The 144179-nt window shown below is 38.7% G+C and overlaps 1 protein-coding gene and 3 pseudogenes across 1 annotated transcript; 2 read left to right on the top strand and 2 right to left on the bottom strand.

Moving 5' to 3' along the window:
- The first annotated feature begins 26981 nt into the window (after nt 1-26981).
- BRINP2 (BMP/retinoic acid inducible neural specific 2) lies at nt 26982-115202 on the top strand. Its single transcript, XM_039339038.1, has 9 exons — nt 26982-27277; nt 30208-30277; nt 43884-44219; nt 79274-79464; nt 83515-83714; nt 87890-87995; nt 91423-91659; nt 97237-97459; nt 112989-115202. The coding sequence occupies exons 3-9, from the start codon at nt 43954-43956 to the stop codon at nt 114100-114102; spliced, it is 2337 nt and encodes a 778-aa protein (XP_039194972.1). The 5' UTR covers nt 26982-27277; nt 30208-30277; nt 43884-43953; the 3' UTR covers nt 114103-115202.
- LOC120306231 lies at nt 77479-77853 on the top strand (annotated as a pseudogene).
- An 11078-nt stretch (nt 115203-126280) lies between the features above and the next one.
- LOC120306229 lies at nt 126281-128201 on the bottom strand (annotated as a pseudogene).
- A 12512-nt stretch (nt 128202-140713) lies between these two features.
- The window catches only part of LOC120306228, a 13976-nt pseudogene continuing 10510 nt past the window's right edge, over nt 140714-144179 (bottom strand).

Here is a 144179-nt window from a genome sequence, read left to right as displayed (position 1 = left end):
CTGCAGTTTGTCAGCCAGCTACACATCTGGTGGTGATGTTGTCTTTTCCAGGGCTTTTCAACCTTTTCATTTTTAGGATATGGCAGTATTCGAGTACCACTAGTCACCTAGCAAGTTGTCAAAAACTTGACCCCCCCCCCAAAAAAGGAAAAAAGTGATAAAATACAGGTAGTCCTTGACTTACAAGAGTTCATTTAGTGACTGTTTGAAGTTACAGCAGCACTGAAAAAAGTGACATGACCATTTTTCACACTTATGACTGTTGCAGTATCCTCAGGATCATTCGGATACTTGGCAACTGATTCATATTTAAGATGGTCACATTGTCCCAGGGTCATGTGATCCCCTTTTGCAACCTTCTGACAAGCACTGTCAATGGGGAAGCCAGATTCACTTAACAACCATGTTACTAATTTAACCTGCAATGATTCACTGAACAAATGTGGCAAGAAAAGTCGTAAAATGGGGCAAAACTCATTTAACATTTTCCTCCTTCTTTTATGTCCTTTCCTCTCACCATTCCTCCTTTTCTCTTCACTGCACTTCCAGCTGATTTTTCTCCATCTCTCTTTCGCCGTCCCCTTCTCTTTCCTGCGTTGTCTTTTTTTCCTCTCCCTCTCCCGCCCAAATCTGCTCTTTTCATAGCCTCTCCTCTCTCCCCCCTCCTCCTATTCTCTTCTGAGTGCACCTCCTGGGACCTCTGTCTCACCCCTGCAGCCCTGCAGAAGCGCCAATCAGCATGTAGCTGCGTGTACCGATCCTGGAGCTTCTGCCGAACCCTGCAGCTGACTCTCCCTCAGGCTTGTGCAGTACTGCCGCCACTTCAGAAAATTCCTCTCCTCCTCTACATTTGTCTAGGACGGTTGCATACCCCCTGCCAGGTGCCAAACTACCACCAGTGGTACACATACCACTGGTAAGAGAAATCAGCTGGAGGAATTTCTAAATAGAGTTTATTGCAGGATGTCAATCTTTTGAACTTTTCAATGTGCAGCAGAAGAGTCTGTTGAAAAGCCCCAATGGAAGAACACCCAGTTTCATATTTAGGATCTTCCTAGCCAAAATATTCAGACTTGTGATCATCTTCAAATTTAAAGGGTGAATCTTTGATAGTATCTTCATCTCCACCCCATGGAACATTCTTTCTCCAGAAAGCAAGTTAGCTTCAACCCTCCTCATCTTTCATAAGGCATTAAAAAGTCTTGGTTCTGTGCTCAGATCTGGGGTCCCAAGTGTCTATGGTACTAATTGTTGTGGTTTACTTGGCTGCTGTATATTTTAATTTTTGTATATCTTTTTTTAAACATGTTCACTATCCAAAGTCATTTGAGATGGCCAGACATATAAATCAATTCAATCATTCAATTAATCAATATGAAACCAATGCAGCTCACAAAGCAGAGGTAACATAGGGGCATGTCAAGACAGGCCCACTACTGTTCACCCTGCTTCATTATGGACCAGTTGAAGTTTCCAAGTGATCTTCAAAGGTAGTCCAATCTCAGGAAGGCCTCCATGCATGTATAAAATACTTTTCTCTTCAACACCTCGTTAGTCTCTAGATAAATATTTTTGTATGACTTGGCATGTCTCTCCTCACTCTCAAAGTAGAAATTTACTTTTTATTCAGGGTGATCATAAAATTCATTATCTCCAGGTGTTGTTTCAATTCTTTTAACTTTTTGGATGTTGCTATCAAAGGAATGAAGAGATTATCAGATTTTTGTTATCTGAAGGCTATAATGTTTTGCAATTGTTCCTAACCTTTAAATATAAAGTTTCATAATCATAATGGCTATAGTTTTATACCTTACATGGAAAAAGAGGTGCCAGATGTTCAAGCCAAGAAAAGGCCAAGGAATATGACACAATTGCTGATACATGCTGGACAATTGAGAGTGCTGGTATGCTTCATTGATTATAGAAAAGCCATTGATCATGTCAAGCATATCAAGTTATAGAAAATGCATAGAAAAATGGGAATCCCCAAACATCTCATTGTCCTCATGAAAAACTTATATACAAGGTCAGGAAACCATAGTATAGTCAGAACATTGTGAAACATAGTGGCTCCGGGCAAAGAAGTACAACAAGTGTACATATTCTCCCCTTATTTATTCCACCTGTACTATAGGTGGAATATATATTAAGTATATATGGATTGAAAGAAAAGCATGGTTTTAAAAACTGGATGAAGAAATACAAATAACATGCATTATGAGACTGATAGCTGAAAATGCAAAGGATCTGCAAGTCCCTAGTCCTAAAGTCAAAGAGTACAGTGAAAACATGGGACTAAAATTAAATATAAAGAACATGTAGAACAATCAACCTTAGAAATGACAGTGAAGATATTGAGGTGGTGTTGCATAGTTTCTGCCTTTTTGGATTTACCATTAACAATAAAGGAACAAGCAGTCAAGAAATACGCTGAAGACTAGCATTTGGTAAGAGCAGCCATGAAGGCCTTGGAAAAGTTATTCAAATGCCATGATATCTCTATGCCTACAAAGATCAGAATCGTGCAAGCCATGGTACAGTATTCCTTGTGATACTCTAGGATATGAAAGATGTACTTAGCAGGATAGGAAGAGCATTGATGTTTTGAACTTTGGTGTTGGAGAAGGTTTCTGAGAATACCAAGGACAGACAAGAAAACAAACTAATGGTTCATTGAATAAACCAACCTGGAGTTCTCAAATGATCAGGCTCAAATTATCCTATTTTTGATATATTATGCAAAGACACAAGTCTTTGGAAAAGACTCAAATACTGGGAAAGGTGGAAGGGAAGAGAAGAGGACAACCATGTGCAAGATGCATGGACTCAGTTACATTGGCAATGAGTGCACCATTAGAAAACTTGAAAGAACTTGTTAAGGATAAATCATCATGAAGAAAACCTATGTGGTTGCTAGGTGTCAAATATGACGATGGTACATAATCAATAGTTTTATGCCTGTGTATCATTTATTTTGTTGAATAACATTGGAACTCTACACCAACAAATGAATTAGAATGTGTTATGATTCTCATCATAATTTAACTGCACATCAGTATTTCCAGTGATACTGAAAATACTGATGTGCAGTTCCCTGTCATTTATATAAGCCAGGGGTGTCAAACTGCCGGCCCATGGGCCGGATGCATCATCCGGAAGCCGCGCCCATCCCATTGCCAGCAATGGCAAAACCGTCTCGATACGTTGCGCGATGTCATGTCATGTCACGAGTTTGACATGTCTGATATAAGCCATGCAATTACATATGCTCAGAAACAAAATCATTTTGGTAGAACATCAGTAGATGGGAACATATGTAGTGACTTCAACAAACATCGATCATTCATTAAAATGTGGAGAAACGTCTGTTTTTGTATAAATTTTGCTTTGGAAGCTACTTGACTAATTTCATGCTCACTTGCTACATCTGCACAACTTGTAAGCTTCTCCCTGTTTCTTTCCTCATCTTCATGGTGCAGGGCCCTTGGGAAGTGACAATAGCTGAACTGTTTGTCACATTTTCCAGTTGGTTGCCTGAGCATCCCCAAGGGAGCTCTATGTGCCAGAACTCAGAGGAGGTGAGAACTGCTTCCTGTTTGCACGTGCAAGGAAAGCAGAAACAAAGCAGGCTGAGGAGAGTAGATGAGCTGTCTGTGGCTCTTTCAACTTCAGCAACACCAGTTGATCACTGCCTTTGACGTTGTGGTGATAGTGCCCAACTAAGCTTGGCTCTTGATGAAATCTCCTGGTACAGGGGAAAAAAGTGACTATCCCCTTGGACAATCAAGAAACCTGGTTCTAATTTAACTCTAAACTGTCATAGGAATTTTAGTAGATTTAGCATGGTTATATGTTGGAACATACATTTTTATACGCTGCCTTGACAATTCCTAGAATATGTTATTAAAAGGTTTAAACTTGTGATACAGCATAGTGATGCTCGAGGCACTGGGAAAAAAAGATTTTTAAGTTCTAAGTTTGACTGAAATGGGGAATAGCTGTTAAACTGATTGTTTCTCTGCAGCCATTTTCTCTATTAAAATACTTCCTCAGCTAGTTTTCTGTATTATTTGGATAATGGAGTTTTTTTTGAGAAAAAAGTCTCTTGAGAAGGGCATTTAATGGTCAAGTGTCTCCATGGGAAAATGGAAAATATGCCTATCTCTTCTTTTTGCTGCCCTACTCATATTTATAATCCTCAGGAGCAATATTAACCTCAAAAAACCACAACAAACAGGAGATAATCTACTTTTCCCCTTATTTCTTTGTCCTGGCATACTATATTTTTCAGAATCAGAGCTTAACTCTAACTAAATAATTAGTATAGATTCAAACTTTGCACAATTACATCTGTGAAGCAATTAAAATGGCTTTGCTGTGTTGCCTACTCAGATATATTACTTAGCTGTAGTTTATTTCAGCTGTGTTTTTTTTCCCCCACATAAGTGAGAGCTGCTCTTGATTTCCCATGTTCTTTACTTACTTTTGCCAAAACATGTTTAGATGCATTTTAAACTTCTGGGGTGGGGTGAATAAATGAAGGAGATAGGTTAAATCCATAGGTTACGAAAATTTAAACAACTGTTAAATACTTCTGTTTATGATGAAAAATAACGTCATTCCCTTTCATTTTGAAACTTGCTGTCTCTTGATCTTTTTACAATTATAAATAAACCATTATATTTAAACTTTTTAAAAATAAAAATAGGATTCAGATAATTCTCCCCCCACCCAAAAAAAGAGTAGATGGGATGTAACAAATTTGAGAGACATATCCTATAAAAAATCTCTTCTCCTCCTTTGGAAATTTTGCTGCTGGGATAAAAACTGTGTTTCTAATATTTTACCAGCTCCGCCCACCTTTGAGGAGAATTCAGCTTGGGAAGCCTGACTGCTACATTGACCTTTCAGCTCCCACTGTGTTTTCATCTCCTCAAGGTAGGTTGCAAGTTAGAACTCAGGTTCAATGGAGATATTTCCCACAAAATAATTTTTTGTACCAGTAACTCAAACACACAGGAATGCCTTGGAAGAGATCACCAGAAGATAACGTCTGACTAGCAGGCTGGCTGTAGTTTTCTGATATGGCACTGTGAGGACCATTTTGAAACTGCAAGCACCACATTCATTAAATCTCCCTTCTTGCCATGCTCATCACTACAGTGGGAATAGCTGGCAGTCTTCAGGTCAAGTTAAAGGTGTTTAGCCAAGTACTTATGGAACTTGCAATAGGGCAGGCTGGGGAAGCTGGAGACCAGTAATAAAACACAGAGGTTATGATGATTCATTCTAGTACATGAAGAGATGGAATAGCAGGGGTAATGAAGGCCTTTGTGGAGGCTCAGCAGAATTGCTGTAAAGAGCTCCAGATCTCTTGAGTAGTAATGAGCTTTGCAAGAGCTGAATGGCACGTGATAAAGAGTAGAGGAGAAGTGGACTGAGGAATTCAGGATTGCATACATTTGCTGAGCCACTTGAGGTCCTGGTCCTTTATCATCTCAGGTGTCGACTGACTTACCTGGTCTGAGAAACTAAGCATGGTTAGGCTTTGGATGGAAGCCCATCACCAGGGTTAGGGTTAGGATTAGGGTTAAAGTTAGGGTAGGATATAGGCTGCACTGGGAAGCATAGAAATTCGTAAGAAGTCACATAAAGTTCTTTACTGACTGTGAAGTCAGTATAAAAACAATAACTGAGATGTCAAATAATTCATCAGCTTGAAATATGATTTAGTCCTTAGATGAAAGATGGATCTTGAAAACCATCATCTCCTCTCTTTAACAGTCTTTAAAATGGGGACTCATTTCTTCACATTATAGCTGCTGCACATGTCCCTATATGCTTGTTGGCACTCTAAGTCAGCTTTCATGATGATAATCTATCATTCAAAAAGCAAATCTTGGCAGGTGTACCATGTTTGCTAAATTGTATTTGCATTAGAATGACATGTTACACGCTGGGATTGGCATGTCTCCTTTCTTGCACTTTGAATGGTTTATTATAGAAAGGAATTATGGAAATGTGTTTGTAAATTTTGCTTTATTGTTCTGGCAAAGCTCTCTTTCCTCCCCTGGGTTGAAGCTTCTTTCTCTGTGGGGTGCCTGCCTTAACCAAGCTACTTTAAGTTCATAAAGGTTATTGGACTGTTTGAAAACCAAAATATTGCAAGTGAATCAATTAGAGTTGGTTGAAATACTTTTTTTTGCTGAAGCAACATGACAAAGAAAAAATAAAAGTATACACTGGGGAACAAAGCTCAGTTTTCCTGATGACATCTTAATTTCTTTCTTTCCTGTTGGGTAAAACAGATGTCGCAAAATATTTTACAATTCAGTGAAGCATATCCAAGTGAACCAGTATTTGAATGGTTAAAATGTTCAGAGTTGAACTTAAGCAATAGCCTGGTCAACAAAGATGACTAAGCATTGCATGTAGACAAATATCTGAATTTACAGATAACAAATGGAGCCCTTGTCCTGCCTGTGGGGGAAAAAAAAAAACAATCCTTAACAGGTCTATTTATTTCTATCTTCAATTTAGAAACACATTTGCCTTCTCCAAAAAATAATGAATAATAATATTCTGTTAAACAATATTTAACAATATTTTGTTAAAAAGCTGATTTAAGTTCAGTTATTTAATCAATTCTAAATGAACAACACGTTAATGTATAATATTTGGAACTCTACCATTCATTTTGATAAAATCTTTTTATAATTTTCCAGCTAGTTAAAAGCATCAAACAGTTAAGGTTGTTGAATAAAAAGTTACAGTGAATGGCTCCAAAAGGATATTTTGAGAATGTGAGAAATGGGCTTTGGGATGTATTTTTACCTATAAAATATAAACATGGTATGCCTTGCAGGTTTTTTTTTAAAAGGCAACTTTCTAATGTAATTTATATTTATATGTATATATTGACAAATAATTCATGTTGTAATGATTGATCAGGAGGGGATCTTAGAACAGTAAAATGGAAAGACTGATTCAGAATTTGTCTATGAAGATAAGGGTGGAGGAACCTGAATTCTGTGTTAATTAATGAATACATGTCATTAGAAAGAAGGAAAGTATATTAGATGAAGCTGCTAAAATAGTAAAAATGATGATGATTAAGTGTCACCACATTATTGTCAGTTCTTAGCAACTACATTGATAGGATCCCCATAAACATCTCGCCCTAACCTGGTCCTTTAGCTCTTGCAATGGTAAAATGTTCAAGGTATTATACAAAAGTAAAGTATAACATCATTTAGTTTATATCATTTTGAGTATTTTTCTAGTCATTAGAAGTAAAAGGGATCCTACAGAACTGAGAAAGCATCAAAAACAAACAAACAAAAAATGTAACGAAAAGAATGAAGCAGTTGGGGAAATATTTTTATGAAGAAAAAAGAAAAATGTCGTGGACTTGACAGTTGATGATACTTTATTCTATAACAAAGTATATGAGGGAAATTTTCTACCTTTGTGTTCTAGAACCTGGGGTCATCCAATTACTTGGATGGTAGAATATTCAAGATAGATAAAAGGACTATCTTTACACATACTGTAACTAAAGTATAGGTTTCTTTTTATCACATTGTATAACAATAGATGATAAAATGATGGATAGCTTTAATATGGGATTAGAGTAATTAATGGAGGATAAGACTATTCTAACTATTAATCATAAAAAAATGAAAGAATTTTGCAGTGAGTTAATTTAAATCACACTTTCCAGATAAATAAGTGATTCAAATAATCATTCAATGAATTGCTTTTTTCAGCTTTGAAACTGCATATAAAATACAATTATTTTGGAGAAAAGGCACACAAAATGAGTTAGGAATTGTACTAAGTAAAGATGTATATATGATACTAGACAACCCATGCCTCATTAGATCATCATTTCAAAGATGTTTTCTTATATTAACTGAGAAAAAGGATGATCATAGTTGGGCAAAAAATCAATGCATAGAAGAATAACTCTTCCCCATTGAATTTCCTTGTGGGAACCTGGAACCCTATTCTTCTTTTGCTTCTGACCCTCAATACAGGAACCCACAGATTATGTGTCAGAACGTATTGTTCCAGTCCCTCACTTTGAGCACAAGGGTGCCATGTCAAATAAGCTCTACTTAGTTCACTAGTCTGGACTTCCTTCCTTCCTTCCTTCCTTCCTTCTCTCTCTTTCCAACAGGCAGGTAAATGGTTGCTGCTGGATGAGGGAGGAAGCGAGGGATTGTAAGAATGGTTGGCAAACTGTCATGGAACATTGAAAATGAAGATCAAGTGACTGCAGAAGCAGCAAACAGCAGCCACTGGCACAGAAGCAACCATAACCTCCCCAAATTTTATTTCCTTGGGAGTCATGGATCCTGGATTTTAGACATATTCTGTAAGTTAGCCATTTGAGGTACAAAAATTGTTGACCTATGATGCACCATTTTACCCACCTAAAGGTCATAACAAGAATTTTAGCAGTAAATACATATATTTTTGTGAAGGTCATGGCCAAAATGTACATATTAGAGAAGGTTTTCAAATAAAGTCATGTGCAGATTTCTATTTGATTGCAGAATGATGCAGAAATTGGATGAAATGGAATTGAGATTGAATTCATGTAAAACTGGCATGGATATAAAACAGATTGTCTTTTTTCTCCATGATTGTGATGATTATATACTGTAGAACACCAGGTATCAAAAATAGAATGGCTCTGATTACCACTTGCTAGAAAACATGCAGGCCAGCGTTATTGCTCTGGGGCTCCCCAGAAGCATCTGGAATAGAAGAGTGGCCTGTGTGGGCTTGGTTTTACAGTGTTCTTGGTTTAGCAGTGCTATTCTCATGCATACATGCCTAAATGTTAGGATAAGAAATAAGTATATACATTTATCTACTGTGCTGTGCACTAATTTTTAAATTTAATGTATGCTTCCCCTCAGAGCACACCTGTCTCTCAGTCCCTGAAGGATTAAGTCCAATAGAATGATACAGAAATAAGTGGGAACAGAGCAGTATTTGCCACTGTGGAACAATTTTCCCTTAAGCTTCAACCAAGAAATATGTCGAAATAATGAGTGAGAGCTGTCTACCAGCTTATTGAAATTGTTATTCATTCAAATGTAAATTATGCTATATTAAGAAGCCCCCTGAAGTTTATTTCAAACAATGATCAGATTTCCAAATGAAAAAAGAAAAAAAAGTTCTCTTCCCTTTTTTCTTTTGTTTCATGTTAGTTTGCTAGTATGGGATTGATCTTATTTTATCCTACAATTTGATTTATGGGAAAAACAAAATCCCTGTTATGCAATTTGTATCAGCGGAGTCAATTTACACCAATGTTCTGGAAATAGGCCAAGACTTTTCCCTATCAAATTTCCTTTGTGCCCTACCATTTCCCTACCATTATGTTGTTCACTTCTATTTGTGTATCCTATCTTCCACTTATTTCAGCACCTGCAATAGGTATTACTACATTACCCAGTACTGTATTGATTTGGGATCAAAATAGCCATTAACATCTTGTCCAATGCTCTTACCCAAAAGAAAAAGAAAAAGGATTCCTCTAATTGAGCATGTTACATCACACCAAAGTTGCTGAAGGAACCTCCACTCTAGGCTAAAATTTTAACCAGAGTGAATCTACCGTGTACAAAGTGATGAAGAATGCTAATAAAATTCATAGTGACAAGATTCATTTTAACTCCTTGACTGCCATGGTAACCATGTACATAAGAAATCCAGCTGTAGAAAAGAGGGGAAAATGTTTTCACCATACTTAGAAGATAAGACAAGGAAGAAAATTTGTTTGAATAACATAGTGCTTAAGAATAAAGCTCTTACGACTTCCAGTGAAGATGCCACGCTAATGGCAGCCTTCTTTTGGCTGCCAGCCCTGTGAGTGTGTAAAAGTGCTCGGAGACAGCGAAAATCAGCTGTCCCGCGGCTTGAAAACCTTCCTCTCGGGAGAAGAGGGGGGGAGAGTTTTCCTCAGGTAGAGGTAGAGCTCCCCTGGACCTCCTTAAGTATTTGGAGGTCGGAGGGTGAGAGTTTCCTCAGAGCCCGAGGCTTTCTCCGCACTCCAGGACACCTTTGCTCTGAATTTCAGGAGCAAAGCAAGACGCCGCATCCACATCTGCATTTTAAAGTGACTTGTGAGTAATTTAAAAGCAGACAGAGCTGACCAGGAGAAGTTAAAATTACAAGTGCTCGAAACTTTAACTCGTGGAGAAATAATCTTCATATTCTAATTTGACTTAAAAGCAAAAAAAAAATGGCGCCAGAATGCTGGTTCTTTGTTTGAAAGATTTGACTTAAAAGGAAAAAATAGTGTTGGAATGCTGTTTCTTTGTTTGAAAGGACAGTTTCAAGAAAGAGATATATTTGGCAACAAAGTTTTAACAACGTATTAAGGGGAAAATGAAATTTACTTATACTGAAGATATTTGCTTTTTCTCTGCCTCTTTTGTTTTCAATTCTAATGAGATAAAGGCTTTTGAAGTGTAAAGAAGAGCTTTTTATAGTTATTGAGGACATCTGGTGGCGAAAATTACTCCAAGAATTAATAAGAAGAAAAGACAAAGGTTTGGAAATAGCTGTGGGTCAAGTGTGGAGGAGGATTCTTAATAAATATAGTTTTCACAAAAAGATTAAAAGACTTTTTTTTACTATGGAAGTAGACCGACAGATTGACTATGAGCTGATATTGGAAAAAAATATTGGAAATGGTAGAGGAGAAGTTATGGAGTAAAATTAAAGATTATTTTGCAGAATCACAAGCTGAGCCTCAAACTTTAAAAGATCAATTTATAGGCCAAGAAGAAGCCTATATGCAACAGTATACACAATCTGAGATGGAAGAAGTTACTATCAACTGAATTCTGGACTGGGTTATGAGCTGATACTGAAAAAAATAGGGGAAATGGCAGAGGAGATGAAATCATGGAGAAAAATTAAAGACCTAGAATCACAAGCTGAGTCCCAAATTTTAAAAGATCAACTTACAGGCCAAGAAGAAGCTTATATGCAACAGGGTACTCAATTCAAGATGCAAAAACTTACTGACCAATTGAACTTTAGAAAAAATTTGGATCCAAAACCCCAGATTGAGACTTTAAATATTACAGAGGAGGATATTTTACAAGTTTATCTACAAATGGAGTACTTTGAAGATCAAAAAAGGACTATGAGTGAAGTTCTTCCATTGCCAAAATTAATTGACAGCCAGACGCGACTGATTGAAAGTTATGACAACCTGGATAAACAAGCTGAAACTATAATATGGAATAAAATGGACTACATTGTTCATATGATACTGGAAGAGGGGGGAGAGAATTTTGATCAGATTAACTTGTTGACTCAAATACCGAGATTTGATGTCATTAATGTGATATTACGAAAGCCAGCTTGGTATAGAACAGTGGTTCTCAACCTATGGGTCGGGACCCCATTTGGGGGTCGAACGACCATTTCACGGGGGTCGCCAAACAACGCAGTCCGCCATTTTTTCCCCTTTTCCTTAGCTTGCTACTCCCTTTTATTCTATTGGCTTTTGAAAGCCAATAGAATAGACTCTCTTGAATAGATTCTAATTCTATTGGCTTTCAAAAGCCAATAGGAATTGTCCAGGCTGTCTCTGCCCTGCTGAGCCCACCAAAAGTCCCATTCTGCAAATGGTGCTGCACCAGTTGAGTAGTCCTCGACTTACGACCGGTTGAGTAGTCCTCGACTTACGACCGGTTGGGGGTCCCGGTATTAAAAAGGTTGAGAACCACTGGTATAAAAGAAAGGCCAGAGTTAGATTTAAGAATGTGATGTAAAATTTTAATTATTGGTTCAAAAAGGTTTTAGAAATTTGGATTGATTTCACAATCTAATTGAGTAAATGGAAGTACTAAGATAATAATTGGTGTAATAATATGTTTGTTTTAGATTTGATAGTTAATTCTGTTGATAGAATATATTTAGAATAAATAAGGGAAGGTTTTTTTTGGATTAAGGTGTGGTGGAACATTCAACTGATTCCATAATTATTTTTATTGGGTGTTATTATAGATTGTGATGCCAAAGAAATTAACTTGATGTTGAATTTGATAATAGTTGCAAGGTTATTAGTAGGGCAATATTGGAAGAAGGATTGTTTGCTTACTATAGAAGCATGGATGCTTAAAGTGTTAAATTTAGCAGAAATGGCTAGGATTTCTTTTTATTTGATGGATCACTTACAGCAAAGATACATTTCGGTTTGGAGAAGATGGATAGATTGTATTTAGAATAGATATGGGATTAAAATTTTATATTTAGCTTATGAGTGAATCTTAGAGTATTATTATTATTAATAGTTTATTATAGTGGAACTTTTTTATTATATTAACTTGTTTATGTTTTTATTATTATGTTTATTTTCAATTTGTTTATGTTAAAGGGGAGTTAAAGCGTATTGTGGACTTGGTTATTTATATAGTTGGTTAATGTTAGTTAGAGTATGATTATTATATTTGTAACCCTGTACTCAGCTCTGGGAAGTGGGAGAGGGAGAGGGGGGTTTAGAGTGGGTGGGCTTTGGGGTGTATAATTTTTATAAAACTTTTTAATAAAAAAAAAAGAATAAAGCTCTTACAATTTATGAGCACATTGGTCAATGTGCTTGAGTTACAACATTTGAACCCATTTCCCCAAAACTCCCCTCCCTTCAGTGATTTAGTGCCTCTCTTTATGGAAATTTGCTGCATGTGATGTTTTGAAGAATTCAGGGAAGCCTGTATTTAAAAATAATCATAAAATTATCTAGAACACATTCTAGATATAGCATTATCCATAGACACACTATTTGGTTCTTATTCCACCTAAAGCAAAAGGTTGGCAACAGAAGGAATCTTGCAACCATTTTTATAATCTGGTTAAGAGTTAGAGGAGATTATTTCATATATATATATATATATATATATATATATATATATATATATATATATATATATATATATATATATATATATATATATAATATTTATTGGTTTTCCAGTTTTACATCTGAGTATTTAGAAAACAACATGGTGATTGGGTTAATCAATAGTTCAATAACAAAATCTTTAGTACATGTCTAAGATTACATCATCAAATATTTTTTCTCTGTTTCCCTTAACATTTACTATATCATATTTAAGCTAGTAAATTTCTAATTGTATAAAACTCAGTGAAAACTTCATTATCACATTTATCGATACATTTTTTGCTTATACATATCTTAATAGATCTTTATAAACAATCCATGTCCTGTCATTAAATTTTACCTAATTTTTAATTACAGTACTCCAATTGACCTTTGATATCCATAGTATTTGATTTTCAGGTAACCCAAATTTCCTTTATCTCACTTCATAAAAATTATAATGTCTAAAATGCACATATTACTTATTTAAATATATTCTTATTCTATTTCGTAAACATTTTATATTTCTCACCCTAGTACATCATCACCTTAATAATAAAGTATCCTTTGTTAGCTCGATCATCTACATTATCTGCGCTAATTAATAGTTCAAACTTACTTCCTAATAGTTAGTTTTTATTTCCCTTATGAATCTAAGTCCTCAATATTAAACAGATTAATCCCTTATTTTTTACTATTTTCCACCTATTTTAAATCTAATAGTCAAATTTCCCCTTGTTTCAAAATCTCCCTTTAGCCCACTGGTTGACAATTTAGGATCCTCTCTAGTAAATCAAAAGACCCCAGTTTTTCAACCTAATTCTAGCTTTCTTCTTTTGCCAATCAGGCTTTTAAATCATTGAATAGATCTTCCTTCATTATTATGTATGTTACTTGAATTGAAGGAGACCATCTAGTTGCCAATTTTCTGGAAGAACTGGCCCATTTATAATCATTAAGTTGTCGCCCTGATGGCCCAGATCCCCATATTAGCTCTGGTATAGTTGTCTTCAATTCGATTTGGCTTTCTTCTTTCTCAGATTTCTTCTGGTTTGTGTAGAAAGTCATTTCCATTTTTGAAGTTGTTGTTTCATTGTCTGGATTTTTGGTGAGTTGTACTTATTGATCTTTAAAGCCCTCTGTCTTGGTATTCCCTTCTTCCACTTTTGTTATTTTTTGGAATGTTGTTTTTTTTAGTTGCAATCAAGGTTTTGCTTTGTACATCTGGGCTGGCATCTTGGTCTTTCAGATTGGATCTCATTGTCTCGTTAGCTGTAAGAATAGTTTCAAGTATAGATTTTAGCATAGCCAAGATTTTTGCTGACCCTCCTCCATTTCTGGTGTAGTTGAAAATGGTCTTTCTAGTGAAGGCTGTTTATTAAACAAGAGTCAGTAAGTGTTCACCTCCACAGTTCCTAGAGATCAATTCCACTGCCCAGCTACTCTCAAAACTTTGAATTTCTCATAGATAATACCAAGGTCAGGCCTGGGCTGTGAGCAAGTCTCTTTGTCAGAAATAATAGGTTGCTGTACCAAGCTTCACCACAAGATGTCCCCAATAGCATTTAAAGTCTTTTTCAAATCCCCGGCTAAGTTCTTATCCAATTTAAATTCTTCTTTGCAAATAGAATAAAATAGCAGGTCTCATTAAGAGTAGGAACTTTTGGGGTCCCCAAATTCCAAAAAGATATAAATCCAATTATATTAAGTTGTTCTTTTCAATGCTTTATTTCCTCTGGGTAGTCAAACACTGTCATTTTAGAGGCTGGGAGGAAAAAGTTCCCTTCCCTCTCTCCTCACAGGGGTAAGAAATTTCAAGAAGCTTTTTACAGGAAAGTACTTGGGGTACAGAGAAGGTAAGATCTCACCCAATTCCTCCGCATTGCTTTAAAAGTGCTTGTTGGTAAATTTGGCTTTGGCTGTCAGCAGCTTAGTGCTGGATCATGTTGATGGCCGATCTTTTCCCCGTCAGTTTGAAGAGCTGCCCTGGATTAAATGGGAGGGCTGCTGTCCTTCTGCAATCACTTGGGGGTCCTCTTCTCACTCATCACCCATACAGGATGACTTCCGACCCTCTTCAGGGTCCCCCAGTGGGAGAAAACTGGATGGTGGAGGGAGCGATTGCCCTACACGTCTGCCAACGGCCCAATCACAAACTGGAAGTCTCAGAGGAAAATATTTCTTGTTCTACTTGGGCATCTATTTAGAAGAAAAGATCTGAAAGGTTAGAGGCAGTGCAACATTGTGCATGCCGCAGAGTGTTTGGATTGTCCCCTCTAAAGCTCTGAACTCCCAAGGCTTCCCTTCCTCCTCGTGGCCTCTCCAGGGTGACTTTCTGACCTCTTTGGGTCTCCAGACGAAGCGAAATTTGATTAGGAAACTGGAGCTCCAGTTTCTTTCATCCATGTCACCATGATCCCCGGGGTGAACTCTCTTCTGTTTATTAGTCTTGAAGCCTGCTAATGTTCCAAGTTCTTTTAATTTACTCATTAAAAGTTCAATTTCCTTTAAAGAGTCTGCTGAAATAAAAATCAAATCATCTGCAAAAGCTCTTAACATATGACTTTTAAAAAATTTTATACCCATGATCGTCTCATCTTATCTTATATCTCTATTTAATATTCCAAGAATTAAAATATAAAAGTAGACAGTTGTTTCTTTTTTATCTCATAGTTAGTTAAATCTCCATCACTAATTATTTGTGCTGTCTGTGAAGTATAAATTGATGTCATTCATTTTACAGAATTCTCCCCAAAATTCATATCTTCCAAAACCTTTAAACAAGACAGTCCAATTCAAATTGTCAAAACACTTCTCTGCATCTAAAAACATCAGTGTGGCTTGTTTTTCATTATGTTGTCCAAACATTTCAAAATATTTAACACAGTTCTAACATCTTTTTAAACTGGCTTTTTGGATAAAAATCCACATTGTTCCTCATGAACAAATTCTAGCAAAATTATTTTCAGTCTTTCAGCTAAAATCATTGTAAACAACCTATAGCCATTATTCTATAATGATATTGGCTTGGAATTTCTTATCCTTCTTTAGGTATTAAAAAGATTGGCCTCTTTCCAAGTCTCTGGTATGCTTCTACCCTGTAGAGTTCATCATACTTTGTAATGGTTATAAAAGTTCGTCCTCAAAACACTTATAATATAAACCCAATAGTCCCAGGTTTCTTTCCTGATTTACTCTTTTTTAATTGCTTCTAAGACTTCCCTTATTGTTATAGGTCCATTCATAATTTGTTTTTGTTCATCTATAATCATTGGAAGATTTCATTTTGTAATATATTCATCTATTTCTCCAAAAAGAATATCATAACCTTTATACAGTTTAGAATAATATTAATATTTTTTTTTGCATGGACAAAAAAATATGGGCTCAAAATATGTTGGCCCTTTCCCCATAAAAAGAGTCATCAACCCAGTAACCGTTGAACTTGAACTGCCAAAAAATCTGCAACATGTTCACCTGGTATTCCAGTGTAGTCTGCAACTAAACCACCTGTCAGAATACAATTATATTTCATCTTTAATTATCAAATATAGAAACTCCCAATTCTGCCTTCTCTGGATTCTGCCATAAGAGGGAGAGAAGGGCGAGAACAAAGGGGCTTTATGGCCCTCACTTCCTTCAGTATACTTCAAGGAGCTGAATGCTGAATGTGTGTTTATTGTAACCTCAAAGCGTTAGCACCAAAGAACCTTACCATAACAAAGAAGGGTATTTGCCTTTCATGTAGTTTATCTGAAGTCTCCATCCAGACGGAAGAAAGAAAAAAGGGGGTGGAAGTGTGATACCTGAAACTATCACTGGAAGGGGGGTTGATTGGGTGGGACTACTGGGGAACCCCTTAAAACCTTGAATGGGAGGGCTTGGACCCCAAGTCCTGTCTAGCACGCCTGCAACCACTTCTTCTTAATAAAGGATTCCTGTTTGAAGAATTATTCCAAGAGTTCTGTCTTCTTAAGATGCAAAGTGGGGTGGGTCCTTACATTAGACAGGACTTGCAAAATTAATCCACCTGGACGGGAGACCCTTGCCGGGGGATTTTGCAAAAATTTACCATGTCAGACAATGGAGCAAGAGAGGGGGACAACTCCCTGGAAAGAGAGCCGCTGACCCAGTTGGAACCTTGCCAGATGTTGGGATCCGAGAGGCCAGATTCCTCAGGAGAAGAAGTGGTGGAGACACAGGACCACAAGCCTCGCTGGTCGATGGGCGTTGGAAAGAAAAGTGAGTGGGGAAAGGAATCAAGAAAGGTGACCCTGAGACGGGGGACCAAGCAACCAGAATGGACGCAGGAGATGGAGAAATCCCTGCACGCAAGTGAAGAGGGAGGAAGCTGGGCACCGTACTCAGACTGGATCCTAGAGAAAGCTATTGACCTGATGAAGAGAACTCTCAGCTCCCTAGAAGAGGAGAATCCTGAGCCCTACGGCCGCCCCAGCTCCTGGAGCCGCAAAGGAAGAAACATCGAGGGGGACGTGGAACCTGCAACCCCGGGGACAGCTACTGATCCAGTAGCCCCCCCCCCCTACCGGACCACAGATGGCAACCTGGACGGAAGACATTACCACCAACAACGGAGGCACTGATCCATTCCAAGACGTCCACCGTTGGAGGTGAAATTCAAAGGGGAGCCAACACGCTTGGGGTTTTTCCTAACCCAAGTACTCAGCTACATGGAGGAATATGGGCAGGACATTCCCAGCGACAAAGCCCGCATCCAGATCGTGCAATCTGCCCTGGATGGACCAGCTGCGGATTGGGTAGTGAACTTGCATGACTCCAATGCCCCAGAACTCAGTAACTTCAACCGTTTCATGTCCTCTTTGAGAAGACGATTTGAAGACCCCCTGGCTGATCGCAAAGCCCGTGAAAAAATAACAACGATGAGGCAGGGCAAACGCCCAGTGGCTGAGTATACACAAGAATTCCGGGCCATTGCCAGCAAACTGAATTGGCCAGAAGACATCCTCCTTGGCCATTTCAAAGACGGACTAAACTATGATCTATATGATGCTTGCCTGCCCTGAGGGGACCCACATCGACTTGAGGAATGGTACGTCTTGGCAAAGGAAGCAGAGATCGACATATTGAAGAGGCACCGCCGAGGAAAACAATGGAGCCGCCCCCCGCCTGAGCTGACACACCAACCGGTGAAATCATCGGATACAGCCAAGAAGCAAATGGGATGTTTCAAGTGCGGAAGAGAAGGGCATCGAGCTGTAGAATGCCGCTCAAAGGCCCCCCAGCACAACCCAGACAGATCCCAAATCAACAAACCCGGAAAGTATTCAGCTAAGCCAAAAGAAACGGCCATGAGAATGATGGAAATTGCAGAAACCCCCACCTCTGCTCACCAAGGGGAAAGAACTGCAGCCTACACCACAGGGCCGGTGGATGCCTCAGAGGACAGCTCGGAGGGCGAACCCCTGGTAAGTGGATGCATCACACCGATCTTCAAAACAGTGACTATATTAATCCCCCCCATGCCCGAAGCTGTGAAGGTGAAAGCCTTAATAGACTCTGGCTGCACCCGCTGCCTCATTAGCCCAACACTAGTGGGGAATCTGGGCATCCCATCCAGGAGACTGGAACAACCAATCTCATTTGGCCAGTTAGATGGATCCATAGCAGGGGGGGTGCCAGCTACCCTAGCCACTCTACCAATACACCTCTCCCTGGGCAAACATGAAGAGGACATAACGTTTGTGGTGACCCCAGGTATGGAATGCCCAATGATTCTAGGGATGGAATGGTTGAAAAAATGGAACCCCTGGGTAAATTGGAGGACGACAGAAATCAAATTCCCGAAGGGGGACCCTATGGACTTAAAACCCCAAGAGAGGCTACCAGAATCAAGAATAGAAAAAGCATCCATAGGAGAGGAAAAAAGATTAACAGAAATACCAGAGGAATATAGAGACCTTGCTGAAGTCTTCAGTGAGGAGAGGGCGAATGAGCTTCCCCCCCACTGACCCACAGACTGTACCATTGAATTCAAGCCTGGGGCAAAACTCCCGAAGCCCAGATTATACTCCATGAGCCCAAAGGAGAAGGAGGAAATGGAAAGATTTATAAAAAAAAAAACCTAGAGAGAGGTTTCATTGAGCCAGCCAAGCCTAAAGTGGCTGCCCCGGTCCTTTTTAGAGAGAAGAAGGATGGCTCTTTACGTTTATGCGTGGATTATAGGGCCCTGAATACAATCAGTGAAAGCAACCTATACCCTCTGCCCCTCATGAAAGACATGCTGTCACACCTATCGAAAGGGAAATTTTTTTCTAAACTAGACCTAAGGGAAGCTTACTATCGCGTGAAAATTAAGGAAGGGGACGAATGGAAGACTGCATTTAACTGCCCCATGGGGTGCTATCAATTCAAAGTCTTGCCATTTGGATTACAAGGGGACCCTGCAGTCTTTATGCAATTAATCAATGACGTTCTAAGGGAGCACCTGTTTAAGGGGGTCCTTGTGTACTTGGACGACATTCTTATCTTTACTGAAATAAAAGAGGAACACGTCAACCTTGTCAGGGCGGTTTTAAAGAAGCTGCGAGCCGCCCACCTATATGCCAAACTCTCAAAATGCGAATTCCACCAGGAAAGGATAGACTACCTAGGCTATCGCATATCCCCACAGGGCATTGAAATGGACCCAGAGAAGGTCAGAGCAGTATTAGATTGGGCACCACCCCGCACAAGAAAGCAACTACAAAGTTTCCTGGGCTTTGCAAACTTTTACCGCCAATTCATCCCCTCATTTGCCCAGATAGCCTTGCCCCTCACTAACTTACTAAAAACGAAGGGAGCATCCTCAGTAAAACCTAGCCAGCCACTAACATGGACAATGGAGTGCCAAGCAGCGTTTGAGAGACTAAAGAGACTTTTTTCTGCCGAACCAGTACTAAGGCACCCAGACATGGACAAGCCCTTCGTAATACAGGCAGATGCAAGTGATGTGGCAGTGGGGGCTGTGCTATTACAAGAAAATGATGATGCAGTATTGCAACCCTGTGCATATACATCCAAGAAACTCACGGAAACAGAACAGCGCTGGCCCATATGGGAGAAGGAGGCTTATGGGATACGTTGGGCATTACTCACGTGGCGACAGTTCCTGGAAGGCAACAAAATCCCCTTCCAGGTGTGGACTGATCACAAAAATTTAGAAGCCCTGAAAACTTCCAGGAAACTCAATCCCAAACAAGCCCGCTGGTCCCAGCATTTTCACCAATTCCAATTTAAGCTCAAACATTTACCAGGAAGAAAGAACTTCCTGGCAGATGCTCTATCTCGCATGCCCCAATATAACAGCGCACGAACCACAGACTCTAGACCAATAATGGCAGAGTCACAACTGGCAGCACCAGTAACCACAAGAACCCAAGCCAAAATAAAACCACAACTGGACAGCCAAACTGGGATTGAATTCAGAAAAAGTTTGGAAACAGATGAATGGTTCCAGAAAAACAAAAATGTGTGCACAATGAGAGACGGGTTGCCTTGGGTAGGGGAAAAGTTATATATACCAACAACTCAAAGAGTAACTTTCATGCACCTTTGCCATGACACAAAATCAGCAGGACATTTTGGATTTGTAAAAACTTTACATTTAATTAAATGGCAATTTTGGTGGCCATCCATGAAAAAGGACATTGAAAGTTATATAGCCAGTTGTCCAAAATGTGCCACGGCAAAGAGGTTGCAAGGGAAAGTGCCAGGACTATTGCAAACAGTGGCAAGTCCCTCAGCCCCCTGGAGAGAAATAGCCATGGATTTTATAGTGGAATTGCCAGAAAGCAATGGGAATACTGTGGTCTGGACGGTCACGGACTTGTTTTCCAAACAGGTGCACTTTATCCCTTGCCAAAAGATTCCCACTGCAAAAGCCTTAGCAAAACTTTTCATCCAACACATTTACAGATTGCATGGGGCACCCCAATGCATCATCTCTGACAGGGGGGTGCAATTTACGTCTGCATTTTGGAAGGAATTTTTATCCCTCTTAGGAACCACTCAGGGACTGACATCTATCCACCACCCTCAAGGAAATGGATCGGCTGAAAAAATGAACTCCGTACTTAAGCAATATTTAAGATGTTTTCTTAGTTTCCAGCAGACCGAGTGGGCGGACTTACTCCCTTTTGCAGAAGTTGCCTACAATAATGCAGTCCACTCCAGCACAGGTTACACTCCTTTTCAAATAGCCACCGGTCAAAGTTTCAACCCCATGCCAGAATTAACCCCAAACGAACCAACGATCCCTTCGCTGAAAGAATGGATGGAGAAACTACAAAACACCTGGCCAATAGTCAGAAAAGCACTAGATGAAGCTAGGCAGGCATACAAAACACAAGCTGATAAAAAAGGGTTGAGCCTACACCATTCATTATAGGAGAAATGGTGTACTTATCTACAAAATACCTAAAGTCCCTATAGCCCTGTAAAAAACTTGGACCAAAATATATAGGACCTTTTCCAATTAAAAGAATCATAAATCCAGTAACAGTAGAATTAGAATTACCCAAAAATCTCAGGCAAATACACCCAATTTTTCATTGCAGCTTGCTGAAAAGAGAGCATCAGTCACCTCTACGGCCAAAAATCCCCCCACCACCACCTCCACTCATGGTGGAGGGTGAACAACACTTCGAAATAAAGGAAATCCTTGATTCTAGGAGATATCATGGAGCAACTCAGTACCTAGTTGCCTGGAAACACCTCCCTCCCTCACAAAACGAGTGGGTCCATAAACGTCATGTCAGAGCCCCGAAGCTATTGAAGAAGTTTCACACAGAGTATCCTAACAAGCCTGACTAAATTTTATACTTGTGTTTTCTTTCAGGTGGATCTCTCTTATTTTTAAGAGGGGCCGGATGTCAGAATCCAATTATATTTCATCTTTAATTATCAAATATAGAAACTCCCAATTCTGCCTTCTCTGGATTCTGCCATAAGAGGGAGAGAAGGGGGAGAACAAAGGGGCTTTATGGCCCTCACTTCCTTCAGTATACTTCAAGGAGCTGAATGCTGAATGTGTGTTTATTGTAACCTCAAAGCGTTAGCACCAAAGAACCTTACCATAACAAAGAAGGGTATTTGCCTTTCATGTAGTTATCTGAAGTCTCCATCCAGACGGAAGAAAGAAAAAAGGGGGTGGAATTGTGATACCTGAAACTATCACTGGAAGGGGGGTTGATTGGGTGGGACTACTGGGGAACCCCTTAAAACCTTGAATGGGAGGGCTTGGACCCCAAGTCCTGTCTAGCACGCCTGCAACCACTTCTTCTTAATAAAGGATTCCTGTTGGAAGAATTATTCCAAGAGTTCTGTCTTCTTAAGATGCAAAGTGGGGTGGGTCCTTACACCACCACTCAATCCCATCATGATTGAGGGGGAGCAACATTTTGAGGCCAAATTCCTCAAAAAGTTCCACAAATAATACCCAGAGAAATCTCATTGAACATAGATTAATTTAGCATTTGTGCTTGTTTTCCTTTCCTCTCCCACTTTTCTTTCCTCCACAGGTCTGATGTCTCTGAAAAGTGGCAGAATGTCCGGTCTGCCATCCTCAGCTTAGTAGTTTTGTTGGTAGAAATTCTAGCCCACTGAATAACACCAAACAGCAAGTTGAAATTAGACAGAGATTTATTGGCTACAACGGTTTGCAAAGCGTGGTGGACTCCAAATAAATATTTGAGCCACACCTAGTCACAGCGAAAACACACATTATATACATTCTATCCCGATGCCTTGGCCCCTCCTCTGAGGTTACAATCTTATCAGGATCGCCTAAACAAAATACATTATCCATGCCCCTTACTATTTTGCTTCATCTATTCCCTTATATGTACTTTATCATGAAATCTTATAGCTCAGTGTGGAAATCCTATAGCCTACGTGCAGAACTCTTACAAGGTACGTGTACATGTAGAAATTGTGTGGAAATCTTGCAGTCTACGTGTAGAAATTTTGTGTAGAAATCTTTCTGTCTGCATGTAGAAATTTTACAGAGTACGTGTCACTTAACTTTACTTTTTATTCTAAAATATTATTCCTAACAGATCCACCCTTTTTCTTTTCATACTTAATAAAATTTTAGAATCTTCTTAAATTCATTTCAATCTCTTCTTTGTGATTATTCTCTATTATGTCTACTTTGTCTTTGATTTCCTTAAAGGCTAACAGTGCCTGTATCTTTTCCTCCTGTTTGATGCCATCCATTATACTTGTTACAGTTGCATGGACTAAATTTTTAATCATAGGAATTAGGCAGGGCAAACACATTAGTCCTAATAGTATTATGCCCACCATGAATAATGCTTGTTTCCAATTGCGAAAGATTCCTCCCAAAAATCCCCCTTCATCTAAAAGACCATTCCAAGTTTGGACTGGAACATGTACAAGTTGTCTCATTTCAGTGGTTAATTGCTTCACCACTGCACCTGTTTCATCTATTTGTAAGCAACAATTTGTTAAGTTGAACTTTCCACACACACCTCTTTCTTTAGCTAATATATAATCTAATGCTAATCTATTTTGATACACAGCCACTCTAAGCTTATCAGTAGTTTTTGCTAAAATATTTAAAGCAGTATCTATTTTTCTTCCAGCTAGTTCTAATACAGCTTGCAATCTTATTATTCTGTTTAACATATAAATGGGGGTTCTATATCCCCATGATCCATCTTCAGCCCATGTAGCAGGCCCATAAACACATACAATCTTCTCTGGTGTCCATTCATTTCCTCTCATTGTTTCAACATTACATGGTATATCTGAGTCAATAGATCTTTTATAGCGATTTAAATGATCATAAACAGGAATCCCCAAAGTCTGTTTAGTTCTTAGGGGTAATAAAAAGAAAGATGGTTTGATCCATCCTAAAACACATGATCCACCCCAATTACTAGGTAAACTTTCATAGGCTTGGTTACCACAAATCCAATACATATTATTTGGGGCTATCCATGTACTGTCATCTGTTTTATTTAAATATGTCCCCCATCTAGTGAAGTTAAACTTTTCTGGTTTACTTTGATTCCCTACACTTGTCCATTGCTCATATTTATCATTCTAGTATCCTAAACATATCAAATCTCCAACCTTTTTTATTCCACTTCGTTTGAAACAGTTTTTCCCTACTAAATTAGTACTTAGGGTCCATATAATCTGTTGGTCATTTCCAGATCGCCCTGTGATATTTCCTTGTTTAGTCATGTTGTTGAATATCACTGGGTCTGCTTCTAATGCTTCCCAAGGCCATTGTTGTCCCATATTAGTTCCTCCACATACAAAGCAATTTTTAATGGTCAAGGTTTTGGCTATCTCTTCGGCCACATCCATAAACAAGTTACTTGCTTTTTCATTGATATCTATTTTCTTTTCCAATTGTCTTAAAGTATTATAAACTGACCATCAAATGGTTTTTTCTTCTCCTGCATATATCTTTTCTTTCTTTATAGTAATATAAGTTGATGGATCTGTTCCTGTTCCATCTATCCCAAATCCATAACTTACTATATCAGGATGGTTTTTAGTGATTTCCAGCTCCATCATATTAGTACCATATACTCTTTTAAATTTAGTAATACCATTACATCCTGGATAACCTCCTCCAGTGTAATCACACACACAACTCCACCCTGAACATTTAATAGATCCTGCACAGGGTAACCATTGATTGGGGTTTCCATTTGCAAAGTTCAAATTGGTGGGACATATATATTTATGATTTTGTTTATAGGCTGAGATCCAACTAGAGTCTCCACACTTTGTGGCGAAATAAGATAAACTTATTACTGTGCATGCATCAAATTGTATCAAAGCTTTTTCTGTCCCTTTTTCTAATATTTTTGTAGAATTGACGTATATTAATCTTCCTTCACCTTCAGGGCTCTGTCTTGCTCCTACTTTAGCTAAACCCACATATATACTAAAATTCAAATATGTTGGCATCGATGGATCATAGCATTGTATCTTTTTGTCTCTTCCCTTACAAACTGAATATTGTGTTTTATTTAATTGACATATAGATTGAAATATATACCCCTTTGGTGGCATTGGTAATGCAGGCTTCACATCCTTCTGCTTCTGTTGCTCTTCTATATCACTCCCTAGAGAGGGAGAGATATACAGCCAGGGACAAATATTCACATTTTATATTAATTTATATTAATTATATTTTATATTAATCTTCTTCTAAACTGTGATATTTTATAAAGGCTTCTCGTTGTTCTTCCTGGACTAATTGGATTGAAGGAATATCTTTTAGAGTATATCTTACCACTCCAGTCAATGTCTCAGTATATTCCTCAAAAGGTTTTAATTTCTTTTCAATGAGTACTATATCATATGGTCCAAAATGTTCTTCACATCCAATACATCTTACACAGTCAATACAATGGAAACAACAACAATCAACATGGCATTTACAGCACAGTACCAACACATTTAAACAGGAATTTTACAAAGTATCAATTTAAACGAGTCATCACCCGGAACACAGGTCCACTGTCCTTTTGGTTCAGCTACTGGTCCCTTCACTCGTGTATAATGAGCCCACCCTTTTTCTTTCATCCGAACTGCAGTTTCAGAGGTCAGCAACACATGGAATGGTTCTTCCCACTTAGGTTGCAATTTCTCCTCCTTCCACATTCGGATCAGGATCCACTGTCCCACCTCAAACTTGTGGACAGGAAATTCCAAAGGGGGTGTTTGGATCAGCAAGCCTTGTTTCCTGCAATGATCAAGATACTGCGACAGTTTATGCACATAATGTCTTATTACTTTATCCCTTGTTACTAAAGAGTCCATGGAAATGTTTCCAGGCATAAATGACACACCATACAACTCATAAGGAGACAATCCTAAATCTTTCCGTGGTCGTGTTCTTATTTGCAAAAATACTAAAGGTAAACATTTTATCCAAGTCATTTGAGTTTCATATTGTGGAATTTCCCACTTGAGGTAATTTAAAATCAACTTGAATACATTGAAATAACCTCACCATTAGATGTTATAGAACATTTTATATATTTGTCTACATATCATACTTATTGTATAACCAACCATATATTAACCATAGAAAAGTATCAATTATCCCTCCCCTAGCCATTCCTTTGTCCGTATGTATTTACAAACAGATTACTTAGTAAAGAGCCAATAAAGGAGCGCTCACCAAACTCTGCTTGAGTTTGTTTGCATACAAATCTTTATTCAAAACAACATAGCTCATTTATAATCCCCCCCCAATTTTTTTTCTCAACTCCTTTGTTTTAAACAAGGGTTGAATTATAATTCCTTCAATTCTCTTAGGTATTATTATTTATTTATTTTTATCAGTGTGTCCTGCACAGAGATAAAAACATAAAAAAATAAAACAATAAAAAGCAACTCCACAAAATAAATAAATAAACAAGCTTAATAAAATATGCTGAGTTACTGAAATAGTTTTGTATCAAACTCTAGTATCAACTCTTTGGTTTTAATATAAAGTTAGTCAAATTCCAATTTAATCAGATTCCATTCAGATGAAAACAAGTTTCCATTAAATAGGTTAAATCATTTACAAATCTAAACAAATCAATTCAAAGTCATTTCTATTGGTTAATGGTTAAATAGGTGTATTCCAGTTCTTCTCATATTTCATTTAAAAAAAAATAACCTTATTTCTTACTGCAAGAATGGGTATTAAATTTCACATCCAGCTCACCTTCCTCAAACTAGAATTCTAAGCAGAAAAAAAAGTTAAAAAGATCAGACCCCCCTTTTCTTTTCTGTCTTTCTCGCTCTTAAAGCAACACAGCCGGCTGGGGGTGGGGGGAAAGAGGCAGGAAAAGAAGAAGAAATTATGCAACAATTTCACCACTAACAAAATAGTTTTCTCTTCACATGCATTTTCCATTTCACTTTTACAGTAATAACAAAAAAAATCTTCAGTTTACTGTTTCTTTCACAGTCTGGGATGGGGGAGAAACTCTCTCTCTCTCACACACACACACAGGATCAGCATAGCCACAAATTTACTTCCATTCAAACTGCTTGTATAAACACTTTCACATACAGATATTTCATTTCATACTTTCTCCTGGCAAACAAATAACTATTATTATAATTTTAAGGAACTGTTCAAAAGCCAATGAGCTCCTTTCCTCTCCCAATTTCCTTTGCTCTTAGAGCTTGCCTATTAACTTTCTTGCAAAATGAGACATCCGGCCGTTATTTGTTTCACAACAGTGAAAACTCTCCTGTAGCCATACCTTTCAGAAACACGTCTTCTAAAACCCTCATGGAGTGTTTGGATTACTTCACGTGTTATGGCTTTATTCAACACCTGCTATCCATCAGGTAATATCCATTTTCCTTCTGTATTCTTTTCCTTTTGTTTTATTACTTGGTTTATTGTAGCAACCATCATTTTATTCTGTTGCCTAAATTTCTCTACATATACCTTTGCACATATACCTTTTGTGCTACCTTTAACAAGTCATCCATCCCTCCAATTTTTGTAATTTCTTACTTATATCTGGCCAGGATTTTACCACAAATTGTATTTTAACCAGAGGAGTATTTGCTGGGTCATCTGGATCAGTTCCAGAATACTTCCTCATTTCGTCTTTCAGTCTTTGGAGGAATGTAGCTGGAGATTCTTCTTTTTCTTGTTCTATCATTAAAGCTTTATTCATGTTCTGTGCTTTTGGGACAGCTTCTTTTATTCCTCTTATTAATAATACTCTCATATCTTCCATGTTTTGTCTATCTGCAGCATTATTATTATCACAATTTGGTCTTACTACAGGAAACTTTACATCTGCCAAAATTGCCCCCTGTGCTTGGGGATTATGTTCCCTAGTCCAGACCAAATGAGCTGCTCTTTGAATTAACTGTCTTTCTTCTGCTGTAAATAACGTGCTCTGTATCACTCCTAATTCATCCCATGTGTATATGTTTGCTCCTAACAACAGATCCAGTTGCTCTGCTACCCCTATTGGATCTTCTATCATGCTTTTCATTTCTTTCTTAAAGGCACGTAATTCAGATGCCTTTAAAGGCTCATGTACAAAACTGATACGAGCCTGTCCTTGGCCATCTACTCCATTGGGTACTTCCCTTAAAGGAAAAGCCTGTAGTGGTTTATCCTTAAAGGGAAAATTCTTTATATCTTTCTTCAATTGTTCCAATTCTTTTACTAATACCTTATAGGGTCCACCTCTCACAGCTCCCTGGGCTTGTGTCACAGGAGCTGGTAGGGGTGGTGGAATAGGTATTTGTACATTTGTTGGTTGTGGTAGATTAGGATTCTAAAGTGGGGGTAAATATTTCATGGATTTTTCATCATCTTCTTCTTCCTCTATTTCATTCTTCTCTTCTTCTTGTAAATATATTGAGGTTACTTTATGAGGGCTAGGGCCACTCCTAGTCAAGGTGACCCATTTACCTGAGTTCCAAATTAAAGCATAGTCTAACTCATTGACTAATGATTTACATGTTTTCCTTGACACATACTCATATAAATTCTGACAAGCAAAATAGTCATTTGTTCCTAATCTAGGCCACTCTACTTTTTCATCTTCCCACCAGACAAAACAACACAAATTAACCATATCTTCCTTGGTTATGTCTAGCTTATTAACTATTTCATTATACGGAGGTTTTCCCCAATTACTCAATAAAATCCCTAATGGACTTTCTTTATCTATATTTAATTTGGGGTTCCTTCTTATTTTTCTCAAACACTTCTTTCCTGGAGTACTCCCTATGTTGCCCATACTGGTTTACCGTCCTGTGTATTCTAATTGAGACTTCACATAAATTCCTTAATTCGCTCCCCCTGATCCCCCTAGATATGCACTCGCATATCAGAGGTCCACTTTCGCTAAGTGGATACTTGGGATGTCACACACACACTGTCTCAAATTCACACAGGCCTACCCAGTCTTCCCACCGACTGCCTAGGCAGTGTATACTGGCCACCCCAGAACACTTACCTAGGTCCGTGCATGGAGTTGCCCAGTTCCCGGAAGCCAGCAACACACACACCGGTTCAATTCGTATCTCTGTCTAATATCAACTCTATTGGTTCGCCGAGGAAAGCGTTGCTGCTCCTTTACCAACAAAATGAGATAGACTGTCGAAATCGACAGGGCATGCCTTCCACATCACCTTCTGGATCTGGTGCAGACAAACGATCCCGGTCTCGAGCCCCACATTGGGCGCCAAAACTGTTGGTAGAAATTCTAGCCCACTGAATAACACCAAACAGCAAGTTGAAATTAGACAGAGATTTATTGGCTACAACGGTTTGCAAAGCGTGGTGGACTCCAAATAAATATTTGAGCCACACCTAGTCACAGCGAAAACACACATTATATACATTCTATCCCGACGCCTTGGCCCCTCCTCTGAGGTTACAATCTTATCAGGATCGCCTAAACAAAATACATTATCCATGCCCCTTACTATTTTGCTTCACCTATTCCCTTATATGTACTTTATCATGAAATCCTATAGCTCAGTGTGGAAATCCTATAGCCTACGTGCAGAACTCTTACAAGGTACGTGTACATGTAGAAATTGTGTGGAAATCTTGCAGTCTACGTGTAGAAATTTTGTGTAGAAATCTTTCTGTCTGCGTGTAGAAATTTTACAGAGTACGTGTCACTTAACTTTACTTTTTATTCTAAAATTTTATTCCTAACAGTTTGCTGGCATCCTGTCATAAATTGTTAGGAGTGGGAGAGAGGAAGTAAGCAATTGGCATGCAAAGGGTAGAGATGAGCAAGGCCAGGTGGGCCAACATGTTCTTCATGAGGGGTAGGGGGTAAACATTTTCCACGCAAACAGCAATAAGCCCACAATAGTCTACGCATAGATGCAGGACCCCATCTTTCTTTAGTGACATAGTATCTCTCTCTTGTAATTTCATTTTCATTTTCTTTTCTCTTTCTCTTTGCAATTCTCTGGTTTATTCACAAATCAAAATTTCTTTGCTTTCCATCATTCAATTTTATTTCCATTTCTCTTATTGTTAACATAGGTAACTGTTCTGTAAAATCTTAATTTGTTGGGAGATACTTGTATTTCCCAGGGAGTTCTTTAATTATTCTTTTCTTTTTATATCACCCAAAATATTTTGTATTTTCTCTTGCCTCTTCCTCTTAATTTCAGAACTTTGTTGTATCAGGTAGTTTCTAATAAAAGCTTCATTTGCATTACAAACCATTGTCAAATTCTTTTAATTTCTTTTTGCAATCCTTAACAACTTTTTCTTTTTGTAGCAATGCTTCATTTCATCTCCATCTGAAAGATCTAGATTTTCTTGTATAAACCAGCCTCACAGAAAAAAAGGTAAGCCTTAGTATTTGAAATATCAACTCATTTTTGTAATTGTAAAAAAGCAGTCCTTTGTTTAATAATTATCAAAATAGGTTGACCTTTTTCAATAAATTGAACTTTTTCATATCTTTCATTTTCTGTTTAGGTCATGTGCAAAGAAATACAATACAGTAAAATCCTTCTTTTAATGAAAACTGAAAGCATTCTTTTTTTCCTGGGCACTTAAAAACAAGCAAGAATAATCTCCTGCTAACTTGCATCTTACTAGGCATCTCTTTACAGCTTGAGATCCTTGAGTTTGGAAATGTTTTCTTGAGTTGCTTGCTTGTTTAATCTAATCTGCTTTGGGCCTAAGAACATTTTAAGATATTTTACTCTTCCTAATCTCTGTGGCAGGATTATGTTACATTTTAATTTGCACCAATTTATTTGGAAATATTCTTTCCATTTATTTGTCTTTTTATTTAACTTTTTATCCCATATTTAAACTATCAGTGTTCAAAATATAACTTTATATAATATAATAAATTAGAAACAATTTTTAAAAATTAGCCATAAGAAAAGTACATGAAAATAGTTCAATAAAGTGATTTAAATGACTTGGACAAAATATAAAATTCTTAATTGTCACCTAAAATAATTTTAGGGTTTTTGTGTGTGTGTGTGTGTGTCTGTTAGTTTGGATTCTACATATTTCTAGATTGCCTTTATGGGCAAAAAACCCTCCCAAAATTTCATATTCTCTCTCTCTCTCTCTCTCTCTCTCTCTCTCTCTCTCTCTCACACACACACACACACACACACACACACATGCACAAACACACACACAAACTAAATATTAATAAAAAATATTAATGAAACAAAGTTAACAACAACAGTATGTAGCACAATGTAGCACAAAAGGAGAAAGTGTCTCCTAGAGTAAAATTAATCCAACTGTGACTGACTAGAGAAGCAAGAATTGTTTTTTTTAAATAAAAAGCTTTGAATGAATAATTGGATGGATGGATGGATGGATCAATTGATCTTCGGGACCATATAGGATTACCAGATGTCCAAAAAATGGAGAACATGATCTTATTTTTGTCCCTTGTGCTCCATCTGAGAGGCAGGTCTTTAAAACTAAGTATTGTCTGGCCTTTTCAGTATCTAACAAGTTTCCTCTTCCTGAGCAGCTTTTCTGCATTGTGCAGCTCTTCCCTAATAAGTGCTAACCACAAGTTTTCAAGCTAACTTTGTGATCTTAATTAGTTAATTAGTAGTCTCCTCCTGCTGATTTGCACTGCAGCCTGAAATGGACAATACCTGGATCAGATGCCTTTCCTGTGGTTCTTGCCCAAGCCAAGAATCCAATAGAATACCAGATGATCAGTGGAGGTCAAAGAAAATATATTTATTCAGCCTAAGATGGTCAAGTAGTATTGGGTGGTGGCTGCAATGGATTGCCTCTCTCTCTCCCTTCTTACATGTTTTTAGTTTAAGGATTTAGCCAAACATTATCAATAGAATGGAATATGGTACCTTATTACAATAGTTTCTTTTTTTATATATAGATATTTTATTAGTTTTTAACTACAACAATCTCCAGTGCCTGGTGTACAGCGTGTTGTCTTGGTTTATATTTTAACAAGAAAAAAGGACAATAATAATTAATTAACAATCAATAATAATTAAATTTGATAATTCCATAATTAATATATTAATTAATGATACATTTCTTTGATCTTCCCTTCTCCTGTTTGTATTCTCCTTCTTCAACCTTAGCCAAAATATAATTCTTAATATTTTCAATGTATAAATGATTAGATATAGGCATGTTTTATATTTATACAAATAAAAATAATAATCTCTCTATACAACATTTTTTCAGCTTATATTATTCTCATAACCATCATCTCATTAGTTCAGCATACATCCTATTTTTATAATTTTTGTTCACTTAAAATCCCTTATATTCAATCCAATTCTTTTTTTAAAATATATTTTATTAGTTTTTATATGGATAGGGAAAAGGTGGGGTCGGTGCGGGTACAGGAAAATCGGGATAAAAAGGACAGGGTGTGGATAACTACAGTAAATACATAATTCAGCAAACAAGCTGTCGTCCAGGTCTTCATATTAAGTATTATTGTTTATAATTTTATCTAATTCTTGTGGCTCTTTTTGGATTTCATATAATTTTTTGTCCTCTGTATATTTAAATTGAATTTGTGTAAATGTCCACCAATCAATCTCTCTACCAATGTCTTGTTCCAATTCTTGTTTTGTTTTCAAATTTCCCTGTTCATTTACTAATTCCTTGTATCTAATTATCTTATTTATATCCAATAGGTTTGGGTATTTCAGAGCTTCTGTTGGGGATAACCACATTGGAATTCTTGTATAATGTTTTTGTTTTATTTTTTCCCAAGTCTGTAGCAATGCATTCCTAACTATGTGTCTTTGAAAGTATCTGTGTATTTTATGTTTTTCGTCCCATAGGAATGCATGCCACCCTGCTTGCAAGTCATGTCCTTCTATTGTTAAAACTCTAGTATTTTTCAAATCCATCCAATCTTTTAGCCAAGTTAAGCTTGATGCTTGGTAGTATATTTCCCACTCTGGTAACACCAATCCCCCTTTATCTTTCGTATCTTGCAAGAGTTTTAATTTAATCCTGGGTTTTTTCCTTTGCCATATAAATTTAGTGATCAATTTATTTAATTCTTGAAAGAATGTTTTCCCTAATTTTATTGGAATAACCTGGAACAGAAATAATATTTTTGGCAATACATTCATTTTGACTGTAGCAGTCCTCCCTAAAAATGAAATTTGCAAATTTTCCCAATTTTCTAAATCTTTTTTTATCTGGTGTAGTATTTTATCATAATTGTCTTCCTTAATCGAGGAGCATTTCGCTGTAAGCCAGATCCCTAAATATTTTATTTTCTTGGTTATACTTATCTTTGCTTTATCTTCCAATTCCCTTTCTTATGCCTTTGTAAGATTTTTTGTTATTAATTTGGATTTATTCCTATTAATCTTAAGTCCGGCTACCTCACCAAATTCTTCTATTTTTTGAATCAATTTAAAGCCGGTTTCTAATGGATCTTCCAAAATAAATACCAAGTCATCAGCAAGGGCCTGGACCTTATATTCTTCCTTTTTAATTTTTAAACCGTTTATTTCTTGGTCCTCTCTGATTTTTGTAAGAAGTATTTCTAATGATAAAATAAATAGAAGAGGAGAAAGTGGGCATCCTTGTCTTACTCCTTTGGTTATATCAATTTTTTCTGTCATTTCCTCATTTATAATTACCCTAGCTGTTTGTTTAATATATATTTTCTCAACCATCTTTCCAAATTTTGTCCCAAAATCCATATAGTACAATTGTGTTATAATAAAATTCCAATTCAAATTATCAAATGCCTTCTGGGCATCAAGAAAAACCAGCGTAGCTTGTCTTTCAGGATGAACTTCGTAAAATTCTAAAGTATTCAGTATTACCCTCATGTTATTTTTTATTTGTCGTCCTGGTAAAAATCCATTTTGATCTGGGTGAATATAATTATTCAAAATTTTCTTTATCCTTTCTGCTATTATTGTTGTAAATGTCTTATAATCTGTATTCAGTAAAGAAATCGGTCTATAATTTTGAATTTGTTGTAAGTCTGAGTCTTCCTTAGGAATGAGGGTGATGATTGCTTCAGTCCAAGTTGTCGGTATCTTCGCCTCTTCCAACACCTCATTGTAAATCTCCAACATTATCCATTGTAGTGACTCTTGTGTATTTTTATAAAACTCGACCGGAATTCCATCTGGGCCTGGTGATTTGTTGTTTTTTTGTTTTTTCAATGCTATTTCTAATTCTATTGCAGTTATTGGTCTATTCAACATTTCCTTTTGTTCTTCAGTAATTTTACCCATTTTTGCTGCCTCAATATATTGTTTGACTTTATCATCTGGTATATCTTCCTGATGGTATAGCTTTGAAAAGAAATTTTGTATTATTTTCTTTTTTTCTTCCCATCTATATTGTACTGTTCCACTTTCATCTTGTAATTGGTGTATTGTTCTTTTGCCTTTTCCTTTTTTTAATTTATAAGCCAACCATCGACCAGTTTTATTCGCATTTTCAAAGTAATTTTGTTTTGCCATCCTGATTTTCTGTGCCATTTCTTTTTGTGTTGTCAGGTTAATCTTGTGTTTTATAATATTCCATTTTTCTTTTATCTTTTTATTTTGTGGGTCCTTCTGTAGATCACCTTCTATTTTTTTAATTCTTCTTGTAATTTCCCTTGTTGAAGTCTCCTATCTTTATTTTTCTTTGAGTTGTATGCAATTGTCAATCCCCGAATGTAAGCTTTTGTAGTATCTCACAAATTTTGTGTTGATGTCTCTTCCTTTTTATTTACCTGAAAAAATGTCAACTCCTTTTCTAGCATCTGTATATATTGTTTATCTTTACACAGTCTTTGATTCATTAACCATCTTTTTCTCTGTTTCTGACCTTTCCATTTTATTATTATTGGGTTGTGATCCGCCCAATCATTAAGCCCTATTTCAATTTCCTCTATCCCTTTTTGTACGTCTGTTGTTGCCCAGGCCATATTGATCCTAGACCAAGACTGATGTGGATATGAATAGAATGTATATTGTTTGTCTGATCTGTGTGTCTCTCTCCATATATCCTGAAGATTCAGTTCTGTTACCATGTCAAAGAATGATTTTGGTAATATATTTTTCTTCTTCTTTTTGTTCTTTTTACTACTCTTATAATCTTTCTTAACATCAACTATTGCATTTAGATCCCCAATCATACAAATATTTTCGTAATCCAGATCCACTAGTTTCTTATGTACCTTTTAAAAAAAATCTTGTTGATTATTATTTGGTGCATATACTGCAGTTAATAAAATTTGTTTTTGCTCTAATTCTATTTCCAACATTAAAATTCTCCCCTCTTCATCCGAATATATTGATTTTGATTTTACTTTTTCTTTGACATATATAGCAATTCCTCCTTTCTTGTTTTGTGCTAATATTGTGTATAATGTTCCTAATTTTATATTCTCTAGTAATTTTCTATAATCCTTTTTTATATGAACTTCCTGAAGACATATCACATCTGCATCCAATTTCCTTAATTTGTTAAACGTTTGTGCTCTTTTTCTTGGTATATTTAATCCATTAATGTTTACAGAGAAGAGCTAAATTGCATCTCCCATTTTTTTACTTGATCTATTTTCTTTATGCTTCTTGTCTCTATTACTCTTCCTTTTGCTCCTTCTCTTTCTAACCTTTCTCTTTCTTGTATCTTTTGTATTTCTCTCTCTCGTTCGACTTCCTCTAATACTTCTTCATCTTGACTTTTACTCTCCGACTCTTCCCTACTTTCTTGTTCTTCTCCCTGTGTAAAGTAATGTTCATAAAAGTCCTGCACTTTCTCAAGTGTATCTATGTTATATTTTTTTTCCTGCCAAGTTAGAAATATGCCTTCAGGTATTAACCATTGAAACATAACTTTATATTTAATTAATTGGGTCGTTAGAAATTGGTATTCTCGTCTCTGGTTTCGTATACTACGTGGTATTTGTTTTAATTATTTCTTTACCCTTATATATTATTGGTTCATCTCTTGTTTTTTTATATATTTCATCCCTTATTGATCTTCTAGTAAACCTTATATGGACCTCTCTCGCCAATCTATGCCTTCGTGCATAATTTGTATATACTGTATATATTTCGTCTATGTCTCTTCTTACTTCCTGTTTTTCCTTGCCTATTATCTCTGCCAACATCTCCGCCATCTTCTCTCCCAAATCTTCTTCCTTTTCCTCCACAATATTTTGGAATCTTAGAAAGAACGAAGCTTTATTCATTTCCAAAAAAGCAATCGATTCAGTCAACTCCCTATTTACCTGCTCAGATTTCTGTACCATCCTTTTTATTTTGCTATCAACATGCTCCATTTTTATTTCGACTTTTTGGATTCTTTGTTCATTTTCCATATTGTTTGTTGTATATTGCCTATCTTATCATTCATGTTTTTAATTTCATCTCTCATTTCTCCAATATCATTCTTAATTTCTTTGTGGTATGTTTTCGTTTCTTCATGATTGTTTGCTATTGCTTCTTGGGTCATCATCATTGTTTCCTGAATCATTTGTAGAGTTATCTGCATGCTCTGTGGGTTCATTGCCAATTCTGCTTTTTCTTTTTCTTTCCCCAACATGGTCGCTATCATTCTTTGACCTGTAGGAGAGGCCATTATAGGTGTGGGATTTGTAACTGTTTTTTTGCCGACTTTAGTTGTTGTTGCGGTACTTGTCATTTTTATTATTTGAATAATATTTCTCCACTTTTGCATATACCAATTTATGGCAAGTTATTTTTGTTGATCAAGTTAGTTTTCAATCTATATAGTCTAAGCTTAAATATGCAAATGTATATATAATATAGATAGTAAAGAATATAAAGTGGCTAATGATGCAGCTGTGGTCTGGCTTCTGGTTTGTGGTCGTGCCTCATCATCGGTGTGGCTTTGGGTTTGCTTTTTGCGTGGATGTGTGATGGTGACATCCTGTGTGGTTTTTGTGAGTGTGGGTCTGGTATCATTTTTTGTGTTAGGGAGTCGTTTGTCAATAAGGGTGGGTTTCCACTTTAAACCCCTCCAATCCATACATGAAGCAAACTGACACCCTCCATGAAGATGAGGCACGACCACGAACGCGAAGCCAAAAAATAGCAAGGCAGCCCAAAATCTTAAACCTCTCTGCAACTCAGACTAACCTGAGCACAACCAAACAGAACACTCCCCCAGCCAATCAGAGCACAGCCAACCCCCCAGCCAATCAGAGCACAGCCAACCCCCCAGCCAATCAAAGCACAGCCAAGCCCCTAACCAATCAGAACACACCTCCACCCAATCAGAACACAGCCAAGCTCCCACCCAATCAGTTCATACCCCCACTGGCAGTTAAAAGGAAGAAACAGCTAAGACCACACATTGCTGCTCAAAGCACAAAGCTGAAAACACCAGCCTGAAGATGACGAATGGGACTTCGTCGAAATGTCGCCAAGACACTTCCAATTTTACGCGGGAGAAAACCCGAACAACCAAAGACCTATATATATATATATTATTTCTAATTATGTATCAATATATATGACTATAATACCTTTATAGAATGTTATTCTTAGGATTAATGTTGAAAAGTAAAATTACAAGTAGAGTTGTACCTTTCCTTATCCCACTGTTTATCTAGTACAATTTATAATACTCTAAACACCTCCTATATATATTTCTATAGCACTACACACAATGCATATATATATACTATTCTCTAAGTATTATCACCACTCTTAATTTCATTCACTATTACTCTTATTTGAATAATCACCAATACATGGAACAGAAATAAAATTAATTAGCAATTTATACAAATACCTATTGAGTTATAAAATGGAAGATGAGGTTGTCAAAGACACAATGATTAGATGGGCAAAAAATTTCAGATATAATATAGAATTGGAGAAATGGGAAAAAATATGGGAAATAAATATAAAATTGACTATGTCGGTGGCATTCAAGGAAAACCAGTTGAAAATGTTTTACAGATGGCATCTTCCACCTGCAAAGTTTGCCAAGATGTTCCAGAATAATTCGCCAACATGTTGGAAATGTAAAAAAGTACATGGAACATATTACCATCTATAGTGGACATGCCCAGTTGCAAAAAAATACTGGTCTACAATAAGAAAATGGATCCAAGAAATAATAGACCAACCTGTAGACTGGAAACCAGAGATCTTTTTGTTGGGTATTTTAAATAGAAAATATAGTAAAGAAATATGGTACTTAATTTTACATATAATAACGGTGGCAAGAATAGCATATGCACAGTGCTGGAAAAATGAGAATATACCATCAGAGGAAGAAGTAATAAGAAAAATCCTGGACTGTGCTGAGATGGACAAATTAACAAAAGAGATAAAAGAAAAGGAAGACACAGAGTATTATATAGTATGGAACAAGTTGTATGTCTGGTTGGAGACTAGAATTAATAGAGGAGAATAAATATGGAAAGGTCAAAAGTGAAAATATGTGTATAATAATGTATAATAATAATAATATGAATTATTCTTAGTAAGAAGTAGAACATGAAGGAAGAAAAATGTAAATAAGAAATAATGGGGCTATAAGGACAAATATTTAAAGAAGAATAAGGGGGAAATGTAAATATTACATTACCATTACGTAATTGCTGTAAAAAAAAGAAGGAGGAGTATATATTGTGTGTGTATGTGTGTTATGTTTTGCTTTGTTCTGTTTTGTCTTGTTGGTTAAAAATAAAAATTTTAAAAAAATAATAATAAAAAAGTATTATTGTTTATATAATATTAGACATTTATAAGAATAAATCGATATAGTTACAACTGACATTTGGTAAAACACTAATATTCCTTTAAATAATTAACATAGTTGATAGCATAACAACTATTTCCAATCATCAACCATAATACTTAATATAATAAAACTCTAAAATCTCTTCTTATTCTAACGTGTTTCAACCCACTGATAAAATTTCCTCCAGGTTTTATAAAAGATTGAATCTTCTTTCTCCTTCATCTCTAACGTTAATCTGTCCATTTCTGCACAATCTAGGATTTTCAAAATTATAATCTGGTCTGATGGTAGGTTTTCATTTTTCCAAAATTGGGCAAATACTATTCTTGCAGCTGTTAATACATGTAATATTAAATAATCATTTTCTTTGCCATAATTAGGTCTTAATATACCTAACAGGAACAGTTCTGGTTTAAATTCTATCTGGATTTTCATCATATTTTCTAACCATCTATGAATCTTACACCAATATTTTTTTGCAATAGAACATGTCCACCAGGCATGGTAATAAGTACTCGGTTTTTGCTTACATTTCCAACATGTATCTGATAAATTTTTAAACATTTTTGCTAAGCGAACTGGTGTCATATGCCTTCTATAAAACATTTTGTATAAGTTTTCTTTGTATGTTATTGCTTTAGTAAGTTTAATATTTTTATCCTACAGATTTTGCCAGTCTTCTAATTCTATAGAATATCCAAAGTTCTTTGCCTATACAATCATTGTCTCTTTTACTTGTTCTTCTTCCATCTTCCAATTTAATAAGTATTTATAAAGCTTCTTAATCAAATGTTCATCTGTTTTTAAAAGTATTTTATCAAGTGGAGTCAGCTCTTTGTAAAATCCCATTATTTTTATGTCTTTTTCATATCTTGTTTGAATTTGCAAATAGGACCACCATGTTAAGTCAATACCTTGTTGTTGAAGGGCTTGCCTGTCTTTGAGTTTTCCGTCCTTGTCCAAAATATCTTTATAACTAACCAATTTATCATAGTTAATCAAATTCGGATAAGCAAATGCTTCCATTGTTGAAAGCCACTCAGGAATTTTATGCCGACAGGAGAAAGGCTAGTATGAGATCAGTGTCTAGCCCAAGCTGCTTGCAGCCAAAGTCCCAGAGCACGAACGTAAACATTGGTGAACAGTGTGCTTGGAATTGGTGAGAATACTGATCTTCTTTCTTCTATCTACTATCTAAATCCTTGAAAAGATCCAAAAAAAAAACCCTCCAAAAGTGAAGGGAGAGGACTATATCCCCATTCCCTTACAGATGGAAGCAGCAAATTAATATTAAAGGAGGGAAGAAATATATTAAAATTTGATTAAAAATACTTCAGTTTGAACAAATTTAGGAACTAAAAAACTGTCAAGATTATACCCTAAATTTTTTTTGATGGAATTATAAAAATATATAACAAAAATAACTTTTTGATTGAAAGAAAAACTGAAAAAAGAAATAACTGCTGACATCTAGTGGAAACTTAGAGAATAGAACACTAACAATAACGACTCAGAAATTGGCAGAGTGCCTAGAAACAAAGAAAAAGTTGTTCCTTTGAATTGCAAATAACCTTGAAGACAGCTGGGAAAAAGGAAGAGCTAGCTATAAGATTAAAAAGTGTTTGAAAGAAAAAAAAACAGTTCTTAAATCTAAGAACTGTTTATGGAAAAGAAAAACCTTGGCTTTTTGGCTAATCTTTTAGAGGAGAATCTGTAGGAAGGATTTAAAGTGGCTTAACATATTGAATTGTAATTTTGACTGACTGATAAACTGACTTTTGAATTAAAACATTGATGAAAGATTATTTGAAGGGGGAGACATGGATATCACATACGTATCAAAAAATGACAGGATGCCACATTCAATATTTTCTCCTGAAGGACTTAGCCTGGAAAATCAAGGGCCTCCAGAAGCAATACTTCAAGGCAAGATAAATATTTTCCAGGAGGAAATATATGTAATGTTAGGACAAATACAAATGACAGTAGACTCGAACCATGAGGAAATCCGAAACAACTTTGATGATTTAAATAAGCATATTTCCAATCTAAATTTACAATTAAAAAACACCCAGGAAATAACAACAAAGGCATAAATAAATCAGACAGCAGCCTACAGATTAGAAGAGTATGATCAAATTGATGAAACAACAAAGGAAAAGAATTACAATTTGACACAAAAAGAGGAAAAAATCTTCAAGGTTCGATACAACAAGAAAAATTGAATTAGCAGGAGAACCATCAAACTTTGGGAGACAGAAAGTATTTATCTTACTTATTTCATCTTTTGTATTTCTCTCTAATCTGCATTGTATTTCTTTTTTCTTAATGGTTGATCTTAAAAGGCAGAAGTTCTGTACCAGAATTCAGTATCTTCATTGTCAATTCTTACTGTATCTGTTCTTTTTAGCCTGGATTATCTTTATATTTAAACTTAGTCCCATTTTTTTCACTGTGCGCCTTGACTTTCATTCTTCATCTTTCAGCTCATTTGCATTTACAGCTATCAGAGTACTTCACTGCATGAGAGGAAACCATTGCAGGGACCATAATACAGCTTCTACCTACTAAACAACAACAGCAGACAAAATATAGGCCTAGCATAATACCTTTGCCTTCTGACCCTTTCTAGTTGGTAGATACATTCTCCAGGTCCAGGAGCCTCACTTCTGAATCCAGAACAGATCTTCTTGCCAAAATTAATACTCTCTCACAGGCACATTTCAGCTAATCAGGAAAAGTGTTGTATGTATTAACAGGTCTCTGGCACCCTTAGTCTCAACATCTCTGTGACAAAGTCTCTCACTACTGTGTTTCCAGGAAGCAGGTCAGCAAGCCTCCCTTCCCCTCCCCTCAGCTGAAGCTTCATAATTCATCCCAAGCTCCAGCAGGTCATCAGTGAAAGCAATATTATGCTACTGCAGATTTCCCTTACTTGCAGTTTTCAGCAATCTAAACTTGGCATGACTTGTGGAATTATTTAAAAGGCATCAGATTAGGGAAACTTGTTCCGAAATGAGAGCAAAGGGAGACAACCTTATAATTCTTTGCCAGTGAAGAAATAAACACATGAATGTTTTATGGTATTCATTGGATAGCTTCAGAGAGGAATGGGCTTGGAGATAAAAATAGAAACGTGTGTTTTGAGAACAAAAGTGAATCCTTCATAGATTTGAAAATGAAGATCCCAAAGAGTAGCTTTTCAAATATTGCCCTGAGACAATGTTTACTTAGGAAACAAAACTGCCATTATTTAAATCTTTTAAGTAATCTACCTGCTTATTGCAGTTTTGAGTTTGGAAGTAAGCAGTACCTCTTTAGGAACTTGTTTATACTGTGTTTGTACTGCCTGTCTTGGATTTAATTTATTTTGGTGGTTTAGGTGGTTTGGCAAAAAACCACTGTCCATTTTGACAAATTATTCCCACTCTTGTCATTCAGCATTTCATTTACTCAGCAACAGATACTTACAATGAAATAGGATGTATAATGTTGAAATTGAGTTGACAATATTTTATTTTAAAATTTGGGGAAAGGAAGAAGGGACAGGGCAGACAACATCCTTTCTGAATAAGTGGGATATATTTCAGTGACAGCAGGTAGCAACACAGAAGATCTGTTATGTCTATATAAGATGACATAACCTATGATGGGGAATTAATTGTCATGTAAATTTAAGTGAGATATGTAATATGAATAAGATAAAATTGTTGAGTGATAAATCTGAGTGATGAGCATTCCAGGTGATTTCTACAGGCAGCCCTCAACTTACGACCACAACTGAGCCCAAAATTTTGCTAAATTAGACAGTTGTTAAATGAGTTTTGCCCCATTTTATAACCTTTCTTGCCACATTTGTTAAGTAAATCCTGCAGTTGTTAAGTGAATCTGGTTTCCTCATTTGCTTGTCAGAAGGTTGTAAAAGATGGGTCACCTAACACTGCAATCATCATACATAAGAGTCAATTGCCAAGCATCTGAATTTTGATCACATGACCATGGGGATGTTACAATGGTCGTAAGTGTGAACAACGGTCATAAGTCACTATTTTTAGTGCCATTATAACTTCGAACGGTCACCAAATGAACTGTTGTAAGTTGAGGACTACCTGTATTTCTTCTTAATCCCAATATCTATAATATGCTTATAGTAATGACATACTTTTTAGGTCAATTATAAGTGTAACAGTAATTTCAACTGTTCAAGCAGCTACTGTAACATGTGGCTTCGTCAACTGATATTCAGAAGTGATAGCATACAGTATTTATATTCACTCTCTAACTCCCATATATGTGGGAAATGGGCTAATGCCTACATATTGACTTCTTCTGGTATGCTCACAAGTCTGATTCCAAGTTTTTTGTATATTCAGCTAAAATGTACAGGTAGTCCTCAACTTACAACAGTTCAAAGTTACAATGGCACTGAAAAAAATGACTTATGACCATTTTTTTTCAGTTACAAAGTTTGAAGCATCCCTATGATCATGTGATCAAAATTCAGATACTTGGCAACTGGTTCATATTTATGACCGTTACTGTGTCCCAAGGTCATGTGATCTTCTTTTGTGGCCTTCTGACAAAGTCAATGGGGAAGCCAGATTCATTTAACGACCAAATTACAACTTATCAACTGCACTGATTCATTTAACAAATGTGGCAAGGACAGTCATAAAATGGGGTAAAACTCACTTAACAAATGTCTCATTTAACAACAGAAATGTTGGGCTCAATTGTGGTCATAAATCAAGGACTACCTGTAGTATATGTTCAAGAAGGAAGTTGTAACAAAATTGTATGTTTTCACTGCAGCTCTCTTTCAGTTCTCAGTTGTTATAATATATTGATACATTCCAGATCACTGCCATTTATCTTGCCTACTATGCTTTAACTCCAGATTGATCAAGAAAAAACAATTTCAACAGCAGTACATTCATAACATGTTGAGAAGGAATCACTGATTTGAAACCAGCATGCCGTACTTAGTGCACAAATCTTGGTATAAGCTTAAAGTTGCAAACATGTTAATTACTTGCTTTGTTACACAGTTATTACTATGAACCTCAAATGTCAGTGTCTTGGAATGTATCAGTTGGAAACCATGTTCAGAAACACGTCTACACATTGAGTGTTTGGTTTTATGAACCACAGATGTGCAGGCCTCTCCACGGTGGTTCTCGGGGCTTCATGTACAGTTTATTTCCTTATCCTTGTTCCTTCCTAATGCAGGAAATCCTGAAGGAGTACCAAGAAGGAAAGAGTGGTGAGAGAATGAAGAAGCCAACTGAGCAGGAGAAGCATGAGGTGGCAGCGTGGCTCTCGATTTAATGGTCTCCAGCTGATGGTCCCATGGTTGTCATCAGTCTTGGTGCTGATTCTGGGATTCTGGGGCCCGACTACAACTGTTGCAACGCCTCATGAACAGCATGCCTCAACTGCTTTCTCCAGCCAAGTGCCATTGGACTGGCTCCTTACTGATCGAGGACCATTCCACCGAGCCCCAGACTACGTTGACTTTATAGAGCGCTATCGTCAGGGTTTCACCACTAGATACAGGATCTACCGGTAAGCCATGCAGACAAAACAAAAATTTTCACAAACTATAACACTTTCTAATATTCTTTATCTCAAGCTTTCATGGAATAGCGATGTAAAACAGTACAGATTATAGTATAATATTCTATGCCAGGCTTTTATATCTATAAGGGCCTGTAATAAGGGACAGTGTGTGGTAGCTGCTAGCTCAAGTGTCATATTTGGAACATTCTTAAAGGTGGAACAGAAGAAGGCAATCAGATAAAGCCCCTGGATACCAATTCAATAGGAAGATCTTCTGTAGAAGGTGAAAAAAATTGGAAGCCATGATCATGATATCATGCTGCCTCTCTTTTTTCAGCAGCCTTTCCCAATCTAGCACTTTCTAAAAGTGTTGGAACTGAGATTCCTGATTAGTATGACAACTTCAGTAGAGCCTGAACAGTAATTCTTCATTGACTGAGATTGTGGGAGGACAGCATCTTGTTAGATATTCAACTAAAGATGAAAGATATCTGATGCTATCTAACGTGGAGTATAGTAGACAGACTATTAATCCTCTCCTGAATATTTCTTGCCATCATATTTGTTTTGCAAGGTTTAATCCACTTCATTCAAATTCAGCAACAATTCATGAGGAGAATGAATAGAATGATAGTGCCATTGGCCAACCTTCTCCAACCTCTGCCTTGTAAATATTGTAGATTATAGTTTTTACTGTTCCCAGCCATGCTGACTGGGGATGTTGGTTAACTGTAGCCCCCAAATTCAGGATAGAATGGAATTTCTCTTCTAGAAGTCTGACACTGTGTTTTAACCATTCTAAGATTATCCTGGATGTATCTTAATTTGATATTGATGGATGTGAGTAACAGGATGGATCAATCTAACCAAATTAAGTTAGGTGGCCCAACAGCCAACAAAAGATTATTCAGTCACCTGCCTGATAATTGATACCTACTGTATGTTGAAAAGAAGTAGCATTTGTTCAACAGACCTTTGTCATCTATAAATCTGATTTACATTTTTGACTGAAAGTTGATTTTTTTCATGTCTGCAAAGACACATTTCCAAACATTTAAAACAGGGACTGCTTTCAAATCCACTTAAGTTCTTCCCATACCACAGCAACAAAATAGGAAAAAGAAAAGATTGTTATACATACGACACTCATATAGCACACTGTTCTGTCTAAGGATGACTGTTCTGGCTGAAAGAACAGTCTAGAAAGAGTACAGAGAAGAGCGACAAAGATGATTAGGGGACTGGAGGCTAAAACATATAAGGAACAGTTGCTGGAATTGGGTATGTCTAGTTTAATGAAGAGAAGGACGAGGAGTGACATGATAGCAGTGTTCCAATATCTTAGGGCAGTGGTTCTCAACCTTCCTAATGCCGCGACCCCCAACCATGTGGTCGTAAGTCAAGGACTACCTGTATTTCCCTGTGGGCAGGGGCAGGAGGTGCGCATGCTCTGCCTCCTCTCCTGCGGCTGGAGCGCATGCCGGGCGGGCTGAGGGCGCACGCAGGCCATCGCCCAGCACCCACCTCGGCCTGGGAGAGCTGTGCATGCTTGGTGCCGCCCCCTGCACCGGCCGAGGCGTAGCTGGCAAGGCGGCGACGTCTGCGATTTCATCATGAGGAGGGCTTGGCTCGGACCGGCCGCCCATGCAGCTGAGCTGGCCCATGGCAGCGTTGGGGGTGCGTTTCAAGCATCTGGACATCGGTGGGGAGCTGGCGGGGCCGCTACACACCACCCGGCTCCCGACAGCCAGCTGAGAGTTGACCCCACGCATGCTAGCTACCCTCCCTGCGCCTGCCACTGCCCCACTAGCCTTACCTTGGCCACCCCCCATTCGCTGCAATGGCAGGCAGGCCCAGGTGATCCTGGGCGGCCATGGCAAGCGGCAGCGACGGCGCAGGCCGACCACTGGCTGGGCCACAAGCTGGCCCAGCCCAAGGGAGGTAAGCCATGCACGCCAGCTACCTTCCCTGCACCTGCCACTGCCCCGCTAGCCTTCCCTTGGCCACCACCCATTCACTGTGGTGACAGGCAGGCCCAGGCGCTCCTGGCGGCCCTCCCATCCCTGGCCCTCTTTTACTGACATTTAGTAGTTGCTCAGCAGGGAGGGGTGGAAACTTCCAGAAAGCTCGCCTTAGCTGCAGACAACTTTTGGCGGGCTCAGCAGGGCAGAGACAGCCTGGACAATTCCTATTGGCTTTTGAAAGCCAATAGAATTATACTCTATTCAAGAGAGTCTATTCTATTGGTGTTTGAAAGCCAATAGAATCTATTGGCTTTCGAACGCCAATAGAATAGACTCTCTTGAATAGAGTCTATTCTATTGGCTTTCAAAAGCCAATAGAATAAGAGGGAGTAGCACAACTCATGAAAAAGGGGGAAACAAACAAACAAACCAACAAAAATGCCGGACTGCGTTTCATAAGGATTCTATGAGGAAAAACTCCAGGACTTTGGTGACCCCCATGAAATAGTTGTTCGACCCCAAATGGGGTCGCGACCCACAGGTTGAGAACTGCTGTCTTAGGGGTTCACACAAAGAAGAGGGAGTCAAGCTGTTCTCCAAAGCACCTGAAGGCAGGACAAGAAGCAATGGATTGAAACTAATTAAGGAGAAAAGCAACCTAGAACTAAGGAGAAACTTCCTGACAGTTAGAACAATTAATCAGTGGAACAACCTGCCTCCAGAAGTGGTGAATGCTCCAACACTGGAAGTTTTTAAGAAGAGACTGGACAGCCATTTGTCTGAAATGGTACAGGGTTTTCTGCCTGAGCAGGGAGTTGGACTAGATGACCTCCAAGGTCCCTTCCAACTTTTATTATTATTATTATTAGATAATGGGAATTTGTCTGACACTAACATAGTGTTTCTCAAACTTGGCAAGTTTAAGACATGCAAATTTCAACTTCCAGAAGTCCCTGGCCAGCATGGAGAATTTTAGAAGTTGAAGTCCACACATCTTAAACTTGCTAAGTCTGAGAGATACTGTCTTACTTCAAGGACACAAGATATTCCAATATCCAATATTCTTCTATAAGATCAGAGGCCATCTACTTCAAGGGGTTATTGTATCATGAAACTTTGTGTGCACACACATTAAGCTTTCTTCATATTCATATTCCATACTTTGGGAACCACTGCTACAAAAGGACAATATTAGAATTTTTTTTAAAAAAGCAAAATGCATTTTTGCAGAGCTTGTTTAACTCCTAATATCAATAGTGTCTGCCAATACTAAATTGGTGTAAGTAAGGAGCTTTTGGAATGTAGCTTGATTTTTATAAGTCAATATAAAGGGACTCCTTTGAATAGAACATGCCATTTAACAATAAATCAGTGTAGTAGATCAATAGTGAAAGCAAATGAGCAAAGCCTATTCTATGGGGCAGGATCACTGCTTGTGTTGTACTATTTTTAGTATGTTGTGGCTATTTGTATGTTTGCTCACTGGCTTTCTGACTTTGGCAAGCTGCAACAAAGCTGTCAGGCATCAAATTAGATTGGAAAAATAACCATTTAAAACTGGCAATTCCTTGGCTTCCTCAAAATAATATCCCTCCAAGAAGAGCTCTTAAAGTTACTCATTACTTCTGTGCTACACATAGCATCATTATGAATTGTTAGTCTTGTGTTATGCTTTGGATTTAATCCCAAAAAGGTGTTTCAAAAGGTAACTCCTTAAAGCAGCTTTGTTTTTATTCAGGAAAAAAATAACACCTGTAACACCTTTTAAATGCACAGCTCTATTAAATAAGATGTTTTTTTTCACTTTGTTAGCATTTCCGCCCAGCCCTTAAAGTGCATTGAGAATAGAAAAAATGATTCAAATGCAGATTGATATGTGACCGTTTCTGCTTGCCAAATCTTCGTGGGAAGAGAGAAACTGCTTAAGTTAGTTACAATATTATATACAGTTTAGAAACAAATTGCTTAACTAAAGCTGCATGTGACATCTGTCCTGAAAAGTGCTTCCGGGGACAAGCAGAGCAACCAGAAAGGTTTGCAGGCAAGGAAGCTGGAGCCAATTACCTTTTCTGCTCTCCCTAGAAATCTGTCTCCCTTTAAACAACTAATTGTCCTTGCTTCCCATTCCTAGTCTGGGGATACTTTGCTACATAATTAGATTTTTCTAAGCCATGTTGGTAACCTCTGGCCTAGGCTTCATATGGCACCTGATGCCTGTTTTTGTGGCCTCTGAGCCCACTCAGACTGCAGCAATACATTATGATAGTCCAGTTCTGCATAATTTCTTGCTATTTTGAGATACAAGGTAAGTGTAATATAAATACAAGTAAGACATAAGATAATTAAAAAAGAAAAGGACAAACAAAATCAATATAACACTCATCTTCTCTAATCTGGGGAAAATAGCTTCCAAATTTTTGTCTTGCCATGTGTTTTTGATAAGGCCTAATGCAATCTCATTGCTCCATTCACTTTGGCTCTCCTCACTTGATACCCGCATCCCCTTATGTTCTGCCTTGGGCTACCAAATGTTTGCTCCACTCTGTGATAAATTGATATGTAAGTGGAGCTAAACTACAGATAGAGGAAATTGGCTGGCGGTTCTCTTTTCTTTTATGTTTTTCTAAAAATCCTCCCTTTTTCTCTTGAAGTTTTGCTTACAAAAGCTGAGAATGCAGATTACTAATAATGAATAGAGCATGTTGTTTTGCTCTGATAATTTATTTAAGGGGAGGCAATATGAACTACTCTGAATGTGTTTGAGAGGGAGAGAGAGTCATATCGTTCAGCTTGAAAACATAATACATACTATGGATAAAGTTTATAGTTGTGATATACATAATGTTTATGGACAGAAAGGTCAACTACTTGCATTTAAATCCAGTGTTAGAGAATTAAAAATACAATTAATTTTCCTTGTGTATAAAACAGTTAACTACAGGAGAACAGAACGGGTCTGGTAAATGTTATCTCCCAGTAGCCCTAGTGTAGCAGCTGATGAAGAACTCTAGGTTAGCTATAGAGCATGAGAGATATGATTCAGTTCATGTTATTACCAATTAGGAAGCAAGATGAAGAAAATCTATAATGCATGATAGCCCTGGAGGATTACCAGGATTGCTTTATAGTGGGTCAGACAAATAAAAGGAGATAATCTATATCTATAAGCCATGAGAGCTGTGTATGAGAACTACACACGTTCGAAACAAAATACTGTTGCACGTCAATTGTTTTCATTGTCCTCATGATCTGGTTCTCTGTGAGCATTTGACTGGCCATTTTGGGAACATAATCAGATGAAACTTTTGGTTTTCCAAGTAGATAATTTAATATTTTTATGAGGGCAACTGCCTATCAGAGTAAACAACAGATGGAACAGTGTCCTGACTTGTTTTAAGGCAGTTCCATGTGTTCCATATATATATATTCAGTAATAAAATCAGTATTCTAAATTAGACACAATCAAAACATTAGCAAAGTTAGAATAAAGCTGTAAGCAGAACCAGTATCAGTTTTGCCATAATCCCAAGTCATGCCTTCAGAAAGTGGATTAACTATATAGGAAACTTTCCAGTTTATTTTGTTTCTAGCTGCATGTCTTGTAAATATAGAGACAAAATTCCAATCTGAAAGATACAACATGGCTATAATTGGCTACTTGAGATTGGACCAGAAAAAGAGAAAAACTGGAGCAAAAAACTTTGTTTTATGCGATAATTGTATGCCACTCATTTCTAAAGGCTCTGAGGAACTAACAATTTGAAACATCATTGAAAAAGTTTTTAAAACTTGAAGTTTTATAGGCACTCATAAAAAATTGTTTTTGAACTAGTGCCACTTTCTTTTTCAATACCCATGACTTTGGAGAGTTACCAAGAGTTTCTGTGACTTTAGAGATCTTGCTATTTTGTTTGCAATGAGAGGAGAATTACTAATAGGTTTTTCTAGTACTGAGCTATGTCATTTCAAAGATCAATTACATGGTTTATTCCAGTGCTTGTCTAGAGAGAAAAGATCTGTTCAGAAACTGAGATTTCTGCATTTACTTGGACACACATTTTGGTTCCCTATACAATCCCACTCTCTCTATTGTGCACTCCCTATTGGTTAATTACCACACGATTCCCCTGGACTCTATTTGGAAATTATTAAATTAATTAACTAATTCAGTATGGGAAAGTTCAGATAGTGACTTGGTTGCATTTGAGTTAGAGAAGGCAAATGCTTATGGTGGCCCCTAGCTTAGCCTCCCTTTCACCAGACTCTGCTGGAAGCTACCTGTAAAGAGCTGTGGCTTCTTTGTTTAATCACATGAAAACATCATTGCCCAAGTTAGATGTGAGAATGCCAGGCAATTTAGTGTGAGTACCCCAATAAGCAGTGAGTTGAAACAGGGCTGTATTTTGTCCCCCCATCATCTTTGTTTAATATCTATTTGAAATTGTAGTAGCCAAATTAAAAGGGAATTTTAACACACATACACACCCAAACTCAAGGATACATTTTACACCATTGCTTTATGCAGATAATGAAGCAATCTTTTCACTTTCTCTGATCAGTCTAAGGAGGAGTCTCTGGGATATGGTGGCCCCTCATAGGGAAGAAAGCCTACAATGGTTTGGTGTTGGTTATTACCTTTAAAGGTCTATATGGCTCAGGGCCAGGCTATTTGCGAGACCGCCTACTACCTCATAGTTCCCTTCGTCCAGTTAGATCCCACAGGCTGGGCCTCCTTCAGGTCCCGTCGGCCAAGCAGTGCCATTTGGCGGGGCCACAGGGGAGGGCTTTCTCTGTGATGGCGCCCACGTCTTGGAACCAGCTCCCCCCGGAGATTAGGACCGCTCCCACCCTGTTGGTTTTCTGCAAGCTGCTTAAGACCTGGCTTTTCCGGCAGGCCTGGGGTTTATAAAATCTGACCCCTGGATGAATGTTATTGTATTGTTTGTTTTGTTAAGTTATATTGTGGTTTTATTGTTAGCCACCTGGAGTCCTGCAGGAGTGGGGCGGTCTATAAATTTTAATAAATAAATAAATAAATATTCCGAAATTAAAATTATGGCATTTTCAGGGGGACTATAGTGCCACAAATTCCACTGACAGAGTGATAACAGAAGGCACACTTCTGCCTTTAAATAGTGATGTGTTGTATTCCAGGGCTCTATATTAAAGCTATCTCTGACAAAGGGAATAGTGCTGCCAAGACAATATTGGACTTTTGGTAGATGCCATCTGGTTCCCTTGTATCTGTTTAAAGCTAAAGTTGTGTTACAGATGCTTTACCGCTCACAGTTTGTAAATATAACACCCTTGAATTCCTAGGTGCTGGGTTTTGCTTGTTCTTTTTCAGCAACCCTATGTTGTGCCTCAAGTGATCTGATCCATGCTGAATCAGAAATGGTCCCGCAAAAAGTGGGGACCCGCCTCTCCTCAGTGTGTGTGGGGGAAATGTTTCAAAGGGTGGGGGCAATGGTAGAAAAGGCTCCCATCCTGGATCCTGCCAGGCAAAATTCTTTAGCAGACAGGATCCACAACATGCTGTCCAGGTACTGACTGGGTAAGACAGGATGAAAAATCCCTTTTGAAGGATCAGAACTCAACTGTTATGAATAGAGTGACTAAATTTTTGTTGGTTACTGTCTCAGTGAGAAGGAAAATACTGTTTTGACCCTGATGTTGCTGATATTTTATTACCAATTCTCTTTTACTCTCTGGCTTTATCTACTTTTTTTTGTTTTTAGGCTTTCAAATTTATTTTTATCTTTCTTTCTATCTATCTATTTCATTTTATTTTATGGCTTTTAATTTGTTTTTCTGTTTGTTGGTCACAGAGTATATTTGTTACTAAACAGAAAACCTTTTGTTTTTTCTTTTTCATCACAACCACGATCATTACATCTATTTGGGGGACCCTTCCCCAAATTAAAAACAACAACATGCATAATAGTCTCCTGGCATCGTACACACATGAATGAGAAGAAGAATTTGGCAACAGTGTTATGAATGCTGACCATAATAAAAATTGATTGATTGATTGATTGATTAAACAGTGTTATGAGATTGTAATATGAAGCAATGTGAAACCAGTCTTGCTGGATCAGACTAAAAATTTATCTAGTCTGCAAAACTAACAAATGTGATACAAAAGAATATGGTTGGGTTTATGAAAGATGCTTCATGTACAGTTTTATTATTTCATGGTAATGCATATTCAAGGTTTATTGGTGTTATACATATGTTGCAAACCTTTATATTTCATATGTCTAAAAAGCATAAAGATGTGTTGAAGGTATTTGCTCCTGTACAATGCAGCCCATTCAGAAACAACTTTCCAGAGACTGACCTACAAACTAAGATTATAAAATATAAATAAGTTCATTTTTATAGAATTTTCTCAGGAGTAAAAATCTTTTCACAGAGATTAGATATATTATTCAGCAATATCTATGGATAAAGCATGGATCATCCCTTGGGGCAGGTGGGATTGGAGTTAATATGTTTGAAAAATTTTGTGGGCTTTTAAATATGCAGGCAGAAAGAATAACAGCTTTAACAAGAATTTTAAAAGTAGCAGCTAAGAAGTTGGGATATACAGAATTTTGTATTACTCACTCAAGATATAGAAAGTTAATGCTCCTGAGGAAATGAAGCCTTTTTCAACCTTAAATGCTATCTTTAAGAAACTCAGAGCCAATACAAAAAAATAAAGATTACAAGGGGAGGAAAAATTAATGTACTATTCTTTGAAGGCAGTTCAAATGATTGCTCTGGGCATCTTGAAAAACTGGGTGCCATCTGTCAAGAATAGCTATTTATGAGTTTGACTTTGTCATGGCCTCTACTGATGAAAAAAGATGGCAGAAAAATATATGGCCCTTAGAATGGAAAGTAAAAAAGTTTGTGCGTAATTAGGCACAATGTAGGAGGCTTTTCAAAATCAATCCTCTTCCATTTAAAAATTAACAATACCTACTGGCACGAGCTTATCAAATGCATGAAGTGTTAACCTGAATTACAGGTATATGTATAGATGATTGCTACTGTAAGCTTTGAGGGAAACTGTAAATTTTGAGGGCAGCTGCTAGTGCTCAGGATTATGCTGGGGATTACACCATTTAGTCCACTGGGATGTGGCATTCTTTTTGTCTGTCTCTTTAGGTTATGAAATTGGCTTTTAAAGCAAAGAAATTTTTAACAGTAAATAAATACAAATTGGCTGAACTGTTTTAGACTCAATATAGTGGTTTATCTGGGGAAAGGCGTAGAAAGGGTTAGATTACAGCTGCTGTGTCATACTACAGTTTCTCCAAATAGGAACACTGGCTACCTACTTCACAAAAATGTTATTAATAGTGTTATCTATTTTGAGGTTGTTGCTCTGAAGTTCTTGAGGCTGTTATTAATAATGTTATCCATCCTGAAGTTGTTGCTTTGAAGTTCCTGTTTCAGTCAATTCCTCCAGGCCAAATGTTGATGCCTCTTGCTGTGCAAAGTTTTGATGTCAGTGATTGTGTGCAGGGATAGTAAAAAAAAACCAGCCAAGATGGTGATTGAATTGCCATGACCACCATCCCAGCAGACGACCCTCCTGTAACTCTTACCTCAAGGCTGGGTGCAGGTGTTCCTCTGGTTAGGCAGCCATGGTAGTTATAATGAGGGTTTAAGGGATGGAGCTATGTCACTTTCATCTCTTCTACCTTGCCTAAAATAACTGGTGGAATTCAGGTGTGGTGGAATAGATGTAAGACTATAACCACTGTTATAGTCACCTTCTGGGCATAGAAAATAGAGTGGGGATGGGGAGAAGAGAGAACCACCTTGCAACCAGTTTGGACTGGGAATTGTTCCAGGTTGGACTTCTCAGTAATGGAGAAGAGTTAGTGATATGCTTACTTGCCCAGCTAGTGTACCCTGCACACCTGAGGTGGAGAAATGCCGTTGTCTGGTACAAGCCAGGATTCAGATGTCATGAGGAGCACTTCTTTTCTTAGTTCAACAAGAAATGAATGTGAGTTCACTATCACCTTGCTTGTTCTTTTTAGTAAAATATTGCCATCTGTTCTCCTGTGCTGGGCTCTGCTTTTTTCCTGTGAGGTAAGACTTATTACAGTACACTGAAGGTGTCTGAATGGGATTGTAGTGTGAATACAGTTCCATGCAGTGGTTAGAAAAGAGGACAAGCAGGTCCTGATACTTGATATTCTCTTGCTGCAGCTTCCCAATGCACATTTGTTTATTTCTTATCAAACCAACCTGCTTCTCTGCTTTTTTTGTGTGTGGATTGATGTTATTTGGCATCATTTACTGATTTTTAGCTAGTGGGAACAATGAACAAACTTAAGCCAGGAAGTTTTTACAGTACAGATAGTCCTTGACTTACGACCACAACTGAGTCCAAAATTTCTTGTCAGTTTTGTCACATTTTACAATCTTTCTTGCCACAGTTGTTAAAAGAATCACTGCAGTGATTAGGTTAGTAACATGATTGTTAAGTGAATCTGGCTTCCCTATTGACTTTGCTTGTCAGAAGGTCACAAACAGGTGATCACATGACCCTAGGACTCTGCAACTGTCATAAATATGAACCAGTTGCCAAGTTTCCAAATTTTAATCATATGATCTTGGGGATGCTGCAGTGATTGTAAGTGTGAAAAATGATCATAAATCACTTTTTCCAGGACTACCTGTACTTGCTTATAAGCTGCATAGTTCTAATCAGTGCTCTCTGTGTGTAATAGTTGATTTAGTCAATGAACCATGGTGGTACAGTGGTTAGAATGCAGTACTGCAGGCTACTTCTGCTGCCTGTGGCTGCCACCAGTTCGAGTCTCACTGGCTCAAGGTTGACTCAGCCTTCCATCCTTCCAAAGTCGGCATAATGAGGACCCAGATTGTTGGGAGCAATGTGCTAACTCTGTAAACCAGTTAGAGGGTGCTGTAAAGCACTATGAAGCAACAGATAAGTCTAAATGCTATTGTTATTAGCAAAAATTAAAAACAACAATAGCAAAATAAAATCAAATAGATAAGATAAAATATCAGGCTAACAAAGATAAACTAACACAGAAAAATGTGTTGTATACGACTATAATGGTGCATTAATTACCCGTGCAAGTGTAAATCTAAAATATTACAAACTATGAAGTAAAATATATATTGTCTAAAAAGATAATTAATATGTGTTAACCCTAAAGTAATAAGTAAAACAAAAGTGATTATTTTTGAAACCCATTATGTTTTATTTTTATTGCGGCAACATAGCATTTGACAATTACATAGGTGATAAATGGTTTCAAATCTTCTAGAAGGTGTTTCACATAGAAATTGTCTAGTCTTGTGGAAATTACATGTTAGGGACAGAAGATAAGCAGACTTGATATCCCAAAAGAGTTTACAATGTAGTAATACACGTGAAATGCTTTTAATCTCCTTGTCGTCACATTGGCAGGTACGCTCAGTTAATGGGGTTTTGGAGTATCTGCCTTGTAGCAGTGCAGATGGTAAGATGTTATGACTGACTTTGAAAAATGTTTTTCTCAGCTTGGGAAAAGTTAGATTTTGAAGATACCTTGTTACTTCCCAAGTGCCCTTATTCATGCAATTTGTGCTGTGTTGGGGCAGCAATTAACTTTAGTCTTAAATTCTGTTTTCCTTATTTTTTTTTTTTTTTGATTGAATAGTTGTTTGACTTGGTCATATCTTAAAGAAATTAGGAATGGCACAGAAAGTCCATATAATACCTGTTCTGCTCTATGGCCAGTTTCCAGGGAAAAGAAAAATTGTCTATTAAAACTAAGGGGGTGAGTCTGAATTGGATTTTCAGGCAGTAGTTTATCATCCTCCTCCAAGGCCTTACCTGAATTGCAGGCTTTCCTGCCTCAAGCCTTAACTAGGTGTTTGCTGATCCTTTGGGTGCAGCGAGGACTGATCTCAATTTTTTTGTTTGCGCAGTTTCCAGTGCATCCTTCTATAGGATCGAGGCTTGAAAAAAATTAATGCTACAGGAATTAATTGTTTTAAGTGCTTAATAGCACTTGTACATATAAGAGCTAGCTGCACTATGTGATACTGGTGCACATTCCAGGTCCCTTTAGAGTGGAAAAGTACCCCAAGGTATTTAAATGCAGTAGCTTCCTCTAATTTGTGCTCCTCTCTCTCCAGGATTGTTAGGTGACCCTCTTAGCAAAATTTAGATTCATCAGAATTAAGAAACAGGGACTTTGGGCTGTAGTACCAAAATATTGCTGCTATTGGTCTTTTTAGCCCTATAGGATTTAATTGTGAAATTATGGTACTGTTATCAACATAGAGGGGTATGTGGATTCTGTGTCTGCTAGTTTCGATGCATGGAAATGTGGATTATGACGAAGATCCACGAATGTATTGATGTATAAGTTGAAAAGAGAGGGGACAAGAATACATTCCTTTCCCACTCCTTTTTGAACACTTACTGCACCAGAGAGAAATGCTTGGAAATTGTATCTCGCTCTTAAAGTAGTATTAGAATACAATTTCTGTATCAGAAAGAGGAGGCACCTATTAGTAGTTGTGGGGTTTTAAATTTTTTTTCCCAAAAGAGCATTCCTGGAAATTAATTCAAAGGCATGTTTAAAATCTAGAAAGGGAGGGAGGATTTCTTTGTGCAAGACAGTGGAACTCCAGAAAGTGGCCTTCGGTTGGCCTCCCTTCTCTGAATCCTGCCTGGTCATCTTGGAATATGCCCTCTCTATCCAGTCTTGGAGCTTGTGATTTATAATGTTAACAATACTCAAAAGGATGACAGGCCTATAATTGTATGGATTGTTCTTATTGCCCTTTTTAAAATAAATTGGGATTATTATTGCCAGCCCCCAATCTTTTGGAACATAACCAGTCTGATCTATGAATGTAAATAGGGATGCTAACAGAGGTGCCCATCAGCTGCGATTCTTTTTTTAATTATTTCAAGCAAAACACAGCCAACACCTGGAGCCTTGTTCACCTTAGGATTCAGTCAGTTAGATTATCTCTTGCACGGAGACAGAAGGCCAATTCTGAACCTGATCCAGATCAATCTCATTCTCATTTAGGTTACTAGCAGGATCCATGTGTAACCCTCTGAAATACTCCTCCCAGGGTTGAATTGGTACTTGATTGAGGGGGTGTAGGCTAAGAGTTTTCCTAATCCTCTGGTAGTTTGTCAGAAGGGGGAAGAATCCTTCTTCTTGATTGATTGCATGTTTCTTTCAGGTAACTTTCATTGCCCGTCTTTTCTTTTGCTTTAGGAGGGCCTTGCATTGTACCTTTAAATTTCAAAGGAAAAGTAGTTGGTCTTCAGAAGAAAAATGTTTCTTCTTTCTATACATTTAATGATATGACTTTTTCAGTTGCTCACAGTCCTGATCAAAGCATTTTTTATGTTTTAAACCCCACTTAATGGAGTGTTGCTTTGTTTCTTTGATAAAAGCAGATTTCAGGTTAAGAATTAACATATCATATAAATCGGTATGTTTTTTGAGACTTGACGTCTAACAGGCATACAGACATTTCTAAAGTTTCTGGGGCTGTCAACCCATCTAGGAGATTACTTTCATTCCATTTAATTTGTACCACTTTGTGTTGTTGATTTCCAGAATTGGGGTGTAGACTGCTTCTGTTTTTACTGATTCCCAGAGGAGCATCATAATTAGTAGTAGGGGATGGTGATCGCTCTCTAATCATGAATTTACCTCCATGCACCATAGGACATTTAGGATAGCATGCATTAAGATTCAGCAATCAATGATTTTCTTTCTATACCCCCCCACCTCCCCACTTCTGGAGCCATCATCTCTGGAGCAATCAAGTATGTCCAGCTCCAAACATTTGGTCATTTGCCTAACACATAATCCTGCCCAATTAGATTTTAAATTTTTAAATTCTCTAGTCTATAGGGGTCTCTCTACTGTGTCCTCCTCATGAAAGTTCATAAATTGATGGAGTAGTCAATTTCTCACTTTAATGAACATTATCAAAGTCCATCTAATTATTCCTGGAAGAATTGTGTATGTACTTCCCATTTCTACTATTATAAGTTCTATAACAAGACGTAGGTTGGGAAAAGACAGACAGGAAAGAAGCAGCTTCTGCAAGACAGTGTCTATCAAGTGCAGCATCCCTGGCACCAGAACCAGAGCTTTACTACTACTACTACTACTACTACTACTACTACTACTACTACTACTACTACTACTACTACTATTATTATTATTATTATTATTATTATTATTTGGGATCATTGCACAGTCAGCCAGATGTTCAGACTGGATTTGGCATTTTGTCTACCTATCGAGTCCTTACCCAGGACCTGGGATAGGCAGATGTGGATGTTTGATGGTATTACAGATATCGTCGCAGGATGGAAGCAGTTCCTAGTAAGGCCGCCTTTTGCAATTGACTAATAGCAAATTTGTCAATGCCAATGGTGTTCAAGTGGTGCTCCAGTTGTTTTGGGATTGCACCCAAGGAGCCTATCACTATTGGTACTACCCTTGCTTATTTTTGCCACAGTCTTTCTATTTCTATTTGTAGGTCTTTGTATTTTGTTATCTTCTTCAGTTCTTTCTCTTCTATTCTGCTGTCTCCAGGCACTGCCACGTCCACTATCCAGACTTATTTGTCTTTCTTATCGACAATTGTTAAGTCTGGGGTGTTATGTTGCAGGTGCTTGTCTGTTTGAATTCTAGTCCCAGAGCAGTTTAATTTTATCATTTGCTATGACTTTCTCTATTTTATGATCCCACCAGTTTTTGCTTACAGGCAAATGATATTTTTTACAGATCTTCCAATGCACCATTGTTGCTACTTTGTCATGCTGCTGCTTGTAGTTAGTCTGTGCAATCTTCTTGCAACAGCTTACCAGGTGGTCCACTATTTCTTCAGCTTCTTTGCATAGGCGGCACTTACTGTCTGTTGCTGTCTTCTCAATTTTGACTTTATATGCATTTGTCCTTAAGGCTTGGTCTTGTGTAGCCAGAATTAGTCCCTCGGTCTCTTTCTTCAATTTTCCTGCTCTTAGCCATTGCCAGGTTTTATTATTATCTGCTTTCCCAGCTATTTTTTTCATGTATCGGCCATGTAGTGCTTTGTCTTTCCATGCCTCTATTCTGTTCTTCATTTGGTCTTTCTTGTAGGCCTGTTTGGTCTCTCCAGTAGTTAGTAAGCCTTCCTGATATACTAATTTCAGTGCATCTTCATCATTGTTCTTCAGATATTCTTCCAAAGCCATTTTTTCTTCTTCAACCATCTGATGTACTTGTAGCATTCCACGCCCACCTATTTGCCTTGGTAGATAAAGTTTATCAATGTCACTGCGTGGATGAAGGGCATGATTCATTGTCATTATTTTTCTGGTCTGCCTATCCATTGCTTTTAGTTCTGCTTGAGTCCAGTCCACTATTCCAGCTGTGTACCTAATGACTGGGATTGCCCAGGTGTTGATTGCCTTTATGGTATTTCCTCCATTGAGTTTGGACTTTAAGATCTTCTTCACTCTCTTGATGTATTCACCTCTAATCTTTTTCTTGACTTCAGTGTGCTTGATGTTGTCAGCTTGAAGGATACCCAAGTATTTGTAGTACTCTTCCTCATCCAGACTCTTAATGTTATTTTCGTGGGGCATCTTGATTCCTTCAGTTTTCACTATTTTTCCTTGTTTGATAGTAAGTGTGGCACATTTGTCCAAGCCAAACTCCATTACAATATCTTGGCTATATATACGGACAGTGTTGAGCAGCGATTCTATTTCAGATGATGTTTTTCCATACAGCTTCAGATCATCCATGTAAAGGAGGTGGGATAGTCTGGCAGATGTTTTTGATGTTTGATAGCCATGTCCTGAGTTATTCAGTATTGTTGACAGAGGAAACAGTGCAATGACAAATAGTAATGGTGATAATGAATCTCCTTGAAATATTCCTCTCTTGATATTAACCTCTCCCAGCTTCTCACCATTGATCTGCAACTGTGTCTTCCATTGTGCCATCGATCTTTGCACAAATTTTCTGATGTTTCTACTGACTCCTGTTATTTCTAGGCACTTTATTATCCAGTCATGTGGCAGAGAGTCAAATGCCTTTTTGTAGTCAATCCATGCCACATTCAGGTTGGTCTTCCTTCTCTTGCAGTTTTCCAAGATCATTTTGTCTATTAGGAGTTGATCTTTTGTTCCTCTGCTATTGGGGCGGTTTCCTTTCTGCTCAGGTGGAAAGAGATTGTTTTCAACTAGATGCTGTTGTACTGCATCAGCTACCACACCAGTTAGTAATTTGAAAGTTGTTGGTAAACAGGTAATTGGCCTGTAGTTGCCTGGTGTTGCCCCTTTTGCTGGATTTTTCATTATTAGGTAGGTTTTCCCAGTTGTTAGCCACTTTTCAATTTCTCCTCCTTTTAGTATATTGTTGAACTGCTTGGAAATGAGTGGGTGTATAACAGTTAGATGTTTCAACCAAAACCCATGCAGTTCATCTTCACCTGGTGCTGACCAATTTTTGATTTTCCTTGCTCTTTTTTCTACCATTTTTGTTGTTGTTACTAGTTCTTTCATTTCAACTTCTGTTTTATTTGCATCCACCTCTTTTAACCAAGCCGCATCCTTGTTGTATTTCTTTGGGTTATCCCATATCTGCTTCCAGAACTGCACTGTTTCTTCCTTGTCAGGTACTGACTGATTCCTTGCAGTTTCTCCATTGATGGATTGGTAGAAACGTTTCTGATTGGATTGAAATTGGAGGTTCTGCCTATAGTTTGCAATTCGAGCTTCATATCTACTGATTTTCCTGGCTATAGCTGTTATTTGTTGCTTTATTATTTCCAGTGCTTCCTTGATCTTCCTTGTTTCTAAGTGGTATTTCTTGATTAGGTATTCTTTGGTCTTCTTGTTCTTCAGCTTCTTTTCTTTCATCTGTTCTAGCTTGCTTGCATGTGATCTTAACTTGCTGATCTTATTTTCTAGTCTAACCTTCCATTTTTGTGGTGCACTGTTTGTTTGTTTTTCTTCTTTGTTGATTTTGCATCCCAGGTATTCTGTTATAACTGCAGCTGTGCTGTACATTAGTTGGTTTGTTTCTTGCAGTGAATTGGTGCTTATACTTGATATTGCAATATTTGCATCTTTTAATGCTTGTGCTAGCTGTTTCTTTGGAACAAGCTTCAATGCAGGTAGCCTTATTCTGTTGTTTTTGTGCTGTTCTAGATGCTCAGTTATTCTTTGTTTCAATTCTTTTATTTCTTTAGTTAGAGGGTTTTGTTCTTCCTGAGGAAGAGGTGCCTGGTTTCCAAATGAGAACAGTTGTATATCTCTGCTAGATTCCTTCACTGCCAACTTCCCCTGGTTTGCCTCTACATTCTGAATTACTTCTGGTAAGGCTTTGATTTCTTTGCCCTGGGTAAACCTTTGCAGTTCGTCCAATTCTGTTTCTGTGAATACTTTATTTCGTGTTATAAATCGGCGTTGATCTGCTAGTCTCTGTTCTGTTATTTCTGATTCTGGATGTTGTTCTTTCCAGAACTGGTGCATTCGTTTTAGATATCCTCTTCTTGTTGGACTTGATCTGTAGTAACAGATCATTATTTCTTTGTTTTCCATCACTGTGTATCTGCGACGGGTAAACACCTTTTCTTCCAGTAGTTCTGCAGCTGCTGGCCCTGGTTGCTCAGCCAACAGTCCTGAGTCCTGTAACCCATTTTTCACCAGATATCCAGGAACTCCAATATCTAGTGCGGACCTTGTTAACCCGGGCGACGTCCGAGCCGGTATGGCATTCTGCAATTTACGTCTCACCATATTTTTTATGGGAGAGACACTCTTTGTCTGACTCCTCTGATGAGACCTGTCCAGTATGGTTGAACCTCTGGCATAGCTCTCATCTTCCTCAGAGTACACAAGCCCCACAACCACATCAAGGTAGTGCCTCACTGGGGGTTGTTGTTGTTGTTGTTGTTATTATTATTATTATTATTATTATTATTATTATGGATCATCGCACAGTCAGCCAGATGTTCAGACTGGATTTGGCATTTTATCTACCTATTTGGCATTTTGTCTACCTATTGAGTCCTTACCCAGGACCTGGGATAGGCAGATATGGATGTTTGATGGTATTACAGATATCGTCGCAGGATGGAAGCAGTTCCTAGTAAGGCTGCCTTTTCCAATTGACTAATAGCGAATTTGTCTATTATTATTATTATATTATTTATATGGATCATCGCACAGTCAGCCAGATGTTCAGACTGGATTTGGCATTTTGTCTACCTATCCTTACCCAAGACCTGGGATAGGCAGATGTGGATGTTTGATGGTATTACAGGTATCGTCGCAGGATGGAAGCAGTTCCTAGTAAGGCCGCCTTTTGCAATTGACTAATGGCAAATTTGTCAGTGCCAATGGTGTTCAAGTGTTGCTCCAGTTGTTTTGGGATTGCACCCAAGGCGCCTATGACTATTGGTACTACCTTTGCTTGCTTTTGCCACAGTCTTTCTATTTCTAGTTGTAGGTCTTTGTATTTTGTTATCTTCTCCAGTTCTTTCTCTTCTATTCTGCTGTCTCCAGGCACTGCCACCTCCACTATCCAGACTTTTTTGTCTTTCTTATCGACAATTGTTAAGTCTGGGGTGTTATGTTGCAGGTGCTTGTCTGTTTGAATTCTGAAGTCCGAGAGCAATTTAATTTTATCATTTTCTATGACTTTCTCTATTTTATGATCCCACCAGTTTTTGCTTACAGGCAAATGATATTTTTTGCAGATCTTCTAATGCACCATTGTTGCTACTTTGTCATGCCGCTGCTTGTAGTCAGTCTGTGCAATCTTCTTGCAACAGCTTACCAGGTGGTCCACTGTTTCTTCAGCTTCTTTGCATAGGCGGCACTTACTGTCTGTTGCTGTGTTTGTTATGTCCCGAGCCTTGCAAACGGCTCGGGGCATTTGCAGGCAGTCTCGGGCAGGTGCAAGCTGCCCGGGACCAGACAGGCTGTCGCCAGCGCCTGTGTGCATGCGCGGGTGCTGGCGCGGGAAAAGTAACACATTGACCCGGGAATTGCCTATATAAGAAGCTGGGAGCTTTTGGGCGTTGCTGAAGCCTTCACCTGTAAGCTGAACACAGAATAAAAGAAAACCTGAGAACTACAACTGCTTCTCGTGTCTGCTTTTCGCCAAGGACTCAACACTGGCGACGAGGATGGGATGCCTTACATCATCTGGAAAGGAAGAGGTGTAAGCTTACCCAAGTGAGTCCTGAGCGGCGGAACGGAGTTGACTCGGCAGCTACCCGCCAATCCAGTGCGCATTCGGGGGTAGGCTGGCTGATAGATCCGTCTCCAGAAGATGGCAAAGGTTGGAAGGATTTCGGAGTTCGACGTCTCACATCCAGAGCGGTGGGACTCCTACGTAGCCAGGGTGGAAAACTACCTCAAGGTGAACCAAGTGAGGGAAGATAGCATGAAGGCTGCCACCCTGCTTTGTGTCTGCGGCCAAGACGCCTTCGAAATCGCAGAGAACCTTGCAGCACCTGTTTCATTAGAGTCTGTCAGCTACGCAGATCTAAAGAAGCTATTGAAGGAGCACTTCCAGCCCAAGATGTCCGTCATCACATGGCGCCACACCTTCGAGCAGAGGGATCAATGATCCAGAGAGTCGGCCAAAGAGTACATCGCCGCATTGAGGAAGGCCGCCAAGCACTGCGAGTTCAAGGACCTCGAAGAACGACTGAGGGACCGATTCGTGTGCGGCTTAAGGCATCGAGATCTACAACAGAGGCTTTTCGCCAAAGAAGAATTGTCCTTCCAAGATGCCTTAAGAGAGGTCACCACAGAAGAAGCAGCAGGCGGCGCCGTCAAAAACATGCGGCCGATCAGGAACAGTCCAGATGTTGCATCCGTGCACCAAGAGGACGTCCAAGGGAACTCCGAGGAGGATCCAGACGAGGAAGTCGACCGCCTCCACCCCGCAAAGGAAGGGAATCAGAAAGGAAGCTCTTCAGCTCCCCTCAAGGGCATCGGCTGTGGAGGTCGCCACAGGAGAACCGACTGCAAGTTCCGCTCCGCTACCTGCCGGGCGTGCGGAAAACAAGGACATATTGCAGCTGTGTGTCTGGGCCGACGAAAGGTACAACCTCAGGAAGAACTGCGCCTGAAAGGTACCGGGGTCCCCAGCCAGAATAGGGTAGGTTTTTGCGCTTCGCGAAGAAGCATCATCAGGACAGGCACACACAAGCCCATCAAGAAAAAGCTGTCACTCAAGGTGAAGATACAAGGGGTTCCATTAACTATGGAACTAGACACGGGGTCTGCCCTTTCAATCATATCCTTACATACATTTAGGAAGATTTGTTCCGGCAGTGGAACTCAGGCTAAATTAAGGCCTTCTGACATTGTGTTAACAGACTTTCAAAATTCGAGAGTGTGTGTTAAGGGGGAGACCACCCTTAACGTACAGTATAAGAATTTTGAAGGTCCACTAGACCTATTAGTAGTAGGGGGTGAACGAACGAGTTTCATAGGACTCGATTGGTTTGAAGCCTTGGGGATACACGTCACGGGGCTCAACAGCTTACAAACACTCGACCTACAGGAAGTCTGCAAAAAATTTGCAGATGTCTTCAGCGCCCAGCTGGGCACATTCAAGGGACCCCCTGTGTCCTTAAAACTAGACCCCACTGTCACTCCCATTAGAATTAAAGCAAGAAGGGTCCCTTTTGCTTTAAAGAGTAAAATTGACACTGAGTTAGACAAACTGATCCAACAGGGAATTCTAGAACCTGTTGAGTCCAGCCCTTGGGAGACCCCCATTGTCACGCCTCTAAAGGCAAATGGGGACATTCGCATTTGTGCTGACTACAAATGCACTCTTAATAAGGCATTGCAGCAACATGCCTATCCTGTTCCTGTGGTCAGTCATATTCTGGCCTCCCTCAAGGGGGGGGGGGCGCGTTTTTGCAAAGCTTGACTTAGCTCAAGCGTATCAACAGCTGCCTGTTGATGATGATGCTGCTATAGCTCAGACTATTGTGACCCACAGGGGAGCCTTTAAGGTAAAAAGGCTACAGTTTGGAGTGAATGTCGCTCCTGGGATTTTCCAAAGCGTAATGGGAAAAACCCTACGGGGCATACCGGGGGTTTGCCCCTACTTTGATGATGTCTTAATTGCAGGAGACTCCACACACATTCTAGCTGAAAGGCTAAGGGCTGTTCTGTTAAGGTTCAGGAAAACAGGCCTCAAGCTCAAAAAAGACAAATGCAAAATTGGGGTGCCTTCTACTGAATTTCTGGGATTCAAAATTGATGCTGCTGGGATTCACCCTGCTGAATCCAAACTAATTGCCATTTTAGAAGCACCTAGGCCAAAGTCTAAGGCCGAACTTCAGGCCTTTCTGGGCCTCCTGAATTTCTACAATTCCTTTCTTCCACATAAAGCTAATGTAGCTGAGCCTCTTACAGGCTATTAGACAAACAAGCAGTGTGGCAATGGTCACAAACACATGAGGCTAGTTTCAATGAGGTCAAGGCTTTACTCACTTCTAACAGTGTACTTGCACATTTCAATGAGTCCCTTCCTGTGTGCATCGCTTGTGATGCTTCCCCTTACGGGGTAGGAGCCGTCCTGAGCCACCTCAGGTCTGATGGAACTCAGGTTCCTGTTTCATATTACTCCAGAACACTGTCTTCTGCTGAGCGCAACTACGCTCAGATAGACAGGGAGGCTCTGGCTGTTGTTGCTGGAATTAAAAAATTCCATGATTTTTTGTATGGCAGGCATTTCACGGTCTTCACTGACCATAAGCCTCTGCTGGGACTGTTTACCACACGTAAGCAAACTCCCCAAATCATTTCCCCTAGAATGCTTATGTGGGCTATTTTTCTGTCTGCATATGATTTTTCCTTACTCCACAAGCCTGGGAAAGAAATGGGCCATGCTGATGGCCTCAGTAGATTGCCCCTGCCAGTAGTAGAAGCTGACCCTGCGCCAGCTGTCAACATTCTATCCATCCAAGCCTTGCCCGAGTCCCTTCTGAATGCCAGGGATGTCGCCGCTGAAACAGGCACAGATCACACACTTTCACGTGTCCTTTCTTGGGTTTTGTCTGGATGGCCTGAGCACTGCCCTAGTCCTGAGTTTCAGAGTTTCTGGTCCAAAAGGAACGAGTTGTCCACTTCTCAGGGTTGTCTGCTTTGGGGAAACAGAGTTGTCATTTCCACCTCAATGAGGACTAGGATCTTAGAGTCCCTCCACGAGGGTCATCCTGGCATTGTTCGCATGAAGGCCCTTGCGAGCAGCCACTTGTGGTGGCCTGGTTTAGATAAGGACATTGAGGCTAAGGTGCATGCATGCCACCTGTGCCAGCGCTCTCGCCCAGAGATGCCCCAAGCTCATGTGCATAGATGGGAGGATACACAGACCCCATGGTCTAGGGTGCACATTGACTACGCTGGGCCCTTTCAGGGCCAGTTCTTCTTGGTCCTCGTTGACAGTCATTCAAAATGGCTTGAGGTTGTACCTGTCTCATCCACCACCACTGCAAAGACTATTCAGGTACTGAGGGGGATTTTTGCTGCACACGGGCTCCCAGACGTCATCGTCTCTGACAATGGCCCTCAATTTACTTCCTCCGAATTCCAAGCTTTCTTACAGGCTAACATGATTCGTCATGCCGCGTCTGCACCCTTCCACCCGTCCACCAACGGGCTGAACGCATGGTCCGCATCACAAAGGACGCCTTGAAAAGACTCACCTATGGGGACTGGCATCACAGGTTGGCTGACTTTCTTCTTTCTTACCGCACCACACCGTCCACTTCTACAGGGAGAAGCCCAGCTGAACTTCGCTGGGGGCGCAAACTTACTGTGAAGCTTGACCGGTTGCATCCGGACAGACTGCCTTAATCTACCTCACATCCTCGGGCACCTAGACAACTACTTGTGGGTGCCCCAGTTTGGACTCGCAATTACGGGCCTGGTCATACATGGGTCCCCGCTTCTATTTCCAGGGTCACAGGTCCTCTATCCTACGAGGTAGCCCTGGACAACGGTCGTGTTCTGCGTCGGCACATCGACCAACTCCGCCCTAGGCGGGATCGTCCAGATGAGACTCCTGGGTCTTTTCCAGGGGGGGGAGGGGGACCCTTTAGAGCAAAGGGAGGGGCACGAGCTGCTGCCCACCTCCAATGATGGAGCCACAAACGGCCCATTCCAAGATTCCGCGAGTGCCCCAAACAGGAATTCATGGGGCTTACCCAATCATCAGGCATTCACGCCTACTCCAGCCAGGGAGTCACCCCGGGGGTACAATCACTATCCATCTACACCACACAGCACTCCAGTCAGGGAGGATACCCGGGAGCGTCCCAATAACGCATACCCCGCAAGAGAGCTGGCACATAATCCCCAGAGTTGGCCTGACCTTACCCCAAGTCCTACAGGGGGTCAAACATACAGGGAGGTGGTCGAGGAACCAAGTCCCGACCATAACACCTCTAGCCCAAATCAGGGAGTAACTGAGTTTTGGGAAGGCACAGAAACCCACACGAGCCCGGACACAGAACGGGGCTTAGGGGATGGACAGCCTCCTGACAGGTCTTGGATGGACCTAGGAGGTTCTACAGAGACGCCCAGCAGTGGCTATCACTTCAAGGGGCCCGAGGGCCTACAGCTAGCCGGGTCAACCAGGTCACAAAGTGATAGAAGCCCTGGCCTGACGAGCCCGGTGGACAAGCAAGCAGGCCAGGCATTGGGGCACAGTCCTTGGAAGGCACCAAGGCATGATAAGGAGAACAGGCTCACGTCTCCCCTCAGTCAGGGAACACCTGTCAGAAACCAGAGCTGAGAAGGTCACAGAGAGCAAGGAAATCTCCTAAGTACTTAGAGGATTACATAACATTGCTGGCTAAACAAAAGCCAGTAAACAGTAGGAGCACTGGGGAATAGAACACTGCATCAAGAAACAATTGTATGTTGGTAGTAGTCTTAGCCTGGGGGAAAGGGGTGTTATGTCCCGAGCCTTGCAAACGGGCTCGGGGCGTTTGCAGGCAGTCCCGGGCAGGTGCAAGCTGCCCGGGACCAGACAGGCTATCGCCAGCGCCTGTGCGCATGCGTGGGTGCTGGCGCGGGAACAGTAACACATTGACCCAGGAATTGCCTATATAAGAGGCTGGGAGCTTTTGGGCGTTGCTGAAGCCTTCACCTGTAAGCTGAACACAGAATAAAAGAAAACCTGAGAACTACAACTGCTTGTCGTGTCTGCTTTTCGCCAAGGACTCAACAGTGTTGTTGTTGTTGTTATTATTATTATTATTATTCTCTGAGGCTCTTAGGAGAGATGATTTCCTGATTAACAAGGGGAGGACAGGAAGGGTAGTGGTTCCCTCTCCACCTGCCTACTCATTCTTCCTTTCCTCTGGGGGCCACAACTTCTCCTGAGGCAGCACTATGATGGAGATGGGGAAAGGGGAGAGAGAACCCCTTGGCACTATGCTTGCCTCAGTCTTTCCAGTCTAATCCTTTGTGGATTCTCTGAGAGCTGAGCAGGTAAGAGTAGGCAACCAATCCCAATTCATGCTAATTTAAAAGCTGGAAAAACTTTGGATAGGGCAAGATGCTTTGTGAGCTTTATAACAGAGCAATATTTGTTATATTTACAGAATATACCTCTCTCTCTTTTATCTGGTGAGATTTTCACCATGGTAAGTCAAAGACTCAACATGGCAGAGATCAACTTTGGCATGCATTTTGTTTTGATGCCAGCATTTCCATGTTTGAACCTAAGAACTGATAATGAAGGAAGCCCACATGCAGGTCATGAAGGCAGCTGCCGGTACTCAGAATTATGCTGGGATTTCCACCACATACTCTAGATATTTAGGTCTGCATTTTAAATTGTATGTACTATCCTAAAGGGTTTTTAGAAGTAAGTCGTGAATTAACATTGTAGTAAATAAAAAGATAAGTAGGTGAATTGGCTTAGATTCAAAATTCAGGAACTTTTTAAAGGCAGGTTAAGGTGGGGAAAATTGTCTGCAGACTTTGATATGGAATTCTGTAGGAGGAAGGAGAATTGGGTCATGTCTGAAAAATCCTAGAAAAGTGGTGAGGTCAGCTTTAGGGATTCTAGTGTTGCCAGGGAAACAGTAGATTCAGCCTGCAACCTTAATTCATTTAAGAACTCTGGGCTGGGGTCTGGTGGGCATAAACTCATGCAGGCATCTGTTGGGGTGGACTATCTGATAGATCTTAGGTGAAAGTGCATGTGGACATGCAAAGGCATTTGTTGTAGATGTTTCAAGCTGTTTCAAAATTCAGACAACTGCAGCCAGAGTGAAATAATCATATCCTATATCCCCTTTATTCTATTTCTGTATTCTGCTATTAAAATATAAATATCAAAAGTTGTATTTTGAATACATTTTACTTTCATATCAAATATTTTCCCTCAAGGTACACATTTCTAAACATACACTATTCTAAAAATATACAGTTTGTCTGCATTTTAATTTTTAATGGGCAGCCTTGCAAATGTCAGAAAGTTTAATACAATGAAATGGACAGCAAAAAAAAATCTAATAAATAAAAATCTGATAAGTCCTGAAAATGTGATCAAATGAAATGCTCAAGCACAGCTAGGGAATAAATGTGGGACCCAAAGGACTATCCTGATATGGAAAGAAAAAAATGCTAATTCATTGCCCTCTAAACCATAACATAATTTGTTTGCATATAGCATATTGGGTAAATATGGCCAATGGTAATTTATTCAACAAACATGGTTAAACAAACGATGACTTAGTAAACTATATGAACTCCATCTGAGTCAGGTGGTCTAACATTGCCAGATAACAATGTTCACTACATGATCTGGAGATATTCAGGAAAATGAAAAATGGGATAGCAGAGCTGTCTTTCCAATCACTGTATTTCTTGACCATTATTGTAGTCTATCAACTGCTAGGTTTCTGTCTGGGAGATCGGAGATAAGGGGTTTCCATATATTATCCTTGATTCTTTTTTTCTTTTCTTTTTGCATTGCAAAAAAGATACTGGTACGTCTTTGGAGAAAGCATTACTTGTGTTCACACAAATCCCTTGCCCATGGCTAACATAATCCCATTTTTCTTCTTCTCTGAATTTGCATGAAATGTTGAACCACAGTTAATCAGATTTTTTGGGTTCACACAATTTGATAGGCTAAACTTTGATTTTTTTATTAGATTACAGATCAATGTCTCATGCAAACACAACCCTTCTCTCTCCAAACATGAAGAATTCTTGTGGTGGGTAGACATATCCCTTTCTCCAGTATGACAACCTGGCTGAATTAGAAGAAAGCAATGAATTCATGCACTTTCTGCCACAGATAAACATGTTGACACTTAGTAATTTCACATATATCAACTTAACATCTGCCGCCTGTGAAGGAATTGTCATGGTGTGTGCCAACCAGACCTCAGCTTCAGAGGTGGCACATATTCTTCACACTGGTAACTGGCATGAAGATGATTTCAACAGCCTGCTGTATTCTCCAAACAATGCCTCTGTAAACAATGATCAGCCAATTTCATTCTAATTTTGAAAATTTCAGGGTAATTAAAGCCAGGCAATGGCTTGCAAACACTTTAATTAAGTCTGATTGGGGAAGATAGAAGGGGAGCAAGGGAGTAAGGGATGATTGACAAAGCCAGAAATAATATAGAGTTCCAGGATGAATATATAAACACTAATCACATAACTACTGATGTAGCTTTTAGGCCATATTTAGCATGACCTGAACTATAGGTGGTCCTTGAGTTACAACCACAACTGGGACCAGAATTTCCATTGCTTTGCTATGCAAAGTGGTTGTTAATAAGTGAGTTGCATCCAATTTTTCAATCTTTTTTCTTTGTGCTGTTAAGCAAGTCACTGTTACTATTGTTAAGTAATCGTGCAGTTCTTAAGTGAATCTGGCTTCCCTCATTGCCTTTGCTTGTCAGAAACCAGCTGGGAAGGTTGCAAATGTCTATCTCATGACTCCAGAGCATTGCAACTGTCACAGATCCATGCCAGTTGCCAAGTGCCCAAACTTTCAATCACATGACAATGGGGATGTTGCATGGTCATTTGCGTGAAGACCGGCCATAAATAACTTCTTTTATTGCCATTGAACAGTTGCTAAACAATGGTTCTAAATTGAGCACTACCTGTAGAGCCACCGAAGCTGACCTCAAAGGACAGTTACAGAATTGTCAGATGGTTAACATTGGTCTCCAAGCTGATGCTTGTCTAAATTTCTGCCAAACATGTGGGTCATTCCCCCCCCCCTAAAAAACAAGAGGCCTAGAACTAAGGATTCAAAATCCCCCTAGAACCTTTCCTTTTTCTACTTGGGACACCATTGTGGGTGTGGCTGCTAAGGTGAAGGTTGAGCAGAAGGTCTGTGGCAAATGGAACTTGTTCTCAGGTCCTTCATGATTCCTCATTCCAAATAAAGATGAACTGGAATTCATGATCATATTGTGTGAAATTTTTATGCAACGCTCTACTGCTTTAATACTATGGGACTCTAAAATGTCAAAATAGCAAAGTGCTCATAGAACAAAATTCATAGTTGTGCAGTAGCAAATTACAGGCTTATTTCGCTGTGCAGTTTTGTCCCCATCTTTCCTCTGGGAAATTCCTGCAGATCCAAGCTGACATTTGATTATCATTTTAAACTGAAAATGTTGGGGGTGAATTATTGGACCTACTGCTTGTAAAATAGGTATTTGACTTCTGATGCAGGACAAAAACTAGAGATGCATTGCTTTGTAAAGCAACAAATTCTTCTCTCTGGGTAGCAAAGAAGAACGCAACACAGATGACTTTTTAAATGAATTATGCTAATTAAGAGAAAAAACTGGACATTGTTTTAATTTGATTAATTTATGGCAGCTGCAACATGATATATGCATTCTCTTGAAGATATATTTAAACAATAAATACAGGAAAAGTAAGTATAATTTTCACTATTCAATGCTTTCCTCGACACAGATTTTGATCATTTGGCTGGCATATACTATATACAATAGGGTTTTTTTCAGGTAATTTTTTCAGAAAGTTTAAAAAGAACTTTCTATTTCATTGATGAAAGATTTTAAATCAGGCTCTATGAAGTTACTTTACACTGGGTAAGATCACCTTTCCATTCAACTCAGTGGACCCTGATCTATTCAGAAATGTCTTTCTTCAAGGTATGCTTTTTTAAATCTTGCTATCTGGTTTTTTTTTTATCTAAACATTTTAGAAGTATTAGTTTTGATTTAACCTGATTCTCCAAAAAAATAAAATAAAAATCTTGGAGTGTAATGCTTGCTATCTTTTCCCCCTTAGACAGATATTTAATAAAACTACTTTTATAATTCCAATTTATGATAATCCGTTCTGGGATCATTTCTTTTTGTTCAACTATGCTTTAACCTTAGTTATTTTACAGGGAAAAAAAGATAAAAGCATGGAATTATTAATATGTTTACCAAAATGTAAGAAAAAATAAGTTATTTTTGTAAGTACATCTATAACAGCTAAAAATAAATGTGAGGGGGATAGGTTGTAATTAACTTCAGAGATAAAATTTAAAATCTTAAAATTATATGTCCTTCATCAGATGCTTGCAAACATATTTTAGGAGCATTAACTTTGTTGATCTGTTTGACAGCATTTATTCTGGCATAAGTTTTGGTAGCATATAAAATAATTTCCTCAGGCTGAATAGTTAAAGACAATTTAAATGTTAAAGCCTAACCATTCACTTTATATAATATTTAGTTAAAGACTAAATATATGCAAAACAAATCTAATTATCATTCATTAACAATCACTCTTAACCACTATAGATGATACTTTATGCATTTAATTATGGCTGTAAAGTCACAAAAGTTTATACCATAATAAATTTATTATTTTTAAAGTATCATTTTCCCCATATACAAATATGTTCCAGCTTTAAAAAATAATTTGCCTAACTCTTACATAGTATTAAAAAAGTCTCCTTTTTTACTTCTCATATGTGGGCAGTTTGATAGCATGTTTCAGTTCTCTTTGCCCGTCCTTGCTAAATGGGAATGATAAGCTGTCACTGGCAGGCTGTCTATTCAGCACTTTTCTTATTAATAGTCAGAAATCATTTACTTGAAAGAAGTTCTTTCATTATCATTTACTTTTTTACATTCTGAAGTGGCACATAATTAGCAATAATTTTTAACTTTCCAGTTCCCCATAATTAGCAAGATTATGACTTCCCATATTCTTTAGTGATTGTCCATCCAAGATCCATTACAAGGCACAAGCTTACTTAGTTATTGTTTTTTTAAAAAAATCATTTGAGGTTACTGTTTGCTTTGAGTCTGTATAAACCCAGAATGAAAAATGGGAGGGAATGCTAAGATTATTGGCTGTGAATTTCCACCCATTTTATAATTTTGAAAATTCCTTTGCTTGTAATTGTTTTTTCCACCAGGTCTATAATAAACACTTTTTCTATGTGGTAATCAAGTCATATTTATGACATCATCTTTTGTCTATCAGTCACATTTCATGTCCTGCTGGACTCTCAGGGTTATGAAGTCCTTATGCAGCAGACAAGTTATACACTCAACTTTGGGATAACATCTAATTTTTTTGTTTTGAAATAAAGACAACTATGGAATAGAATTTCAGACAGGCCTAATCAGAAGGAAGTCTTATTCAGTTGAAGGAGGCTTTTCCCCCTGTAATCAGTCTACTTAGAAATTTAACTTTAATTATACTGCTCTGATGTGAATTCCACATATGGCACTTGTTTTTTTAAACTGGTTTGCATGTAACATTTTTTTTGCATTCTCAGGTAGGTAAAATGTGAATAAAATTCTGGAAACATCAACAGCTTAAAGGAACAGTGAAGAGTAATATTAAAAAAAAGTATTTCATTCAGAAGTAAGTCACTGGTCCATTTAACCTGGTGCCAGCTGAGATGTGTATCAGCTTTCAATGTAGACAGATCTCATTCTATCTGGGAGGAGGAGCCAAGTTGGTGAGACACGAGCAGCTCCTGAAATAAACTCTGGACTTGTGACAGGCCTTATCCATCTGGCTTAATTCTACACCACAAAAATGCCATCTAGAGAAAAGAATCAGAGCCAGCCCCACAAATGACTCTGGGACCCATAAATCTAGTAGAGAAATAAAGAAACAGAACCCAGGATTAACACCTATCTCCCCCATTGCATAAACAACAAAAAATCTGCCTGAGAACCCATTCACCTCCGAAGATTATGACAACACAGAACCCAGTCATAAGACAACCCACCTCCCTGGCCCTTCAAAGACCCAGCCCAAGTCTCTCCCCACTCCAAACAGGGGTCTATGACAACTTGCTGTGGCCAACTCACCACAGGACAACTCGTTGAGGGACAAAAGTTACACTAATATCAAAGAAATGGTGGAATACAATCATTAAAGAAAGGATGCAAAAGGAGGGATAGAATGAAATCTGAATGGCAAAAAATAAAATATTTTTTAAAATTTATTTTAAATAATTAAATAGAATTGTAAAATTGTCCTGCAGCAAGCTGGCCATGGCAAGTTATCCGGTAGTGAGTTGGCCATGGCGAGTTGGCCGCAGCAGGTTGGTTGTGGCAAGTTGTCCCATTCCCCCCAGCAAGGAGATAATCCCTTGAGACAAGGGGTCCTGCATCTCCCTCCAACTACATCACTAAACCTTTCCATGAAGTCTGCCTTCTGTCTGCAGAAATTTTGACCCTTATATTGCAACAGCTAAATGAAATTGCAGCCAAGGTGAGTGGCTACCAACAAGGCCTTGACTGCAAATTCCCCATAGAAACCTGGGAACTAATATTAACAGTCAGCATTCTGGCAGTCTATTCCTCCAGGCATGCAGAAATAGTTAATTTAGCCAACCATGCCATGTGCTACAGAAAAAGTGACTCCTCCTAGAAATCCATAGGAATGCCCACAGATAGAACAACCTCAAGCTTATTGTGATCTCCCAATCTTAGATCCTAAACTGCCAAAGCAGAACAGTTATCTTTCACTTGATTTTTCACAATCTATCCAGTTTAAGAAATACTGAATGCATCTTTTAAAGTTTTTTTTTCTCAGCCTTTTCTCCCTTCCAGATTCATTCAAATGAGCAAATTCCTAGGGCAGACTTATGACTTCCAAACTATCAGAGTCTTTAAGGAGACTTAGTTGGCAACCTCATCACTAGGAAAGTGACAAAAGGTCATGAACTTGCAGATAAGATCCATAAAAACACACACTTCCAAAAGCAATAAATCTGCCAGACTTGGCAGCAGCAAAGAGGTTAAGCAAACTTCAACGGGGGAAGCTATAAACTCAGAACTCATTAATCTGAGGGGAAAAAAAAAACTTGCTGACATCAAAACAATCTTGATGTGCCCTCCCAGTGCTGGTAGTGATATGGAAGTCCAGCACAATTTAATTCATCTGCCCCTTTGAGTTGCTCAACCTCTAAACTATCTCATGTTATTGCCTCTTCTATGACCAAAACACATAGAAAGCTGTCAGCACATTATCCTGATTCCCTCATCAATAACAGTCAAAGTGACACTGACAGTGACTCCTCTGGAAATTTTAGACCAGCAATACTCAAGAAACCTATGCAATCCCAAACAGCTTGTAAATGTAACAAAGCTCAGCCAAACAATACAGAAACCCAATCTGGAGATTTAACCTCATCTGCCTCCAAAACTAAGGTGCCTCCCCTGGCCCATAGGAACCTGACTCTTAGAAGAAACAGTTCTCTTCGTTTCCACTTAACACTGGATATCCCGCAAAGAACGCTTGGGATCCCTACTTGCCAGTGATCCACATTTTACTTGTCATGTTGCACTGATTCTCCACGTGGACATACATTTGGAAGAGAAGAATGTGAAACCAGTGGTGCCACTCCTCATCCCCCTCATAGGGAGACACAACTACAATAGCCTCAAGTGTCAACTAATATAATAATAATAGTAGTAAAGTTGGAAGGGACCTTGGAAGTCATCTAGTCCAACCCCCTGCTCGGGCAGGAAACCCTACACCATTTCGGACAAATGGCTGTCTAGTCTCTTCTTAAAAACTTTCAGTGTTGGAGCATTTACTGCTTCTGGAGGCAAGCTGTTCCACTGAGTAATTGTTCTCACTGTCAGGAAGTTTCTCCTTAGTTCTAGGTTGCTTCTCTCCTTGATTAGTTTCCACCCGTTGCTTCTTGTCCTGCCTTCAGGTGCTTTGGAAAATAGCTTAATTCCCTCTTCTTTATGGCAGCCCCTGAGATATTGGAATACTGCTATCATGTCCCCCCTTGTCCTTCTCTTCGTTAAACTCTTCATTAAACTCTTCGTTAACCTTTTTCCCTTGCAAAAATTACCCACCTAGTCCCAAGTGCACATTACCTCTGCTTGACGATTAAGCAGCATTTATTCCCCAGCATAATGTCATCCTTTTAACTTGGAATGTGGCTAGGTGGTTTATATACACCAGAGATCCTTATTTTACTGATTTCCTCTCCCACCATGACATCAGACTGCTCCAATATGGCCACCTCATTAAGGCTATCAGAACTGAGAAAGGCATAAAGCAAGGCTGCATATTGGCCCTGTTCCTATTCTATTTCTATATGTTGAACCATTTCCTCAACTTTCACTCCACCAAACTAGCTGGAAGACACATTTCTGTTTTATTCTAGGCAAGAACTCAAGTATAAGAAAACCAAGATTTGCCAAAAGTACTTTCCAAGAGGTCCAAAAAATCAGTGGAAGATATATGGCCATGAGAGTGAGCAGGTGTACTATTTCAAATATCTGGGAAATAGTCCTATATTCTTCCAACAGAAGGGAACCCCATGAAAACAACATCACTGAAAATACACAGATGAGCTCATTTGCAATCCTTAAATTCTTTAAGATAAGAGATGACCATTATATACCAGCAGCATTCAAATTATTTGAAGCTAAGCTAATAATACAATTTCTTTATGGTGCCCAGCTGAGCCCCTTCTCCAATTCTTCACCATTAGAACTTTTTCAGTCCAAATCTCAAAGTTTAAAGCCCTTCAAACCCCAAACTGTGTCTCTAATGCCACTCTGAGACTAAAACAGCCCTCATGAAAGTAGAAGCTAGAGTAAAGGTGACAATACTCAATTATTGGTTCAGACTACCCTTTATTCACCTTGGCCTTGCTCCACTAGGAAGGGTGACTCTCAATTCACATGAAAAAAGACAGTGACAACTAAAGTGTTATCCCTGGGTTCTCTCCAGGCCTTCTATGTAGTTAGTAGGTGATATGTTCAGGCCAGATTGGGAGTTTGTGCTTTGCACCTGAGCCGAGCGGAACGAGTCGCCATGTCTCATACAATTTTCCTTGTTCAGCCTACCAAACGACCTGAAGGCAGGACTTATGCAGATTATGAATCTGTAAATGAATGTATGGAAGGAGTCTGTAAAATGTATGAAGAACACCTGAAGAGAATGAATTCTAACAGCCCTTCCATTACATATTATATTAGCCAGTTATTTGATTTCATTGATGATTTGGCTGACCTTAGCTGCCTTGTCTATCGTGCTGGATACTCAGACATACCAGCCGTACAATAAAGATTAGATAAAGGAGAAGATCTATGTTCTTCTCAGCAGACAAGCTCAGCAAGCAAGCAAATAATGGGGCACTGAGGGAGGGGCGTGTACAGCATTCTGTAGTGGAAGTCTTGTATTCATTCTTATAAGCCTATGACTGTTCATTCTTATAAGTCTATGACTAGGACTGAGTCAGTTAGAACTGTAAGAGACTTGTTCATTTCCAGAAGAAAATGTCTTTTACATGAATTTAGTTTTTAATTTTTCACTTTACTTAGTTTTATTTTGTTCAGGGTCCTCAAGATTATTCACATCTCCTTCGCCATCATTGCTATATGTACTCCTCAGAAAAGGGGAGATCAATAGTATTACTTGGAGGCAGTGAAAAATCGTAGTGAACAATAAAATAAATGCTCTTTAGTTAAAAAAAAAAAAGATATGTTCAGGCCACAGCACTCATTAAACAGTGTATAGCAGACACAGAGCGCCAGCTGGACCTGGCCAGGTCTCCAACCTTTACTGACAGCGAACTCAAGAAATACTCTGCCTCTCTATGGCATACTTAACTAATCTTGAAGTACCTAATGGTCCTAACCACTTGAGGGCTTTCCTCTGGCATGATGTCACATTTTTCTCTCAACTGTCATTGAAGAACACATAGAAACAATAGAACATGTACCTCTCCAGTGCCTGTATTACAGAGACATTTGTATTAGCCTCATCTCATCATTACTGTATAAAATACCCAAGGAGCACAGGACATTTTTGCTACCTCCCTGCTGCTCTCATACAATACTAACCATTCTATAACATACAATGTTGCCAGGTTTTGTACAGTAACACTTAAAAATCCATCAGATGATGGATGATCTGTGCTGAAGACCAGTTTTAATGAGGACCTAGGATGCTCTGTATTATAATAGATTTAGTTTGTCATGCTCCTCTATACTCATTTACTGCTCCAACCACTTCTTTTATATTATTTTTAGGCTTTTGTTTTTATACTTTTTAGCTTTTTGTGTGTAATTCTTATTCTGTTGTATCTTTTATGCTTTTTAATTTCCTGTACACCACCCTTCTTATGCTGGTCTTTGACTGTAATAAAGGTTTGACTTCATTGGATTCATTCTTCCTGTATGAAGAGAATAAAAACCAAGCGCTCAGTTCAGCAGTGAATTCAGCCTGCTGAACATTTCCATTATAAATTTCCATATTCAGCAGATTAAATATGTTTCCAGTTTTATCTTCCTACCATGTCATGTACCTATAGCAAGCTAAGGTCTACTTATAAACAGTTGTGTTAAAAAAATATTAATAATCTGAGATCCCTCCAGGACTGAGGAAATTATTTTCAGCAGATTCTACCCCACCACTTGTTACTTATTCCTGAAGGCTAGAAACTTGCTCTTTCTTTGATTAACTTAAATTCCTAGAGCCTCCCGGGTGTGATCTGCTTTATTTATTTCTAGCTTTCCTTATGTTCTTGTCTTACTATTTTCTTCCAGAGAATTTGCTCGCTGGAAAGTCAATAACTTGGCATTGGAAAGAAAAGAGTTCTTCAGTTTGCCTTTGCCTCTGGCTCCAGAATTCATCCGCAACATTCGTCTTCTGGGGCGCCGGCCCAGCCTTCAACAGATCACAGAGAGCCTGATTAAAAAATATGGGACCCATTTCCTTCTCTCGGCAACTCTGGGAGGTAAGTACTGAGCTCATAAACAATAGATTTGAGCTGTATCAGCAAAGGTTATATTATATGAAGAGTATTTCCTGATGCTTTTACAGTGGACAAAGCCTAACTATAATAGTTACAGTTCAAATAATTTATTAAGATGAATATCATTTACTCCTTAAATACCCTCAGGTGAGACAAAAAGACTCAATAGTAAGTTGCATGGAGTTATTTGCAAGCATTGGTGCATAATATGTGGATCTTTTGAACATGTGTTTGAAAGCAGACTGGCCTCTGGTGCAGTTTATTCTCAGGTAATCGTGCGCAGGGTTGCAACTACGCAGCTCAGTCCAGTTTTAATAATTGTTATGCCATGCTAAAGCACAGATATGAAGAGACTCAGGGCACAATCAGAAAGATCAGTTGTCTAAATGGCAAGAATATATGAGGATTACATAGAAGCTGTAGTTCATAGTGATAGCCCTAGTGATAGTGCTTCTGCTCTACCTATTGCAGTGTCACATCCTGACAATATCTGTCATGATCACACACATGCTTTCCCCATCAGCGAACAGCATTTGTCTCCAGGAAAGATGTGTCATGGCTGTGGCTTCATAACATTTCCCTGCAACCTCCCTCTGTGAGCCACAGTCTGCAGCCTCACAACCATGTTGGCAAAGATTTCCTTCACTGTCATCTCTTTAGAATCAGTTAGAGACAGAAGGATATGAAACATTAGTATATTTCAAGGCAACTCCAATTTCTATTACTGTCATCTCTTTAGAATTAGAGGCAGCAAGATATGCAACATTACAATATTCCTCTCAGGCAGCCTCCAACTGGTACCACAATGCTGTGTGCTCAGGAATGCCCCCCCCCCCCCGTTCAAGCTGACATGTCCCTCTTTCCAGCTCAAGAATAGCAATTCAGCAGACCGCATGACAGTTATGGATAAACAGCCCCATGTTTCAAAGCTGTGGTTTGAATAAATGGTACTTCAGAAACTCTTTCTTCTGTTATTTTTCCCCATTCTCACCCGCAATAATTTGAGGAGAAGGACATTAAATTATTTGCTTTTCAGGTGAATGGGTTCTAGAATTTAAAATAATACTTGCAATGATCCAAATATGGATTCCCCCATAAGCTCATCTGTTCATTGGCCCTCAGAATGACTGTTTGTCACTCTAGATGGTCACTTTAAAGCCTTCATGGCTCCAATTGGAATGTGCATCACAACTAAGTAATGTTGCCCAATATAAGTTAAGAGAAACTTGCATTTGAATGTATTAAAAATGTGGAGGTGGGGGAGAAGGAGTTTAAAACATTGAGCCATCTTGTATATATTGTAATTGAAAATAATACCGTGAAGCCAGTTGGGTGTCCTTGAGCCAGTCACTCATTCTCAGCCATAGTAAGCAGGCAATAGCAATAGCAGTTAGACTTATATACTGCCACATAGTGCTTTACAGCATTCTTTGGCTGATTTACAATGTCAGCATATTGCCCCCAACAATCTGGGTCTTCATTTTACTGACCTCAGAAGAATGGGAGGCTGAGTCAACCTTGAACCCTTTCAGGATTGAACTCCAGATGGTGGGCAGAATTTTCCTACAATACTGCATTCTAATAACTGCATAGTCAGGGCTCTCTGGGCATGGTAAACCACTTTTGAAATCTTACTACAAAAACTGCAGTTATTTCTCAATACTGAGTGGAAAGCACCTGAGTGAGTGAGTGAGTGAGTGAATGAGTGAGTGAGTGAGTGAGTGAGTGAGTGAATGATCCAGTACTTTATCCATATAACATTCACTCCTTCCAATAATATTTTTGGCCTTTGGGAGGATTTCCATAAATTTTTCTCTCCCTCTCCCCAATTGCTAAATTGCTAAAGAGCTAAAAAGAGAATTGTAACTTTGGACAAGATGTAGTTTTCTATCCAAAAATAGCTTTGAGGAGAGAGTTAAGATACATGACACTTCCTCAAAAGAAAAAGAATTAATTCTAGCTTCAGGCTGTCTATAACATGGTGGTCAAGAGAATTGCTGCAGAAAGCAGTAGGCGAAGGTTCACACCTTTCTCTAAGGATTTTTCATACTAGGATTCATTGGTGTGGAGGATTTGTTATTGATTAAAGCCATAGTTCAAAGAAGAACTTAAAGCAGCAGTATGGATTTTGAAAAATCCATAAGTCACCTCTAGTATTAGCAACAAAACAAGCTTGCCAAGAGACTAAAGATAATTAGTGATATTTCACTAAGTGAGTGATTGCTTGGTTTAAATAATACCTTTCCCATTGCCAGATTAACATCATTTTCCCTCCTTTACTCACATTAACCATCCTTTTTAATGTTGTGATGTGCTAAAGATTTCAAGTACTGGGGCAACTGAGTTTTTGTGTGCCATGTAAAGTAATTCTCTATGTTATTACTGGATCTGACTCTACTACTGTATGTAGTAAGACATTTCACAGAAGCATGAGATCTTAGAATCAGAATTGAGCTGGAAGGGACCTTTGGAGGTCTTCTAGTCCAACCCCTTGCTTGAGCAGGAGACCCTACAATTTCAGACAAGTGGCTGTCCAGCCTCTTCTTAAAAACCTCTAATGATGAAGCACTTCTGAATGCAAGCTTTAAGGCTCATATTCAAGTGATGATCCACTAGGACTCCAAGGTCCCTCTCACAGTTACTGTTTTTGAGCCAGGTCTCTCCTGAACCTTTGGTTTTCCTGCCTAAGTGTAAATTTAGTTACACTTTAGTTACTTCTCAATCAAAAATGATTGCAATAGACATTCTAATAGAGATGTTTTGGCTAATGCTAAAAACCGCACCAGGTATTCTGTCCCTTGGAAAGGCTTCCTGTGGGTTAAACATTGATCCATTTTTATTTGTAACTCCAAGGATTTTGGTCAAAGAAACTGCAATGTGATTGAGTGTGATAATTGCAGAAGAGTCAGAATTTTTCAGCTCCATGAATGCTGTTCAAAGGTTCGTTAGATACTAATGTCTGATAGGAAAGTTTCAGATCAAGATAACTTGTATTGCTTAGAGTAGATACTAGATCCATTATAAAATAATCCTACGTTTCTATCTCTATTGTTTGAAATATATTTTTTAAAAAATGAAACTAACTTAACCAATCCTATATAAATTAAAATATGTTATTTAACAAAAACAAAAATGTTAATTTCTCAATTTAAAATGTATGTGAAAAGACAATAAAGAGATCCCTTTCTTAAGTTTTACTTCCTCAGAGAAAAACAATCCTATACTATGGGGACAATCAGAGCTGGAGCTAGAGACAACAATCATAGGTAGATCAATCTCCTCCAAGCAACAACCAGCCCCTCCAAATATCACCTTCCTGGTTTCCATGTGTTCTTTGCTCTCTGTCCATTCATGGGTCAGATTATCTTATAAAAAGTGTACTGGGTTCAACACATCATAGATCCCAATTCAAGATAATTAAGTATGGGGTGTGAAGTATGCTTACCAGAAGTTGTGTTATGAGTCTTATTAAATGGTGGCTTATGACTGATGAAGATGATGATAGTAAATAATTAATCTTGACCAAAGCTGTCCTATATACAGATAGTCCTCAACGTATGACCACAAATGAGCCCAAAATTTATGTTGCTAAGTGAGACATTTATTAAGTGAGTTTTGCCCCATTTTATAACCTATTTTGCCATAGTTTTTAAGTGAATTATTGTATTGTTAAGTTAGTAACACGGTTGTTAAGTGAATCTGATTTACCCATTGATTTTGTTTGTCAGAAGGTCGTAAAAGCTGATACATGATCCAGTGACACTGCAACTGTAATAAATATGAGTCAATTGCCAATTGTCTGAATTTTGATCATATGAGCATGCTGTAATGGTTGTAAGTGTGAAAACTGGTCATAAATCACTTTTTTCAATTTAATTTTTCAATTAAATGAACTGTTGTAAGTCAAACTGTTGTAAGTTGTAGGGTTTTTTTTCTTCATTATTCTCTTTTGTGGTTAAATTTATCCATTGCCTCAATGTTTCTGAATCCTGGTGTTGAACCAACTCAGCATAAAGCCTCATGTCTTCACAGGGGAAGAATCCTTGACCATTTTTGTGGACAAACGGAAGCTCAGTCGGAAGGCAGAAACTGGTAACCTATCAGGAAGTGGTGGAAATAACACCACCGTCTCCTTGGAAACACTGCATCAGTTGGCAGCCTCATACTTCATTGATCGGGAGAGCACCCTAAGACGTCTCCACCATATCCAGATAGCAACTGCTGCAATCAAGGTAAATCTAGAAGCACATAAATAAGGGTTATATAGAGTACCCTTGAGAATGAGCTCTGTGCAAAACCATTTCTCTGAAGAATAACTGAGACACTGAAGTTGCAAAATTGGTAATGATGATAAAAAAGCAAGTGACCCATAGAAAAAGAAGTGTAGCTTTGCACCAGAGATGAAGCTGTTAAAAATATGAATAATCTTTTACACTCAGCCACACTTAGCCTTTTGTTTTGTTTTTTGTTTTCCTGGTACAGGGCATAACACTGAGAAATAAAAAGAATTTAAACTCAAATGAATACTCAAGAATTCCAAAACAGAATAATGTCAAAAGACAAGTACACAGAGACCTAAAATGCTACTTTACTGTTGCATCTTTACTGCAAAATGTGGGGGGAAGAGATGAAAGGGCTGCCCAAGGGATGCATATATGTAAGTTGCCGACTGTCTGAGCCATAGACAAAGAAATGGACTTGGATTTGGTAGAGCAGACAAATTCCATTCATTGAGCAATCACTATATATAAAGTTACTTAAGCTGAGTTAGCCTTTGGTTCCATCTGTTCCCACTTTTTCAGCCTTGCCAGCTAATCCCCTTTTCAACCCAATGTGCTAGGAAGGAGACAGTTTTAGTTTTGGACAGAAGCTTGCAGTATTTCTCCCAGAGTATTCTGTAACTGTTAGATGCTGGTTACTTTACTTTTTCTTCTGCATTTGACAGAATACAATTTATTCCCCCCCTCCCCCAACTTCTCTGTGTGCCTGGACTATAATTTTCAGGTTGCTTAATCAGAACTCCCATCCCTGAGATTTCCACAATTATAAACCCTTCATGTTAGCCATCTATTTCTATTCCTCCACCCACCCAAAGAATCAGGAGGAATATCAAACAAGAGTCAGGCCTGTTGACTTTATACTATTTATGGGGAAATGGTTTTGCTAATTATGCTGAATTTGGAGAAGGAAGTACAGGTGGGGGAATCTTCTCTCTCAACAAGCCAATTATTATACATTTCTATTTTTAGAAGCAGTGCTGCCTCTTGCACTGTCACAAACTTGATGTACTTCACTCTTGCAATTTTCCACCCTTGCAATTTCAAAGTACTTTCATATTTAATTTCATATGCATGAAGTGCTGTTTTTTTCCTCATTTTTTTACTGCCACTTTTAAGGTTTGGAGTTGATAGATATATTTGTGCAAATGCTCCCTTCCTCTTCTGGCATTGTTAATATAAAGAATACTCTAGTGGAAATTTTTTTCTGCACAAGTCTCACTGAAACAATTCTAAGTTGTGCAGGAAAGGCTTATATTCTTGTGCAACTTTCTTGTTAGGAAAGAAAAATCTGAATTCAGTCTTGCTAGTGATAGAAACTGTCTTTCTCCTGTGTACCATTAATGGCCTCCAAAGCATGATGCTATCTTTATTTTATACTGGCATTTTTTCTGGATGTAAAATGTATAGAGTTATTTTGTGGGAAGACATTGCAATATTATTGAAATTATGCCATTTATAGCTTAAATAGAGAGTAACCTCAAAATACATATGAAGTTACTTTTAAAGATTTAAAATTATTCCAACCAATTACAGTATAAGTACTATACTCTGTTGTATTTTTATGCTGCCTATATTAAAATACCTTTATTTTTATACTGCCTTTCTATATAAGCAGCCATGGTGGTTTATATGTTGTCTGCCACCCAGAATCACTTCAAGTGAGATGGGTAGCCAAATAAATTTGACTAAATAAATGAATAAAAAATAAAAACAAAACAAACAGTATTAATAACATAAAAGCTAGTCAGAGAATTGTAATAATATAAAAAATAACAGAGCAATTTTGAAATAACAATAAAGCTTGTTATTTTGTTTTAATTATATTTCAACATGACTCTATACCATGCCAGTTTCCAAAGAAATATTGTCTTTCATTCATTTTCACACCTACTCCAATTTAGAGTGATTTCTAGTTCCACGTATATCTCAATATCATATCTTATGATATAAACTGTTTGGAATCAGGTGTTCAGTTTTTAGTTTCCATCGTGGATGATTGGGATTAATAAAATGCAATCATATCAGATGACCATTCAAATCAGCATCACTGGTTTTTGATGCTCCTGCAAGTCCCCTGGACTGCAAGACAATCAAACTGGTCAGTCCTAGAAGAGATCAACCCCAACTGCTCTTTAGAAGGCCAGATCCTGAAGTTGAAACTCAAGTACTTTGGCCACCTAATGAGAAGGAAGGACTCACTGGAAAAGAGCCTAATGCTGGGAAAGATTGAGGGCAATAGAAGAAGGGGACGACAGAGAATGAGGTGGCTGGATGGAGTCACTGAAGCAGTAGGCATGAGCTTAAATGGACCCCAGAAGATGGTAGAGGACAGGAAGGCCTAGATGAATGTTGTCCATGGGGTCACAATGGGTCGGACATGACTTCGCAACTAACAACAACAACAGTCATGGTACTCGTTTGAACCAATTGATAGGATGTTGAGCTAGAGAGTTCAGTGATTAATTGATTGAAATTAATCAGTCTATTTTGGGATGTTCTTGCACAAAGTCTTGCAATATGGTGACTTTGTGACATTTTTACAATTTTTAAATAAATCTTATTGATTTTAATTTTGGTATCCTTTTGGAGGTGCCTCAGGACGCTAACCTCTTACAGTCAAAATAGGAGTAATTCCTGAAATATGTGGTAGTTTCATATCAGTTGTGTTTGTTTAGGGCTAGGGTAGGATAAGAAGCTGACCAAAGCAACCCAGAATAGTAAATCCTTTTCTTGCAAACCCCTAAAGAAATGCTCTGTTTTCTTCCTTCACTCTCAAATACATCCCTATCTTCACAACAAAACCAGCTTTGGAGTAATTCTGAGAGGCAAATGGCAGTTTGAAAAAAGAAACCTATATCCAGCTCCTCCCCTTCCTCTGAGCATTGTCTAAGATCAATTCAGAGACTCCCTCCTTTGCTGCTATTTTAATTGTGGTGACACTTTATATATTGCCTATGACAGGGGTCCCCAACCCCCTGTCCATGGACCAGTACTGGGCTGCGGCATGCCAGCAACTGGTCTGCACAGACAAGCAAAGCCCCATCCGCAGGATGCAGGCAGCACCCCAAAGCATGCACCCTCTGGTCCACAGAAAAATCACTCTCCATGGAACCGGTCCCTGTGCCCAAAAAGTTGGGGACCTCTGGCCTATGATATATCCAATGTTGATGCTATACTACTTCATAACGTATAATTTCTACTATGAATAAATTATGTTATCTGGTAAATTTTATAAACTTATAAATTTTATAAGTTATACATAACTTTTTGCAATGGGATATGTGGCATTTTATAAGTGATGTTGATAAAGACTGATGTTTTCTAAAGAAGAAAAGAAGAAAGACATTAGAAGAAGTTTCATGATGGCAGTGAGAATAGGCAAGAGGCAAAATCTTGCTGTTCAGAAAGGAATGGCTTCATTCAGAAAGGAATGTCTCTTTAGTTTTATTAAAATTATGAATTTCCAGTAATGAATGAGAGGATGCATACTGAAATAAGACAAGAGACTCACAAGATCCAGTTCTAACTTGATCCAGATAGATAACAATTAGGTCTACACTAATGCAGGCCCATTTAAGCAGGATCAGATGAAAGAAGAAGCTTTTGTAGACAACATATGCTAGCAGGGGAAAATCATTGAAGATTTTGCACATAACATAATCCAGGGAAGAAGATGGAATTCAGGGCCTAAACTGATTCTTCTGAAGCAGAGAGTGCGTGTATACAAGAGGGCACCATCTTAGCAGGATGATGTAAGTGGAGGACATGAGACAATGACATGATGGCACCAATTCTGTGTCCACATCTAACTTTATGAAACTATATAAGGCAGCTTCTCTCAACACCTGTCTTCCTGGTGCGCGGAACTTCTTTTCCCATAATCTTTTAATAAACACATCCTTTGCCTGGTGCCCTCCAGCCATTGGGGAAGGTTACTATGAAGCATTTGGATGAATCACTAAAACCTAAATGCTGCATCATTTTTCTACCTCCCGTTGCCAGTTTTTTCATCAATCAAAAGTATCTCCTGGCAGTCCAAACATCTTCTTGGATCAGAAAGGGTTACCTTCTATTTGTTTTACTTAGGGGCTTACATTACATTAAAGCTGTATGCTTTCTAACTTTAGGTTACTGAAACCAGGACGGGCCCACTTGGCTGCAGTAACTACGGCAACCTTGACTCTGTGAGTTCAGTTCTTGTGCAAAGCCCAGAAAACAAGGTTCAGCTACTTGGTAAGGGTGTTTCTCTTTTCACCTGCTCTGTTTATCTGCATTGGTCACTGGACACTCACTTTGTAACGTTTGTGTGTCAGTGTAATATACTGCTACAAAGAATACTAAAATGCATTTAATGCAAAGTATTGCTCTTCTGACTGAAACAACTTTGCTTTCTTTCTAAGGAATGGGATATTTCTTAAAAATGGGATATGCTCTTCCATACTAGCATCTTTAGCCAACACTGATTGCAATTTAAATTATGGCTTCTATGATTATAACTCCTACCGTCCCAGGATAATTTCCACACAGAAACCTCATTATTTATTTATTTGCTTGATTTATGTAGCCGCTCATCTCACTTTTATGTGACTCTAGGTGGCTTGCAATAAAACTAGTCAAAACACAGAATATGATATAAAAAAATCACATAGCAGCTGGGCAGGATCTGATCTATCATCCAGGAGACAGCCCAGGGACCCAGGCTCAAGCACAAAGCAAAGGTCTTAAGGCCTTATGAAAGGCAAACAGGGACAGAGCCAATCTAATCTCAGGGGAAATGATGATTATAGAGCTTCACTGACCCTACTGAAAGCAAGCATGAGGATGCTATTCATATAAATTAACCAGGAGACCCAATCAGACTATCTGGCTGAGGCATATAACTGCATCACATATTCAGGAACAAAATCAAAAATATATGTGTGTGTGTATACACATACACATAAATATATACACACATATACATATATTGTATAATATTTCATTAGCATGTAATACATTCATAAACAAATATACATACACAAGAATAACTATGCTAGTCCATCAGAGAAAATAATTCAAAATTTTAGATCCTTCGAATTTTCTTTAGGCTGTGAGATAAAGAATAAGTAGACACTGTGGACCTAAGTTGCAGTTTAGACTCAAAATAGCTAAATCACAGACCATTAGTACATTTTAGCAGTGGCTTCCCCATCTCGTCCCATTCCCTAATTTCAGAAAATCTAAAAGCTGTGCTCTGAACAAAAAGGACAGACTCTGGATTAGTACAGAACAGAATTAAAAGAAACTTAATTGCCTTTATATTAACAAAGTGGAAATTAATTATAAATAATTAGACAAAAAAAGTCAGTAATGGCATTTTGGTTGGTCCTAATTAACTTGTCCAGGCAGTTGCCAGAAGCCAAAGCTGACTTAAAGGCTCAGCAATAAATAAATAAATTACATATTGCCCAATTACAAGTTTTGACTTTTCTATATATTATAGATATAAATTAGGATTACTAAAATTTAAGTGCTCAGATGCACAGTCTGGGGGATTGTGTATACTCCCTTGAAGAGATGTTCACAAATTAGCAGAATTGGAAATTCTAACATCATCCATTCAATATTAATAATTACTTATGGCTACAGTAGAGTGTGAATTGATCAGAGGTGTTATTTACAGTGTCTGCTTAAAATATCTTGATATAGCTATAAATTTGTTGATCGTAAATATATGGTCTGCAATTGAAGAAAACATGCTATGAAAATGTGTGCATTACTTAAGTGATATTCTCAATATTGCCAGTATAATTTAGAATACTGTGTCCAAATTGCCAGCACATATTACTGGATATGAATTTATCCAATATTATTATTGCATATTAATTTATCTTGTTTTTGAGTGGAGGATAGATATGACCAGAAAAACAGTATACTCAGATTATGAGAAAATCTTGTTCTGATAATTCTCAGGCAATTTCCTTCACTGAAGAAAAGCTAAGTCAATAAGAAAGCCAGACTGATGAACTCAATCATAGCAAAATTAACAAGGAATTATACTGAGAACGTCTTCCCTTACAATGCTATGAGATGTTTCAGTTTTTTGCAGGCAGCAAATACTAATTTTCTCTTTTCCCACAGTTGTTGAAAATAACAACATCAACCTGGACCAAGTCAAAATAAATGTATTACTGTAGAGAATCTGATTGACTTGTTCTACCAGTCCTATTTTCAGTTTCCTCCTTGATTTATCAGCATCATTTTCTGAAATCAAAAGAATAATAAAAGCCAAAAATGTCTCTGGCCATCATATGGTGGAAATCACTTGTAAAGGAATGATATAACTTAAACTTTTCCTAGCCAAATGAGAAGGGATTCTGGGCAAGACTAATCTATAGTCTGTCTATGAAGAAACTGGTCTCAAAAATATTGAGAATATTGCATTCAGAATAGTTTACCTATCTGTGCTTCACTAGAAACCGTGCAGTAGGAAGTTGGATCCTGTAGCTCTAGTGTGGTAATCCCAATGTTAGGAAGCCTTCTTCTTTGTTGCAAAATAATTCAGAAATTATCAAAAGAAAACACTACACTCAGTACATTCTGTATTCATATTCAGCAATCAGCAGAGCATCAGACCAATTCAGATCAATCAACGGAATTTCAGACCAATTCTGCATTAAGATTACTGCCATAGAGTCATTTACTATTTTTAACATATTTGTGTTTCAGCTGTGGTAAGCAAAAATTTGAGTTTTAAACTTTTATGCTTTTCTTATAAATCTATCTTTAGCTGTCCAGTTTTTTTTTTTTTTTATCAAGATGTGATTACAGCTTTGGTTGTACTGCCTATCTATTCCTGGTAATGCATTCTAAGTTTGAGGATCAATATTGGAAGAATATGGAAATATTTGTTTTCCTCTTGAAATGTTTTAATCAACAGGAAGATAAGTTTTCAGATCCCACCACAATAATTTCATTCCCTGGGCTATTTGTTTGTTTATTATTTTATCTTCAAAAAGAGAAATAAAAAAAGAAAAAATGGGAAAAATGAAAAAAACATATATTTTCAATGTATCAAATAAAACTTGTGTATATACATGTCTCATACAATAAAGTTATTAACACTGAAGTTATTTTACTTAATGGGAAACAAATGAAAAGTTAACCATATCAACTGATATATGCAGTTTAGATTCCTAGATAAATCCTAATTGGAATTCATAGCAGTAAAATGATTGTTTAGCTATAGAAAGAAAGATAACCTCTTCATGCTGCTGCATAGTTAATTGCGAATGGATAGTCTTCCAATATTTTTTTGCAATCATAAAAATATACTGTATTCATATATGCAGGCTACCTATTAATTTCCAGAAGATCAGTACAAAATTTTAAGAACTGAACTTCTCTAAATAACCAGTTAATCCTTCAAAACAAAATTAATATGAAGTAATATTTTTGTCTAAAAATGACCCAATGCAAAAATCAGTCTTATCTTTGAAATACCCCTTTGCCAACAATTAGCTGAACTTAACAATTTTTGCCTCCTTTTTCTTTTTCTATTTAAATGTTTACTCTCCTGAAAAGAACTACAGGGCAGCAGTTTGATTTCTAAAATACTCATTTATTCCCAATGTGGATATCACTGTACTAAGGTTGCGACTACTCTGTATGCCTTTGGCAGGTCTACAGGCAGTATTACCTGAGTACCTGAGAGAACGCTTTGTTGTTGCTGCCCTAAGTTACATCACCTGCAATTCAGAGGGGGAGCTGCTGTGCCGAGATAATGACTGTTGGTGCCAATGTGGGTTTAATTACCCACAATGCAATTGTCCCGAGACTGACATCCAGAGTATGGAAGATAGCCTTCTTCAGATCCAGGAAATCTGGGAGAGTCACAATCAACAGTTTCGGGAATCAGGTGAGTGGGGAAACATTGATTTTCAAACATTGAGTTTAGGATTTTTTGTACTCTGATTTTACATTTTTCATACTCTGCCATGAATAGTGCCAGCAATATATTCAGCAACATATTCAGCAATAACCATAACTCATTCCAGTTTCAGGAAATTGTTTGTTTCTATCATGCTTAGTTTGAAATGAGGAAATATTGGCTGGGTGGACCATCAACTGGTTAGTCTTTTTGACATATTGCTTGATACCTGAAATATTCTGTCATTTATAAGTCTGAGTTTACACAAATTAGAAGCCTTTTGTGACTGTGATTAATCAATCTATATAAATGGCCTCATTGTTGTTTGAAGAAATAGGTTGCTTCACTAGTTCTACTACTTCTTTGAAGCAGAGATCAGTGAAATTTCTGTCAAGGCTGTGACAATAGATGTCATTGCTCTGACAACTGAGAATCAGTAGCCTTATTTACTTTTGCTTCTAACGTGCCTTTTCTATTCTTTTGGAGTTCAGATGTAGAAGGGGGGATGGGGTAAATGCTTGAGGGTTTAGCTAGCCATAACAATGTAAAAGTGTGGGAACTCAAGGACATGGTCTGATAAGGTTTTGGTGGGCTGAGGGGCTGGTGAGAAAAGCCTGCATCTTGCGTTAATTGGGGAATGTGATTTATGACAGCATTTGTGGGATGGGAATTGCAACTTGTTACTTTGTGCCTGGGGGGAGGGAATCTTAGTTTTGGGTTCAACTATGGAAGTGCCGATACTTTGTTTCCTAATAAAATGTTCTTTAAGGAAGAATTTTTGCCTTGAAGTTCTTTTGTCAGTTTCATCTGTTGAAACCATGACAATTTCTTTTGTGAGAATGACTAATTTTTGTAACTGATTGTATCTCTGGAAGGACAGCCATAATAGTCTGCTGTAGAGATCACTGAGATTACATAGCTGTAATGTAACACAATAGGTATTTAACTGTTTGTGACTACATTCTTGCTGTTTATTATGTGTGTTGGTCTTATCTTTTCTAAAGCCTGTTGCTTTCATTTTATTTTAGAAAGATATTACAAAGAATTAAGGGTCTGAGGCAGTGTGTAGGGTGGACAACCAAAGCTTATAGGCAACACAGGCTCCAAGAATCATTTTTGCAGTCCCTAGAACTGCCTAAGATTGTAGACAGTTTTCAGCAGCTCAGCCTTGGAGGAAAAAGATCAGGACAAATAATTTGATAGAGTTAAGATGATTATTTCCCTTTTACTTCCTAAAAGCTACTTAAATATTTCAATCCTACCGCTTTTGTAACAACTTTACATTATCATCATGCCCTTGCATTCCTCAAGGGTAACATTAATGAAATAATAAAAGTATTATCCTGGCTACAAAAGTTATTTCACTCCTATCCTAGTGTGGCAGCTTGTTAGGAGGAAGCTGTTGGTTTTCTCTTGAACTTCAGGTAGTGGGATTTCAGTTTAAAAATTTCCCTCTCTCTTCCTCTCCTTCCCTCTTTCTTCTATGTAAGCATCCTTTCTGTATTTTGCACGTTATGTGGAGTTTTTAGAACAAATCACATCATGAGCTTGAAGTCAGAAAGAGTGAGAAGTATGCAGAAATGTTGATTTTTGATATATTTGAATCCTCCACCCCTGACTTCAAGGAGTTTGGCCTGTGTACTGTATATAGATAAGGTAACCTTTATTGTCATTTTTTTTTTTTTTACTCTGGGCACAACGGCACACATCAAAAATGAAATTTAGTTGCCCGATCTCAAAGTGAACACATACATGACACACACACCTAACATACTATGTACAACATATGTATAGACCCACACCCCTACATATACAAAACAAATAAATATTAAACACTGTCCATCTTGAAAATATAATGAAAGGAGGAAGCTCTGCTCCATCTACAATTCTCTTCAAACTGACCCTTTGAGGAAGCTTAGGAGGAAAGCTATTGAACGATCCAACTGGCCATTCACATAAAAAGTCTCAGGTACTTCAACCCTGTTCTCTTGATCCAAGTCACTGCGACACATAATAAACAGCTTAACATATATTCTTCCTTTATTATTTAATCATGCTTAATTCCAAGGAATCCAATGCAGTCTGGAAATGCCTTTAAAAAGAAATGTGCTAATCCTGGATTAGGAGTAGACAGTATGATGCCTTCTAGATGATTTGGATTGCAACTTCCATAGTCCTTTTGTATTGGCAATGCTGGCTAGAACTATTGGGAATTAAAATGAAATATTTTTGAAGGGCATTAGATTGCCAATTTCTCAACTAGATACTCTAGAAAGAAATATAGGTACTGTATCATGACTTTTTTTGCCATTGCTGGCAATGGGGTAGGCGCAGTTGCGCTATGATGTATCCAGCCCATGGGCCGGCAGTTTGACACCCCTGCTTTAGGGGAAGAAGGATGGTCTGATCCTCAGTCCTGCAGCCAACTAACTACTACTGAGAGTTGTTACAGTTGATGTGACCAGCAACAGAATCAGGTTGGTAAGAGCACTAAGAATTACCCATAAAGCATCAGGTTGAGGGTGTGATTACTTTCATTCATTCACAAATAGAAATCTGGTTCCTGTTCCACATGGTTGAGAGAAAAATGAAATTGGGTTTTGACATGTATGGGTAAGCCTAGATTTGTTTTTTTTTTTAGATATTCTGTGTTTGGAACATGAATGAAAATATGCCTCACTTTCAAATTTCCAATACTCAAGCACTTTCATTTGCTGAATTAAAACAGAAAATAATTATGAAGAGTAGAACTATGTGAGTTAACATTATGTAGTCTTAGAAGAATATTAGTCAACAGATTGAGTTTTTAGAATTCTTTCTCAACAATGAGTAATTCAACTACTTCTCTGCATAATCCATTCACATTTAGTGCATAAATGCATGAGAGAATTCCTTTCCTCTAACTCATATTCAAAAAATATGATTATTATAAAACATTCAACAAATCATTTGGCATTCTCTAGTATATTTATTAATGTATAATTTAAGTTTGTGTCTTACTTTCCATCCCTGTAGAAGGGGATGAAAAGCATCTAATGGATTGTTTTTTTAAAAAAAAAATAAGTAAAGTAATATAACAATTTAAATCTAATTATCTATAGATAAATAGCAGTTGAAATGGATGAAGGTTTACAGAAGATTTCTTTAGTATCTTAAACATTTAGAAAAGTAATATATACACAATAGTTGTTAAACTGAACAATATTTGAATATCAGTTAAGCATCTTTTTTATTTTTTATTAATAATCATATTTATTTATTTATCAAACTTCGTAACAGGCCATATCCCTCACAGAGGGGCTCTTTATATATCTTTATACAGTTCCATTAATGTGCATGCTGCATTTTTGCAGAGTAACAGCTGAAAGCTTTACTCTGGAAAAATTTAGTGTCTGAAACTCAAGATAAGTAGAGGATAGAAAGAGAGATGGAAGAAAGGATATTATGTGTTCTGTTCAGTTGAATATTAGCTTATACTCATTTAAAGTATTTTTATTCTCTTTAAAGTATGAGTTTATATTAAAAAAAGGTGGTCAATACAATTACATCAAATGCAGGATACTTACTGGGTTTGTACAATGTATACAGCAGACATCATAGCTCTTAAAACAAGGCACAAAGTATTGGATTCAGCTTCAATAACATTTATCCAACTAAAATTGCTTTTCCTATAATTTATTTCCCAGTACTGTATGCATTTCCAAAGAATGTCAAGGTGGAGGTTTTAAAAATATATGTATTGAATTCTTCCCTCTCTAAATCGAATATAGTATGTCAGCTTCAATAAATCTGTGATAAGCCAGTGATTATTTAACGTGTGGAATGGAGGTTAGAGATTAAGGGCTGGAATCCTCCTCCTATCACTGACCCCAAGATTTCAAAGCTACTAACCAGAGACCAAACAAGCTGTAATTGAGTAAGGTGACAGGTGATGGGACTTTCACCCAGCCATTTATTCCCATCTTGTTAATGCTTTGTGTGACCCCTGTGACTTTAAGATGGAGACAGGTTCTAATTCAACCCACACATATTTCCCTTCTCTCAAATTGCAGCTGGTCATTGTAAGAACTTTAAGTAGGGATCCTGACAGTCCTACATACAATGAGCATAGGCTCAGAGGTAGCTACCCATTTTAATTTATAGCCCCATTCTCAAATTACAAAATTGAAAGGAGAGACTTGGAACTTTCTTATTTGTAGGATGTACACTTCATTTGGAGAATAGATTTCAGTGAAGTACTATCAGAATTCTGACAATTTGTTAGCTATAAAATAGGATGGTCTGAGAGAATTTCTGCTGATTGGAACTGTGTAAGTGCTCCAGTAAATTTTAGCATCTCTGTTCCAAAAATATGAAGGAAGGAAGATGCTATTAGCTCAGTGGATTCAGGATAAATCTTCTTTTCTCAATGTTGTTTTCCATTATTTGGTTCCCTACCTCTCCTGTAAATGATATGTACCCATTAGAGAGAAACACAATAGCTAAATCCTGTTCGGCACAAATGTAAATTAATAAGTCATTCTCCAGTGTATTTAAAAGAGAATAATTCAGGTAAATTACCCAAAGTTATTGAACATCATTTAAGAAGAAGAAACTTATCACCAGAAAGATGACATGGGAGAATGTAAAACTGAATAAATACGGAGACCATGGTTTATTTGTATATATGCATATTTAAAATTATTTACTATCATTTCAATAGAAATAAATACATTACATCCTAGTGTGAAATAATATAATAGAGGATCTGAATACTTGTTTACTCTATTTTTCCAAGGCTCACTTAGATGATCAACTCAAAGTCCTTACTTCTTTTTTTAAACTGAGGAGGTACTGGCCTTACCTGGCATCATTAGCAACCTCAAGTAGAGAGCCAGTTTGGTGTAATGGCTAAGGTACAAGGCTAGAAAGCAAGAGCCCATGAATTCTAATCCTGCCTTAGCCATGAAATGATGGTGCAATGATTCAGTGGTTAAGACACTGGGCTAGTTGTCTGGAAAGCCGGCAGCCCAGATTCAAGATCCAAGGTCCATACGACAAGGTGAGCTCTCATTCTCGGCCCAGTTCCCGCCAACCTACCAGTTCAAAAGCATGCAAATTTGAGCAGATAAATGGGTACCACTTCAGTGGACAGGTAACAACACTCCATTATGTCATGCTGGCCACATGACCATGGAAATATCTCAGACAGCTCTGGCTTAATGACCTTGAAATGGAAATGAGCACCATCCCCTATAGTCAACAAGACCTAGCAGAGTAAAATCTTCAGGGATTCCTTAGCCATGAAAGCCCATTGGGTGACTTTGGAGCAATCATCTCTCTCAGCCCAACTCACCTCACAGGGTTGTTGTTGTGGGGAAAATAGGAGGAGGAAGTTGCATTGGATATATTTGTCACCTTGAGCTATTTGTAAAAATAATAAAGGCAGAATGTAAATAAATAATAAGTAGCATGGTCCAAAGCTCAATTAACTCCATGGCCATCTAATTATTGAAACAAACTATAGCAACTTCGTGATGTTTTCCAATGCTTTCTTGCAGCTTATATTTTGTTTTGTTTTCCCAGAGGAACTACAGTCTCTTGTGAAGAAGCTGCCAGTGGATCTCTTCTTGAACATAACTGCCATCTCTCAATATTGGGCAACAGATGTTGATATTCAGCATCGCTATCAAAAATTGGGCATGACTTTGAAGATGCTATCCAAGAAAAGTCATCGGAATGTCCGACGCCTTTTCAATCTAGCTAAACGTTGCCCCAGGCAACCTCGCTTCAAACTCCTAAAGGAGAGGTTAGTTAAATTAAGGAACAAATGTGATAGTTGCATTGTAAATTTTAATGCTCCAGATGATTTGACATACACATCTCCAGTCAGGGAGAATATTCAGAGAAAAGATAATTGTAGGTGAAAATTAGGGAATGATTCATTTGGAGGTAACCTATACTAAACCCATTCATGAAGTGTTTTGAAATCTAGGTGGAATTGACTTTTGGGAATATTTCTGGTCTGGATATAATTTTTGCATGATTGCTGCAATCTACCATGAAATTTCAGATAAGCTTTGGGATATTAGCCACTTAGTGCAGAAGGAAAATCAATGGAATTATAGTCAACAATCTCTTATCTTCACTCTCTGCCACCTGATTTTGCATAGCAGTGGAATATCAAGTATATTACATACATATCTGTGTAGGTATTTCTGAAACTGCCCACATAAAAAGTAAACATTTCCTTGTACATTGTACCAGCATGTAGGCAACTGTTTATATTTACTCTAAGGAAGCAGTGATCTGTATGTTATGATAGAAAGAACCAATTAAAGTTCTGCCTTTTTATCTCATGTACATGCTAAAACATAGTGCTGGAGTGTTTTATTAGAAGGCAAACTGTGGTGGCTGTCTCAGATACCAGACTGTGGAGATCTAGAATGTAGAAGATTGTTGATGGGGCAAATGTATTCCTTCTGTTCTAAATCCACAGAGGTGCAAGAAAGTATGATAGTAAAGAAAGAAAGGCACAAGAAATATAACAAGAAAAAGTGAGAAGAAATAACAGAAAGGATAAACTTAGGGAGAGAGGAAGGAGGAAGACCCTCTTATATACTTCTCCAGTACTCCCAGGATCATAGATGGATGAATAAAAGCTTCTCACAGAGTTGCTTCTTTGAATCCACTTGAGGAGAATGGACAGTCAATTGTTCAGGGACATGGTAAGAAATATTAGAAGGCACTTGTCCTTAAGACACTAACATCATTCTATTTTAGCCCTGCTACCACCCTGCTTATTTTTTTTTAGTGTTGAGACGTGGCACAGAACAACAACAATGAATGAAAGGGGGGAAAAACATCTGAGATAATGTTCAAAAAGAGGCAAAAAGCAAAGGAAGTCTTTTAACTCTGCAGAATTCTTAAGATACAGAGGCAGACATGTTCATGACCCTTCTAGTTAGTCCAAGTGCAGTTGACCTAACAACTACTTTCAAATGGATATAACTAAGCACATTTCTGAAGATAAGTGCAGGTCAGAGAAGAGTTGGTGAGGATACAAGAAACATCTACTGCTAAATTAAATTTCTTAAATCTACAGTAGATTAATCAAGATTTTAGGCTTGTCTGAGCACTCACCATCTATTTCAGAGGTTAGAACATGTGAAAAATTTCATGCTCCTCCAAAACTATAAAAATAAGATGTTTCAGTTTGTCCTAATATAAAATTCCTAGCAGTGGGAAAGTAGAGATGCCATAGCTTTTGTTGCAAATGCAACAGCCAGAAAGGACTGGAAAAGTCTGGAACACAAATTTGGTGTGCCATGAAAAGTCAGTAAATCACCAAAGAGTTTTCTATAAATGGAAACAGTTTAAGTGGACAGCAAGATTAAAGATTGTTGTAGGTTATCAGCTTCAAGAGAAAATTTCATTAGCCTGTTCAGAGACAAAATGCTCTGGAAAGATTCATTACAATTGTGCAAATGCTTGCTTTCCCAAAGCTAGCACTGTGTAACATTTCACATCAGTTGTATGCGCCAAACAGTGGACATTTTCTTAAAATTTAAAATTCATAGCTGGGTTTATGCTATATTCCAAATGTATCTAAGAAGAGTTACAAATTCTATACAACCCTAAACATTGAAAAAAAAATGAAATAAAACCATACAGTTACAACAAAAGTCAAAAAGAAGATTGAGGGAAATATAAAATCAGCAAGGTATTATTATATCATGATTCTGAACAGCATATCTGACATTAGTCATAGGAAATATGAGAATTGATTTATTTTGTAACAGCAACAGAAGCTAGTGAACATATTCCTGCTATAGGGCAATTATAGAGCATTGCCCTATAGCAGGGCATTGCATCTTAAGAAGACAGAACTCTTGGAATAATTCTTCCAACAGGAATCCTTTATTAAGAAGAAGTGGTTGCAGGCGTGCTAGACAGGACTTGGGGTCCAAGTTCTCCAATACAAGGTTTTAAGGGTTTCCCCAGTAGCCCCACCCAATCAACCCCCTCTTTCAGTGACAGTCTCAGGCATTACACTTCCACCCCCTTTTCATTATTGCCTGGCTGGATGGAGACTTCAAAGAAACTACATGAAAGGAAAACGGCCCCATTCTTATGGTTAGTTCTTTTGCAATACACACATTCAGTTCCTTAGAAGTATACTGAAGGAAGTGAGGGCCATAAAGCCCCTTTGTTCTCCCCCTTCTCTCCCTCTTATGGCAGAATCCAGAGAAGGCAGAATTGGGGTTTTCTATATTTGATAACTGGAGATGAAGTATAATTGGATTCTGACATCATTTTCTGGTACTATAGAAACTACTGATATGGCAAATGTACTTCTTAGAAAGCTGGAAGATAGAGGAATTACAATCGCTGACATATGGAGTCAGGACTATGATTAAGAGTACACAAAAGTAGAAGTGTACTGCTATGGTTAAGTACACAAAAGCAGAAGCAGAGTTAAACTCTTTTTTAAAAATCCCTTGTAAATTTCCTCCATTGAGTTTGCTTGTCAGTGATGCTGCATCAGCTTTTATCAAGGTTGCTGAATTTTTAAAAGTAATATTTATGTGTTTTCTGCATCAACCTCTCTGTAGAAAATTTTGAAACAATATCTTGGAACTTCCTCTGTAACACTAAAAGCACAGTGTGCCATATGATGGGAAAGTTAAGTTGAGTTGGTGAATCTTATCAAACACCAGGTTGGGAAGACAGATGATGATATAGTTTAAATTAAGGAGAATGATCTTTAATAGGAATTGTTTGTGGGAAAACAGTGGGAATCAGCAGAAACATCTAATTTCATATTTCTTTATGGCTTAATGATTGAAATAAATGTAAGCAAGAGATTCCGACATGCTAACTCTGAAAGAAAGAAAAAGATGGGCCAACTGGAGAAAATATAGTCAAACCTATAATCTTACCAATCAGATGATGACTGCGTAGAAGTTCCCACTCACTTTAGCATACAACAATCACTGAAAAAAAATCATTATGAGACATGGGATAATCTCATTAAAGTCCCTAAACACAAGTAGAAATATTTAACCAGATACTACATTGTGTGATGCAGTCAGCTGAAAAACATTTCCTGTAGCTCAAAGAGTATAACAATACATTTAAGATGATAAATGATATTCTAAAATTCCTCTAGGTATCTGCAAAACATACACAAACAACGCAAGGCACATTACTAACAATACTGAGACATGACATATTCAATATTAATGAAAGTGATATGGGAGATGAATTGAAAGCCTTTTCAAGATTGAATCAATAAATAAAGGCTCTTTGATCAGTGTCATCCCCTTCCTTTATTGCTCATTCACCATCCATGTATGCTGAGGTGTCCAATACACTATGAAAAGCTTTGGTGAGATAACAACACTTTCTCTCCAGAGGTCTTCCCATTAGTCCCTGAAGAAATTTTCAGAATTTCTGGTGGCAACAAAGTAAATTCTTGAGGTTCTCTAATGACATTGTGATCATCAAGTTCCAAGAGGAAGACCCAAAGAAGTGGGCAGGGACCTCAGAGCTGTGAGTTCAGCCATCTCTTGTTTGATCAGTGTCCTTCTGCTAGCCAAGAGTTTGTTTGTTTGTTTGTTTGTTTATTGATTGATTGATTGCAGGCCACTTTAGCTGACTGTGTTCAGCAGGTCAGCGGTTCAAATCTCACCGGCTCAAGGTTGACTCAGCCTTCCATCCTTCCGGGGTAGGTAAAATGAGGACCCAGATTGTTGGGGGCAATGTAAATATATATATATATACATTGCTTACTGGTGTACACCGCTTAGAGAGTGCTCGCACTTAAAGCGGTATATAAGTCTCATAAATAAATAAATAAATGATTGATTGATCACATTTTGGAACCACCAATGTCCCTCAAAGAGGGACTTATGGTTTGGTCTGGGCATAGGTCTGTGAGAGATGGGTTGTTAATACTTAAGTAGTAGTTTATTGCTTCCTCAAGAAGCTGTCATCGAACCCACCATTTTGCATAATTTTCATTCTGTTTTCAACCTTCCCTTGTTAAGGAAGATTGTCGAGATGGAAGTTGCACTGCAACTTCACAGAATCCTGGAGAAAGTGGACCTATTTTAATCAGCTTTCAGGCAGCACTTGCCTTTTAGAACATCATCCCAGATTGGCTCCAAACCTCTTGGCCTTTTGGAAAGCTTTTACGAGCTGGCTGTTTTCCTGGGCATGGGAATTGGGAGGTTTCCTTTAGTTTTCTTTTCTTTCTTTTTTTTTTTTTGCTTAGCTTTAACCCCATAAAATCAGTCCTCCAATAAATGAAAAATGCCAAAGCAGGAGCAGAATGCCATAATACTATGAGAAATGTGCCATAGCTGTTAAGTGTGGAACCTCAAAAAACTGAAAGCACAGAAGCTTTGAGTAACAGAGCAAATGATGGAAAAGCAAATACTAACAATTTCATTTAGTGACCAAATCTGAAATATAAAAATTCATCCAGAACCAATATTAATGTTATCATCAAAATGGCATAAAATTAAAGTATAAATTGGTGTGCCATGTTTTACACATGGAAGACAATGAGTGTGAAAGACATATTAGTGGACCTACAACTTTAGATACACACAAGGTCGATGAAAATAGGGAAAAATCTTGTACGCGGTTGGTACACTGTAGCATTGGACTGTATACACTATAAAGACCAGATGGTATTGTTGCTTTGGGCAATGAACCCACCTGAATGAATTATAACCACCAAAGTGGCGAAGTTCTGGAATGCTTCTCTTTCCAAGGGCTGTTCCTCTGCCAGACTTTTAAAGTTGCCCAGGAAGCAATGAAACTTCTCCAAGTGAAGTTAAACAAAATCCCCATAATGACAGAGAAGACTCAGGATGGCCTTGCATTAATCTCAGTACAGTCCTTGACTTATAACCATTCATTGGAAGTTACAACAGCCCTGAAAAAAGCTTTTCACATTTACGACCATTGCAGCACCCTTGTGGTCACATGATCAGAATTTGGATGCTTGGCAGCTGGCATGTTTTTATGACAGCCTCAGTGTCCCAGGGTCATGTGACCACCTTTTACAACCTTCTGACAAGCAAAGTCAATAGGGAAGCCCCTTAATGGTCATGTTACTAACTTAACAACTGCAGTGGTTCATTTAACAACTGTGGCAAAAAAGGTCGTAAAATGGGGCAAAACTCCCTTAAGAACTATCTTCCTTTTGCAATGGATATTTTGGACTCAATTGTGGTCATAAGTCGAAGACTAAAGCATGAATTGCACAGACTGCAGACTTTCAGAAGGTTTTCAAATCTTTGCACCCAAGAAACTATGGAAAGCATAATTTTGATTATTCAAATAGATAAAATTCCAGCACTTCATCTGAAAAAAGAAAGAAAACAGAAAGAGTTATGTTTGTTCTGAGAGAAGTTAGCCCAGAGAAGGAAATATTAAAAGAGTAGAAAAATATATTTTTCCTCCAAAAAGATTTTTAAAAGCATTTTTCGAAAAGCAGAAACCTGCGCTCAAATCTCTGTCCCCAAGCAGGAGCCAGCCCTATACAAATGCAAATGTAAAACCATCAGAAGGTTGGAGCCAGGGAACTCAAGAAGACAAAGAGAAAATCTGCACACCTCACCCAAACTCTAAGTCATTAGCCCAACCCCAGGGAAACAGGATATGACTTTTGGGACATAATAGGACTAACCCATTACCATCAAGTATACCAGAGAGGCACACCTAGGCTCAGGTCAGAATATGTGACACAGGAAATAGCCTCAAAGTTCATGCCACAGGAACAGGAAACTTCCAAACAAAAGGCTAGAGAGGGTATAAAAACCCTTTACCCATGTGCTCTGTCCTTCTCTCCTCTGCCCTTCTCTCCTCTGCTTTTTCCTGAAGAACCGTCTTTCTGCTTCTTCAATAAACTATAACCATCTTCCCAAAGCAGTCTCCTTGTTGCTTATTTATTCCTGGCTTGGATGAACCAGGATGAAGACTTACTTCTAACAGTTCTTTAGTCATTTAAAAGTTACTTGAAATGTTTGAATAGGTATTTTAGTGGTACATTCTCCTCTACTACTGTAGTTGCAGAGCACTACCATGAAAAAAATAAAACAGGATGAAAGATATTTGAAAACTCCCTGGGTTTGGGGCAAGTAAGGAGCACAGGGGTGTAGTTCGAGCAATTCCCAACCTTAGAAACTAAAATATTGCAGCCAGGCTGGATAAAACAGACCTACAACTGTTTGCATTAGGATACAAATATGATGAATAACAGGAGAGAATTAAAGAATTGGAGCTGAAATATGACTAAACACTTACAATAAGTAGATGTGAAAATAAATGTACAATTTGTTTTTACTAACTTTTATTCAATGATTTTCAAAAATGGGGTTATATGTTTGTATTTTAATTTACCTAGCAGAATAGTAAGTCTGTTCAATACTGAAGCTGCTTTCTCTAACAATTCTGTAGAGATCAGAATAGATTTGGAACCAAGGTTGACACATGCTGGTGGGATATAGTCTTCCAGCTAATCCTACCATAAGAATTTCCACTAATTTTGGACTTCCGGTACGGAGCGACAGCGATGGCGGCTATCTTCTAGCCGTCCAGCTGGGAAAGTGTCAGAGCCGCGGAGCACAGCGCGCATCAGCTGGTCCGCGGCTCGGAACTCCCTTCCCGGGCAAAGGGAAGGGACAGAGAGTGCAAGAGTAGAGGTAGAACCCCTGAACCCTCTCTGGATTTAATCCTAGAGGGGGTGAAAGGAGTGTTCCCTCGGAGCTCTTGCTGTCTCCGCCTCCCAGCTGTTTTTGCTTCCTAGGAAGCAAAAGAAACTGCCGCTTCTATCTCCGTGCTTATAGAGAGTTGGTGAGTAATTCCTAAAAAACGGACAGAGCAGTTTAAAGGATTTTTTCTTATATAATTTAGGTGTTTATTTTTTTTTATTTAGTTCTGACTATTTCTCCTTTTTTTTTTTATTACTGTGGAGAAGGAATTAAGATGGCGTTTTGAAAGTGACGGAGTTTTTTTTCCTTGTCTTTTGTTTCACTTTCTCCTGTTTCACTTTCTCCTGTTAAGGACTGGACTTTACTTTTGCTTTTGGTATTGAATCCTCTTTTTTGATTTTCTTTTTCTTTTTGGTTTTTTTTCCTCTGGATTTTCAAGGATTATAGTGTTTTTGCTGCCTCTTTTAAAAGTAAAATTTTTCTCTCTTTCCCCCTCATTTTTTTGGGGGGGGGAAAGGGAAGTGAGAACTGTGTTATTTAAAATGGCTTCAAAGAGACAGCCGCCTTCTACAACATCCAGGGTGATTTCCTCTCCTATAGCTTCTACTGCACAACCACAACAACAACTTAAACATGCACCACCGGCACAGCCACCACCCTCCCCTCCTTTGCCTGGACTTTCAGCACAAGAGGCTAGAGGTATAATGGGAGAGGCTGTAGCTCAAATGAGAGAGGAAATGAAGCAACTTTCTACACAGCTTAAATCAGAAATTAAATCTGACTTCAAAGAAGAGATAAGTGGGATGAAGGATCAATTGGAAAAGAACAATAATATTTTGCGACAAGATATACTTGCAGCAGTCTCAGGTTTGGCTACAGTGGTGGTTAAGCTGAATGCAAGACTCGAGGAAGTTGAAAATAAAGTTGATTCCTTTGATGATAAAATTCAAGATGTGGAAAGGAAGGTGGAGACTTCACAAGAAGATATTCTGATGTTTCAGTACAGGCAGATGGAATATGCTTTGAGGATTAGAGGCCTTAAGGAAGATATGAATCAAGATCTGATGCAGGTGGTCCTTACTGATTTGGCTGTGGTTTTGGACATGGACAAAGAAGAATTACGCAGAGAAGTTGAAAAAGTGTACAGGCTTAACTCTTGGATTGCTAAGCAGAAGAATTTGCCTAGAGATGTGGTGATTTATTTTACGAAGAAGTCTCTGCATAATGAGATCATACAAGCCTTTTATAATAAAAGATTTCAGATAGCTGCCCAAGATGTCATTATATTAAAGGAAATCCCATCAAAAATTTTAAGAAGCAGGAAAGATTTTGCTTTCTTAGCTAATGAGCTTAAAGCTAGATCGATGCCATTTAGATGGGAAATCCCGATGGGTATTGTTCTGAGCCATGCGGGGACACGTTATAGATTGAATACGGTCGATAAAGCTAGAGAATTCTATACTTCAGTCCTAGGTGCAGGCTCAATTTTACCTGTTCAGAAATCCCTGAGTGGCAAAGAGGCGGAGCAGCAGTCTGAGGCATTAAGTTCGGTTTCTGCTGGGATGCTGCAAGCTGAATGGCAACGCCAGACGAAGGTTAAAGAGCAGAGAATGACTCGTGCAGCTTATAAACGTAAAGAGAAGGAGCAACGTAAGAAAGAGGCCAAAGAGATTTCTCCTGGAAATGTATCACCGCCGGTGGGAGGAGCAAGACCCAAGAGTCATGCAACACATGTTGCAATTTCAGATCTCCAAGGTGTCTTCTCCAGGCTGCGGGCCAAGGGAGATGGCAAAGTTTTTGACCTGGAATGTTAATGGATTGAATTCTCCTCAGAAAAGGAAAAAAATCTTTTATTATTTGAAGCAACGTAATAATGATGTTATTTGCTTACAGGAAACTCATATTTTACTTAAGGATCAGAAATATTTAGTTAATGCCCGTCTGGGATCTCACTTCGTATCTTCTGCTCCCGGGAAGAAGGGGGGAGTTGTTATTTATGTCAAGCAAAATCTACCAGTTTGTCTGGTGGAGTCTGACCCCCAAGGGAGATATGTGATGGTTGAATTGGGCTTATATGGTAAGAAAGTACTTATAGTGGGACTATATGCACCAAATCAGCAACAGGAACAATTTTATAGACTCTTACATGAAAAAATAAATCTGCTGGACTACAGATCCGTGGTATTAATGGGGGATTGGAATGGTGTTTTAGACGTACAAAGGGACAAAAAAGGCTCTTCTCCTCTTTTTAAGCAGGCAAAATTACCTAAAGCCTTTTTTGATATGAAAGAGGACTGGGAATTACGGGACTATTGGCGGGAATGTAATCAAGAGGAGAAAGACTTTACCTTCTTTTCAGATAGACACCAATCCTTCTCAAGAATTGACTTCTTCTTGATTACAACGGACTTATATAATAGAGTAAAGAATGTCAAGATTTTCCCTAGGTCTTTGACGGATCATAGTCCAGTTTGGATGGAGTTGACTCAAGAAAAAGAGGAGAGAAGATCCTGGAGGGTGAATGAGAATTTATTTAGACAAGAAAAAAATGTTCAGAAACTAAAGGAGTGTTTAAAGGATTATTTTGCTTTGAATATGTATAAGGGGACTTCAATGTCAATGGTATGGGATGCAGGGAAAGCATTTATGCGTGGGATTTTGATAAAAATGAATAACTGTCATAAGCAAAAACAGACTCAGAAACGTAAAGAATTGGAAGATGAAATTAAATTAAAAGAAAAGTCTTTGATTTTAAATCCTTCTGATGAAAGTATTAAAGAATCTTTAAAGTTGTTAAGAACACAATTTAATATGTTGTTAGCAGATCAAGCTGCAACCAATTTATTGTTTATGAAACAAAACACATTCTGTAATGCTAACAAGCCAGGGAGATGGCTGGCTTATCAGTTGAGAAAGAAACAGAGACAGAGAACAATAGATAAAATAAATTACAAGGGTAAATTAGTTTCTCAGAAGGAATTGATTAAGAAATCTTTTTTGGATTATTATCAAAAATTATATAAATCTACTAATGTGCAAATTTTAGAGATAAATAAATATTTAAGCGAGGTTAGTTTCCCTAAATTGACAGAGGATCAGAAACATGAAGTTAATGGTTTAATTACTAAGGAGGAAATTTCGCTAGCAATTCAACAATTGAAACCAGGGAAAGCACCGGGTACGGATGGGTTAACAGCTGTTTATTATAAAGCCTTATTGGAGGAGATGACTCAACCATTAGGTGATCTTTTTAATGGCATTTTACAGGGTCAAGAGATTCCTCCCTCATGGCGTACTGCTTTTATATCATTGATTCCAAAGGAAGATCAAGATCTTACTTTACCTAAGAATTATAGTCCTATATCTCTTTTAAATGTGGATTACAAGATATTTGTAAAAATCTTAGTAAATAGGCTTATGAGGGTTGTGCACCACCTTGTGCATAAAGATCAATCTGGGTTCATAACTGGAAGGTACATGAAAAATAATGTCAGACAAATTATTAATTTATTAGAATATTTAGATAAAAACAACCAAGTTCCTGCAGGGCTGATATTTTTAGATGCTGAAAAAGCTTTTGATCAATTGAATTGGTATTTTATGTTAAGAGTAATGGAAGAGATGAATTTTGGTGAAAAGATATTGCAAGCTCTTATGGTAATATATCAAAAACAAACGGCACAACTTATCGTTAATGGAGGCGTGTCAGAGGTTTTTACAATAGAGAAAGGTACTAGACAGGGTTGCCCATTATCACCGTTGCTGTTTGTCTTAACACTGGAAATACTGTTGATCAAAATTCGAGAGTCGCAGGAAATTAAAGGGATAGAAGTTAATAAAAAAGAGTATAAGTTAAGAGCTTTTGCGGATGACTTGGTTATTACTTTGTCGCAACCTACTTATTCTGTAGTAAAATTATTACAGCTGATTCATAATTATGGTTTGGTTTTGGGTTTTAAGATTAATGTTAATAAGACAAAAATTTTACCTAAAAATATGACTAGTCGGGAGAAGCAGACTTTGGTTAACTTGACGGGTTTTGAAATTGTTAATAAGGTAAAATATTTGGGGGTGATGCTATCTGTTTCTAATGCAAAATTATTTAAAAATAATTATGAAAGGTTGTGGGTTAGGGTACAGAGAGACTTGAAGAATTGGGAAAAGTTGCAATTATCCCTCATGGGAAGAATTGCAGTGATAAAAATGAATATTCTACCCAAGTTTCTCTTTTTGTTCCAAATGATACCGATTTTGAAGAATGAGATCAATTTAACTGAGTGGCAGAAAGGCCTTAATAAATTTATTTGGGCAGGGAAAAAGCCAAGGGTTAAATTTAAAATTATGCAAGATTTCCGTGAGAGGGGAGGACTCAAGGTGCCGAATTTGAAATTATATTATGATGCGGTGGTTTTAACATTAGTTAGTGACTGGGTAAATTTGACAAATTCTGATATACTTCACTTAGAGGGATGGAATTTACTTTTTGGGTGGCATGCCTATTTAATATTTAATAAAAAAATGGATTGGGCTTTTAAATCTCATATCTTAAGAATTTCTTTACTTAGGGTTTGGAGAAAATATTACAAAAGTGATTTTAAAGTACCATTATGGGCCGTACCTTGGCATGCAATAGAAGGAATAAAAAGAGGGGTTAAAATGGATATGGTGTCCTATAGACAGTTACTTAAATGGGATGGACAAAACTGGCAGTTAAAATTACGGGAAGAGGTAGCATAAGAAAATATTATTTATTCTTGGTTCCAATATAGGCAATTATTAGATAGATGGAAGATAGACTGTAAGGTGGGTTTTCACAGAGAAGATGAAAATCTTATTAAGCAAGTGAAGGATCAAAGACAAACCCACATTAAGAGGATCTATGGGGTTTTAGTTGAATTGGATTCAGAAACGGAACTAATTAAAGATTGTATGATTAGATGGGCGCAGAATTTTGGTGAGCCAGTTCCATTGGACACCTGGGAAATTATTTGGGTGAGAAATGTCAAATTTACACAAGCACAGAACTTAAGGGAGAATTTTTATAAAATGTTTTATAGATGGCACCTTGATCCACAAAAAATGTCTTTTATGTACCCTGACTTACAACCTAAATGTTGGAGATGTGGTTGTATGGATGCTACTTATTATCATATTTGGTGGTCGTGCAGAGAGATAAAAGCATTCTGGATTAAGATATGGTGGAATATCCAGAGAATTTTTAAAAGGAGGGTAAAATTTACTCCACAATTATTTTTGTTAGGTATAGTTACTGATTGTGATACAAAGGAGATTATATTGATGTTAAACTTGATAACAGCTGCGAGGCTGTTAGTAGGACAATATTGGAAGAAGGAATCTTTGCCTACATTGCAGGAATGGTTTCTTAAAGTGTCTCATTTGGCGGAAATGGCAAAGATTTCGGCTTTCTTAAAGGGACAAACGCAAGAGAAATTTCTTGCTGTTTGGGATAAATGGATAAAATTCATACAATTTAAATTTGATATAAAAAAATATATAGTTTTTTCATAATTTTTAACTTTATATATATATATATTTTCTATTTTATATTCTTTTTTATATAAATTTTTTTAACTTTTTCTTTAATTAAGCCTATATTCTGCTCTGGGAGGTCCTGGGGGGTGGGAAGGGGGGGTTTGGGTAGGGGTGGGGGAAGGGGGGTTTTGTTGGGTAATGTTTGTTTTTTATTTATATATGTTGTTTTTTGTTTTTGTATTGTTTCTTATTTTTTGTAAAATTTATAAAACTCTTTAATAAAAAAAAAAAAAAGAATTTCCACTAATTTTATGTGACTGTTATTTTTAATGCTTTATTTTTTAAAAAAGTAATGAAACCTGTCATCTCTACCAATTTATTTGCCATATAATTGTTGACTGGCTCTCCAGCTTTCATTAAATAGAGGTTGGGTGAGTGGCTTGAAGAGTCAGGGAGAATATTCCCTAGTAATGATTGATGCAGATATTACTAAGATAATCAAGGCTGAGGGCACAGTTCTTCTGTCTCCTGCTGCAGTAATGACACATTCACGCACATCCTTCATCAGTCTGACTAATGATCTGGAATACACACACACAGACACTTTTTTTGTGTATATGCCTTTGGGTCAGTTTTTGACTCTGGCAACTGCCTGGACAAATGCCTGCAGTTTTCTTTGCAAGATTTCAGAAGTGATCTGCCACTGCTTCCTTCCTATAACTGAGACAGAAGGACTGGCCCAAGGTCACCCAGCTGGCTTTGAATCCAAGGTTGGACTAGAACTCACAATCTCCTGGTTTCTCGCCTGATGCCTTAATCACTGACTGGCTTTCCAGACTATATTGTAGGTTTTAATATATCATTCAAATGCATGATTTACTGGAATTATCTTTAAAACTGGAAAAGCCATGTTTCTTGTTGCTTGCAATTTTTCCTAATATACACATGGAATTTTGTCATCAGCTTTTATAATATGGACTTTTCAAAACACAATTATATTTAATAGATGCTTTTTTGAATGCAGCTGTTGCAAATATACATTATGGTTTAGGATGCACCTTTCTTAAAAGTGCTTTTGTTGGAGGGAGGGATGCATCTGTGCACATGGAAAATGATGAGTGCTAACATGCACCATGTTTTGTTGGCTGTTCATCACCACAACGATGAATCTGCTTGGAGACTATACCATATTGCTCCCACTAAAATTTGTGGCAGTGGTTTTTTTTCATCCTTATTATCCACTTCTTAATAGATATTGAAATAATATTATCAATATTTGGAGTAGCTCAGTGACTCTCCATATGTCCCCCCTATCCCTCCATAAATTCATATGGGGAGGGGCAGAAAAGGATTTCAGGGAGACTGAGAAGTCCTGGAGAATGCTTCTTTTGTACTTGGGAAATGGAAAACTCTCTTTTATCCTTATTCCCAAAACAGCCAAAAAAATTTCTACCCTATCTCTCATGCTTCATGGTTAGGGGAACCAATCTGTCATTTTTCTGAGGAGTCTGTCTGCCCTGTCTTCTGTTTGTCTCTTGGTTTAACTTAGAGAATGGAAATGCTAGAATTGATTCACAGTCTGCTACGCTATTCACATTGTCTTTTTAATTAAATCATAGTTCATAAATGAATTGTGATGCAATGATGTGATCATATTAAGTTTTTTTATTGAGACTTAAATTGCATGTTAATCAGTGCATTAGTGACCTTAAGAAAATGAAAACTGCAAACTGAGAATTATAGAAAACAGCCAAATATGTAAAATGAAAAGTAGAGTTGTTGTTGATTGCAGTGGTATAAATTTAGTGAAGGCAGGCAGAAGGTGTCTGTTAGGCACTCCTTTGCCTCCCATTCCTTATCCTACTACACCTTCAACAAACATGGGCATTATGGGTAGAGCTATCATATCTGGACTACAAAACTGATCTGCCACTAGATGGCAGTTCTGAGTCCCTGTGCTCCCACCTCTAGTGGTCCTCTAGATTTTTGCAGGTCAGATGTGGGACCCCAAGTCTAGAGCCATAGCAGGAGAATGATGCAGAAACAGAACAAAGGAAGAAAGACCTGCTGCTGCCATTGCTGGTCTGATGGCTCTTGTCACCTTAGCAACAGCAGTGGTAGTAGTGATTGTGGTGGCTTCCCAACTGATTGCTGCTGGATGCTCTCTTCCTCTCTCCTCTTCCTCTATCTTGCAAAGGAATGAGATGAGAGACAGAGAGAGTAAGCATATTATATCTGCTGAAATTGTTGGAAGGCAACAAAACAATTTAAAAATGTATAACTCTTTGTTGTCATCTACATTTTTGCACCCCAGATATGTTTTGCCTTAGAGATAAAAACTTTCAGGTGTCAGATTGAAGAATGGAGGAGGTAGAAGTGCCGTACAGTCTGCTGTACAGGCTCAGCTATAGTCTGAATGGGCAGGGAAAATATATCCCTCTCTCCGAATACGATGGTTGAACAGGAGCAGAGAAGGTATATTTCAGACAACTGAGGAAGTGAAAATGGACTCTTCTGTAGTTGCATAAAAGCAACCATACAACTCTCCTCTTCCCTTTCTCCCATGTAGCCTCAATTGCCAGAGCGGGGGGGGGGAGGGGGAAAAAGTTTGCTGGGACTTTTAGTCTTCCCTCTTGAGGAGTGGTCTGAACCTTTTACTGCATCCCAAATTGTCTGAAGGCTCCCAGTTCCTCTGGCTTCGAATTCTCACCTCAAGTCTGTTGGATTGCATTTGCCCAGCCCATGCAAAGGAAAATATTTCTATTTAGCTTATGGACTGAAACTTCTGGTCTGGAATTTTTCCATTTCTTTATTAAATCTATATGCCACCTATCTCACTATCAAGTGACTCTGGGTGTCATAAAATAACAATGTTAAACAATTAGAATGTTAAAAACATTAAAAACATTGAGCATTTAGACAGATTTTAGATATTGCTCATTTGTTTTTATTTCAACTTGAATTAATAATTACAATTCCATGAAGAATATTACAATGTAAGATTTTTCTTTAGGGGAAAAAAACCCATTTCCTTATGCTCTGGGGAATGAATTGATGAAACATAAATCTGGCAAGATCAAATGCTCACATTTCTCTCTGTTTACCTTCTTCCTCTAGGCCTTTGACCTACTGGTGGAGCCGCGTTCAGTCCCTCCTTTACTGCAGTGAGGCCTCTGTGCTAGGGACATTTGTTGAAGAAAGCCACAGCTGCATCTGCCCTAATGATCAGCCCTCTTGTCAGGTCACCATCCCCTGTGTTGTAGGAGAAGGGCCAGAATGTGCTGCCTGTGCAGAAGATAATATCACTCAGTGTGGATCCTGCAACCCTGGCTATAGCCTCATTTTGGGGTTATGCCGCCCAGAAGTGGCAGAATCTCTTGAGCATTATCTAGGGCTAGAAACAGACTTGCAGGACTTGGAGCTCAAATATCTTCTGCAAAAGTGGGACAGCCGCATTGAAGTACAGTCAATCTTCATTAGCAATGATATGCGCCTGGGGACTTGGTTTGATCCTTCCTGGAGGAAGAGGATGTTGGTGACACTGAAAAGCAACAAGTACAAGCCAAATTTGGTCCACCTCATGCTGGCCCTCTCCCTTCAGATCTGCCTCACCAAGAATAGCACCTTGGAACCAGTCATGGCCATCTATGTCAACCCCTTTGGTGGTAGCCATTCCGAGAGCTGGTTTATGCCTACCAATGAGACTGGCTTCCCTGACTGGGAAAGGACTAATGTAGATGCCTCTGGCCAATGCCAAAACTGGACTCTCACTTTAGGCAGCAAGTGGAAGACCTTTTTTGAAACAGTCCATGTCTATTTGCGGAGCCGCATCAAATCTCTTAATGACAGCTCTAATGAAACCATCTTTTATGAGCCTTTGGAAACTGATCCTTCTAAGAACTTAGGGTATATGAGAATCAATAGTTTACAGGTCTTTGGCTACAGCCTGCCCTTTGAGTCTGATGCAATTCGGGACCTTGTCCTTCAGCTAGATTATCCCTATACACAAGGCTCGCAAGACTCTGCTATATTACAACTGATTGAGATCAGGGACCGAGTGAACCGTCTCTCTCCACCTGGGAAAACCCACATTGATCTTTTCTCTTGTTTGCTTCGGCATAGGCTCAAGCTGGCCAACAATGAAGTGAGTCGGATCCAGTCTACCCTAAAGGCCTTCAATGCCAAGCTGCCAAACCCAGTGGAATATGAGACTGGAAAACTCTGCAGCTAGCCTTAGGAGTGAGTAGGGCTACTCCTGTAACCCTGGAGAAGAAAATCTGCAACAATCAAAGGCCTTATTTTCATGTCAGCCATTAAATTCCACGAGACAGCCAACAATCTGCCTATTAGATTCAGGTTATTGCAGGCTGTGTGAACTTTAGAAATAATCATGGCACACCAGTCTCTGGAATAGTTTACCTAAGAAAAGGCCACAAGGCACTGCCACTGCAAATATCGTACTCAAACACTGAACAGGTCATCTTTTCCCCTTTCCTGCTTACTACTTAGAACATGCAAGAAACTATGAAGGAACTGTAAACTGGGAAAAAGAAAGTGACTGAAAGCAGCATGACAGGAATGGCATAAAGCCCTTTCCTCTGTTTCTGGCAATTTTCACTAGTAAGCCCTTAAATAGATGGAGAAGAAGGGTTAGATATGATTCTTGCAGGGGTTTCAAGAAAGTCTGGTTTGAAAACCCTCTTTAGTCCTTGCTTTCCTTGATACTGTTTACTTTTGTATTCTTTTTATGGGTGTTTCTAACAATGGCATGGCCTTGATATTCTCTGTGTTCCCTTCTAAAGCCACCATCCTAAGCACATCTTTCTTGGAAGGTAGCTCCATCTCTTCTCAGTTGGACAAATACCTTTCAAAGAAAGAACTTTAGAGATCAAGTTTCAACTGACTCACCATGTCCCTACTTCACTTTTTCGTTTCATTCCTGGAGCCATTACATTAGGATGCAAGCACTTCAGTGACTAATATCATTTGGGATATGAAAAATATGCCTAAATTATCTCTTTCTCTCTCTTCTTACTATGGAACACATCACACTCGTCTGTCCCTTTTAATCACCCGATTCTCATATGTGGCTGATTTTATAGGAAATTATAAAATTTCCATCCAGGAAAAGTGATGCAGAGACAATTGTTCTTTAATATACAGTATATTTGGAACCTGTTTGGTTTGGCAAACAATATGTAGTGTCCAAATATATTAATAATATATATTGTTTCCATATATATATATATATATATATATTCAATAATGATGGTGAAAATGCGACTCCCGGGCATAATTATAAATGGAATGAATAAAGCGCGTTCACCAGGAGAGTTTAAAGTTAAAATACTTTAATTAAAGTATTTTACTATATTAAAAGGTTGCCAAGCTTTCGTTGGGAAAACTCCCCAACATCTTCAGGGCTGAGAGACCGTTTCTAACAAGGTGGTTCAAACGGGTTCCATAGACATCTGTGTTTGGTTCCTAGACTGTGCCAGCATTCCCTGCTGAACAGCTGATAGGTGGGAGGGGGAATCGGAGTAAAGATGATGGAGGAGGATGATTCAAACATTGAAAAAAACCACATCCAGTTGATGCTTGTACATGCGAGCGAAGATAAATACGGGAACACGCAGCAAAGGAAAGATGTTAAATTGCAGCCGATGAAGCCCTGCCTCCATGGTAGGATACACAATGACATCAAATAAATCCCCCCGCTGCAACGAGAGCCAGTGCTGCCGAGAGAGGGCGGAACATAGCTCTAACAATACCCCCTGAGATCGACGGAGATGTGAACACAAGTGCTCGAGAGAACGACAGAAGAAATCTTTACTCCGATTCCCCCTCCCACCTATCAGCTGTTCAGCAGGGAATGCTGGCACAGTCTAGGAACCAAGCGCAGATGTCTATGGAACCCGTTTGAACCACCTTGTTAGAAATGGTCTCTCAGCCCTGAAGATGTTGGGGAGTTTTCCCAACGAAAGCTTGGCAACCTTTTAATATAGTAAAATACTTTAATTAAAGTATTTTAACTTTAAACTCTCCTGGTGAACGTGCTTTATTCATTCCATTTATATATATATATATGGAAATTGTTGTTACATATTTGGAATTTGTTTGGTTAGGCAAATAGTATATTGTCTCCAAATATATAACAATATATATTGTTTCCAAATACATATTTGGAAATTAATGTTAAATACAGTATATAAATTTACTTATGCATTTGTTTAAAATGATTAGCTTTTTAAAAAAGCATTTGATTTTTGCAATTTAAAAACAAATTGGAATGGAACATTCCATTTCCTTGTGTATACTGCTGCACACATCTTAGCCAAATGTATGTTTTATCATATTTTATGATGGGGAGGGAGAGACACTCTTGAAGAAGAAGAAGAAGAAAGGAAAGCAGTAAACAATCAAAATACTTTACATTATTTCTTTAGTAGTCTGCAATTTGTACAACGTGTGAATGTGTTCTCTATTCATAAATGCAAGGAAGAAGACCTTTGAAACCAGAGTAACAGCTAAATTTATTTCAGCAATAACTTCAGTGATTAAACAACACATTTGTGTACTTAATTTCTCCTGAACTTGCAAAGCAGACAAAATAGAAGTGAAGTTATTGCTGCAATAAACTACTGTTGTTGGAGAGTGTGAACATGTCCCTACTTAGGTCAGGAAATTAAAAGATAGTTTTGTGAACAGAATGAAAGATGCCAAGATGGAATTCAGATAAATACCTTTTTCTTGTGTAAACTCCTGTCTGTCTTTCTTCAATTTCTGTGATACTAGATAATAGGGGAGTTGACTTCATAACCATCCAACAAGCTTGTACCAAATCAAGGGTGTTATTGTCAGAGGCAGCTGCCTTATTTCAATGGTATCACATGCTTTAGAGCAGCGGTTCTCAACCTGTGGGTCAGGACCCCATTTGGGGTTGAACGACCATTTCACGGGGGTCGCCAAACAAGGCTGTCCGCCATTTTTTTCCCCTTTTCTTTGGCCATGCCCCTGGCACCCAGTGATGTATAAGTGGTTGGGGGTCACCACAACATGGGGAACTGTATTATGGGGTCGCGGCATTAGAAAGGTTGAGAACCACTGCTTTAGAGAGAAGCACGTATCAGGAACATTAATTGTAGGATTTAATTATCCAGGGTTGGGCACTGAAACTGCTGTGAAAAGTACCTCTCATTCTCTTCTTATCATTCTCAAAGGGGTTACAACTTCTCCTTTACTTTCATCCTGTTTCCTTGCCAGTTGCAATAAGCTGGCTTCCTATGGACAGTCTAGCTAACCTGTATCTAATCAACAGTGATGTGCACTCACTATGTTTCCCCAATACTGGACTCATTATACAGGATAGCTATATTGACTCCTCTTGCTTAATGAGCTCCCGCTCATCCTTGATACTTTTTCTCAAGAGAATAATGTGCCAAATGAAAACAGAAAAATCTGATTGCTGCTACAGCAATACCATCTCATTCTTATTTCCTTCTTTCCCTCCCCTCCTACACATACACACTTCCTAGTATCTTTAGTGTAGCTGATCCTTTGTAATCACAGAAGTATTGATGATGGAACTTAAAAGTCCAGAGCCTGGATACTTCCAGATAAAGCTTTTCTTATCCAATTGTTCTGCTTCATTCATAAAATATGACAAGGGAGTCCAGAATATTATTATGTCTCTTTTGTAACACACACATACACATGGCCATTTTCTCATTAGGTTTTCTTGCATCTTTTTTCTAATAAAAAACAATAAGGAGGGAAAAACAAAATCACTGCGGGAACTCTTTTGATTGGTAGCACTAAGAACCTTCTGTCTGGAAGCATCCATAGCATACTCTATCAGTTAGAAGAGGTAAGCAAGAAAAGAAGAACTGCTTGCATGCCTCACCTGTAATTTTCCCTGCAGTGTCAGAAGACTGTCTAGGAACACAAGCATATAACACAATACTGTGATATCTGGAATATAACTTTATGTGATGAGCTGCTCTTCCTGATCCTGATCTGCCTAAAGATTGCACTATGTAGCATTAAGCAGATTTGAAACCAAGCCTCTTCTCAGATCAGTTTACTTGCTGTAGCATTATAACGCACCTTCTTTGATCTGAAATTTGAGATTTTTGAGAGATGCTGAAATTAGCAATTAAGCTGCCCTCTTGAAGGATGTAAGAATTTGTAAACATTTTACTGCAAAGGGTATCTATAATTTTGCTGTAAATCCCAGCCACTCCCCCCCCCATTTCACATCTGCTACCATGTTTGCATGCCAAGAACAACCTATTAGTGTGATTTGCCAGGTACCTGCACACTCTGGTTACATTCTTGTAATACACACTTAGTGCTTGTTCTAGCTGCACCTCAGGAGAACTCACCTGCCTGTCATGAAATTGAATACACAACACTGTGCTCATCTGCACTTGGGGAAAAAAGTCCTAAGTACAATGTTGATAGAACATGCTTTAGTTAACAATCCAGTGGAATCATAAGGAATCTAGGAGAACTACACAGCCAGTACATTTTCTTTAGTGCATAAAGCCATCATAATTAAAACTCACTTGGCAATTTTGCCTTTCCTTGGAAAACTCTAATGTAAAGGATTGGATAGCCTCTTTTAATAGCTTCTATGCTCTTCTGATCTTTTAGATTAGAGATACTAATAGCTTAATTGCTCTTCTGATCTTTTAGATTGGAGATACTGAAGTGACAATCTATGGGATTCTTTCATTCCCATCTCGAAGCAAGCTGGCTCTCTACCACCTGTTTCATCTTGAAAGCACAAAGCACCCTAAGGAGGAAGCCGGAGATTATTCCCAAGCTTTTCCTGCCAGACAGCATAAGTTCTTAAGCACTTCTGGGTACTGAAATCATTGTTTTCAGGAAACATGCCAAGAGGAAATAGATACCATGGCAGCTGAGTAACTTGACTGGATCCCAGTGACAATACAGAGAATATTTTCCTGTGTGATAGGATTGTGCAAAGTCTAATTAGCCAGCAACTAGTCTTTACTTGAAAGATTCAGGCAAAGATTTAGATTGTACTCTACCATCCAACTCTAGGCAGAGAACAAGGAGAAATTATCAGGAGACCAGCCATATCAAACCTCATATACATAAGGCAGAATGGATCAAACTAATCCTTCTAAAAGGTTTCAGGGCAGGTCTGCAAATATCTATCTGCCTGCAAGGACAATCTGAAAATAAACAAAAATATGTTTTGGATGGTCTCACAAGCACAGCTATGTTTTAGAAACAAAGACTGAATAACCTATGTAAATCTGTATTTTGGGATGTCCCTTCTGTCTCATATTAAATCTTAAGGTTGCTTATGGGTAGGTGTTTGTGGTTTCTACTCCACTGAAACAGGACTTGGATTTGATTACTGTTAATATTTATGACATATTTATTTTAATCAAAGTTGTCAAGCAGCTTGATAATACAGGTAGTCCTAACTTACAATCATTCATTTGGTGCTACTTGAAGTTACAACAACACTGAAAAAAAAGGACTTAACCTGGTCCTCACAGTTATCACTGTTGCAGCATCCCAATAGTCATGTGGTCAAAATTCAGATGCTTGGCAACCGATATATTTTTACACCATTGCAGCAAGATGTGAATGCCATTTGCAAGCTTCCCAACTGGTTTCTGACAAGCAAAGTCAATGAAGGAAGTCAGATTTGCTTAACAATCATGTGATTCATTTAACAACTGCAGTGATTCACTTAGCCATTGTGGCAAAAAGATCTTAATATTGAGTGTAGCTCACTTAACTAAGCCTTGTTTAGCAAATGAAATTCTGGTCCCAACTGTGGTCATAAGTCAAAAACTATAGGGTCAACGATAACTTGCCACAACCAACTTGCTACAGCTAAGTTGCTGTGGCCAAGTCTCATGGAACAACTTGCCATGGCCAGCTTGCCATGGGACAAGTTGCCATGGGAGAAAAGCTACACTAATATCGAAGAAATACTGGAATAGAATCATTAAAGAAAGGATGACAAAGGAGGGACAAAATGAAATGTGAATGGCAAAAATTAGAATATTTTTTTTATTATTTTAAATAATTAAATTGAATTGTTGAATTGTCCCGCGGCGAGTTAGCTGTGTGAGTTGACCATGGCACATTAGCAGATTGTTCCATTCCACAGTACATATAAATTAAATTAGTATAATGTATCTATGATAAACCATCACAAAACAGATATGGTGGCTTAGCTGTAAGGAGCTGGATTCAAAAGTCCAAAATGTTTCATTCAAAGTCAGGAAAACAAGCCTTTAAATCCCCTTCTTAGAAAAGCCAAGAGGGTTTGCCTTATGAAGTTGTCCTTTAATTGTGAATGAGTGAGTTGTTCCGAATGCAACAGTCCTTCCCCTTTCATTGAAGAGAAGACTCCCTTCAGGAAATATCAGCGGCAAGAGCTTTCATCAAGTTGCAATCATTCGTTTTGCAGTGGGAAAGCTCTGCACCACAACCTTCTAGGGGTTATGACCATTCTGTTTTTGTCAAACTCTGTGAATACAAATAGCACTGAACAGGTTTTAGAGAGACAGAGAAATTGACCTGAAGCAGGAATTCAAGAGCAATACAAGTACTCTGTTGCCCTTAGATGCATTATGGAAATGATGAAATGGCAATTATAAGAATTGTGAGTAATATAATTTAGAGGATATACAGTCTATAAAGTCAAGTAATGATGATGAAGAAGATCAAGTTTTTACAAGATAGCATTAATTAGGTGTGAATTCCCGTGAATTCAGTTTTGAATAGGTTTGGTATGAATTATGCCCCCTTCCACTGGAATTTAAAATTCACTTACAATTGTCATCCTCTGTACAGCTTATTTTCCCCCTAAAGACATATTTTTGTGTTCCATAGTGATCCTCATGTAGATATTATAATCAATTTTGTTCTTTCTTCATTTTAAGGTTTCACTGTAATTTTCTATAGTACTTCTATAGTAAAAATGCTTATTTTTAACTACATATATTTACAGCATCTAAACATTGTACCAGCCATTTCACTGGGCAAAACTGGATCTTGAACTGACACCCTCATGTATGATTGCAAGAACATACATTTTTCTTCTTGGTGAAAAAGAATAATATTGAGACAACACACAATGTCCTTTATTGCTTTGGCATTGGTTTAAAAAAAAATCAAGATCTGAACTAGGAAATATAGAATATTATTTTTGAAAAAAACAGTCAACCAATGTTTCCCAAATTTCCATCTTAAAATCTAATGGTATAACTAAGGAAAATATATTTTTGTGTTCTAGCTAGAATCATACATTGGATACTACATGTGTCAATTATTGAGAAATCCTCCTCCACCCAACATAATGTTGTGAACCTTGCAACTACACAATTTAAGCTCCTGCTGCAAAATGGACATGCTTATAGGAATGATAGGGATGGTATTCTAACATATCCATAACAGGTCAAAGGAAGGCCGTTTATACTCATTGACCCACAAAAGTATCAAGAGGAGCCAGGTAGATATGAAGAAAATTATTCGTTAATGTCTACTTCTGAGCAGTGGCAAGGAAAGTCTGGTCATTTTATTTTCATTCTACATTCTGAATATTTTCCCTATAGAAAAGAAATTGAAGCCAATGGATACGTGCCTCATGCCACACTTTCCTGACTCTGTTTTCACACACACACACACACACACACACACACACACACACACACACACATGGTTAGTAATATGGGTAAAAATTCGACTCCTGGGTATATTCATATTGTTAACTAAATAAATAATGATCATCAAGAGAATAAATGAAAAAAACATTTAATAAAACCTAGCTTTCGTCGGAAGCTTCCAACATCATCAGGGTTAAAAGCAGTCATTGGGAAGAAGCTTATATGTGATCACTAGACGCCTGCATCCGGCTTCTGGACTGATGATGATACATGACCACAAACCAGGAGCCAGACCACAGCTGCATCATTAGCCACTTTAAACCCCTCCAATCCATACATGAAGCAAACTGACACCCACCATGAAGATGAGGCACGACCACGAATACAAAGCCAAACAACAGCAATGCAGCTCACCATCTCAATTTCCCCCTGCAACTCAGACTATCCCAAGCACAACAAAGCCCCCACCCATCAGAATACTCCCACATCCAATCAGAGCACAGCCAAACCCCTAACCAATTAGAACATACCTCCACCCAATCAGAACACAGCCAAGCTCCCACCCAATCAGTTCATACTCCCACTGGCAGTTAAAAGGAAGAAACAGCTATGATCACACATTGCTCCTAGAAGCACGAAGCTGAAAACACCAGCCTGAAGATGACGAATGGGACTTCGTCGAAACATCACCAAGACACTTCCAATTTTACGTGGGAGAAAACCCGAATAACCAAAGACCTACATACAAACACCCGTGAAAACCTCAGAATATGTATGTATGTATGTATGTATGTATGTATGTATGTATGTATGTATATTCGAGGAGCACTTTCTCACAATTCTGTTGAAAGGCTTGCCTACATTTAGTGAGCCAACAGAAAAGTAACCCGGCATATTTTCGCTCTTTCCATTGTTAATCCCAATTGAATCTGCTCTGTCTTGCAGCTAATGTCCTCATTAAAGGCTCTCATCTCCCCACTTTCTGAATGTCACCAAGCAGAGAAACTGTCCACCAAGCATAGGACTGATGAGGTTGAATAGCTGTCAACCCAAAAAACAGCTGGCAGGTATGGGAGCATTGATATCCCTCTGCCATTTCATAATACACTACCTATTTCTACTGGTCAGCTGCTATTCTAACTGATTTTCAACATGGGTTTAGTGCTATACTAGAAAAGTGGCAAACCTATGTTCCTCAGAATACAGTTTGGCTCTCTTCTTTCTAGACATTGTTGTTGAAATTATAATTCCAAGCATTCATCGCTATTGACCATGCTGGCATTCTACAGTATTTGATAAGAGCAGGAGTTTAACAACATTTTGGAGATCCAAATGTCTAATCGTAAACTTTGGCTACTCACTGTTGCATTTCCCTGCTGGACTTTTCTATCAAAGCAAGCTGCTTTTCATTTTATGCACTAGAGAGTTCAGAGTAGCTTTTCTCAAGAAATAAAAATTCTGTGATCCAATATGACCAACCACTCATTCAAATTAATCCTTTTTTACATTGACTTTCTTCTTCCTTCCTCCAATAAAGTTGAAAAATTAGACCACTTTATGAAGCTCAGCAATGCCTAGGTCAGGGGTAGGCAACCCAAAACACTCAAAGAGCCACTTGGACCCGTTTCCCACCAAAAACAAAACACCGGGAGCCGCAAAACCCTTTTGATATCTAAAATGAAGATAACACTGTATATATAACTGTATATATAACACTGTATATATCCTTTTTTACCCTTATTATAGGTGTGTGTGTGTGTGTGTGTGTGTGTGTGTGTGTGTGTGTGTAGAAGCACGAAGCCGAAAGCACCAGCCTGAAGATGACGAATATACATACATACATACATACATTAAAAATAAAAGTAAAAATATGACTCTTGGGAATATCCATACTATTAAAACAATGATCACCAAGAGAATGCTTTAAGAGAATAAAATTACATACACACAAAGGTAAAAAAAGGATATATGCAGTGTTATCTTCATTTTAGGTGTCTCTCTCTCTGTCTCTCTCTCTCCCTCTCTCTCTATCTGCCCTTGGTCTGCCACTCCTCTTCCCCCACTCTCTTTCTCTCTCTCTCTCTCTCTCCTCTCTCCCTCCCTCTCTCTCTTTCTCTCTCTCTCTTTCTCCCCCCCTCTCCTATCTGCTGCTCACCTGGCAAGCTTCAAGCTGTTGTCCAACAAGATCAGGGGTAAGCAACCTCGTCTCTTTTATGACTCATGGACTTCAACTCCCAGAATTCCTGAGTCAGCCTAGCTGGGCTAGCTAGCTCTCTCCTGCCCTTCCTGCTTCCTGCTTCCTGCAGAGACGCAGCAAAGGGAGGAGCTCAGCCCAGTAAGCTTTTCAGCTCCTCGGAGAACACTGTGAGTGTGCTCTCTTTTACACACAAACACAGACAGAGACACACATACACGCACCCACAGAGAGAGAGAGAGAGAGAGAGAGAGAGAGAGAGAGAGAGAGAGAGAGAGAGAAGCAGGGAAGCGCAATTGCCTCTCTCTGTCTCTGTCTCTCTCTGCAAAGGCAGAGGAGGCTGGGAGCCACAGGGGAAGGCTCAAAGAGCCGCATGCGGCTCCGGAGCCGCAGGTTGCCGACCTGTGGCCTAGGTTATGTTATATAAAATGATTTTCAAGATACTAGCGCATGCTAACATTTTATAATGAAACCATTTTGTTTTGCTTAAAGTACACTGAATTCTACATCTGGTATAAATTATGCCATATCTCTCTCTCTCTCTCTCTCTCTCTCTCTCCCTCCCTCCCTCCCTCCCTCTCTCTCTCTCTCTCTCTCTCTCTCTTTCCCTCCCTCTCTCTCTCCCTCCCTTTCCCTCCCTCCCCCCCTCTCTCTCCAGAGGGGCAAGGAGCTCAACATTAACTGAAATTTAGTTCACATTCATGAGAAATTTCATTAAGATACCCTTCTCTTTCCCACAGGTTTAGAAAGCACTGGCTGTATATTTACAATTATTTTTACAAATAATATAAAGACTGGACATGTAGTCTTTTCAGAAGGTGAATTTCTCATGGTATACTACATTAATTTCCTTTGCCTTGTTTCAGCACCGCTGCATGCAGAGCTTGTCAATATTTTTAAGAGAGGAAAGCTATCACTATTACTAAATCAATTACTATTTCAGACCACCCTCAATTTCACCCTCGATCCTGGCGAAATAGTAAGGGAGAGCTACAAGAGTTCTAATTTCATCCAACCTCAAAACACTGAGAATCTCAAAACAAGAAAATAGCCTTTGCTCTCTTTTATGCTGTGTTCAGGATTTCCTGGATGCTTTCTAAAACAAATCATCATGGCTGTTATGAGCAGGAGGAATGACAAAATGATATTATGTCCAGCTCCTCTTCGCTACGTCATTGAAGACCTGTGCCACTCTAAAGATCAATGAAATGCTGGTGGAGAACAGAGTGGGGGTGGGTGTACCACAGGGACCATGGTTTCCTGCATATAAGAAAACATCTTGCTTCTGAGCTCTGCAGAATAATACTGCAAGCTGGACTAGACCTCTTCTGGGCCACAGATGAGTTAGAAGTAAAACAGCTTAGCTACTCAATTACAAATAGTATGTGACCGTGAGAATGCAGTGCTAATGCACTGTAAAATCACTTATTATGATATTGCTGTTATAGAGAATGTGTATAATACACAATTAGAATGAAGGAGCCTCAAGAAAAATACTGTTTTTATATATATATTGGGAAGTCTACTTTAGTCAAACAGAAAGGATCTGGCTTATCATCTGCTATTTCTTCCCTTCTATTGCACACTGGTGGAGTACTGGTACTGGCACAAGAGCAATTTGTTCAAGAATAAGGGGAGCAACATTCCTTTCCTTTGCATTTTATTGGCTGTGTTCTGGATCCATGTATATAAAAGTGGCAGATTAAGCATTTCCTATTGTTATGTTTGGTATTCTGTGAGGCATCGACGAGGCAGCAGGTGAACAAACAACTCTTTATTAAAAGTTTAAACGAAGCCTGGATAGCTGCAGCTCCACCCCTATTTATACACTCAGCAACTAGGTGACAGCCAATACGATTCAAGTATTAGTTCCCACTTTAACACAAGATAATTAGCATGTAGACAGCAAGTCTAGCTCTTAACTGAGAGTCTTATGACCATTTTTTCAACAATTCCCAGTAATTCACCTCAATACATTACACCCCTTCCCCCTAGATAGTTCATAAGGTCATATGTTGAACATAGTCCCTTAAATATGTTGGTGGCCTTTTTGCCTATTCCAAACACCTCAGAACTGCTGGAAGCCCCAGGTTTGTCAGCTCACCTGCCAGGCTTAGAAAACCAGGGCTCTGGGACCCATCCATCATGGGTAGACTTGAGTCTCTGTGGCTGGGCTGTCCTGGTAGGCCCAAGCCAGTGTCCACAGGTGGAACAGAGTCCACCAGTCCTGAAAATGGAGCTGTTAGCTGGCATTGTCCATTGGCTGTGGTATCAGTGGTTGGGACTGACTCACCAGATGCTTGAGTCTCGTCCCTTCATCGGAGAGCTCCACTGTCGCTGGCAGAGTCTGATGCACTATTGCCATTGTGCTGCTCCTGAGTTTGACTGTCACTAGAGTCATGAGTTATTGGCTGGTTTGCTAACCTCTGCCACAGTTGGTCAATGTGCCTGCATAACACACAACCATCTTCCAGGACCACTTTGTAAGAAAGTGGCCCAGTCACCTTACAAACCACAGCTACCACCCACAATGCCCCTTGCCCATAGTTCCACACCTATACCGGGTCGCCCACTTGCAAGTGCCAGGGTGCCTTTGGCTGTGTTGCTTGAGAGGCAACTCTGTCTGGATGTAAGCGATCCAGCTTTGTGATCAAGCCTTGGCCCCATCTTCTGCTGGGCTCCTGCCCGTGAAAGTGCATGGGGTTGTGTGTTGGCAGAGTAGAAAATCTGCCAGTCTGTGTTGACAATTACCAGTTACTATTCGCTTCAAGGAATCCTTAGTTGTTCGGACCATGCATTCTGCTTGGCCATTTGAAGCCAGGTGAAAAGGGGCTGATGTGGTGTCTCTGATCATATTAGCCCTTAAAAAGGACTGAAATTCTGAAGCAGTAAACAGGGCCCCATTGTCAGAAACTATCACATCATTTAACCCATGTGTGGCAAAAATCCTGCGCAGTTCTTGTATGGTACTGGCAGTAGTCATGGTTGGGACAGGTGCAACCTCTAACTATTTGGAGTGACTGTCCACCACAATGAGGAAGAGTTGTCCCTGGAAAGGCCCTGCATAATCGATGTTGATCCTGGACCAGGGAGCATGTGTGGTTTCCCATCGGTGGATAGGGGCATGGGGCATCTCTGGCCTAGATTGCTGACAAATATGGCAGCTGTGTACCTGAGCCTCAATATCTTTGTCCAGCCCAGGCCACCAAAGGTAGCTTCATGCGAGTGCCTTCATCCGGACTATTCCCGGATGTCCCTCATGCAGAGACTCCAAGACTACCACCCGACTACCCCACAATATTCACCACCTGTGGGCTGACAGCTCGTTTTTTCTCCTGCTGAAACTCTGAAAATTAGGCCTGGGACTATTTTCTGGCCATCCTGTGAGCACCCAGTTCAGTGCAGAGCTCAGCATCAAGTCTGAAGCTGTCTCTGCAGCCATGTCCCTTGCATTAAGGGGAGACTCAGGCATGTCCTGAATAACCAGGATGCACATAGCTGGAATGGGGTGGGGCTCTAACTGTGGCAGGGGCAATCTGCTAAGGCTGTCTGTGTGGCCCATTTCTCTATCTGGTTTATGAATCAAACTATAATCATACGCTGACAGGAAAATTGACCACCTCAACATCCTAAGGGATATGATCTGGGGTGTTTGCTTGTTCGTTGTGAACAACCCTAAGTGTGGCTTATGGTCTGTGAAGACTGTGAAGGGCCTACCATATAGATAGTCATGAAACTTCTTGATCCCTGCCACTATGGCCAAGGCTTCTTTATCTATTTGAGTATAATTACGCTCTGCAGAGTACAAGGTCCTCGAGTAATAGGCTATTGGAATTTGCCTTCCGTCAGCCATTAAATGACTCAACACAGCCATAACCCCATATGGTGATGCATCACAAGTGATGCAGACAAGCAGCTTTTCATTAAAATGCATCAAAACTGAATTTGAAGACAGCAGTGATTTGACTACTGAGAAGCGCCTATCGTGGACACTGGTCCACTTCCACTGTGCATGTTTGTCCAAGAGCCGGTGTAACGGCTCTGCCATTGCGGCCTTGTGAGGTAGGAAAGTGTGATAAAAATTGAGCAGTCCAAGAAACGCTTGGAGCTCCCCCTTTGATTTTGGACTGGGGGCCTGCTGAATTGCTTTGAGCTTGGATTCAGCAGGATGAATTCCTTGGGCATCTATACGGAAACCAAGGAACTCAGTTGAAGCTACCCCAATCTTACATTTCTCCTGCTTCAGCTTCAGCCCCATTTTGCAGAAGCACTGAAGGCCTTGAGCCGTTCTGCCAATTTTTTGTCTGATTCCCCAGCTATAAGGACATCATCAAAATATGGGCACACACCTGGAATACCCTTGAGCATGCGCTCCATCACTCCCTGGAAGAGGCCTGGGGCAACACTGACCCCGAATTGTAGGTGCTTAACCTTGAAAGCTCCTCTGTGAATAACTATGGTTTGAGCTTCCGCCATGGCATCATCCATCAGCAGCTGCTGATAGGCTTGAGCCAAATCTAACTTGGCAAAGATGTGACCTCCCTGTAGTGATGCCAAAATGTGGCTGACTAGAGACACTGGATATGTGTATTGTTGGAGTGCTCTATTGATAGTGCACTTGTAATCTGCACATATTCGAACCTCTCCGTTGGCCTTAAGTGGCGTAACTATGGGGGTTCCCCAATGACTGCTATCAACTGGCTGCAGGATGCCTTACTGCATTAGCTTGTCCAGCTCTGCATCAATCTTCTGCTTGAGGGTGAAGGCTTGATCCGTATTGGAGTTATGGCAGGATCAAGCCGAAGAGTATGGGAGGACCCTTAGATTTCCCTAAGTGAGGGCTAAAAATGTCAGCAAACTCCCAGCAAACTGCCACTAAGTCCACTGCTTGTGTGCTGTTTATTCCAGTTACATTGATTCCCAGTGCTTCAAACCAATCAAGCCCAATGAGGCTTGTGCGGTTGCCTTCAACTACTATGACTTTCAGGGGATCCTCAAATCCCTTGAATTGCACCCTGAGTGTAGCTTCCCCCTTGACTGTTACTCAGGAGTTTTGGAAATTGGGTAACACAAGGTTCGATGGCTTGAGCTTAACTCTTTTGCCGCTGTGACTGCAAATGTGTTTGAAAGTTTTCTGGGAAATTATTGACAATGCGGACCCTGTATCTAGTTCCATATTGCATGGAACTCCCTGCAGCTTGACTTTGAGCCACAGTTTTTCCTTAAAAGGGTGATGGGCACCTGTTCTAAGTACGCTCCTCCTAGTTGTGCAATAGCCCACCCTGTGTTGTACCTTTCCAGGGAAACTCTTCTGGTGAACTCTCTCTACGATGATCCTGACAGACAGCGGCGATGTGGCCTTGTTTGCCACACGTCCAGCACGATGCTGTGTGGAACTGGCAGTCAGCGTGTTTGTGTCAGCCTCCACATCCCGCACATTGAGAGAAGGGAACTGCCTTATCAATTGGGCGTTGTGGCCTTCTTTCTGGTGGCTGCTGTAACCAGTCGACCTCTTGATCCAATTCAGAGTCTTTAACCCTCTCAGCGCCCTCCTGATGGACAGCCTCTATGCAGGGAGTACTCCTGGAGAGCCGCAAGGCCTTGATGCCCCCCCAGCAGCTTCTTTGGCTGTGATCTCCTGTAGGGCATCTTGAAATGAAATAGTCTCTTTAGCGAACAATTTCTGTTGGAGATCCCTGCTTCTTAACCCACACACTAAGCGGTCTCGCAGCCTCTCTTCAAGATCTTTGAACTTGCAGGGTCAGGCCGCTTGACGAAGAGCAGCTATGAATTCTGCAGCCGATTCATCTGGTTGTTGGTCTCTTTGTTCGAAGGCATGCCTCCAGGCGATTACTGATAGCTTCGGCTCAAAGTGTTCTTTGAGCATTCTCTTAAGTTTGGAATAAGTAACAGATTCAAGCAGCACCGGCACTATTAAGTTTTCATCGATCTCGAATGTCGCCTGACCACAAACGCACAGCAGTGTTGCGGCCTTCAAGCTGTCCTCAAGAACTTGGTTGACTCTAAAGTAATTATCGACTCTCACAACGTACAAGCTCCACCTCTCTGGATGTGCGACGTCAAATTCTGAGAGTTTCCCGAATTTGGCCATGGTGAATTGCTTTCGTTGTTTTCAGCCTTGCAATGCCTTGTGCTGCCAAGGCTTCTTCTAATCTCCCAAGAACGGTTCCTTGGGAGCACTCTTCCTCCAGTGTTTTTGTACTGGCAGCAATGGGGGGGGGGGATGTGGTCTCAACCAAGGCATCATCGCTTGACTTACCCTCTTAGTGACTCAGCACATCCCACCTTCATCACTATTGTTATACAGTATTTGGTGTTCTGTGAGGCATCGATGAGGCAGCAGATGAACAAACAACTCTTTATTAAAGGTTTAAACAGAAGCCTGGATAGCTGCAGCTCCACCCCTATTTATACACTCAGCAACTAGGTGGCAGCCAATAGGATTCAAGTATTAGTTCCCACTTTAACACAAGATAATTAGCATGTAGACAGCAAGTCTGGCTCTTAACTGACATAGTCTTACGACCGTTTTTTCAACAATTCCTAGAAATTCACCTCAATACATTGCACCTATAATTGTCCCTCTGTGTCAGGAAAAGGTTGAGATGAACAAGACATCATAACAGGTGAATTATAAAAGGTGATGGTTTAATGGCTCTTTATATCGAAAAGTAGTTAAATCATGTCATGAAAAGTAGTTAGATACATCTTTAATTATCCTTATTCTATGGAAGAACAGAAGAGCTGATCTGTAATACAGAAACAGAATAATTATAACAAGAAGACAAGCAGCCATAGAATCTTGGAGTTATTGCAAAATAAACCTTGATTCGTTGATTTACAGTCCAAGACCGAACCAAACTATTTAAAAATACCACATATATTAATACATGCATAAGGATTTATACAGAGAGAGTACATACATATATGAAAGGATGAGACTATATAAAGTTAAGATATTATTAAAGAGACCAAATGGTTTTTATAAGCTAAAACTATAAATAACCATTTTGCTGCTGCCTTCAAAACACCTGGGTATTAGTCATTTAATAAGAATACCTCACTCTCCTCATTATGAGTGAGTTTATCAGACTAAAGAGTAGGTGTATTAGCTCTGATCTTTTTCTCTAGTAAGAAACAGGGAAGAGAGAGGAATTCTGTCACTTTCCCTACAGCCATCATCTATCAAAGAAGGTAATTAGATCTGCACCAAACATTTAGAAAAGCTGATTAATCTGTACTTAAAGAATTTTCATAATACTGCAAGAATGTTATCTTTTCTCCATATATCCTCAATTGTAGGAAAGCGATCATGACATCATGATAACAATAGCACTTAGACTTATATACTGCTTCACAGTGCTTTACAGCCCTCTCTAATCAATTTACAGAGTCAATATATTGCTCCCAACAACCTGGAACCTCATTTCATGGACCTCAGAAGGATGGAAGACTGAGTCAGTCTTGAGCCGGTTAGGATCAAACTGCTGGCTGTAGGCAGAATTACCCATATTGCATTCTAACCACCATGGATATCACCTGCAGGTTCACTCTGGGGCTACTGAAGAATGATTAGATGTGTGTTAGAGCTTCAGGACACTCAATTTGCCCTGAAGCTCTTCTCAAGAGGAGAAGAAACAGCCCAAATTGTGGGATTTATTTTTCTTTTAAAAGGGGATAAACCTATGCAATTTCAATTTAAGCAACACTCCTATCTGGAAATTACAGGCTCATTATGTTCAGAGGAAATGAAATTTGGAGGGCTGATTTAAATTTTTCAAAATTCCAGAGTTTTGATGTGAGTTTGGAAGCCAACACAGCAGATGAGGCATTACTTTTATAAGGTATTAGGGATGGGATTAGTGTATCTTGGGTTTTGGTAGGCATCTAATTCAACTTATTTCTGAATCAATTTGAAATTTTGTTTTTAAGAAGGCTGCATGAAAATATTTATGTATTTGGGGGGGGGGGTACATATCTTGTAATATAGAAATTCTCAAACTATAGCTTGGGATTCTGTAGAAGGCCTCAAACATTTGGGAAGGAGAGCATCACAATAAAAATAAACAAATAAGACCCTGATCAGGGTTATGCATGGAAATGGAACCATAAAATTTGAGAAATCCTGTGACATAAAGATTAACATTTAATCATTAAAAGCAGCATAATTATTTCTTGCTTACCCCAAACACCAATGAAATTATTACTTTTATTCATAGGAGGAGGAGACACGCACAAACATTCATTTCTTAGAGAATAAGCAATGCTGCCACGTTTGAAGACCACTCTTCCAATATATTTTCTTCAGTACATCATTTTACTAATATTTGCCTAATATATGGACTTTGGCAAACAATTTTTCCAAACACAATGCATTTTAATCCATTTTTACTAATATAGGTGTCACTCTTCTCCCTGATATATGCATATTTGCAATACTTTCTTTCCAGAGAATCGTATTACTATACTTAGAGAAATGCAGATTTCAAAAATTAATTCAGTTTGCCTCAACACTACTTTTGACAGCATGAAATTACTAAGATAACATTATTAAGTGAATCGAACTTTACTTTGCATTATACTATAAGATGCTCAGGTAGAATGTACACTCCATTCTAGAAACATATTTTGTGTATAAATCCTTTTTTTAAAAAAAGTCTTCCATAGCCTCCCTCAAAACCCACTGAGAACAAAATAAATACCAGTTTTTGGCTATCAGTTGCTTCATTCTGCCCCCTACACACACACACTCACTCACTCTTTCATCAGATTCAGAACTTTTACTGTTTATGCACTTATGTATATGCACTTAAATTTTATTCATGAATTTATCACCTTGTACTGCCAGGCTGCTTCACTGTATCTGCTGACGAAAAAAGCCTTGGGGCTACTCAACATTTGCTGCCTTCACTGGTCAATCAACCTAGCTATTTGCATTTCTAGTTTTGGAGAGAAAAAAAAGAAAGGAACTGTGTAACTGTGAAAAATTTGTAGAGAAATTCTGATGCACCAGTAGTACACTAACTTTCCATTTTTTTTCCTGTAAAACTAGCAACCTACAGAAATGTTATGGGGAAAACTTTCTCCCTCATTAACAACTGTATGTCATGGAAAGCTTCCCAGCAAGTTTTTTTTTTTTTTTTTTTTCATCTCATTCCTCCATTTGGCACTGGGTAAAATGGAACTGACTGAGATGGAGAATCCCTGATGCCAAAGAATCTTCACGGCAGCTTCTTCTAGTTAAGGAAACACTGTAAATGTTTGCAGAGAAAATCAATCTGAACTCTGAGATTGTTTCTTGACCCATAAAATTTTTCTTCCCTAGGCATTATCTGAGCCAGTCAATCCAGAAGACCCTTTAAATCTGCTTCTGAGCTGCGGAACATTGCCTGCTAGATTTGACCGGGGGAATTCATTATTCATCCATTTAAGCAAGGCTCTTGTGTCTTATGTGTTAACATGCATCTGCTGAAAGCTGGTAGGCTACATCTATTGACAATGTCAGAGCCTTCAGCATTGCTGCTAAGAAAACAAGTTTTGCAGTAGTATATGACTGAAGAAGCCAATTCTGGATGCCATTCGGGGAGTGGCATTCATGAGATTTGACCCTGAAAGAACAATCTGATAATAAGACATGGGTGAGGGTAGTAGGAATGGACTGGACTGCTGGATCAATTTGCAGCTCCCATTCTGATTAAAGGAAGAAGACATTGTGCAACATAATTCCTCGTAGTAGAAGATGCCAAAGAATGTCAAGTAAAGTAGGTTTTAAAATTCTGCCAGTTGAAATTTGAAATCTAAATTCTACATTCCAATTTATGTGGTTATATGTATATGAAATAGTATAGGGTCTTTTGCTTGGCTGAAGGATGGGACTGGAGGACCTCCAGCGTCCCTTCCAACTCTGTTATTCTTTGATTCTATTATTCTTTCTAAGATCACATGTATCCATCCCATCAAGGCCAAATAAAGTCCGGAATGGTATAGGATCTCCTGCCATAGGCAGCGGGTTGGACTAGAAGACCTCCGTGTTTCAATCCAGCCCTATTATTCTATGTTCTATTTAGTCATTAAAGTATGAAACAACTTTGCTTTGTTTAAATAGTCATTCATAGAGTTATGTTCTTCATTCATAATTCATTTGGACCTGGATTGCAAAAACCCAGATGACCACCAGATAGAAAAAGTCATAATTTTCTAGATTTTTCCTGCCATTTTGTGGCTATCTGGAGTTTTGCAGCTTAAATCTGATACCTCTATTAATGAAAGAAGTATCTATGCAAAGGCAGCACTTTAGTTATTTATCTGGGGGCAAGTCTACTGAGCCAAAAACACAGAATTATAAAATTTAAAAAATGAATGAATGAATGAAAAACAAGCTTTCTCAGTGCAGATTATTTCTCAGATATTACCAAAAAGTACTGGGTATAAAAAGTTGAGGTGAGCATCCAATATTCACACATATAATACTTTTTTTTTTCAAAATGGGCAAGATATGGTATATAGAAACAATTTTGCTTCAATTCTATTTGTATCATACTAATGCTCGGTGTGGATTGCATTGGGATTTACCATTTCACCATTTCACATTTCTTTACTGAACTACATGTTTGAAACTAATTCCCTCTCTAGCAAGCAAATAACACCCTGGCTCTATTAATAGAAAAAAAAACCTGATGATCCACTGATGCTAAATGGACAGCACTAACCTTTGTTAGTTCATCAGAGAATAATTGTGTGACATGCAAGGCAGCAAGGAATGTCTGTTAAGAAAATCAGCAGTTAATCTGTATAAATTAAAATAAACATCACTTGATTAGAGGAATTCAATTGATTTGAACATTTCACATCCAATTTTCACATTTTGAGCAGATGACATTTTTTTTTAAAAAAACCTCCTTTAAACCTCTAGAAGAATTAGCCAATTTTGTTTAGCAAATAGGAAAAATGGAGGATTCCCAGGATACTAAGCATCTATATTTATAAGAAATGGTTAATAAGAAGAAAAATTAACAAGTCCATTCCTCCCTAATTTATATTTCTAAATAATGCTTTTAGAACACATTATATACTGATTAGGAAACCTTGGGCAACAAGAGCATTTGTAGTGGCATTTTTTTTAATCCCCTGCACAAAGCTTTATACTGTTTCATATAAACTTTAAATGACTATTATCTTTAACCTATATTCAATAAGTCTAAGACATAGCAGCTAAATTATAGGAATCCAAGATGGTGGTGGTTTAATGTTTGGTTAAGATGGCTAGACATTAAACTTGAGTTAAAAAGAAGTCTCACATGAGGGATTAAAAAATTGTTAATTCTGTGCATTTATTTATGGTCACTAATACATAGACAAAATCATAAAACAACAAAATCACATTATTCATTATAATCTAAATAAAACCAGAGGGGGGGAAAACATTGCCTTCTGGTACCTTCAGCAATCATTGCCAAATGTACATAGCAATTAAATAAAATTTAACTACCTTCTATGTAACACTGGTACAAAAATTGGACTGCAAATTAATAACATATGCTTTGTTTTCTTTGCCAGAAATCTTTTCACAAAGGGGGGAGATTGAATCTGCTCTTAGGACTTCAGAAAAGTTCCATGAACGATATTCTGTGCTAACCTTGCGCTACAGGGACAATGATGTTCCAGACATAGAACCTTCTATTATGTAAGAAGATGGGGGCATTTCAGTGAGCCAGCATAAATGTCCATTCATTTTTTAGGGAATGGCAATAAATTATAGCTAATAGAAAGCAGATACTGCCAGATTATGATACACTGTGAAGCTGTACGTATCTTCCACTGCCAATGTACATCACCACAAATGGCTTATTTTAAGATCCTTTAAACCAGTGGTTCTCAACCTTTTTAATGCTGTGACCCCCAACCGTTTGTAAGTCGAGGACTGCTCAACTGGTCGTAAGTTGAGGACTACTCAACTGGTGCAGCACCATTTGCAGAATGGGACTTTTGGCGGGCTCAGCAGGGCAGAGACAGCCTGGACAATTCCTATTGGCTTGTGAAAGCCAATAGAATTAGACTCTATTCAAGAGAGTCTATTCTATTGGCTTTCAAAAGCCAATAGAATAAAAGGGAGTAGCACAGCTAAGGAAAAGGGGAAAAAATGGCGGACTGCGTTGTTTGGCGACCCCCGTGAAATGGTCATTCGACCCCAAATGGGGTCCCAACCCACAGGTTGAGAACCACTGATTTAAACAGAGTCATAGCCCACAATCCTCAGCAACTTGGAAGGGAGAGATAACCTGCCAGTTTCCCCATAAAAGTTCTAATCTATTGGATTTAATTCTGACTAAAACGATATGACACTCACCCTCTCTACCTGAGCTTTTTTTTGTTCTAACTGTGATAGGAACATGGTTCTTGGAGCAATTGAAAATCAGGTACTGCAACCAAATCTGTAAATTTGTTCTCATTCTTTGCTTTCTTCTTCTTAACAACAGATGGAATAGTTGAAAATAGCCATCAGATTTCATTTTTTTCTGTGATCAACATACAGAAAACTAGTAACATATATTGAGGATAGGTGGCCATCATATCAATTGAATTGAGAGAGGTTGCTATAGAAATTGAATAAATAAATAAAATAAAAACCAGATGGCCTTTTGGTCATAAATCAAGCTGAAATGTAGTTGGCTGATAGCTATTTCTCCTCAAAAGGAGAAGATGCTAAGATTTTTTAAAATCACCTTAAAATGGTAACTAATAGTAGTGGTGACAAGCTAGCCAACTGATTTTCTGAGAAAAAAATATTTGACTATCTGGGAAAAGTTATTGTGTGAGTAATCCATTAAGCTATGATCAAGTCAGAGAGGTCCATGTATGATAAAACCTTGATTTAACAGACTTATTAAGGGAAGAGGAATTCTGTTATTCCAAATGACCATTAAATAAGAAAGGACATCATTGGCTTCAATGACATAAATTGATGCTAATGGCATGATTATACAACTGATGTAAATAGCTGTGGATGATGTCAAATTTAAATAACAATAACATAAATGTCAAACCTGGATTACTTTGAATGTAAGAGCCATTATATTCAAAGTGTTTAATTGTACTTTCAAAATTTAACAGCATATTTTAAGATTTTTTGATAAAAAGATTAAGTCTTAAATTTACATTTAAGCTGTATAACTTTGGAAAGAGTTTAAATAAATAAATAGAAAAACACGCAATCATATAACCTTTTCCTGTTCTACGCCTTTGAAATTTTTCTGAAATGAATCCAAGTATTAGTTTCTCTTATGAATTATATATTGTTCCAAATAGTAAAATCAATTTATTGCCTGCTTTATGTTTAATATATATACTGTTGACAAAGTATAAAATGCTTACATAAAAAAAGCACATGATGATATCATGCAGGTTTATTTAGAAGTAAGTTGAGACATCAAATGCAAACCAAAGCAAAAATACTCTCCTGGGCACAAATGGGAATTACTTCTGTAAGGTAAATTTTGGAATATAGCAAGGGACCTCTTATCCTTCACTAAATGCCCATATTTTTATGAACACTGTTTTGTAAAATGTTGATGGGCTGATTAAATTTTTCTTCATTTGGAAATAAAATGTAGGAAACTACAACTCTAGATAGACTACTGCAGCTATGTAATAGGTCCTATTTCTATAAGGAAGGAGGTGGCACCAATAAGCCATAAATCATTTAGAGAATGTATTGGTAATAGACTGATGGTAATCTCTTCCACATCCAGATCATATTGCAAATGCCCCCAAATAAAATAAAATCCAGATCTTGTGTATGACTTCCATGTGATGTATTCTCAATTTCTTGGATCAGTTACATAGTCATCATTGTGGACAGGAATGTCTGAGCTGACCCTAATTTAATGCCAAGAAGAGATCAAAATCCCTAAAGACAATATGTCTTGGGAACTCCACCACCAACTCAGCAATGAAATCTAGCAACTAGGGCATGGATGTCATTGCAGGGAGGCTAGTACAATAGCAACAAATCCACCCCAATTGCTACCTGGAGCCCAGCTTCAACCAGAGAGTCCTCCTGGATGAAAACTTGTTACCCTGATCCCCTTGTCTTAGAGATATTACTATTGCCGGAATGGAAACTCAGATCTGCATATCTCTGAGAGGAGTGCCCCACCCACTTGAAGTCTCAATTATATACACCCATATATGGACACATGCACAATTAAGTCCTCACAGTCAAAATCTGTAGTCATGGTCCAGTGCTACCAAGGATCCATGGACAATTTCCAGGATGAATGCTAAAGGCTGGAAACTGGAACAAGTTTAGTCAGTGGCTCCCCTGCACTGCTGCACATACTAATCACATTAAGATCCATACTGCTGCCAGAGCTAATAGTCTTTTATAGATCCATATTTCCCCATTAATTTATCTATTAATCCACCTTTAAGGTAATTCAAGTTAATGGCCATCATTTCCTCCACAAGCAGCACATTCTACAAATATGCATTGCATGAAAAAATATGCTTCCTCCGCCTCAATTATGCTTGCACTTAGTATCTCAAATCCTGGCATAAGGAAAGGAAAAAACTTTCTTTCCACACATACATCAGATGATGACTCTTAGATTTTTCCGGGTGAACTAAAAAAACCCCCACAAAGTTTTATTGTAGTTTTCCTCATGAGGAAGACATACCAGTGTCAGTTGGATGACCTCTTTCTGCACATTTTCTAGTATTCCACTATCTATTTTGAGATGTGGATGCCACAACAGTAGACAACATTCCAAAATGAGTCACAGAACCGATGCAATGGATGCTCTGAAGAGGGAAGGCTGGCTTGATTTGCTTTCCTTCTCAAATTAATTTTTTCTATTGTGGATATGATAAATGGCCCTAATTTCATCTGCAGAATCTTCAAAGAATGACAATATTTCAAAAAGGTATTTTGATCATAGACTATTTTCAATCAAAATGAACTATGTAGGTTCTGTATCCTATAAACACAGTCTTACCACATGTTTGGAAACAGTTCTCTTCAGAATGAAATATATTTTGGCTGGAAAAATAGTAGCTTCTACTATTATACTGCTAATAGTAGGTTGGAATCTTTTTTGGCCTGTCTCCTCTACTTAAAAAACATTAAATCCACTTATTTTATTATAGACAAAGGAGGATCTAGGGAGTAGCTTGGAAAATATACAGTCTTCTCCACTATGAAAAGAAACACCTGGAGCTCAGAGATTGTTTGCAAGGAAGCAAAAAAGTGCCATTAATTTGACAGCCAATTTGCCAATTGTACTTGATTTATTTAAAAAAAAACACCAACAATTTCATGTTCTTTTCTTGGTTAAGCATTATGTCAGAAAATGAACTTAGAGGTCCACTCTTTGATGCATTAAGAATTTTCTTGATCTTGATGGCTCATATTTCCTGTAGTACCACTCTTTAACCTGTGGCTAGCATAAATTTGTTCTTTTTTTCTGCTGCCTGTTAAGTACTTCATTCATGTGGGAATGATGAATACACATAGTGAAGTTAAACAGATCTTTATTCTTCTTCCAACAACACCCGAACAAATGGCAAAAGGCACGCAGGCCTCTTTAAGTGGCCAGAGACCTGGACAAAGGCAAACAAAGTAACAGAGCGTTTTCGCGCCTTGCGCATGTGCACAAGGCTGGTCCCGCTCTGTCTGGTCCCGGGCAGCTTTTGGAATGCCCGGAACCAATGCAACATCCCGAGTCTGCTTTTGCAGGCTCAGGACACAACACCCTCCCCCCTAGATGGAACATAGCTTGCACACACACATGTGCGCCATGTAATGGAAAGAGAGTCATACAGTTTCAGTAATCAAAAGCAAAGAGTGTGGAATACTTGAGTCTGCCCTCAGGCAAACCCACTTCAATCTTAGTAATACAATGAATGTTTCCGAAATCAAAAATACTACAAATAATCTATCACGAGTACTCCCGTTATTCAGGGGCCTCATGAAAGGAACCCTTGTGACTTGACAGCAACTTCACAAATTCTCTAAGATGTTTGGTTGGGCACTTGGCCCGCTGCGACCTTCTAAGGCCAGGAGAGATTGTTTGGCCCACCTGCTCACCTACCAGGCTAGGCAGGCCAGGACTTTGCTGCCCCAAATACCTGGTTGACCCTCCCATCTGCTGGCTGGCTGGACCCTCTAAGTCCAAGCCAGCATACCTTGGAGGGGTGGAAGTCCCCGGTCCACAATGTACCCTTCTTGGGAACACTGTCCCTCGAACCCAAGGCCAGCAGATCGAGAGTGCTGGGTAGCAGAAGTGTCCCTGTACTCTGTGGCCCCCAAGCACGTGCCCAAGGTGCCAGAGTCAGGAGTCGCCTCTATGGCAACCCCCTTTGCTGGTGACCTCCTTTTGGGAGCAATTGTGGAATTTGGCAAGTGCCCCTGTGGAATTCTTTTTCTCTTGCTGCTTGTGATTTGTGTGGATACCCCCGGTCAGTCTCCCAGTCTGGAGCACTATCTGACATATATGAATATTGTGGATACCACTGGTGTGACTCCCTGTCTGGAGTAATTATGGATGTGTAGGATGACCCCCTATCCGGTGAATTCCTGTTAGGAGCACTTACGAAACTTTGGGATGAATCCCTAATAGCCTCAGTAGCAGCTAGTGATGGCCGGTTAGGCCTGGGAAACTGTGAGCCAGAATGCATATTATGGTCCTCCCCCCCCCCAGAGCAGAGCCAAAAGCAGAAGGGTGAGAGTCCAGTCTCCAACGCAGTTGGTCTATGTGTCTGCGAAGAACGCAGCCGTCACCCAAGGCAACTTCATACGATAATGGCTCAGAGAACTTGCAGACGACAGCTGTGACCCAGAGATGACCAGGCCCATAGTTTCTTGCCCAAACCGGATTGCCCACCTGGAATCTCCCAGGTGCCCATGGTGTGGTGCGGTGTGCAAGAAGGAAATCTGCTAACCTGTGATGCCAGTTACCGTAAGTCAGTTTCTTGAGAGCATCTTTGGTAGTTCACCCCATCCTCTCTGCCATTCCGTTGGAGGATGGATGGAAGAGAGCCGAAGTTGCATGGTGGATCAGGTTGGCCTGAAGAAAAGCCTGGAACTCAGAAGAGGTAAATTGAGGGCCATTATCCGAAACCAGAACATCTGAAATACCATGTGATGCAAAAATTCCTCTCAACACCTGGATGGTCCTGGCAGTAGTAGTGGAGGAAACAGAAACAACCTCTAGCCACTTGGAATGGCTATCAACAACAACCAGGAAGAATTGCCCCTGAAAGGGCCCAGTGTAATCTATATGCACCCTAGACCATGGGGTTTGAGTTTCCTCCCACCTATGTATTGGTGCCTGAGGCACTTCAGGCCGAGGCTGTTGGCACACTTGGCACCCATGCACCTGGGCCTCGATGGCTTTATCGAATCCAGGCCACCAATGATGGCTGCGTGCAAGCGCTTTCATCCTGACTATACCAGGATGTCCCTCATGCAGAGAGATCATGATTCTAGACCTCAATGAGTCTGGGATCACTACCCTGCTACCCCATAACAGGCAACCCTTGAAAGTGGAAAACTCATGCTTCTTGAACCAGAAGCTTTGGAACTCAGTATCTTGGCACTTGTCAGGCCAGACAGATAACACCCGTGTCAGCACGCATGTAAGCGTGTGATCAGTGGCAGTTTCTGCAGCCACGTCCCTAGCATTAGGGGAGACTCAGGCAACTCCTGAATGGACAGAATATTAATGGCTGGAGCAGGATCTGGCTCCAATTGATTCAGGGGTAATCTGCTCAGGCCATCGGCATGACCCATTTCTTTTTGGTTTGTGAACTAATGTATAGTCATATGCTGACAGGAAAATGGACCATCTCAGCATACAAGGAGAAATGATATGTGGGGTCTGTTTGTTAGTGGTAAACAAACCCAGAAGAGGCTTATGGTCAGTATAGATCATGAAATGGCTTCCATATAAGAAATCATGAAATTTCTTAATGCCAGCCACTATGGCCAAGGCTTCTCTGTCAATTTGAGCGTAATTTCGTTCTGCAGAAGATAGAGTCCTTGAATAATAGGCCACAGGGACCTATGTCCCATCAGCCTTCAGATGGCTGAGTACAGCTCCCACCCCATAAGGAGATGCATCACATGCGATGCAAATAGGCAGTTGCTCATTGAAATGCGCTAAAACAGCATTAGAAGTGAGCAAGGCCTTAACCTCATTGAAACTCTTGTCATGGACTTTAGTCCTCTGCCAAGGAGCCTGCTTGTCTAAGAGCCTGTGTAATGGCTCTGCCACTGCAGCTTTATGTGGGAGAAATGCATGGTAAAAATTTAATAACCCTAAGAAGGCTTGCAGCTCACTCTTAGACTTACGGCTTGGGCCTGCTGGATAGCTTGCAATTTAGTTTCAGCAGGGTGAATGCCTTGAGAATCTATCCTGAATCCTAAGAAGTCAGTAGAAGTGACTCCTATCTTACATTTATCCTTCTTTAGTTTAAGGCCTGCTTTTCGAAAACGAAGCAAGACAGCCCTTAATGTCTCTACTAAATTTTGAGATGACTCCCCAGCAATGAGGACATCATCAAAGTAGGGACAGACCCAGGAATACCTCGAAGTGTGCTCTCCATGACACTTTGGAATATGCCAGGGGCTACATTTACCCCAAATTGCAGTCTCTTGACCTTGAAGGCCCCCCAGTGAGTTACAATAGTCTGGGCCTCTGCAGCTGCCTCATCAACAGGTAGCTGTTGATAGGCCTTTGCCAGGTCAAGCTTCGCAAAAATGTGCCCCCCCCCCGAGGGAGGCCAGAATGTGACTTACCACAGGCACTGGATAAGCGTGCTGTTGCAGCGCCTTATTCAGTGTGCACTTGTAGTCTGCACATATACGTATGTCCCCATTAGCCTTTAGAGGCATTACTATGGGGGTTTCCCATGGACTTGAATCCACAGGTTCTAGGATGCCCTGCTGGAGCAATTTGTCCAGCTCAGCATCATTCTTGCCTTTGAGGGCAAAAGGTACCCTCCTAGGCTTAACCCTGATGGGCGTGATGGTTGGGTCTAACTGTAGTGAAATTGGAGGCCCCTTGTAGGATCCTAGCTCTGAACTAAACACATCTGAAAAATCCTTGCAGACTTCTGCAAGGCTCAACGTTTGCAAATGGTGCAGCCCAGTTACCTGGATTCCCAGAGCCTCGAACCAATCGAGTCCAATAAGACTCGTACGTTCACTCCCAACAACCACCACATCTAGGGGACCTTCAAAATCCTTATGCTGTACTCTAAGGGTGGCCTCCCCCTTAACACACACCATAAAATTCTGAAAATCTGTAAGTATTAGATTGGATGGCCTGAGTTTAACTCAAAGGCCACTGCAGCTGCATATCCTTTTGAATGTGTTAATAGAAATAATGGAGAGAGTGGACCCAGTGTCCAACTCCATTGATAAGTGAACCCCTTGCAGCCTTAAGTTAATGGAAAGCTTCTTCTTGAGGGGCTTATGTGTCCCTGTCCTTAAAATACTCCTGCGTGATGTGCAGAAACCCACCCTATGTTGGCTGGGGACCCTGGTCCCTTTCAGATGCAATTCTTTGTGAGGTTGGACCTTCTGGCGATCCAAACAGATGGATGTGATGTAGCCTTGCTTGCCACACGCTCTGCAAATGGCGGAGCGGAACCTGCAGTCAGGATATTTTTTTTCTCCTTTTTTTTCTTTTTCTTTTTCTTTTTTATTGTCAACTTTCTCATTAATAACCCTGTATTCTGCTCTGGGAAGTGAGGGGAGGGGGGTTGGGGGTGGGTGGGTGGAAGAGTGGGTGGGTAAGGATCAAATAGATATGGTAGTTTATAAGAAAGGTGCGGCCTGGGCATTTCCCCTATGCTGCATTCATGTGTTTGAGAGGGATGAGAGGAAGGTGTAGGGAGGAAGTAGGACGGTAAGAGGAGAGGGGGAGGGGAAGAGAGTAAGAGAGGAGGAGAGAAAGAGGAGGGAAGTAGGGAAGGTTTTAGAGAGGGTGGACGTGGCCTGGGGGGAATGGACAGGCAGAACCAATGGTTATGAATTTATTTTATTCCAAAATTGTATTTTGTATGATGTACAAATGGAAAAAAAATAAAATAAAAACTTTTAATAAAAAAAGCTTCCTGTCCACAGACACACAAAAGAGTTGCAGCCTTCAAGCCATCTTCTCTAATTTGATTTACTCTGAAGTAATTCTCCACCTTTGCAATGTAGAAATTCCATCTCTCTGGGTGTGAGACATCAAAATCAGACAAACGACCAATCTTCACCATCATACTATTACTACCTTCACCACTCGCTCCTCTACAAACTTCTGTTTGGAGAAAGGGTCCTTTAGCCGAGCTCACCCTCCAGCGATGCTATATTGGCAGGCTGGGACGCTGATTCAGACGCCATCTTCCCTCTTCAGGACTTCCTGGGTAAGTCCTTAAAACTTT

This window comes from Crotalus tigris, unplaced genomic scaffold (genome assembly GCF_016545835.1).
Source record: "Crotalus tigris isolate CLP2741 ecotype Arizona unplaced genomic scaffold, ASM1654583v1 scf7180000017728.211934, whole genome shotgun sequence".
Lineage (NCBI taxonomy): Eukaryota > Metazoa > Chordata > Lepidosauria > Squamata > Viperidae > Crotalus > Crotalus tigris.
The sequence above is the reverse complement of the archived record's forward strand: the minus strand, read 5'-3'. Positions and strand labels throughout refer to the sequence as shown.

Bases quoted from the DNA above. Each gene is read 5' to 3' on its own strand.
- BRINP2 (XM_039339038.1), top strand. From the start codon at position 43,954: ATGAGGTGGCAGCGTGGCTCTCGATTTAATGGTCTCCAGCTGATGGTC. The intron at 83,715-87,889 runs GTAAATCTAGAA...TTCTAACTTTAG, and splicing joins TAGCAACTGCTGCAATCAAG to GTTACTGAAACCAGGACGGG. The intron at 91,660-97,236 runs GTGAGTGGGGAA...TTGTTTTCCCAG, and splicing joins TCAACAGTTTCGGGAATCAG to AGGAACTACAGTCTCTTGTG.